A 144,179-nucleotide genomic window follows, 5' to 3' on the forward strand; every position below is an offset into this window, starting at 1 on the left:
AATGTAAAAGTGGTTGAAGATCCTTATCATTTTCTTGAGCTCTCCTCATTGCATCGTTGCTCCAGTTCTCGTCGATCGAATCTGTTCTGATCAGCCGGATAATAAAATTCTCCTTCTCCACCTGCCGAATGCAATGTTTGCATTCCATCGGACAAGGTCTTCTAGATAAAGCATCTGCATTTCCATGAATTTTTCCTCCTCGATGCTCGTTTTCAAAGTCATACTCTTGAAGTTGCTCAATCCACCTGGCCACTTGTCCTTCCAGATTCTTGAATTCTAGGAACCACTTCAAGGCGGCATAATCAGTCCTTACGAGGAATTTGCGACCCAACAAGTACTTTTTGAAATGTTGTAATGTCTTTACCACGGCCAGTAACTCCCTACGAGTTACACAGTAGTTTCTCTCTGACTTCGATAAAGATTTGCTAAAGAATGCAATTACAACTTCTTGATCTACTATTACAGAAGAGAGATCTTCTGAGATAGTACTCCATCAATTCCGGTGTTGCTAGCATCAGCATCCATTATGAACCTTCCCTCTGTGTCAGGATATCCGAGGATAGGTGATTCACATAGTCTTTTCTTCAACTCTAAGAAAGCTTGTTCGCATTCTTCATCCCAGGAAAAGGCTCTTTTCTCCTCCGTCAGTCGATGTAAGGGCTTAGCAACATCGGAAAACCCTTTCACAAAGCGTCGATAATAGGAGCATAGTCCTAGAAATGCTCTCACATGTGTCTTTACTGTCGGCGTCGGCCAGTCCCTCACAGCACTAATCTTGGCAAGATCCGTCGCAACGCCTTGCTCCGAGATAACGTGCCCCAAATAATTCACCTGACGTTGAAAGAAGGAACATTTCTTTGGACCCAACTTCAAGTTGAGCAACACCCTGCAGTTTTGCGAAGAATTTTTCAAGCTTCTTAAGATGATCTTCAAAAGTTCGTCCCATAATGATAATGTCATCCAAGTAGACAAGGCAGGTGTCTCCCAACATACCTGCCAGCACATGCTCCATCAACCTTTCGAATGTAGCTGGGGCGTTGCATAATCCGAAGGGCATTGTTTTGAACTGCCATAAACCTTTTTCGGTTGAAAAAGCCGTCTTCTCCTTGTCTTTAGGGTCCAGATCGACTTGCCAGTAGCCACTTTTCAAATCCAGAGTAGAGAACCACGTCATGCCACAAAGTGAATCTAAGGTGTCATCGATACTTGGCAATGGATAACTGTCTTTCTTAGTTACATCGTTCATTCAGATAGTCCACACAAAATCTAGTTGATCCATCCTTCTTCTTCACCAGAACCACTGGAGAACACCATGGACTCGATGACGGTTCTATCACACCATTTTCTTTCATATCCCGAATCATGTCTTCCACTTCTTGTTCGCGTGCAAACGGAACACGTCTTGGTCTTTGCCGTATCGGAACAGTGTCTCCTGTGTCGATCTTGTGTTTCACCAAACTAGTTCTTCCAATGTCCCCGTCGTTCTTCGACAACATCCCGGCGTAGCGTAGCAGGAAATTTCTCGCTTTTATTAATTGTAGCTTGGTAAGATTGTCCTTACAGCCATCCAGAAGTTTCTGTATGTTCACATCCTGGCTTGCTCCGATCACTGTTCCCTTCCTAATGATTTGCTTGTCCTCATGAGGATTAAACACGGGAGCCATCGCAATTTGAGAGTTTCCCACAATAGTCCTGGCTGGGATCCATGTCGTGTCCGATGTCTCTCTTTCTATTATAGCGCATTTACAAGATCTTCCTCTGTCATCCCTTGGCAGGATTACTAGGGTCTGCGATCTCGGATTTAAAGTAGTGTCTCTTAAGCACAACACTTTCCCAAAAGTTCCTCCTTTTATTGGAATTTCTTCACCTCCACGCTTCAATACACCATGTTTCATGTTAATGGTACACTGATGATTTCGAAGAAAATCCAACCCAATGATGCAGTCATCTGTGATATCCGCGATTACCACTTTTTGCCAGTATAACGTATCCCCGATTTTCATGGCCACGATCTTCTCTCCCTGGACTGGTATGCGCTGGCCGGTAGCTGTTGTGAGTGTTAAGTTTACATTTTCTCGCATATGTCGTCTACTGATGCTCTCTAGTCTTCTTTGACTAACGACTGTACGTGAGGCTGTAACTGTATCCAAAGTGAAACGGCAAGATTTTCCATTTATCATTCCTATTTCCTTCTATAACTAAAGTGCTTCCGTCACATGTCTGTTTAACGAAGATCCTTGGGGCTTTGCTTCTACCGGCCAGCGCCCACCCCACTGCCCTGGCCTTTTCTAGTTTTCCTGCTGCTCTGCTTCCTACCTTATACCTTACCATAGCATACTGGGTTATATGCTTGCCTTCGGCTGGAATCTGCTGGTACAATTTTGCGGAGTCTCAACGCCCAAGAATCGTGGCGAACCGCTTCTATCTCCAACGCATGTGCCACCGCTTCCTTCAAGCTAGTATGATGACTCAATCGTACGGCTGCTCTAAGCGTCTAAATTAAACACTTTTACGCTAGAGCTACGAGTATTGCTGACAGAGCTGTTGAAATTATCAATGTCTTAAAGTTTGACAGTCAAAGTAAAGTAAAGTTTGAGTTGTCAAACTTCAAGACATTGATAATTTCAACAGCTCCGTCAGCAATACTCGTAGCTCGTAGTTTAGACGCTGTAGAACCGGGTTCGATACACCTACCAGTGTATGGAATTTTTTTGGGTTTTGTAAAGTTAATGGGAATTTCTACTAAGTTCAGGATCAAATCGAACAGAAAAAAAGGGATGGAAAATGTGTAAGCAGGATAAAAATAGTTAAAAGAATTTTCTAGTACAATTTAAACTTAAAGATGGAATGAGAGAATCATTTTGAAAATAGAACAGATCCGGGGGTATATAAGCCTCGAAAGTGTAAAGAAGAAGAAGAAGAAGAAAAGAAGAAGTAGTGAAAAGTGAAAGTGTTCCAAGAAGAAGAGGATAGAAGAGACTTAGTGTTCGGTGCGGTGTGACGCGTTGAAGGTACCGCCGCCCACAAGAGGAACAGCGGCAGACCGGCGAAGTGCAAGTTCGGAAAAAGTGAACGCAAATAAAGACTCGTTCCTATAAGCAGAGTATTATTTCCAATCTCTGACTCACTCTCGTGTCAATATGTGTTTTTTTTCTATTATAATATTATGTAAATATTGTGTTTGTTACAAATAAATATATTTCTTTCTTTCTATTGACCAATAAAATTAAAAAAAAACTGGCAATAATAAAATTGTAAGCGCAGAAATGTATAGAAGCTTATTATGTCATTTGTGACATGTACCATATTTCGGATTTGATTTTGTATGAGGTGCATTGTATAAATGTACGTCATTGAATAAAACGATAATTCTTTAACCCCTATTAGTTCGTAAACCATGAATTCTGGGAATGAATCATCATCCCAGTGACACTTGCGCATTGGACAGATGACTAACAAGGCTATTTTATATTCTACACACTTCATGAGTATAGCTTCTCTTTTTATAAAATATTAAGTTTAATTGTACCATATTACATTGTAAACATTTTTTGATGAATAAAAGGCCCGCCGAGTTTGTTGCGCCCACTCTTGTCATGTCCGAGGCATTCGTTTTGGAATGGGTTGTAGGTTTTGATTTTCATTAGGTGATGTCACATCCTATTTTGAGTAAAAATATTTTAATTTGCTCGGATAACTGCCAGCATCCCCGTATTCATCGACCTACTAAGCCTGACAAAATCTTGGGGAAATGCATTCCACTCCTCTTTAATTGCTATTCCTTGCTCTGGAAGCCTTGTCAGGCCAGATACTCAGGCAAGAACCCGACGTTGCAGCTTATTTATCTATATTACAATGTTTGCATAGGAAAAAATAGAATAAAAGAATATTTGTATGAAGAGTAATTTATTATAAAGATCACCGCAGACATAGTAGCTATCTTGGATACATCCCCCGTTACTGAATAATGAGGAAACGGAGGCAGTTCTCTTACCTGAAACAACAAAGAATTTATATTTGTTTATTTTATACTTTAATAAAGCGTCGGGAGCCAATTACAATATTAAAGTAATTAATTACAAACAAACAAAATTTTATACATATTACACAATTAATAATAGTAAATCAATACAAAATTTACTGTAATTAACAAACAATTAATAAACATCCAAATACAGTTCATCCATTCTCCAATCCAACTCCTAGTCTTAGTGCATTAAAGATTAACTATTTATAAGTAATAGTTATAGTGACATGTATATCTAAAATATTAATATAATAACATAATGTTAAAAATAGTAGTTCTTTACATTCTTAATAACCGACAATTACACTAATAATATTATTATATTATAAAAAAATGAAAAATTACATTTAAATTATTGAGAATACGAACCTTCTTGTCCCTCTTGAATATACCATCTTGCTCTTCCTTATTCATCTGAATTTTGATCCTTCATTTGCATTTTGATGTTTATTCAACTGCATCTCGCCCTTCTTTCTTCACCTGCATCTTGCTCTTCAATCTTCATCTGTATCTCGCTCTTCATTTTTTACCTGTATCTTGCTCTTCTTTCTTCACCTACATCGTCTTGCTCTTCTTTCTTCTCGTATCTCGATCTTCATTCTTCACCTGTCTCTTGGTCTTTTTTCTTCATCTTGCTCTTCTTACTTCAGCTGTCTCTTGATTTAAAGATCTTCGAGCTAGTAACAGAATAAAAAAGATTTCATCGTCCGCATCTCGCTCTTATTTCTTCTGCGGTATATCACTCTTCTTTCTTCACCTGTATCTCGCTCTTCTTTCTTCTCGTATCTCGATCTTCATTATTCACCTGTATCTCGTTCTTCTTTCTTCTCGTATCTCGATCTTTGTTCACCTGAATCTCGCTCTTCGTTCTCCTTCTTGCTCTTCTTTCTTCACCTGTATCTCGCTCTCCGTTCTTCACCTGTACCTTGCTCTTCTTTCTTCACTGGTACTTCGCTCTTCTTTCTTCAGGTGTATCTCGCTCTCTGCGGTATCTTGCTCTTCTTTCTTCACCTGTATCTCACACTTCTTTCTTCACCTGTATCTCACACTTCTTTCTTCACCTGTATCTCACACTTCTTTCTTCACCTGTATCTCACACTTCTTTCTTCACCTGTATCTCACACTTCTTTCTTCACCTGTATCTCACACTTCTTTCTTCACCTGTATCTCACACTTCTTTCTTCACCTGTATCTCACACTTCTTTCTTCACCTGTATCTCGATCTTCATTCTTCACCTGTATCTCGATCTTCATTCTTCACCTGTATCTCGATCTTCATTCTTCACCTGTATCTCGATCTTCATTCTTCACCTGTATCTCGATCTTCATTCTTCACCTGTATCTCGATCTTCATTCTTCACCTGTATCTCGATCTTCATTCTTCACCTGTATCTCGATCTTCATTCTTCACCTGTATCTCGATCTTCATTCTTCACCTGTATCTCGATCTTCATTCTTCACCTGTATCTCGATCTTCATTCTTCACCTGTATCTCGATCTTCATTCTTCACCTGTATCTCGATCTTCATTCTTCACCTGTATCTCGATCTTCATTCTTCACCTGTATCTCGATCTTCATTCTTCACCTGTATCTCGATCTTCATTCTTCACCTGTATCTCGATCTTCATTCTTCACCTGTATCTCGATCTTCATTCTTCAACTACATCGTCTTGCTCTTCAACCTTCGTCTTGCTCTTCAACCTTCGTCTTGCTCTTCAACCTTCGTCTTGCTCTTCAACCTTCGTCTTGCTCTTCAACCTTCGTCTTGCTCTTCAACCTTCGTCTTGCTCTTCAACCTTCGTCTTGCTCTTCAACCTTCGTCTTGCTCTTCAACCTTCGTCTTGCTCTTCAACCTTCGTCTTGCTCTTCAACCTTCGTCTTGCTCTTCAACCTTCGTCTTGCTCTTCAACCTTCGTCTTGCTCTTCAATCTTCGTCTTGCTCTTCAATCTTCGTCTTGCTCTTCAATCTTCGTCTTGCTCTTCAACCTTCGTCTTGCTCTTCAACCTTCGTCTTGCCCTTCAACCTTCGTCTTGCCCTTCAACCTTCGTCTTGCCCTTCAACCTTCGTCTTGCCCTTCAACCTTCGTCTTGCTCTTCAACCTTCGTCTTGCTCTTCAACCTTCGTCTTGCTCTTCAACCTTCGTCTTGCTCTTCAACCTTCGTCTTGCTCTTCAACCTTCGTCTTGCTCTTCAACCTTCGTCTTGCTCTTCAACCTTCGTCTTGCTCTTCAACCTTCGTCTTGCTCTTCAACCTTCGTCTTGCTCTTCAACCTTCGTCTTGCTCTTCAACCTTCGTCTTGCTCTTCAACCTTCGTCTTGCTCTTCAACCTTCGTCTTGCTCTTCAACCTTCGTCTTGCTCTTCAACCTTCGTCTTGCTCTTCAACCTTCGTCTTGCTCTTCAACCTTCGTCTTGCTCTTCCTTCGTTCTTCGTCTTGCTCTTCCTTCGTTCTTCGTCTTGCTCTTCCTTCTTTCTTCGTCTTGCTCTTCCTTCGTTCTTCGTCTTGCTCTTCCTTCTTTCTTCGTCTTGCTCTTCAACCTTCGTCTTGCTCTTCAACCTTCGTCTTGCTCTTCAACCTTCGTCTTGCTCTTCAACCTTCGTCTTGCTCTTCAACCTTCGTCTTGCTCTTCAACCTTCGTCTTGCTCTTCAACCTTCGTCTTGCTCTTCAACCTTCGTCTTGCTCTTCAACCTTCGTCTTGCTCTTCAACCTTCGTCTTGCTCTTCTTTCTTCGTCTTGCTCTTTTTTCTTCGTCTTGCTCTTCTTTCTTCTCGTATCTCGATCTTCATTCTTCACCTGTCTCTTGGTCTTTTTTCTTCATCTTGCTCTTCTTACTTCAGCTGTCTCTTGATTTGAAGATCTTCGAGCTAGTAACAGAATAATCAATATTTCATCGTCCGCATCTCGCTCTTATTTCTTCAGCGGTATATCTTCTTTCTTCACCTGTATCTCGCTCTTCTTTCTTCTCGTACCTCGATCTTCATTCTTCACCTGTATCTCGTTCTTCTTTCTTCTCGTATCTCGATCTTTCTTCACCTGAATCTCGCTCTTCGTTCTCCTTCTTGCTCTTCTTTCTTCACCTGTATCTCGCTCTTCGTTCTTCACCTGTACCTTGCTCTTCTTTCTTCACTGGTACTTCGCTCTTCTTTCTTCACCTGTATCGCGCTCTTCTTTCTTCACTGGTATCCCGCTGTCCTTTCTTCACCTGTACCTTGTTCTTCTTTCGTCAGGTGTATCTCGCTCTCTGCGGTATCTTGCTCTTCTTTCTTCTCGTACCTCGATCTTCATTCTTCACCTGTATCTCGTTCTTCTTTCTTCTCGTATCTCGATCTTTCTTCACCTGAATCTCGCTCTTCGTTCTCCTTCTTGCTCTTCTTTCTTCACCTGTATCTCGCTCTTCGTTCTTCACCTGTACCTTGCTCTTCTTTCTTCACTGGTACTTCGCTCTTCTTTCTTCACCTGTATCGCGCTCTTCTTTCTTCACTGGTATCCCGCTGTCCTTTCTTCACCTGTACCTTGTTCTTCTTTCGTCAGGTGTATCTCGCTCTCTGCGGTATCTTGCTCTTCTTTCTTCACCTGTATCTCGATCTTCTTTCTTCACCTGTATCTCGATCTTCTTTCTTCACCTGTACCTTGCTCTTCTTTCTTCAGATGTATCTCGATCTTCTTTCTTCACTGGTAACCTCGCTCTTCTTTCTTCACTGGTATCTCGCCCTTCTTTCTTCACTGGTATCTTGCTCTTCTTTCTTCAGATGTATCTCGCTCTTCTTTCTGCACTGGTATACCGTTCTCCTTTCTTCACCTGTATCTCTCGATATTCATTCTTCACTTGTACCTGGATCTGCCTGCTTCATCTTGCTCTTCGTTCTTCGTCTTGCTCTTCTTTCTTCGTCTTGCTCTTCTTTCTTCGTCTTGCTCTTCTTTCTTCGTCTTGCTCTTCTTACTTCACCTGTATCTTGATTTAAAGATCTTCAAGCTAATAACAGAATTATCAAGATTTCATCGTCTGCATCTCGCTCTCCTTTCTTCTGCGGTATCTTGCTCTGCTTTCTTCACCTGTATCTCGATCTTCATTCTTTACCTGTACCTTGTTCTTCTTTCTTCAGGTGTATCTCGCTCTCTGCGGTATCTTGCTCTTCTTTCTTCACCTGTATCTCACACTTCTTTCTTCACCTGTATCTCGATCTTCTTTCTTCACCTGTATCTCGATCTTCATTCTTCACCTGTATCTCGCTCTTCTTTCTTCACTTGTATCTCGATCTTCATTCTTCACCTGTATCTCTCGATATTCATTCTTCACTTGTATCTGGATCTGCCTGCTTCATCTTGCTCTTCTTTCTTCATCTTGCTCTTCTTTCTTTGTCTTGCTCTTCTTTCTTCGTCTTGCTCTTCTTACTTCACCTGTATCTTGATTTAAAGATCTTCAAGCTAATACTGTTATTAGAATTATCAAGATTTCATCGTCTGCATCTCGCTCTTCTTTCTTCTGCGGTATATCGATCCTCTTCACCTGTATCCCGCTCGTCTTTCTTCACCTGTATCTCTCGATATTCATTCTTCACTTGTATCTGGATCTGCCTGCTTCATCTTGCTCTTCGTTCTTCGTCTTGCTCTTCGTTCTTCGTCTTGCTCTTCTTTCTTCGTCTTGCTCTTCTTTCTTCGTCTTGCTCTTTTTTCTTCGTCTTGCTCTTCTTTCTTCGTCTTGCTCTTCTTACTTCACCTGTATCTTGATTTAAAGATCTTCAAGCTAATAACAGAATTATTAAGATTTCATCGTCTGCATCTCGCTCTTCTTTCTTCTGCGGTATATCGATCCTCTTCACCTGTATCCCGCTCGTCTTTCTTCACCTGTATCTCGCTCTTCTTTCTTCTCGTATCTCGTTCTTCATTCTTCACCTGTATCTCGCTCTTCGTTCTTCTCGTATCTCGATCTTCATTCTTCAACTGTATATTGCTCTTCTTTCTTCATCTTGCTCTTCTTTCTTCACCTGAATCTCGCTCTTCGTTCTCCATCTTACTCTTTCTTCAGGTGCATCTCGCTCTTCTTTCTTTACCTGTACCTTGTTCTTCTTTCTTCAGGTGTATCTCGCTCTCTGCGGTATCTTGCTCTTCTTTCTTCACCTGTATCTCACACTTCTTTCTTCACCTGTATCTCGATCTTCTTTCTTCACCTGTATCTCGATTATCATTCTTCACCTGTATCTCGTTCTTCTTTCTTCACCTGTATCTCGTTCTTCTTTCTTCACTGGTATCTCGCCCTTATTTCTTCACCTGTATCTCTCGATCTTCGTTCTTCACCTGTATCTGGATCTTCTTCCTTCCTGTATCTCTATCTCGCTCTTCTTTCTTCATCTTGCTCTTTCTTAATCTAGCACTTCTTTCTTCATCTTTCTTTTCGTATCTTGATCTTCATTCTTCACCTGTATCTTGCTCTATTTTCTTCATCATGCTCTTCTCCATCTCGCTCTTCTTTCTTCATCTGCATCCTGCTCTTCTTTCTAAGCCTGCATCTTGCTCTTATTAATCTGCATCTTGTTTTTCTTTCTTCATCTGTATCGGGATCTTTTATGAATATTTTGTCTGCACTTTGGTCTTTCTTCGCATGCATCAGGAATTCTATCTGCATCTAGCCTTCTCTCACCATTTTCCTTTTTTTTATATTGCTACGTTTGTCTTGGTCGTTCTTCACCTCATCTTTTTTCATTTGCATCTTGCACTTTTTTCATCATCTGCAACTAGGCTTCTTTCATGATCTGCATGTTGACCTTCTTTCTCCATCTGCATCTGCATCGGGATCTTTTTTAATCTTGATCGGACTCGGCTACCTTCATCTGCGTTTTGATCTTGCTACTTTTGCAACTTGGGTCTTTCTACAGCTTCATCGGGAATTATATCTGTATCTAAAAGCTCCTTTTTTTAATCTGCATCTGGAGTTTCTTTCTTAATATGTATCGGATCTTACTATCTGTGTCTGATTTATTCGTCTTTTAATTATTTTTATATATCTTTGTTATTTTTCTTCTTTCTTCTGGAACTTGGATTTCCATTAACACTTTCAACTGTCTTCCTCTGCATCTTGTTCTTCTTTCTGCATCTGCATCTTGTGTTTCTTTCTGCATCTGCATCTTGTGTTTCTTTCTGCATCTGCATCTTGTGTTCTTTCTGCATCTGCATCTTGTGTTTCTTGCTTCATCTTCATCTTGTGTTTCTTGCTTCATCTTCATCTTGTGTTTCTTGCTTTATCTTCATCTTGTGTTTCTTGCTTTATCTTCATCTTGTGTTTCTTGCTTCATCTTCATCTTGTGTTTGTTGCTTCTGCATCTTGCTCTTCATTCTTCATCCGCATCTTGCTCTTCATTCTTCATCCGCATCTTGCTCTTCATTCTTCATCCGTATCTTGCTCTTAATTCTTCATCCGCATCTTGCTCTTCATTCTTCATCCGCATCTTGCTCTTCATTCTTCATCCGCATCTTGCTCTTCATTTTTCATCTGCATTATGCTCTTCATTTTTCATCTGCATTATGCTCTTCATTCTTCATCTGCATCTTGCTCTTCATTCTTCATCTGCATCTTGCTCTTCATTCTTCATCTGCATCTTGCTCTTCATTCTTCATCTGCATCTTGCTCTTCATTCTTCATCTGCATCTTGCTCTTCATTCTTCATCTGCATCTTGCTCTTCATTCTTCATCTGCATCTTGCTCTTCATTCTTCATCTGCATCTTGCTCTTCATTCTTCATCTGCATCTTGCTCTTCATTCTTCATCTGCATCTTGCTCTTCTTCACCTGCATCTTGTACTTCTTTCTTCACCTGCATCTTGTTCTTCTTAGTTCATCTGCGTTTTGCTAACTCTTCTTTCTACATCTGCATTTTGATCTTGCTCTTCTTTCTTCTTTTACGCCTTGCTCTTCGTCATTTATCGGTATCTTCTTTCCTTGTTCTTATGACCTCTCATTTTTAATTAGCAGTAGTTTCCTGGTGTATGTAATTATGCCTGAAAAAAAACTATACCTAACATACTAACCACCCACTATGAGCGGAAGTCAATTTCATTAGTTCTCTCATTTATAATTAGCAATAGTTTTCTTGTGTAGGTGCTTATGCCTGAAAAAAAAAACTATACCTAACATACTTACCACTGTGAGATTTCCATTTATCTTATGACCTCCTTAAAGAGCTCTTTTTTATTTACAGGCCTTATCAACATTTTGTTAATAATCATAAGAAACACTGGCCCTCGGCTGTTTGTAATGAAAAACGAAATTAAGACAAATATCCTGATTAGCAGGAATCATTATAGATCCATTTAAAAGCCACATTTATTATTTCGTAGTGATGTACCCTTCGTTATAATATTGATTATTACAATTACCTGAAAATAGAACACATTTGACCTACCATACTAATGTTTCGTTAAATTTCGGACTTCACTTACAAACATTTTTATCAATTAATTTCACCCTGTAATACTGTCCAATTTTTTTTCAAAGAAATCCTTTCATGACTTTATATACCTACATTATTAATAAGATATAACACAAATAATAATAATCAAAATATATATTCCAGCTCCCCATCCGTTGTCTCTCTGGAGCATGCTGATAGGCTCCCTCCACTGTCTCGCAACGTGCAGTGAAGCTGAAGCCTACTGATAGGCTCCCTCCAGTCTCGCAACGTGCAGTGAAAAGCTGGAGCCCGCTGATAGGCCCCCTCCGCTGTCTCGCAACGTGCAATGAAGCTGGAGCCTGCTGATAGGCTCCCTCCACTGTCTCGCAACGTGCAGTGAAGCCGGAGCCCGCTGATAGGCTCCCTCCGCTATCTCACAACGTGCAGTGAAACTGAAGATTGCTGATAGGCTCCCTCCACTGTCTCGCACCGTGCAAAGAAGCTGGAGCCTGCTGATAGGCTCCCTCCACTGTCTCGGAACGTGCAAAGAAGCTGGAGCCTGCTGATAGGCTCCCTCCACTGTCTCGCACCGTGCAAAGAAGCTGGAGCCTGCTGATAGGCTCCCTCCACTGTCTCGGAACGTGCAGTGAAGCGGTAGCCCGCTGATAGGCTCCTTGCGCTGTCTCGCAACGTGCAGTGAAGCTGGAGATTGCTGATAGGCTCCCTCCGCTGTCTAGCAACTTGCAGTGTAGTTGAAGCCTGCTGGCGGGCTCCCCCATCCGCTGTCTCGCAACGTGCAGTGATGTTGAAGCCTGCTGGCAGGCTCCCCATCCGCTGTCTCGCAACGTGCAGTGAAGTTGAAGCCTGTTGATAGGCTCGCTCCGCAATCTCGCAACGTGCAGTGAAGCTGGAGCCTGCTGATAGGCTCCCTGCACTGTCTCGGAACGTGCAGTGAAGCTGGAGCCTGCTGATAGGCTCCTTCCACTGTCTGGCAACGTGCAGTGAAGCTGGAGCCCGCTGATAGGCTCCCTGCACTGTCTCGGAACATGCAGTGAAGCTGGAGCCTGCTGATACGCTCCCTCCATTGTATCGCAACGTGCAGTGAAGCGGGAGCCCGCTGATAGGCTCCCTGCACTGTCTCGGAACGTGCAGTGAAGCTGAAGCCTGCTGATAGGCTCCCTCCACTGTTTCGCAACGTGCAGTGAAGCTGGACCCGCTGATAGGCTCCCTGCACTGTCTCGGAACATGCAGTGAAGCTGGAGCCTGCTGATAGGCTCCTTCTACTGTCTCGCATCGTGCAGTGAAGCTGGAGCCCGCTAATGCTCCCTCCGCTGTCTTACGTCTCGCAACTTGCAGTGAAGCTGAAGCCTGCTGACAGGCCTCCAGACGCTCTCTTGCAACGTGCAGTGAAGTTGAAGCCTGCTGGCAGGCTCCCCATCCGCTCTCTCGCAACGTGCATGAAGCTGGAGCCTGCTGATAGGCTCCCTCCGCTGCCTTACGTCTCGCAACGTGCAGTGAAGCTGAAGCCTGCTGACAGGCCTCCAGACGCTCTCTCGCAACGTGCAGTGAAGTTGAAGACTGCTGGCAGGCTCCCTCCGCTGTCTTACGTCTCGCAACTTGCAGTGAAGCTGAAGCCTGCTGACAGGCCTCCAGACGCTCTCTCGCAACGTGCATGAAGCTGGAGCCTGCTGATAGGCTCCCTCCGCTGTCTTACGTCACGCAACTTGCAGTGAAGCTGAAGCCTGCTGACAGGCCTCCAGACGCTCTCTCGCAACATGCAGTGAAGTTGAAGCCTGCTGGCAGGCTCCCTCCGCTGTCTTACGTCTCGCAACGTGCAGTGAAGCTGAAGCCTGCTGACAGGCTCCCCCATCCGCTCTCTCGCAACGTGCAGTGAAGTTGAAGCCTACTGACAGCCTCCCCATCCGCTGACTCGCAACGTGCAGTAAAACTGGAGATTACTGAAAGGCTCCCTGCACTGTCTCGAAACGTGCAGTGAAGCTGGAGCCTGGTGATAGGCTCCTTCCACTGTCTCGCAACGTATAGTGAAGCTGGAGCCCGCTAATAGGCTCCCTGACAGGCCTCCAGACGCTCTCTCGCAACGTGCAGTGAAGTTGAAGGCTGCTGATAGGCTCCCTGCACTGTCTCGCAACTTGCAGTGAAGCTGAAGCCTACTGGCAGGCCTCCAGACGCTCTCTCGCAACGTGCAGTGAAGCTGAAGCCTGCTGACAGGCCTCCAGACGCTCTCTCGCAACGTGCAGTGAAGTTGAATACTTCTGGCAGGTTCCCTCCGCTGTCTTACGTCTCGCAACATGCAGTGAAGCTGAAGCCTGCTGACAGGCCTCCAGACACTCTCTAGCAACGTGCAGTGAAGTTTTAGCCTGCTGGCTTACGTCTCGCAACTTGCAGTGAAGCTGAAGCCTGCTGACGGCCTCCAGACGCTCTCTCGCAACGTGCAGTGAAGTTGAAGCCTGCTGGCAGGCTCCCTCCGCTGTCTTACGTCTCGCAACTTGCAGTGAAGCTGAAGCCTGCTGACAGGCCTCCAGACGCTCTCTCGCAACGTGCAGTGAAGTTGAAGCCTGCTGGCAGGCTCCCCATCCGCTGTCTCGCAACGTGCATGAAGCTGGAGCCTGCTGATAGGCTCCCTCCGCTGTCTTACGTCTCGCAACGTGCAGTGAAGCTGAAGCCTGCTGACAGGCCTCCAGACGCTCTCTCGCAACGTGCAGTGAAGTTGAAGCCTGCTGATAGGCTCCCTGCACTGTCTCGCAACGTGCAGTGAAGCTGGAGCCCGCTGATAGGCTCCCTTCGCTGTCTTACGTCTTGCAACTTGCAGTGAAGCTGAAGCCTACTGGCAGGCCTCCAGACGCTCTCTCGCAACGTGCAGTGAAGTTGAAGCCTGCTGACAGGCTCCCCATCCGCTGTCTCGCAACGTGCAGTGAAGCTGAAGCCTGCTGACAGGCCTCCAGACGCTCTCTCGCAACGTGCAGTGAAGTTGAAGACTTCTGGCAGGTTCCCTCCGCTGTCTTGCGTCTCGCAACTTGCAGTGAAGCTGAAGCCTGCTGACAGGCCTCCAGACACTCTCTAGCAACGTGCAGTGAAGTATTAGCCTGCTGGCTTACGTCTCGCAACTTGCAGTGAAGCTGAAGCCTGCTGACGGCCTCCAGACGCTCTCTCGCAACGTGCAGTGAAGTTGAAGCCTGCTGGCAGGCTCCCTCCGCTGTCTTACGTCTCGCAACTTGCAGTGAAGCTGAAGCCTGCTGACAGGCCTCCAGACGCTCTCTCGCAACGTGCAGTGAAGCTGAAGCCTGCTGACAGGCTCCCCATCCGCTGTCTCGCAACGTGCAGTGAAGTTGAAGCCTGCTGACAGCCTCCTCATCCGCTGTCTCGCAACGTGCAGTGAAGTTGAAGCCTGCTGATAGGCTCCCTGCACTGTCTCGCAACGTGCAGTGAAGCTGGAGCCCGCTGATTCGCAACGTGCAGTGAAGCTGGAGCCCGCTGATAGGCTCCCTTCGCTGTCTTACGTCTTGCAACTTGCAGTGAAGCTGAAGCCTACTGGCAGGCCTCCAGACGCTCTCTCGCAACGTGCAGTGAAGTTGAAGCCTGCTGACAGGCTCCCCATCCGCTGTCTCACAACGTGCAGTGAAGCTGAAGCCTGCTGACGGCCTCCAGACGCTCTCACGCAACGTGCAGTGAAGTTGAAGCCTGCTGGCAGGCTCCCTCCGCTGTCTTACGTCTCGCAACTTGCAGTGAAGCTGAAGCCTGCTGACAGGCCTCCAGACGCTCTCTCGCAACGTGCAGTGAAGTTGAAGCCTGCTGGCAGGCTCCCCATCCGCTGTCTCGCAACGTGCATGAAGCTGGAGCCTGCTGATAGGCTCCCTCCGCTGTCTTACGTCTCGCAACGTGCAGTGAAGCTGAAGCCTGCTGACAGGCCTCCAGACGCTCTCTCGCATTGTGCAGTGAAGTTGAAGCCTGCTGATAGGCTCCCTGCACTGTCTCGCAACGTGCAGTGAAGTTGAAGCCTGCTGATAAGCTCCCTGCACTGTCTTACGTCTTGCAACTTGCAGTGAAGTTGAAGCCTGCTGGCAGGCTCCCTCCGCTGTCTTACGTCTCGCAACTTGCAGTGAAGCTGAAGCCTGCTGACAGGCCTCCAGACGCTCTCTCGCAACGTGCAGTGAAGTTGAAGCCTGCTGGCAGGCTCCCCATCCGCTGTCTCGCAACGTGCATGAAGCTGGAGCCTGCTGATAGGCTCCCTCCGCTGTCTTACGTCTCGCAACGTGCAGTGAAGCTGAAGCCTGCTGGCAGGCCTCCAGACGCTCTCTCGCAACGTGCAGTGAAGTTGAAGCCTGCTGACAGGCTCCCCATCCGCTGTCTCGCAACGTGCAGTGAAGCTGAAGCCTGCTGACAGGCCTCCAGACGCTCCCTCGCAACGTGCAGTGAAGTTGAAGACTTCTGGCAGGTTCCCTCCGCTGTCTTGCGTCTCGCAACTTGCAGTGAAGCTGAAGCCTGCTGACGGCCTCAAGACGCTCTCTCGCAACGTGCAGTGAAGTTGAAGGCTGCTGGCAGGCTCCCTCCGCTGTCTTACGTCTCGCAACTTGCAGTGAAGCTGAAGCCTGCTGACAGGCCTCCAGACGCTCTCTCGCAACGTGCAGTGAAGTTGAAGCCTGCTGGCAGGCTCCCCATCCGCTGTCTCGCAACGTGCATGAAGCTGGAGCCTGCTGATAGGCTCCCTCCGCTGTCTTACGTCTCGCAACTTGCAGTGAAGCTGAAGCCTGCTGACAGGCCTCCAGACGCTCTCTCGCAACGTGCAGTGAAGCTGAAGCCTGCTGACAGGCTCCCCATCCGCTGTCTCGCAACGTGCAGTGAAGCTGAACCCTGCTGACAGGCCTCCAGACGCTCTCTCGCAACGTGCAGTGAAGTTGAAGACTGCTGGCAGGCTCCCTCCGCTGTCTTACGTCTCGCAACTTGCAGTGAAGCTGGAGCCTGCTGATAGGCTCCCTGCACGTCTCTGAACGTGCAGTGAAGCCGGAGCCTGCTGATAGGCTCCCCCCTCCACAGTCTCGCAACGTGCAGTGAAGCTGGAGCCCGCTGATAGGCTCCCTCCGCTGTCTTACGTCTCGCAACTTGCAGTGAAGTTGAAGCCTGCTGGCAGGCTCCACATCCACTGTCTCGCAACGTGCAGTGAAGTTGAAGACTGCTGGCAGGCTCCCTCCGCTGTCTTAAGTCTCGCAACTTGCAGTGAAGCTGAAGCCTGCTGACAGGCCTCCAGACGCTCTCTCGCAACGTGCAGTGAAGTTGAAGCTTGCTGGCAGGCTTCCTCCGCTGTCTTACGTCTCGCAACTTGCAGTGAAGCTGAAGCCTGCTGACAGGCCTCCAGACGCTCTCTCGCAACGTGCATGAAGCTGGAGCCTGCTGATAGGCTCCCTCCGCTGTCTTACGTCACGCAACTTGCAGTGAAGCTGAAGCCTGCTGACAGGCCTCCAGACGCTCTCTCGCAACTTGCAGTTAAGTTGAAGCCTGCTGACAGGCTCCCCATCCGCTGTCTCGCAACATGCAGTGACGAAGCCTGCTGGCAGGCCTCCAAACGCTCTCTCGCGTTGTGCAGTGAAGTTGAAGCCTGCTGGCAGGCTCCCCATCCGCTGTCTCGCAACATGCAGTTAAGTTGAAGCCTGCTGGCAGGCCTCCAGACACTCTCTCGCAACGTGCAGTGAAGCTGAAGCCTGCTGACAGGCCTCCAGACGCTCTCTCGCGACGTGCAGTGAAGTTGAAGCCTGCTGGCAGGCTCCCCATCCGCTGTCTCGCAACATGCAGTGAAGTTGAAGCCTGCTGGCAGGCTCCCCATCCGCTTTCTCGCAACGTGCAGTGAAGTTGAAGCCTGCTGACAGGCTCCCCATCCGCTGTCTCGCAACATGCAGTGACGTTGAAGCCTGCTGGCAGGCCTCCAGACGCTCTCTCGCAACGTGCAGTTAAGTTGAAGCCTGCTGGCAGGCCTCCAGACGCTCTCTCGCGTCGTGCAGTGAAGTTGAAGCCTGCTGGCAGGATCCCCACCCGCTGTCTCTCGACGTGCAGTGAAGTTAAAGCCTGCTGGCAGGCTCCCCATCCGCTGTCTCGCAACGTGCAGTGAAGTTGCAGCCTGCTGGCAGGCTCCCCATCAGCTGTCTCGCAATGTGCAGTGAAGTGGAAGCCTGCCGACAGGCTCCCCATCCGCTGTCTCGCAACGTGTAGTGAAGTTGAAGCCTGCTGATAGGCTCAATCCGGTATCTCGCAACGTGCAGTGAAGCTGGAGCCTGCTGAGAGGCTCCCTCCACTGTCTCGCAACGTGCAGTGAAGTTGAAGCCTGCTGGCAGGCTCCCCGTCCGCCGTCACGCAACGTGCAGTGAAATTGAAGCCCACTGGCAGGCTCCCCATCCGCTGTCTCGCAACGTGCAGTTACGCTGGAGCCCGCTGATAGGCTCCCTCCACTGTCTCGCAACGTGCAGTGAAGTTGAAGCCTGCTGGCAGGCTCCCCGTCCGCTGTCACGCAACGTGCAGTGAAGTTGAAGCCTGCTGGCAGGCTCCCCATCCGCTGTCTCGCAACGTGCAGTGAAGTTGCAGCCTGCTGACAGGCTCCCCATCCGCTGTCTCGCAATGTGCAGTGAAGTGGAAGCCTGCTGACAGGTTTCCCATCCGCTGTCTGGCGACGTGCAGTGAAGTTGAAGCCTGCTGATAGGCTCCCTCCGCTATCTCTGAACGTGCAGTGAAGCTGGAGCCTGCTGAGAGGCCTGCTGGCAGGCTCCCTCTGCTGTCTTACGTCTCGCAACTTGCAGTGAAGCTGAAGCCTGCTGACAGGCCTCCTGACGCTCTCTCGCAACGTGCATGAAGCTGGAGCCTGCTGATAGGCTCCCTCCACTGTCTCGCAACGTGCAGTGAAGCTGGAGCCAGCTGATAGGCTCCCTCCGCTGTCTTACGTCTCGCAACTTGCAGTGAAGCCGAAGCCTGCTGACAGGCCTCCAGACGCTCTCTCACAACTTGCAGTGAAGCTGAAGCCTGCTGACAGGCCTCCAGACGCTCTTTCGCAACATGCAGTGAAGCTGGAGCCTGCCAATAGGCTCCCTCCACTGTCTCGCAACGTGCAGTGAAGTTGAAGCCTGCTGGCAGGCTCCCCATCCGCTGTCTCGCAACGTGCAGTGAAGTTGAAGCCTGTTGATAGGCTCCCTCCGCAATCTCGCAACGTGCAGTGAAGCTGGAGCCTGCTGATAGGCTCCCTCCACTGTCTCGCAACTTGCAGTGAAGTTGAAGCCTGCTGGCAGGCTCCCCATCCGCTGTCTCGCAACGTGCAGTGAAGTTGAAGCCTGTTGATAGGCTCGCTCCGCAATCTCGCAACGTGCAGTGAAGCTGGAGCCTGCTGATAGGCTCCCTGCACTGTCTCGGAACGTGCAGTGAAGCTGGAGCCTGCTGATAGGCTCCTTCCACTGTCTGGCAACGTGCAGTGAAGCTGGAGCCCGCTGATAGGCTCCCTGCACTGTCTCGGAACATGCAGTGAAGCTGGAGCCTGCTGATACGCTCCCTCCATTGTATCGCAACGTGCAGTGAAGCGGGAGCCCGCTGATAGGCTCCCTGCACTGTCTCGGAACGTGCAGTGAAGCTGAAGCCTGCTGATAGGCTCCCTCCACTGTTTCGCAACGTGCAGTGAAGCTAGACCCGCTGATAGGCTCCCTGCACTGTCTCGGAACATGCAGTGAAGCTGGAGCCTGCTGATAGGCTCCTTCTACTGTCTCGCATCGTGCAGTGAAGCTGGAGCCCGCTAATGCTCCCTCCGCTGTCTTACGTCTCGCAACTTGCAGTGAAGCTGAAGCCTGCTGACAGGCCTCCAGACGCTCTCTCGCAACGTGCAGTGAAGTGGAAGCCTGCTGACAGGCTCCCCATCCGCTGTCTCGCAATGTGCAGTGAAGAGGAAGCCTGCTGACAGGCTCCCCATCCGCTGTCTCGCAACGTGCAGTGAAGTGGAAGCCTGCTGACAGGCTCCCCATCCGCTCTCTCGCAACGTTCAGTTAAGTTAAAAGCCTGCTGACAGGCCTCCATCTAGCGAATATATTCGCGTAATGAAGTAAAGCCTGCTAACAGGCCCCCATCCGCTGTCTCGCAACGTGCAGTGAAGTTGAAACCTGCGGACAGGTCCCCACCTACTCTCTCGCAACGCGCAGTGAAGTATTGCCTGCTGACAGGCTCCCATCCGCTTTCTGGCATCTTGCAGTGAAGCTGGAGGTTGCTGACGGGCCCCCAACCGCTGACTATTTTCGCGCAGGGAAGTTGAAGCCTGCTGACAAGCACGATTCACCCAGTGCAGCCTCGCCAATGTGTAAGCAGTGTTGTGTTTCGGTCTGAAGGGCGCCCGCGCCGCAGCTAGTGAAATTACTGGGCAAATGTGACTTAACATCTGTCACAAGGTGACGAGCGCTAGAGTAGTACCGCTCAGAATTTTTGGGGTTTGCAAGAATCCTGAGCAGTTACCATAAGCTGACCGTCCTGCATCTCGTCCCTTACTATCATTAAAAAAACCCCTAAGGCGAAGCCTCCCGTTAAAGCCAAGTCACCCATCGGCTATCAAATTTCGCAATACATAATATTATGAAACTATACCTACTGTGTTATTTTAATTTCAGTCTACGAACAATTTTAGAAAAAATAGGCTAATATAAAAAAAAGTATACAATATGTAGCGTCAACCGAGGTATCACTAAGTGTACATCTGCTGTTGACAAGCAGAACCAGCTGATACCAGTTGATAGTCCACTCTTAGTTCAACTTATGGTGTGAAGGTGATACCAGACGTGTGTAGGTCATCCGCAGCTTCATATAGGGATGTGAAGCAGACCACCCGCTGTTCGAAGAGCAATGTTTGAAAGTTTCGCCAGAGGAGCTGATGCTAGCTTATAATCGCGTAATGAAGGAAAAACCCGATGTCAGGCTACCCCACAGCTTCACCTCGCGAAGTAGACCCCTGCTTGCATTCGCAGCTACTGGTATTCAAGAGGTGACGCCGGCTGTATGAGTACCCCTATTCTATAAGGAAATGGCTTATAAATAAAAGTACTCTTGTAGTAATGCCGGGCCCGCTTTCATACTGTAAATACAAGTTTCTGATCACTGCCATCAGGTTCTTCATTTCATCTAAATTTCCGTAGATCTTGCCGCTTGTCTATGAATCATTCACTTGAATAGTTAATTGGGCTGTTGACAAGCATTAGTAGTAACGCCGGTTTACAGACTAACTTTAGCACCGCTGGCTGTTTCGTTGTATGTAGTAATATTGTAATTGTGGTGAGTTAAAACCGCTGCATCTTATGGAGCCAGCTGCAGTCTTGACAATGATGACTTTCCTAAACATGCGACTCCTAGAGTGAAGAGGGGCAATATGTTATATGATGACGATACGGTGACGTCATTTTTTGAGGCGTCGATCTTCTTAACGTCGATTACCTGTTAAGAAGAGGATGACAATCATGCACAGTTAATCATGCTGACATAACCATGCAAATATAAATAGTGTTGACGCACAAGTTGAATTAGTGTAACATTCATTTACTTTTTTGCCTTTGTAGTGGAATCTACTTTTTTCGTGTGCGTAACGCGACAATCGCATACATAAATATTACATAGGCATACCTAGATTATCAAGCGATATCGGATAGGTACCGTAATATTTCTCACTGTAGTAATGTATTTATTCCATTCGTGACGCCATTCATATATGTTTCTACTTTTGCAAAGCCTAGAAAGATTAAGTTAATTATCTTTTTGCATCCTGTCGCTACTGAAAATTGTACTATTATATTTCATTTTTTAGAACATATTGTTTTCTTAGATTTTTATATTTGAAACCAGTACGAGATTTGTAGATTAGTAGCCTCTAATTTGGTATGTATACAATAATTACCTGAACACTTATCCTTAACCCAGGTTGCAAAAATCAGCCATGTTTATCATCGGTCCCGAAAGTCCACAGCAAAAAACATCACTCAATCGCTTGCAGGAATATTTTTATAATAATTGTAGGTAGATACATGGTGTGTAGTAACCTCAGCAGTAGGTATTTCCAATATGTGGATAATTTATTTCTTGTATTCTATCTAGGGTATACCTAGTTAGAAATCCCACGTGTCCAGGTCTTCCCAATGCCTAAATATATTATGAGGGGAAAATATAATTACCGTAATAATTGTTAAACATTTTAATATTATTATTATTCGTCGGCTTGATTTGTAACATGGGACATGTTGCTATGTTGGTCACTCACACATTACACCTCTCACTTGTTCCGGAATAGTTATCATTCATTATATCTTGCAGGCACTGTTTTATAGTTTGAAATACATATTATTAACTGCATTTTTTTCTATTTGCGATATTTATAGTAATCTTCTGCCATTGTCTATATTGATACAAGTATTTTTGGTTTTATTGTTGTTAATAAGTAATATCATTTCGGAAAAACTGCAGTGCAATATTGTAAATACACGTTATCATAATTCATATTTTACAGATATTATTCAAGGTGGTTCAAATTCTATGATTCAATGCAAACCTTAACAACAACATAATAATAGCATAACAAAGACTATTTACACACTTGTGTAATTTAATTAGGTAGTTACCTACAAATAGAAACTAAAATACACGCAACAGCATATGGCCCGGTATCCACCAAAGTGGAGAGGAGATAAGCCGCGAATCTGTCAGGTTATATGTAAGGAAGCGGAGAAGAGAGAGATGTGCTGTGCTTTTAACAACGTTTTCGGGTATGCGAGGCGCGGGGAGAAGGCAGACGGGAAGGGGGCGGGCCCCCTTGCCTACACGCATCTCCGCTCTGCAGAGACACTTGATCGCTGCACGCGGCTCAAAATTCTAAAGAAAAATTAAACATCTCTCCTCTTCGCTTGATCAATTTCCACCCAAGATATTGGAATTAACGAAATCAGATTGGTTAACGAAATAAATCTCTCTCTCTCTCCTCTCCGCTTTGGTGGATACCGGGCTTTATACAGTTTTGATGCATAGATAATTAGTCAAATGTACCTTTTATCCATTCCTTTAGGTCTCAAATTTACTTGCACAGTGAAAGTTGTTAGGTATGACTGGACGTGTAAACGTAGGTATGTTGATCATTTTAATTTCTGCGCTTTTAGACAGATTAGTCATAAGCAGCAACAGCAGTAACTGCAGACAACTTTCGATGACACCAGCTATCTGACAGGAGTCGAGCAAAGTTATTCGTCCATATAGCTACAGGAGTGCACAAAACATCCACCATAGATAGATATAATTTTATATAATATAAAAGTCCAGTCTAGTATGGTATCTACCTCGAAAAATCACATTTATCTTATATCATCACATCAACCTACCTTCTGTTTATTTTAAGTTATTCAGAACTTTCAGGCTTATGTTTTGAAGTTATTCAAAATTTTTAATTTTAAATGTAGATAGGTAGTTCATTGCAATCTTATTTTATACTTATATACAAAATTTAAATTTCTGTTTGTGATAGTTGTTTGTTATTTAGGAAAAATATGTCCAGAGCAATTTATTGATTGATCAATAAAAATATTCGAGGTAGGTAATGGTTCCTACTATAGAGTATGTAATATGTATATAGTTTGAAACTGTTTTTACTTCAAAATTAAATACAAATTAGTTTTTATGCATAAATCGTCAAATGTACCTTTTGTCCATTCCAAATTTACTTGCATATCGAATGTTGGTATGACTCCACATGGTTGGTGTCGAGTAAACGTAGGTAGTTCATTTTATGTTCAGCGCTGTTGGGACTGGTAACAGTAATAAGAAGCAGCATTAGTAGCTAGCTGCAGAAAACTTTCGATGACACCAGTTATCTGACGGGAGACGAGCAAAGTTATTCATCGATTTGGCTGCAAGACTCACAGAAACATCCACTATACATGAATACTTAATATTATTTTACTTATGTACAAGTATAAGAATATAAAAATCGTGTCTAGTATGTACCTACATACAGCCCCCCAAGATCACATTGGTCTTATATCACACTGACCTACCTTTTCATTTGTTCCAGAATAGTTGTCTTGTTATAGTATTTTTATTTTATGTAGATAGATACTTCATTGCAATCTTAGCTATAATGCCGATTATTATATAGTAATAATCTAATTCAAAATTTAAATTCCTCTTCTTGAAAGTTCTTCGTTATACATAGAAACCATATTTTATTTGTTAAATCAGTAAAAAAAATTGTGGAGCATTTTTTTTGATTGATCATTAAAACAAAATATTGTACGTGGTAGGTAATAGTTCCTACTATATATGTATGTATGTAATATATATCTAGCTGCAATTGTTTTAACCTATAACAAAGTATGCCTACAAAAGGAATGTAATAAATAATTGAAGTCAACATAATGTTTATAATTAGTTGAAATGGTACCTTTTCTCCATTAATTTAGGCCTCCTTTTTTAATGCATTGCAGCATATTCTGACACGTGCAAATGATAGCAACTATATTATTGTGTTTTATTCTAGGTGTCTGCAACATCAGTTCTGTTGCCTTTATTCCAATGAAACATTTAGATCCTTGAAGGCGGTGGCAAGAAAACCATTCACCAAAGATTTGATAAATGTTATATGTGTTCAACACGAACTGGTTAAAGAAAACCGGCCCGTCCATTGTTTTGGTTTGCAAGCTTTCCGAATATTATCTATGCTACTAAAATGTTTACCTAGCAGAGTAAGTATTAAAATTAAATCAAAAAGAAAGATTCTCGTATTTAAGACAACAAGATTACAATGTTTATCAGCAGTCAGTACATACCTCTCACTTCTTCCCTTATAGTCACTCATCTCTTATTGAAAATAATAATTAATTCGCATTAATTATGTAAGTACTTCTTGTTGTATGTCATTGTAATCAATATTGTTCATATATTAGCAAAATACATTGGAAGATGTCACAAAATTATATTTAGTACCTACTTATGATGTCTGAAATTAAAGATTATCAACTGTATAGGTACAGTAGGTACCACAGACTGCGCTCCTGTTAACCCTCAGCAAGATCCACTTCTCAATCTAGGCTTCAGACTAATGTTCAGCTTATCAGGATCTCAAATATTACAAAAACTTGTCAAGCTTTCCAGACATTTTCATAGTGCAGTACAGGTGTGCACTGCAGTGTAGGAATCATCACCATGATCACAGATGGGTCATTTTCACATAAATTATGTTTAATTAATAGACTTCAGTACTAAATATTCAGATTTTGCCTACATAGATGATGTGATACGATGGTTTCTTCAGCAGCAGCAAATCTCAATCATAGGAAAGTATCTAATGTCAGCAAATATAAGCTCATACAACAGTGAATATTCAGATTTTGTCTCCATAGATGAGGCAATAATACTTTGTGTTCTTCATATCCAGCAAATCATAATCAGAAAAAATTCATACCAGCCAATTTTAGCTCATATAATGAGTGTTTGGAGAAAGAGTTAATTTTTTGCATAATGTAAGGTAAGTCATCATTTTCATATTATGGTCCAAAACCAGTACATAGCCCACAGTGAAGGTTTAAAAGTTCCTTGTGCAACAGCTTGTTCAACACAATTAGATATTTTGCAGTACACCATTTAATTGTAAGTAGAATCTTGATGATATGAATTGATGAAATGTATTTCTTTATTTATTTATGAGGAACTCACAGATACAGTGATAAAAATTTGATTTGATCTGAAAAATTCTTAAAGAAAACCTTTATAGGCCCTAACAATTCAAAGCTTTGTGAAGATTCAATTTAATAAAGGAATTTAATTTGTCCAGTAGATGTATATAGTAAAAATTGTACACTAAATTTATCATACAAAATTTAAAATATTTTAATCTCTAGATGATTGCTTAACTGACTTTATACGAAAATTGACTATTATGTAGGCAATATTGCGATTAGTAAACGCACTTACCTATACATTAACATACATAGTTTTAATAATACCATGTTGAAGGAATGAGTCCTTTCTAAATTACTGTTACAACTCATCTGCTTAGTGGTACGTGGTGACAGCAAGCGGGCTGCAGTGATTCCTTCATCCTGAAGGTTCCACATGGGCCCAATATATATTAAATGTTAAGCAGTCTTGTTTCACCACAGCACCAAGATGTAAGCTGTGAATAGTACACAACAAAGTCAATATAACATTTTAAGTTGATCTATGCCAATTTCTCATATTTTCAGTGTCTTAATAATAACTTCTCAATATTTTTTAGTAATGCATTAAATAGAAATATGTAATATATGAAAAGGTTTAAACATTTATTCAATTTAACTTATATTAGCGACTAAGTGTAATTTCTTGGTAAGTAGTTATATGATAAGCTTTGCAGGAATACTTACTATGTTTACAACAAGTACTTTTATTCTCCTTCCAATTGACATGGTATTTAGATATTTTTGCATTATAATCTTATATTACTTTTGATATTCCACAATAGTTCCCGAAGTTTAAATATTATTTAATTTAATCAGTATTGAAAATTAACAAGCTTCATTGATGCAGCAGGAGTGTGACATTCCTAAAACTTATTCAACACATAGCCTTGTTTTAATGGACAAGGCAATCAAGGCCCCTCCAAGTACATAGAATATATTGAAGTTAACTCACCAACCTGCATCATGATACATAGCAATTCATTTTAAAACTGCCAAGTGGTCTTAGCACAGGGTTGGGTAATTCGGATAGTTTCAGTGTTTCGTCCGCTTTTGCCTGGCATCTGTTCTCAAAAGTTAAGTTAACAGAAACAAGTCCCGTTATGGGACACATAATATAGGATAATAATATGTTTAACGGTTATATAATTACACATTTCCCTAGCGTTACCTAGATGTGGGCTGTGTACCGGACAGTGGAGGCTGAGGCCATACATAATGCGCACGCGTTGCAGTTTCTTACGTCAGCTCGACAGACACCAGCCGCAGTCACGCGAGCTCCGACTCGACTTTCTAAAATCTATGCAGCGTGACAGGAACTCGGACAGCCATGTTGATTCTTCGCAAGACGTTGCTCATGTAATAATACACGTTGGGTATAATTTCAGTAAACAAAAATGAGATTGAAATGAAATTAAGTTTACACTTTGTCAAAAATCATTTATTTTCCATACTTAAACATATGTTACAATATTTCCTATTCAATATGAATAAAAACTTTAATTCCAATCTACTATTTGAAAATAGAAACTGAAATATTTAATAACAAGTTAATAACAATTTAAATTTATACTAATTAAAATTAAAATGCATGATACCGTTACAAACCCATTTCGTAGCTAGCTCCGAGTACGCGCCCGCGGCAACCAAGATGGCGGCCGTTGGATGCAGGCCCACGCGAAACGCAATGGGACTGTAATTTAGAAAACATCTTGCATATATCACAGATACAAAGACAATTTACATTACCTAAAGGTGTTCAGCCTACTGGATTTATTAATGGCTTTACATTGTCTAATTCTCTAAAAAAACTATCTAGGCCCCTTAGATCATTCTTCCAAATATTATCTATTTTCTCGCGTTGCTGCTTGGCAAATTCCTCTTCTTTTGTAGTTAATCCGAGATCAGCTTGCATCTGTGCCCATTTTCTAGCACGTTCTCTTTGTTTAGAAAGAAGCTCACTTTCAGCGCGGATCAATGAGTTGCTCAAAATGGCGATTACTCTGAAGTCACGCTTTCTCTTTGTCTTTGCGCATAAAGATTTAGATTTAACTTTACGTACCCAATTTGATAGGGATTCAGTTTTACTTTCACAAAATTCAACAACACGTTTTTCTGGTGCACTATAACCCATATTTAATTTATGTAGGTTTAATATAATAACTGCGTGTGGGAAATATTACACACCTGCATCCAATAAACCTTTGGCAACGCCCAATGGAAAAATTGTAGAACAGTTGAACTTCACTTCACACGTCTTCACATCACCACGATAAATTGAAATAAGTCATGCGCTGACGTCATGGCCGCTTTATATACCTGACGCCAAGAGGCCATGAAACTGCGCAGTTGTGAAATAAAATGGCGGAAATCATCGATCCGAGCGAGATAGCGATAGCGTGCTTATTCAACCGCTGCGGACTCGACGGGCCGACGGCTCGACTAGGGTTGCGACTTGTACGTGTACTATATTTCGAGTATTAAATTATTATTCAGAGAGAGAATAGCAAAATGTTATTCTGAGAGGTTCGTTTCAATTATGCCTTTTTCTTGTAAGAACACACAACAAGTACAAGAGTTAAGTAGGTACTAGAAAACTGTGGTTCTTTTGTATTTTTGCGTAAAACAGAACAGAGTAAAAGTGTTCTGTGAACAGAACGACACAGCTACAATATACCTAGTTTAGATATTTTTCGATTTCTGATTTTCCGTTATAAGTACTTACCAATTAATGATCTTAAAAGTACTTACTTATCAGTTTAGCTATGATGCATAATTGTTAAAAGTTGCTTTTAAGCAACTTTTAACTTTTTCATTACTTTAGTAATGAAAAAAATATTTTCAGGCAAAATTGTGTACCTAGTTACTCTATGTACCTACACAAAAGACTTAAGAGGGGTAACCCTAGCTTCGACCTCTCCAGAACATGAGTAAATTTAAAATTACTCATGTGCTCTCCAGTCTCTACCAAAATGCAATATTATTCAAGAAATTATTATTGATTAGTGTTTTAGTACAACTACCACTACTTACCTACTTAGACCTACTATTAATTTGAACCAAATACTACGTAGGACAGAACAATAATACTCTATGTAGGTAGGTACGACCACTTTCAGAAGTACCTAGGTACAGAAAGGTACATGATACATCATATTTTGATAAAATCTTCGTCCTACATAGGCGTAGGGTAGGTGTAACATTAAAATCATCATTTAATTACCAACCTATATATTTAATTACCTAGGTTCATTTTCATCTATACAGTAGATAGGTAATCTGTGATTATTTATTTGTACTTAGGTACAAATAATTGAGGCTTTTGTGTAGGTAGTTAGCTACCTACACAAAAGCCTCAATTCCCGTTTCTACTTACTACCTATCTATGTATTAATTCAAAAATAAATTAAATGAAATAAGTTTATATCGTTAACCGTTGGAGGCTGCACTCAGTACTGAGTAGTGTCCTTAGCACAGTGATTTCCTTTGACCATTACTTCCCTGTTTCTTCCGATTATAGTACCTATTGAATTCTCAGAATACAGTACGAACTTTTTCTGTTTAAAAGTCGAACTATTGGGTGCCAAGCAAAATGTAAATAGCAGGTAGCTAACATTCGCTACGCGTGACACTGAGGGAGATAGCTTCGTCTAGAACAAAACCAGCGGGCAGGCACCCTATCAATAGTAGTATTTTATTAATATTAATGGTATCAGGTTTGCATAAGAGTTGTGTTAAATAAAATCTTTGCCTATTAAGTTATTTTATACTTTTGAGTTTTATAAGTCGATTTTTTTAAATGTAGTCTTTTGGCATTTATCTATCGACAGATGCCTAGAGGCGCGATCTGGAGATAAATGAAATAAGACATTAATAGGTATTTTGGTTTGTTTATTGTATTCTTCTACCTATCACTGTAGAGAAAATAGCCTACCTGCATACCGGGTTTTGTATTTTGAGAATGCCAGTTAATCGAATTGTTAAACTCTCTCTCTCCAATCGTATGCGTACCTCGGGACAATCCTACCATACAGCATGAATAAAATGTAGATAGGTATGTACCTAGTTAGATTTATCAATCACCAAGAAATAACAATATAGTAAGTAGTTGTACTATTACTTGATCTATAATATACTTAAATAGTTAAGGATACGAAGGGGAATTAGTGTCGACCTCCACTCATTCGTTTAATTAATGAAACTATTGTAAGTAGGTACCTCCCTACTTAAGTAGGTTAAGAGAAGTATGTAGATAGGTTCTTTCTAGTTCTAGCTACCAATCATTGATGTTTTTTTATACCATTATATATATTATGATAATACCTAATAGGTACACTCCATAAAATATACAGTAAACTGTTTTCCATAGATTTTTGACTATCCTTGTAGTTACAGGTTAGGTTCTTACGTGATAAAGTAACTAACACTAAACCGCTTCTTTAAAGATTTGTATACCTAGGTAAGTATGTCATAAGTCATGTCGTTTTATTATTTCCTAATAGGTAGGTACCTATATGTAAGTATATTAGGTATAAATACAGTTTTGTGAATTACGTTGTCTAGGTACCTAGGTGGGTTAGATATCTATTGGCTCATTTAAAATGTATCTGTAAGCCACAAATAGCCAGGTATAAATTCCTCTTTCTGAAATGGTTAGTGGTCGAGTCACGAGGGTGCTGTTGTCTACCCTACGCTTTGTAATTTGTATGGGTAGGTACCTAGTAGCATTTAATATTTACCTGCATACAAATTTTACTTAGGTAACTACAACCTTGTTTCTACTAAATACGTTTTTAGAATTTCTAATTTACGAAACATATCGCCACACACGTTATAACGGTACCTACCTACCTAGTATTTTACGAAACTATAAACTAAGAGTATGTTGTTAAATGTTCACTAGGTAGGTAGGTTAATATAATTAACTAGTAAGCAATAACGAGGCAATTACCTAATAAATACCAAACCAACTAGGTATCTACCTATGTATAATATAAATGTTATCGGTTAGTTAGCAAATAAGTACTTAGGTAAGTAGAAAAAGCAAACATAATACCTATTATTATATTAGGTAGGTTATCTTATCTAATTACCTTATCTAATTAATGGTAGAAAGTATAGTTAAGTAGCTAAAGAGAATAGTAAATTGTATTAATGAAAGTACTTATTCGTTAATTACGTCTGATTGGATTGTTTTGATATTTGGAATAGGTTAATAAAAATATTAGTCATTGCTGCATGAATAAATATCAAATTCCTCGAATGACGTATTTGTAGATCAACCTAATTAGGCCTTATGCATAGCAACTTTTATGTTTTAGTACGTTTAACTGTGTCATAAGGTTGATATTTATGTAGCATTTTTAACATTGAGTAATGCGTCACACGTCAGATACTAAGAAACAACATGGCGGACATCGCTATTGTGACGTCATCCCTTCATAACACACGGCCGCATCAGCGCCCTGCGGTGCGCGACGCGCGGTGACAGGGCACAGGCCCGCGGGTCGATAAACGGAGGCAACTGTGGGGCAGGCGACGCGGGGCCGCGGCAGGCTGCCGGTTGAACTCGTTTTGTTAATTGATGCCGTATTTATAAGTTGATAGGAAATAACGAACATTCCCACATCTGCATCGTAGGGGAGAATTGAATACAACGAACTTGCTATATTATTATTTATGTATAGATTTAGGTAACGAACGTTAGTTAGATACCTTAAGATACCTACCCAAACTTAAATTTTTAGTTATACGGGGATTTTAATTGACATTCATATTATAGTACCTACAATTAAAATCTCTGTTAATTTTCAAAAACAAGTAAAGCTTTAATTTCTAAAATAAAACGTAGGTATGTAAACGCCTTGCCAGCACAGGCAAGTGGCAACGCTTGGCATATTGCATTGCATGCGCTGTTCCGCCAAAACATAATTTTAATCAATACTATAATATCATTGATTTTAATAAAGAGGCACATCATAGGGATGGATAGGTAGGTAACGAATTAGACGCGCAGTGCAGCGTTAGTGCTTTCGATTTATCGGTATTCACGAGAATAATTAAGCTATAAAGTCAAATAAACTTTATTCAATTAGGCTTAGACTTAGCACCTTTGAAGCGTCACTACAAATATTTCTTTTAAATTACTGAATTTACCATAAATTGTTCGTAAAAAGTTGAGCTCGCGAGAAGAACATAATATAAGAAACTCAACGGCCACTCTTTTTAATCAAATAGAGTATTTTACAATGGCTGTAATATCCATAACAAATTAGTTTATAAGGTGCTGCATTCAATATCAGGGGCGTGCATTGGTTTTCCAGCAAGCTAGGCATGAACTGTACCTAGTTGTGCTTTTGTACAACAGCGCTAGGTTTTGAGGTCAAAATTTTGAAGTTGTTTGTGTTTCGCCAATGATTATAATTATAATATTAAAAGAGGTAGATATGTCACTACCGCGCCGAAAATCAATCGCCTAAATTGAGTCAATTGGCGCATGGGGTCGTAGTCGCTCTCTCGATACGAAAACGGTACGCACGCGTTTGTTGTTGACAGAATTGCTTACAATTTGATATAGGTATAACATTAAAATGCCGCCTTGTGTTATGGGAAAATGCACTAATTACGAAAGTAAAAAAATCATAGAATTACACACCACAGTTAAGAAATCATGAATTATAACATTTAATTTGATTTCATTATTTATCTAACAAAATAAATATGTTGCCATGACAACGCCAAGCCGATCATAGATTAGCGTACAGAAATGACAAAATATTGATGCTGTCTATTGCGAGATGATCGAGGTAGAATATTTTAGGAAATGATGTAAAAAAGTCATTGTTGCAGTGAATGTAATAATTTTTAATAAACAAGGTGGGTGTCAGAATCTCTCAACAAGCGCGCGTGTGCCGCCGAAGTTTTTATGTCTATTTAATTTTAAAAGTTCATTATTTACAATAATAACGTTTGTTAAATAAAATTATAATATTGATTAACTTGTACAAGTATTATCAAAGTGAAAGAAAATATAATTTGATTAAATTCAGTGCAAAGAAGTTCATACGTATTTAAAATATTTTTTTTCTACCCTCATTAAATAAACTAGATTTTTTTTTAGTGTTGTTGAGGCATCTGATAATGCTTCAATAATTGCTATACATCCTGTTAACTGACCAGTTATATTCCTTTCGTGTTTCTCAAATTTGTTTGGGCCGGTGCAGTAGTTGTATCAATGTCTATTGATTCACTTCAAAAATCGTTGGTCGATATGACCACAGCTTTCGCCACAAGATTCGAGCAGTTCGAGAATAACCTCCAAAACATTAAAAACACAGCAGCTGCTTCAAATAATAATTCAAACGTCAACGACGTAGTCGGGGACTTTTACGCTTTTCGGTCATTTGTAATTGCGTCACTGTCGACGCTTCACAGGCAAGTAGAATTACTTCAGAAAATATCTGACCAAGCGGAGATGAGGTCCAGACGTAAAATGCTACTGGTGCACGGAATACCAGAGCATAGTAAAGAGGAAACATCGGCAGCTGTCGTTAAGAACCTAACCCAACATCTTAAAACCCCCAAGCTGGATGTGACTTCCATTAGTAGGTCACACCGTGTTGGTAAAAATAAAAGTGATAAGCCTCGGCCCATACTTGTAAAATTTGAAGACGTGGATTTAAAAAAATCAATATGGTTTAGTAAAACTGCCCTAAAAGGGTCTGGAATTACTCTGTCTGAGTTTCTTACCAAATCTAGACATGAGACTTTTATGACTGCCCGTCGAAAATTTGGGGTGAACAAAACCTGGACAAGTAATGGTACTATTTTCATACTTGATTCAAAGGGATCGAAACACAGTGTGAATTCTGTCGCTGAATTAGATGCTATTACCACCGACACAACGCACGAACAATTGAGAGCTGGAGAGTGTGGTGCTGATCAGAAGCAGGAGGCTGCAGGTAACACCAGGCCAAAGAGAACTAACAGGAATAAGTAAATAAGCATAAACTAAACTAAAGTAATAATTACACAAATCAAATCCTAAGTTCTTTTTCATTTAAATTACTTGAATTAAACTCCTTGATCTAGTGTTTCTATAATGATTTGCAGTATGTATGGCTAGGAATTTGTTAAATCTAAGTATCAATCTCCATCTAATTCTATTTTGTTTAATGTCTCCCTACTCCTCAACTTGTATGTCTACTTTATAAGGCTAGCAACATTTTGTAACAAACTATTTGTTATTATTAAACACTGGACTCTTGTTTATAATACTAATCTCAATTTATTCAATGTTAAATTGATATCTAATTTCTAACTTAGACTTCACTTATTTGATAGAACTGAAACTGAAACTGTGAATCTTGAAATAAGTTTGTACTTTAAAGTAGTATATGATAAAATTTGTACAATATGTAAGCATTACTTGATTATATGTGCCTAGTCAACATAATATAATATTAGGTAATATTGTTTACATTTTTGTGTCACTATTTACCTACAAGAAATTTAATTAACTATATATTTAATAAACTTAAAATCAAATATTAAGTTTAGAGTTAAACTATATACTTACTTTATACTACTTTTTGGTGAACAATAAACTGCATTAAACTTTATTTATAGTTTCTAATTGTTTGGTTCATAATATATCAGTTAATCCAATTTAATAACTTCTATTCATAAAACATATGCATAAATTGACAATCTTTGTAAGTCTGTTTTGTATCTTCATTTATATTTACTATACATTTCATTGTAAAATTATATACATTTGATATTCTAATACTCTTGGTGTAACATTGTAATTATAAAACATAATAATACTAATACATTGACAATGTTTGTAAGTCGGTTCTGTAACTGTATCATCATTTTACTATACATTTCATTGTAAAATAATATCAATTTGATATTCAAAATACTCTTGGTGTAACATTGCATATCATTATATAGCAACATAATCTATAAATTTTATAATGTTATTGTTAATTTGATTAGTTGTAATAATTTGCGCTAGTAATTTCTGTTCAATTAATTCATGTGAGACTGGCGTTAACAGGATACAGTTTTTTTGAATAAAACCACTAATATATTAATTTCAAACACATTAATATAACTTGAAAACGCAATATAATATATACATATATTTTTCGTTGGATTTAGATACATAACATTTGTTATAATTAATCTAAGTATTATTGTTTAGTTAGTTAGTTTAGTTATAATTGATCTAAGTATTATTGTAACATATCTACTTATTAATTATTATTTATTTGTTCTGTACTTTTTAATCTTGATAAATTGTAGCTGGTAATGGCAGATACTAGTGATAGCAGTGAAGTTGATTTTTTGTCCTTGAATTCCTCAAGCAGCCAAAGCTGCGCTGATGAAAGCTACTACAGCATCTCACCTACCTTCTCTCTTCGTAGTGAACTTGAGAAAGCTTTTATAGATTGTGTTAATAATTTCAATGTTTTACATATAAATGCTCAGAGTGTGCCTTCTAGCTACACTGATATGCTTGCTTCATTTGATTGTAATAATATTCATGCAATTCTAGTGTCTGAGAGAAAAAAACATTATCTGTCCTCTATTTGATAGAATCTATCTGTATGTATCCACCAATATAATTCAACAATTCTGAAATGTTAATTATTGTTCCTACTTTTTACATATTTTACTTTCTTATAAACGTATCTATATTTTAGTATAGTATATATTATGTGTGTCTATATTTTTGACACTTCTTACCCTTTTAATGTTCTGCCTTTCTCTTTAATTGTATTACAAATGGTTGCCTGGAAGAGATCACTATATAGTGATAAGGCCGCCATTTGCACCATATCATGTAATTATGTATGTTAGTAATTAAGTTATATTTTGTTAATGTGGTGTCAAAAAAGTGTAATAAATAAATAAATAAATAAGTGCGTATATAGGTAGCTGAACTATCAAACTACTAAAACAAGTTTTAGGGTAGGTAGCGGATGTATACAGTGAGTGCTATTTGTTTACGTAGGAGTTTTTTCAGTATATCCCTTGCTAACTGCAGAAGAATCAATGGATCATTTTCTTCTTCTCCCATTACCTTATTGTAATAAACCCTCAATAAAAAACATTCATAAATAATATAAGATACAAAGAATAATAATTGTAATCTTAAAACTTTTTGGGAGCCGTTGTTAGTAAAATTGTAAAAATGGGACCCTTACTGTAGATACCTTTCGGTTATGTTTTTTTTTATTATTTTATACATAAATAATTAATATCACCAATGTGGCTATATCATCAATATTAAATTATTAATATGATATGTTTAATTATAGTTTATAATTATTATATGATCAATATTAAATTATTAATTAAAATATTAAATTATAAATTATTTTTTTATAAAATCAATGACACATTATCTACCGAATTTCAATGCAATTTTACTACTTTATAACTTTTACTACATGAACTCATTAGTGAATCGTATTTTAGACATAAATCATAGTGTACGGGTAAAAGTCATATCTCATAAATTATTACTCTATGTTGTTTCAGCTTAAACGAAGACTCAATCAGCAAGTTAGATTTATCTCTTTCTCGCTTGCGATAGTTGTATCATGCTATGCTTCTTTCAGATATAATCGTAATGTAGTGTGCTATTGAAATGTTAAATGATTAATGTGTGCCTAAGTGAATTATTTTTAAACATCGAATTTAGTCTAGGTAACCTATCTATACTTTTAAATATCATTGGTGTTTCGCGTATAGTTTTCGGGACCATTTGGTCAAAATAATAGGTAGGTATTTTAGTTTGTATCACACTAGGTAGGTTTGTACAAGTACCAAATAATATGAAATTATGTAATAAAATTTATGTACCTATTGCATATTTGTACATCATCATTTTAATTTAATTAATTTATCTTATATTTTCTACAAAATAATTTTATATTGATATGATTTAAAATAAACTCTTGAAAAATTACATATAGAGCCCGCTTTTTTATTATCTTCAGAATACTTTAATTACTTTTCCTATTGTAGCTACATAACCTAGGTACGCGTAGTTTTTAATAAAAAATGGTTTTGACTTTTGTTATTAAAATTACCTATGATATACATATTTTCATTATTACCGCCCTCTAGCGGTAAAGACGCAAATTGCAACCACTTTGTCGATTTTTCATGCATATGTATGATGTTGCATAAAAACTTCGATTTCACGATCCTTACTAATAATATTATGATGTGTTAGTACATTGTGTACTTTCATGTCTCAAGTCACCAGTAGATGTCACTCATCCATGATCCAATGTGAACTCTTCATTATTATAATTATTGTTTAAATTGTATTTGAAACGTTTGTAGCTTCGAAAAACAACTTTAAATTCAATCGATATCTTTAAACTTATGAACTCAAAATAGAAATTACACAAATTACAAGTACAATCGGTCTACTTATCATTCAATGCTAATTTATAAGATGTTATCTTAAATATAGAATTCTCGTGTCCCGGTGTTTGTAACCTAACTCCTCCGATACGACTGACCCAATTTGTTTGAAAATTTGTTTGTGCATCGGGTAGCTATGAGAATCGGCCAACATCTATTTTCCATACCTCTAAAGGATAAGGGTCACCCACTCCTAATTTTTTTTTTATGTACGATATATTTAGTAGGGTCTTAGAATCTGTCATTTACAGCTCGATTTCCATAGACATGTTGCGTGTCATAGCTATCACCCTCGACAACCCTGAATATTGGGGAAAATTGCTGTGTAAAATTTCGATACCCTTGTTACTTGTGCGTCTATAACTTCATTTCTGAACATTCTTTGTAATCAAGTAGCCGCGATGGAACGTAGACACTAACAACTACATCTTCCACGCCGCGCCATAGCCTTTAGAAGTCATAAGTCAAGTTGAACATTAAAAAATACATACAACTTGTAATTTTCACCCGTCTGCAATCAACACCTATTTTTTTATCGCGATTTTTATATTATTATTGTGTTCCATCCACAGGTCCGCAATAGGGAATCATCGAATATAATTATGGTAGTACGATATATTTGGCAGGTCTGAAAATCGGAAAAAAAAAATAAACCCACTTACAATTTTTTTTATACTTTATATGGCAATACGACGTTTGCTGGGTCAGCTGGTATTTTCAATACAAATCAAGATGGCGTATTCGTTATGGCCAGAAGTACATGCAATTTTCCAGTGTTTAATATATCTTGAACGATGGCCGACGATTGTGGGAAGCCTTCGTGACGCTGACTCACACTTGACCGTTAGATTTTTGACACACGTGGTCAACACATGGCGCGACGGTCCTGCTTTTACCTTATTTACTTATATTTGTTATGGTACATCGCCAGAAAAAGTAATCCTGGACTGGTATTTTCTTTAATTAACGAGTGTCAACAGATTCATTTAAATAAAATGCTTTTTAAACCTTTTCTGCGTTAAATATACATTTGTAAAATTATACATTCAACCCGATGTTTCATGACCTTTGTAGGCTCATATTTCCAGGGCTTATAATATTAAAACTACAGAAGTAGCGTCGGTAACTTCCCTTCAGATAGAAGGAACAAGCGAGCAAGGGCGCATTGACGATTTTTCAAAAAACACGATATTATAATTTTAAGACGATGCAGTACATAATAAATGAAATGACGAAATGTCTGACATTTTTTTAAATCCGTGAAGCTTGTGAACATGGGCATTTAAAAGCATTGCTTCCGTAAAAAAACCCAATTGTAATTTATTACAATTGGGTTTTTTTACGTGACTTATCACGAATCGTCCACGTGTGATTGAGCTCTTAGGCTGAGATAGAACGGGAGAAAACTATTGATCTTGCATCTCTTTCGCGTAACGCATTTTAATGTTTGTCACAATGTCAAGTTTGCGACAAACAGTTCAAAAGCTGGCATCTCATTAGATGGCTATCACACATTCTAAAATAAAATAATGCTAATGTGCAAGATTTTTAATTGTTACATATCAACATGGAAGGCGGCAGGAGTCAAGATCATTATTGTTGAGATTCAGGATATAAATAGAATAAACAATAATTTATACAATTTATTAACTAAAACAACTCGAGCAACTAAAACAATAATTTACAGTTAACATAAATAAGGTAGGCTTGCTTCGACACCAGCTCATGTAGTGGCATGTGACATTATCAATTTCTGAAACAATAACAATAGTTTTATAACATTATATGACACACACTAATCGGCTCTCTACAAATCTAATAATATTTCAACAATGACATTCTATACATACAGACAAATCACGTCTTATATAAACAAAGCCGAAATATGGAACATGCCACAAATTATACCATAAAAATAATAATACATTGGCCACATTTATTCCATTTATTTAAATTATTCTTCTTCATTAAGGGGCAATGTAAAACATATATTCATTTCAGGTTTGATTCGGACAGTGACAGTTAACAAACGGCTAAAGAGAAAAGTATACTTACATTGTCTCTAAGTACACTTTTGCTGTTATGCTATTAGACTAAGAATGATACCTATATATTGTGTAGGTATAGAAAGTAATTGTATTTCAATGTAAATTTAAGATTTAGTGTAAAACTAGCTGACCCGGCAAACGTTATTTTGCCATTTAAATTATTTTTAGAGTTAGACCGTTTCTTGGACATTGCTTTATTTTTCTAAAATAAACGTAGCCTAAGTTACTCCTTATTACATCAGCTACCTGCCAATAAAAGTCGCCGGATTAGACGGAACAAACAGACAGACAGACAGGCAGACAGACAAAAATTGTAAAAAATGTTATTTTAGTGCATATACGGTACGTATTTATGTATTCATAATATACATTTAGTAAAAAACGGTTATTTCAATATTACAAACAGACACTCCAATTTTATTTCAATGTATAGATAATTCACACAATATTTAAAAAAAAATTATACCCTTTAGTTTATTCTGGTGTGTAAGCTATATCATTGCAAAGTTTCATCAAAATCCATTCAGTAGTGTTTGCGTTAAAGAAGTTCAAACATACATCCAGACATACAAACTTTCACATTAATAATATTAATAGGATTATAAGGTTATTTTGAAGGGCCAATTCAAAATTCCGAGGATTCCGTACCTACATGGAAGACAATCGGAAACGTATTACAAAGATTATGTTATCGGCCCGTGTGTCTGTACAAAACGAAACGTTTCATTAAAGTAGACTTTCTTTGGCTTGGGTTCCGAACCTAACGAATACTATCACAAATAGTAATAAGATTTATTATGTGCGTCTACAATCTACATGCCTCATACAACGGCAATAAGGAGAAGAATAGAGAAAGATGTATAGATACTTGTGTATCAATTATTGGTAGCGGCCTACAGTAATTTATTTCAAAAGTTAAAAATTTGTATTCAGCTTATCATGATGTACCATCGACAACATTGATTCATGACACATTGATGATAATTCTTTAAAAAACATAAAAACATATTTGCACGAAAAACACAATAATTTGTGGACAGTCAGTGCCCAATAAAATGATAACAGATATTTAGGAAATGTATGTTCTTGTTTATGTTTGTGGGTCCCACAATCCCCATTCTAGATTGTTGATAGTACAAAAAGATAACCGGTTAACTTGATAAAATACAGATTTATGATTTATTTGAACAAAAGCTTCCTTGAGGATAAGTAAAAAATCTATAAAAATTAAAAGACAAAAATGGCAATGGGTCAACAAAATCCAAAAAATAATAACCATGTTTGAATTACAGATGAATTACCGCAAGATTCTGCCGCTAAAGCAATTCGAACACGAAATTTAGACTCTAGGGTAATATAGGACTGGGGCTGCGCTGGACCATAGACAAGAGTTGAGAAGGTTTTAGCTGAAACATACTCCCAGAATGCAGTCCATATTTAGCTAAATAATTGTTGTAATAATATTGTATAGATTAGTATATTGTATATAGACTATATGATTTTTTTTAATTTTTTATTTGGAACAATTTAACAAAGATAATACAAACAAGTAAAAACGATGATAGCTGCAAAAGTATAAACTGCAGCGCAGCTAACAACGCCCTTCTCCGAATACAATAAGGAATTTCATATAATAATAAATAAAAGAAACTGTAAAGAGTTTCATATAATAATGACACGGGAGTGGGTCATTGATTGGAAATAATACTCCACTTATAGGAACGAGTCTTTATTTGCGTTCACTTTTTCTGAACTTGTATTTCGCCGGCCTGCCGCTGTTCCTCTTGTGGGCGGCGGTACCTTCAACGCGTCACACCGCACTAAACACTAAGTCTCTTCTATCTTCTTCCTCTTGGAACACTTCCACTTTTCACAACTTCTTCTTTTCTTCTTCTTCTTCTTTACACTTTCGAGTCAGAACTAGAACTGCCGTAGGCCACGCTTAGTACGGCTTATATACCCCCGGATCCGTTCTATTTTCAAAATGATTCTCCCATTCCATCTTTAAATTTAAATTGTACTAGAAAATTCTTTTAACTATTTTTATCCTGCTTACACATTTTCCATCCCTTTTTTTCTGTTCGATTTGATCCTGAACTTACTAGAAATTTCCTTTAACTTCACAAAACACTTTTCCGCTGAGCTACGAGTAATGCTGACGGAGCTGTTGAAATTAACAATGTCTTGAAGTTTGACAACTCTCGTCATATAAGTACTTCGAAGGGTTGCTACGCAACACTGCCCCCTCCCAAGACATGATCGTCCCTTCGATCATCGTTGCTTCCGTAGTACTTAGCCACCCGATCGACATGTACGATTTTCGGGGGACTTCGAGGGGTACGCTGGATCCTGAGAGTCACATCATTTATCCTTGTGATTACTTTGTATGGTCCCTCCCAACTTGGTTGGAGCTTCGGAGACTTCCCCTTTCGCCTTACAGGTTTGTGTAACCAAATCAGGGTTCCCTCTTCAAAACTAGGAATATTAGCTCTTCGATCGTAGCGGGTCTTCATCCGTTCACTTGCCTTAAGCCCAGTTGTTCTAATTTCCTCGTAGATGTCAACCATCTTTTTCCGTAACTCATCCACATATTCTGCTATACTTTTCGGAGTATCCGGTGGACAGCCTGAGAGTAAATCAGCTGGCAATTTCAATTCCCTTCCAAAATTGGCGTACGCAGGAGTCACCGTTGTCGTCTCGTGTATTGCGCTTCTATACGACATAAGAAACAATGGAATGTACTCATCCCAGTTATCCTGATGACTGTCCACTACTTTTGCCAGATGTCGCTCCAATGTTTGGTTAAACCTCTCCACCATCCCATCCGACTGTGGATGATATGGCGTAGTTCTGGTCTTATGGATTCCCAAGATCTTGCAAACTTCTTGAAATACTTGTGATTCGAAGTTCCGCCCTTGGTCACTGTGCAACTCCAAAGGCACACCGAATCTGCAGAAAACTTCATTCACCAGCTTCGTCTCAACGGTAACTGCTTCTTGATTCGGTAGGGCAAATGTTTCCGGCCACTTCGTGAAATAATCCATCACCACCATTATGTAACGGTTTCCAGATTTGGTGACTGGGAACGGTCCGGCCATATCCAGAGCTACTCTTTCCCACGGAGCCCCAACATTGTACAACTTCATAGCTCCTCTGCTCCGGGTCTGAGGTCCTTTGACAGCTGCACAACTCTTGCATTTTCGGCACCAGTCTTCCACATCATCACGGCAATGCAACCAGTAAAATCGTTCTTTAATTTTTGTGAGAGTTCTTCTTATTCCCAAATGTCCACCTGAAGAAACATCGTGATAAGCTCTCAGGACCTCGTTCACCTTCTCCCTGGGAACGACCAGTTGCAGATGGCAATCTTTTCCTTGCGGGGTTTCCCATTTACGGCAGAGCAACCCGTCATGCATCACCAAACTGTTCCATTGTGCCCAGAGACTCTTGGTAGCCGTACTGTGTCTAGCCACTTCAGACCATTTTGGTTTAAGTGATCCACTTGCTAGCCAATGTAAAAGTGGTTGAAGATCCTTATCATTTTCCTGAGCTCTCCTCATTGCATCGTCGCTCCAGTTCTCGTCGATCGAATCTGTTCTGATCAGCCGGATCATAAAATTCTCTTTCTCCTCCTGACGAATGCAATGTTTGCATTCCATCGGACAAGGTCTTCTAGATAACGCATCTGCATTTTCATGACTTTTTCCTCCTCGATGCTCGATTTCAAAGTCATACTTTTGAAGTTGCTCAATCCATCTGGCCACTTGTCCTTCCGGATTCTTGAATTCTAGTAACCACTTCAAGGCGGCATGATCAGTCCTTACGAGGAATTTGCGACCCAACAAGTACTTTTTGAAATGTTGTAATGTCTTCACCACGGCCAGTAACTCCCTACGAGTTACACAGTAGTTTCTCTCCGGCTTTGATAAAGATTTGCTAAAGTATGCAATTACAACTTCTTGATCTCCTCTCTTCTGAGATAGTACTCCACCAATTCCGGTGTTGCTAGCATCAGCATCCACTATGAATCTTCCCTCTGTGTCAGGATATCCGAGGATAGGTGATTCACATAGTCTTTTCTTCAACTCTAAGAAAGCTTGTTCTCATTCTTCATCCCAGGCAAAGGCTCTTTTCTCCTCCGTCAGTCGATGTAAGGGCTTAGCAACATCGGAAAACCCTTTCACAAAGCGTCGATAATAAGAGCATAGTCCTAGAAATGCTCTCACATGTGTCTTTTCTGTCGGCGTCGGCCAGTCTTTGACAGCACTTATCTTGGCAGGATCCGTCGCACTGCCTTGCTCCGAGGTAACGTGCCCCAAGTAATTCACCTGACGTTGAAAGAAGGAACATTTCTTTGGACTCAACTTCAAGTTGGCACCCTGCAGTTTTGTGAAGACTTTTTCGAGCTTCTTAAGATGATCTTCAAAACTTCGTCCCATAATGATTATGTCATCCAAGTAGACAAGGCAGGTTTCTCCCAACATACCTGCCAGCACATGCTCCATCAACCTTTCGAAAGTAGCTGGGGCGTTGCATAATCCGAAGGGCATTGTTTTGAACTGCCATAACCCTTTTCCGGTTGAAAAAGCCGTCTTCTCCTTGTCTTTAGGGTCCAGATCGACTTGCCAGTAGCCACTTTTCAAATCAAGAGTAGAGAACCACGTCATGCCACAAAGTGAATCTAATGTGTCATCGATTCATGGCAATGGATAACTGTATTTCTTAGTTACATCGTTCAAACGCCGATAGTCCACACAAAATCTAGTTGATCCATCCTTCTTCTTCACCAGAACCACTGGAGAACACCATGGACTCGATGACGGTTCTATCACACCATTTTCTTTCATATCCCGAATCATGTCTTCCACTTCTTGTTCACGTGCAAACGGAATACGTCTTGGTCTTTGCCTTATCGGAACAGTGTCTCCTGTGTCGATCTTGTGTTTCACCAAACCAGTTCTTCCGATGTCCCCGTCGTTCTTCGAGAACATCCCGGCGTAGCGTAGCAGGAAATTTCTAGCTTTTATTAACTGTACCTTGGTAAGATTGTCCTTACAGCCATCCAGAAGTTTCTATATGTTCACATCCTGGCTTGCAGCTACGGTCTTCCTCCCTTCTTCACACTTTCTTAACCAAGCTATCTCCTCACAACCTTCTATCACTGTTCCTTTCCTAATGATTTGCTTGTCCTCATGAGGATTAAACACGGGAACCATCGCAATTTGGGAGTTTCCCACAACAGTCCTGGCTGGGATCCATGTCGTGTCCGATGTCTCTCTTTCTATTAAAGCGCATTTACAAGGTCTTCCTCTGTCATCTCTTGGCAGGACTACCGGGACTAGGGTCTGCGATCTCGGATTTAAAGTAGTGTCTCGTAAGCACAACACTTTCCCAAAATGTCCTCCTTTTATTGGAATTTCTTCACATCCATGCTTCAATACACCATGTTTCATGTTAATCGTACACTGATGATTTCGAAGAAAATCCAACCCAATGATGCAGTCATCTGTGATATCTGCGATTACCACTTTTTGCCAGTACAATGTATTACCGATTTTCACGGCCACGATCTTCTCTCCCTGGACTGGTATGCGCTGGCCGGTAGCTGTTGTGAGTGTTAAGTTTGCATTTTCTTGCATATGTCGTCTTCCGATGCTCTCTAGTCTTCTTTGGCTAACGACTGTACGTGAGGCTCCCGTATCCAAAGTGAAACGGCAAGATTTTCCATTTATCATTTCCTCTATAACTAAAGTGTTTCCGTCACATGTCTGCTTAACGAAGATCCTTGGGGCTTTGCTTCTACCAGCCAGCGCCCACCCCACTGCCCTGGCCTTTTCTAGTTTTCCTGCTGTTCCAGCGGTGATGTTGAGACCGCCGCATCCTTCCTACCTTGTGTTATGCTCTCACGCTTGGGGCAAGTGCTCCTAATGTGTCCTCGCTCCCCACACCCATAGCATACTGGGCTATATGCTTGCCTTCGGCTGGAATCTGCTGGTACAATTTTGCGGAGTCTCAACGCCCGAGAATCGTGGCGAACTGCTTCCACTTCCAACGCATGTGCCACCGCTTCCTTCAAGCTAGTATGATGACTCAGTCGTACGGCTGCTCTTACTTCGGCGTCCCGAATTCCATCGATGAACTTTTGGAGCAACATTTCTTCTATTCAGTTGGCGACGACTGATATGCTTTACGCACTAGCTTCTCAGCTTCGACGGACCACTGCTGCAGAGTTTCGTTGGCCCTTTGACTGCGGTCCTTAAGCTGCGCCCGATACACATGCTCAAGGTGTTTATCGCCATAACGTGCCTCCAACGCGTTAAGAAGGTCCGTATAGGTTACTTCCTCCTTCCCAGCGCCGAGTGCTTCCAATACGGAAAGTGCTTCATCACGGAGCGCTAGTGTGCTTCTTGGTCACTCCAACCACTTGCTCTTCTGACCGTCTCTTATTGTAGCTTGAAGGCGGCCCAGGAAGACTTGCCGTCGTAGGGGGGTACTTTCAAACTTCTGGTCGATGTGATTCCGCAGGTGACTCCTGGGTTGGCTGAAGGACCCCCACACACGACCTTCCTATTGAGCTGATGAATAGTTGCTTCCATCTCCCCCATCTTCCTTTCCACAGTGTCAATCCGGGCGATCTCCTTTTCTACAGTGTCAATCCGGGCGATCTCCTTTTCTACAGCGTCAATCCGGGCGGAGTTTTTCTGCACCACTGATAAAATTTCCTTGGAGAGGCCTTCATGCAGACCTCGCAGCTGCTCCTCCTGTCGACGTGCTTGCTCTTCCTGCAAGGCTCGCAGCTGCTCCTCCTGTCATCGCACTTGTTCCTCTTGCAAGCCCCGCAGCTGCTCCTCCTGGCGGCGCGCTTGCTCCTCCTGTCGGCGCGCTTGCTCTTCCTGTCGGCGCACTTGCTCCTCCTGTCGGCGCGCTTGTTCCTCTTGCAAACCCCGCAGCTGCTCCTCCTGTCGGCGCGCTTGCTCTTCCTGTCGGCACACTTGCTCCTCCTGTTGGCGCGCTTGTTCCTCTTGCAAGCCCCGCAGCTGCTCCTCCTGTCGGCGCGCTTGCTCTTGCATCATGGCGGCCATCTGCTGCATGAGCGCGCTGATGTCTACGGCAGGAGCCTGCGGTGCTGACACGGTCGCACTGAGTCCAGAGCCGGATGCTTATTGTGACTCGTCCTCTGCCGCTGCAGCTGCTCCCGCTCGCGTGGTCACTCCCTTCTCGTTCCTGGGTACTAATGGCATCTTTCCAATCCCACTTCTGACACCAATTGACACGGGAGTGGGTCAGGAATTGGAAATAATACTCCGCTTATAGGAACGAGTCTTTATTTGCGTTCACTTTTTCTGAACTTGTATTTCGCCGGCCTGCCGCTGTTCCTCTTGTGGGCGGCGGTACCTTCAACGCGTCACACCGCACTGAACACTAAGTCTCTTCTATCTTCTTCCTCTTGGAACACTTCCACTTTTCACTACTTCTTCTTTTCTTCTTCTTCTTTACACTTTCGAGTCAGAACTAGAACTGCCGTAGGCCACGCTTAGTACGGCTTATATACCCCCGGATCCGTTCTATTTTCAAAATGATTCTCCCATTCCATCTTTAAATTTAAATTGTACTAGAAAATTCTTTTAACTATTTTTATCCTGTTTACACATTTTCCATCCCTTTTTTTCTGTTCGATTTGATCCTAACACTTTTCCGCTGAGCTACGAGTAATGCTGACGGAGCTGTTGAAATTAACAATGTCTTGAAGTTTGACAACTCTCGTCATATAAGTACTTCGAAGGGTTGCTACGCAACAATAATATGTGGAAAAATACAAAAATAAAAGTTATATATATACAATATATTTCAAAAGTATTAACTTTTAGGGACATAAATACATATTAATGATTTTGGTAAGTGATTAAAGAATAAAAAAAATCCCAGGTGTTTCCTTATTTCTAAGTTCTGGTGAGTAAGGGTCTATTGTTATTTTTTATAGAACATTAGAACTATAAAAAATTATTATTTTGGTTATAATGTTCTGTGTTATTGGTATTAATGTGACAATCGCAAGAAAACGCAGCTGGCAATGAGAGAAGGGGAAGTTACATAATAGTTAGTTACTTTAGCTTATAGAATCCGTTTACAACTTTATGGTTTTTGAGTCCATTATCTACGCCGATGACAATAACGTATAAGATAAAGATATTATTAAAGATACTGTTAAATAGCCAATTGTTCATACTCTGCAGAAGTCGCCCTCCACCTTAAGAGGAATCATATTTCATTTGGCAAAACAAATTTTACGAAATTTTGTTTCATATATTATGTTAAATTTATTTTGACAGTGAAAAAATTTTGTAAAATGAAAAAATACCTACTAGTATTTAGTTCATATCATATAGTTAAAAAAAAATTGACAATAAGGGACGAGACGAGTAGGACGTTCAGCTGATGGTAATTGATACGCCCTGCCCATTACAATGCAGTGCCGCTCAGGATACTTGAAAAAACCAAAATTTCGTCTCGTCACCTTGAGACATAAGATGTCAAGTCTCGTTTGCCCAGTAATTTCACTAGCTAGAGCGCCCTTCAGGCCGAAACACAATAATGATTACACATTACTGCTTCACGGCAGAAAAAGGCGGTGTTGTGGTACTGAAAATTATCCCGGCATACTGTGCAAAGGAGCCTCCTAATAATTGTAGTTTAATGTGGTATAGGGTGATGATGACAGTGACAGGCTACCTTGACCGGTCGGAAGGCGTTAGTGAGCTGCAGCCCGATGCTCCTCGCCAGCACCAGCGGGGTCAGCTCCAGTACAGTAATGTGGTATAGAGTGATGATGACAGTGACAGGCTACCTTGACCGGTCGGAAGGCGTTAGTGAGCTGCAGCCCGATGCTCCTCGCCAGCACCAGCGGGGTCAGCTCCAGTACAGTAATGTGGTATAGAGTGATGATGACAGTGACAGGCTACCTTGACCGGTCGGAAGGCGTTAGTGAGCTGCAGCCCGATGCTCCTCGCCAGCACCAGCGGGGTCAGCTCCAGTACAGTAATGTGGTATAGAGTGATGATGACAGTGACAGGCTACCTTGACCGGTCGGAAGGCGTTAGTGAGCTGCAGCCCGATGCTCCTCGCCAGCACCAGCGGGGTCAGCTCCAGTACAGTAATGTGGTATAGAGTGATGATGACAGTGACAGGCTACCTTGACCGGTCGGAAGGCGTTAGTGAGCTGCAGCCCGATGCTCCTCGCCAGCACCAGCGGGGTCAGCTCCAGTACAGTAATGTGGTATAGAGTGATGATGACAGTGACAGGCTACCTTGACCGGTCGGAAGGCGTTAGTGAGCTGCAGCCCGATGCTCCTCGCCAGCACCAGCGGGGTCAGCTCCAGTACAGTAATGTGGTATAGAGTGATGATGACAGTGACAGGCTACCTTGACCGGTCGGAAGGCGTTAGTGAGCTGCAGCCCGATGCTCCTCGCCAGCACCAGCGGGGTCAGCTCCAGTACAGTAATGTGGTATAGAGTGATGATGACAGTGACAGGCTACCTTGACCGGTCGGAAGGCGTTAGTGAGCTGCAGCCCGATGCTCCTCGCCAGCACCAGCGGGGTCAGCTCCAGTACAGTAATGTGGTATAGAGTGATGATGACAGTGACAGGCTACCTTGACCGGTCGGAAGGCGTTAGTGAGCTGCAGCCCGATGCTCCTCGCCAGCACCAGCGGGGTCAGCTCCAGTACAGTAATGTGGTATAGAGTGATGATGACAGTGACAGGCTACCTTGACCGGTCGGAAGGCGTTAGTGAGCTGCAGCCCGATGCTCCTCGCCAGCACCAGCGGGGTCAGCTCCAGTACAGTAATGTGGTATAGAGTGATGATGACAGTGACAGGCTACCTTGACCGGTCGGAAGGCGTTAGTGAGCTGCAGCCCGATGCTCCTCGCCAGCACCAGCGGGGTCAGCTCCAGTACAGTAATGTGGTATAGAGTGATGATGACAGTGACAGGCTACCTTGACCGGTCGGAAGGCGTTAGTGAGCTGCAGCCCGATGCTCCTCGCCAGCACCAGCGGGGTCAGCTCCAGTACAGTAATGTGGTATAGAGTGATGATGACAGTGACAGGCTACCTTGACCGGTCGGAAGGCGTTAGTGAGCTGCAGCCCGATGCTCCTCGCCAGCACCAGCGGGGTCAGCTCCAGTACAGTAATGTGGTATAGAGTGATGATGACAGTGACAGGCTACCTTGACCGGTCGGAAGGCGTTAGTGAGCTGCAGCCCGATGCTCCTCGCCAGCACCAGCGGGGTCAGCTCCAGTACAGTAATGTGGTATAGAGTGATGATGACAGTGACAGGCTACCTTGACCGGTCGGAAGGCGTTAGTGAGCTGCAGCCCGATGCTCCTCGCCAGCACCAGCGGGGTCAGCTCCAGCGAGTACAGCCTGTAGAGCACGTCAATCGCCAGCTGGGTGGGCACGTTGTGTCGCTGCCGGGACGTCTCGTACTGCCGCAGCCAACTGGGGTGCGCTGCCGACATACAACAACATACGCTTTCACATGAAAACAATATGCAAAAAAATTAGTGTGTACTTAAGTACGCACCCAAGAATTTATGTAGCGTTGGCAAAGTAAATAAAGATCATTAAAAAAAATTATTCCTCGTGCTTTTTTACGTTTGTAGAAAACAATAATGTAATAAAGAAGGTATTAAATACAACCAATTAAAATATTATTATACTGCATGATTTTATTATTATTATACAATTGAAGGAAAAAAATTTTTTTTTAAACTTGTATATAAATTGAAATTTATTTAATTCTCGGTTGGTAGGGGTTCAATAGACATATGAGTTACAAGAGGTTTGGTATCTGAAGACTGAAGTATGATAAAAATATATAAGATAAACTTAAATATTTTAAATTCGATCCTCTATACTTGCGTCGTTGTTCTGCTTGACACGATGCTACTTCATACAATAATTAATAATCAAACGGACACTTAATTATTACCAAATATAAAGGAGATTGACGCTTCCATACATTCCTGGGCCCACGTGATAACAAGATAAAATACCATTTAAATAATCCATAATTGAAAATTTTGCAAGATTTGCCAATCTAGGAGCTGAGCAATCGAAGATATAAAAATGAGGTTATGTCTTTACCTATATGTTGACAGATCATCTATAGTAGGTTTATTAAATGCTTAGCTGCTAAGAATTTATCACATACTTATATTACATGGGTTAACCAACCTTGTGTTTTTTTTAGATAAAAAATACCTACCTATATCTACTGCTGCAACGAAATATTTTTGGCATTATAATATAAGACAATTAGTAATTAGATATAATATAGTATACCTAAATTAAAAGATAGTTTTATTCGTTCAGATAAGAATAATATATACTCATAAGCATAGAATAATAACGCTTAGAACGTGAGTAGGCCTTAGCGAATAGAAGCACTTTCAATGTGGACGTTTATTATTCTGTCAACTTCCATGACAAACAGCGCGCGAAATTGAATTTAAAAATGACTTACTGTGCAGTGAAAGGGTGTCACAACGCATCTCAAAATAAAGATAAGAAAATCACATTTCACAGCTAAATACTATTTCACAACTTTTAATTTAAGCGTTCGTCAAAACAGCACAATATTTTGTAAACAAAACAGACGCTATTAAAAAAATATGTTGCCAGCTGTGAAAGTACTATATACCCCGAGTTCCTCCGCTGGGATAAATTTTTGTGTTTGTTGGTAGATATTGATAGGAGGCTATAATGTACGACACTACATGATGTTACAAGTATTCAAAGTCAAAGTCAAATAATCTTAATTCAATTTTCTCAAATCTTTCGTCATAATGTCATTGACTCCCTGCGTAAGGAAGCTAATTTGTAGAAATTACTATTATTATTGTTACACTACTTTAAATAATCTGTTTGTCTCTAAATCTTTTATATATATATTGAATATTGTTCGTTTGTCAAATAAAGTAAAAAAAAATAAACAATGAAAAAATTTCACTTCCGTCCCGAGTCAGAGACACACGCCGTTCCACCGTTTTTCAAAAATATATTGGTAGTTGTAGGGACGCCGATAAAAGCAAAATCTTCTCATCAAAAACTTTTAGTATTAGTATATCCGATCATGTCTGATCGGTCTGTAGCATAGTGTGAGTAGACGTGTCGCAAATTATTTAAAAAAATATTAAAATCTAGTCTATTGTGAACATAATAGCAAGCAATTGAAAGTTCAATTTCCTGTGCGTGGTGAGTATACACTTCCTACGTTTATACACCTGTAACTAGAGCAAAACCTACGTACGCGCTTCGCGCCATTTCTTGGAAGAGGCAAACATTGATTCGGTGCGTGCTCCACTAACTCGCGATACTTAAGCAATAAGTGGCAATCAATACATAATTATACATTCATTTCTTACACAAAATGAGCGTTACACACTCTCCAAGAAAGATGGAGCACAAAAAAGCCTAAAATGATATCTACCGAAGGAAGCAGTAGCTCGCAGCCAGATTTGTCAAGATTTGGCATAGAAGAACCGGAACACAAAAATATTTCTCTACGTAAAAGAAAAACACCCGAAAATGAATTTATTCATCAACTTAATGAGTTTAAAAAAGAAATCCTAGGGATACTTAGGGAAGCCAGTGCTGCACAAATGGAAAATATAAAGTCAATGAGCCAGAACGTTTGTTCTATTCGCTGATGACACATCCCTTTTATTTAAGATTAAAAGACGTGAATCAGTCTTGGATGATGTAAACAATGCTTTGTCCAAAATTGTTCATTGGTTCAATGCTAACAATTTGCTTTTGAATAGTAAGAAAACTAAATGTATTAAATTCATAACCCCAAATGTCAGTCAGGTGAATTCAAATGTACTTGTGAACGGGGAGTACTTGGAACTTGTAGACACCACAGTTTTTTTGGGTATTACTTTAGACGCAAAACTCCAATGGCGTCCACATATAGCTGGTTTGGCGAATAGACTTAGTTCTGCAGCATTTGCTGTAAGGAAAATTCGCCAGCTCACAAACGAAGACACGGCACGTGTCGTATATTTTAGTTATTTCCATAATGTTATGTCTTACGGTATATTACTGTGGGGACACGTTAGTGATATTCAAACGATTTTTGTGCTGCAGAAAAGAGCTGTTCGAACAATCTACAATCTGTCCAGTAGACATTCGTTGAGAGATAAATTTAAGGAGATCAACATATTAACAGTATCATGTCAATACATATTTGAAAACCTAATATTTGTGCATAAAAATACAGATCGTTTTAAAAAACACAGTGACATTCATAACTGCAACACTAGAAATAAACATAATCTTGCTCTGATTCACACAAGGCTAACGAAAATAGACAAATATTCAGAGGACAATGTGTCCGTTTTTATAATAAAATCCCTGAAGAAATTTGCAAACTACAGTTAAAAAAAAATAAAATATTTGTTAAACAGAAACTTTTAAAAAAAGCTTATTATACAATTAAAGATTATATAACAGATAAAAGTGCATGGGATTAAAGCAATGTAAATAATTTAGCAGTATATTTTCTTGACTTCAAAAAGTGATGCGGTTATCCAATTTTGAGAAATAAACTATTTGAATTTGAATTTTAATAACTACCATATGGTCATAATTGACAGCGCAATGTCAGATCATAAGCAAATATACTTTGAAGTAGATAAAATTCATTTTACAAAATAATTAATGACACTTTGAGCCCAGGAACTAATTTATTTACGGGATACAAAAAATTAGAGATCCTATTATTAGAAGCCATAGCTAAGAGTAAAATTACAAAAATAAAACGCTTGAATTCACCAAGATCAGACTGGATGAACAAGAACTTGATTGAAACAATAAATAAAAGGAACACGTTATGGCATAAAATGAAACAAACACCAGCTAACGACAAGCTCAAAGAAGAGTTCCGACAGCAAAGAAACTCTATACAACTAGACATACAAAATTCAAAACGTCAATACTACCTTAATCCTTTTAAAACATGTAAGAAAAATCCATTAAAAATGTGGCAACTTGTCAACAATTTGACCAATAATAAGATAAATAAGACTCACATCCCATCAAAAATCACTGGTCCGACAGGCCCGCTTTTAAATGCCAAAGATATATGCGAATACTTCAATTATTTCTTTTCAAACATAGGATCTGAACTTGCAAGTAAAATTCCAATACATCACAACAACAATTTGAAACACACACTAGCTTCAAACACAAAACCTAATGAAATTGAATTAGTTAAATTAAAACCTGCTACAGTGCAAGAGGTGGCTAAAATTATTGAAAATTTGGATATAAACACGATACCCGAAGTATCGACGATATAAGCACAAAAATAGTAAAATGTCTCAAAGATCTCATCATTCCCAATTTAACAGAATGCATAAATTCATGTCTAAACGAAGGACATTTTCCGGATTGTCTGAAACTTGCTAAAGTAACCCCAATTTTTGAATCAGGTAATAAAATGGACCCTGGTAACTATCGGCCAATATCGGTGTTACCAATAATGTCAAAGATCTTTGAAACGATTCTACACACTCGGCTTAGTGAATACTTAGCCAACATAAAGTTTCTTTCTCAAAAACAATACGGTTTTCGACCGAGGTCAAATACACTAGCAGCTACAATAGACTTGGTTACATCAATCAAAATCAACATTGATCAAAAGAAAGTAAATTTAGGCATATTTATTGATTTAAGAAAAGCTTTTGATACTGTCAGTCATGATTTACTTTTAATGAAGCTAAAAAATATAGGTATTTCAAATACTGCTTACGATATTTTCAAATCTTACCTTAGCAACCGACACCAAATTGTAAAACTTGGTGAAGCCCAGAGTGCGCCTCAAAAAATATCTTACGGTGTCCCTCAAGGATCAATCCTAGGCCCGTTACTATTTTGATTTATGTAAACAGTATACATGAGATTGGTCTAACAGGGAAAAAAATAACACTTTATGCCGATGATACAAGTCTCTTTTATTCGGGTCACTGCATCAACACGATTATAGAAGACGCACAACATGATATGAATCTCCTACACATTTGGTTGCAATCAAATTTACTTAGTATAAATACGTCTAAAACCAATCATATTATTTTTGCTGCTAAGAACAAAAAGCTCGGTACATATAAAAGTCTATCAATTAATGGTGAGATAATAAAGTAACAAAAGAAAAATACTTAGGATTAATCATTGATAGCCAACTGACGTGAAAATCACATATTGATAAAATAAGAAATGAGCTCATATCATTAACATTAGGGGCATTACGTGGCATAGGCCGATGCTTCCCAAAACAGGTGAAGTTTATGATTTATAATTGTATGGTTAAATCTCATATAGATTATTTGATCGAGATTTGGGGAACAGCAACTAAAACAAATTTAAAACAAAACACACGGTTACAGACAATACAAAATAAATTAATTAAAACACTATTTCATTATGACTACCTTACGCCCACTAAGAAAATTTATGAATAAACTCAAGTCATGAATATAACTCAATCTTATAAATATAATACTTGTATTTTAATTAGAAAAATGCTTACTAAGGATATTCATACACAAATAATATTTACAAAAAAAAACCACGTTCAAAAAAATCATGACAAGACAGGCTAATTACATCTGCTTAAGAGTATGTAGTAGTTTAATATAATAATACAGTGTAATATTATTAGTATAATATAACATAACATATAAATCAAATATCTATCTTAAAAAAAAACAAAGTTAGCGCACCATTGATATTAAAAAAATATATAGCTGAAAAATAGAAATAATCTGTTACTGAGGCACAAGCTTTATGCAACTGGTTTTGCGGCTCGACTCGACTCGGCCCAACAAGTAAAATATACCGGATGTTTTACTTGTTGGGCCGAGCGACAGGCGACAACAGTTACTAGTCAGTAGTCAGTCAGCGGTTGCCAGTGGCCACGGTGAGCCAGACTACGTTCGCCCGCTGACACGATATCTTAAGAAATTACAGTTATATTATATTTATAATAATATTTAGATTTATAATTTTACTAACTTTAGTTAATCTAAGCTTACCGGCATTTACTTTTATAATTAAGTCATCAAATTGTTTTCTCGAAAAATGAATTTGTAAAATTCTTATGAGAAATAAATTCTTTAACCGTTATATATTATAATCTTTAAAAACACTAAACATAAATTTTAAATTTTAATTTAAGTATTCTTAAACTTATTGTCAATAATAATCAATCACAAATACTATTTCAACAATGCACAGTAAACCATACCCATTCAATTTCATTTATAAGATAAAAGCAGCGCTAATGTCTCACTATGTCGGCTGTATAAAAGATACAGATATAGAGATATCAGTACAGATATAGTGCTATATAATCTATATCATAAGAAAGGTAATTTAACAGACTATAAAAGTAAAAAATATTTAATTTTAAAATTTTATCTGTGTAAAATACGACAAGCCGTCAAAATGCGGACAGCCGTAAAAATTATCTGTAGCAGTCGATTTAATAATTCTTTTTTGTATTATCTATGATGTTTTAGTAACTATTCTATTTCAAACTAGTAACTTTGAAGTATGTTTTAGTTATAAAACATTACTACATTCATTAGTAATAATCCAAATGTAATCTGTAGGTAAATCTAAAAAAATCATAAAAAATGCATGACAGCCCTAGTTTAAACGAAATTTGTTTAAATTACGCAGTATCTATTGTTTATGTTATCTAACAAAGCGCTAGCTTGTTTAACAACAAAAGCGTCGACGTTCGTTTTTATAAACAAGCCCAAATACTTCAAAAGCAATAAATTTTATTTTGTAATCCGAGCCCGTTGACCTTGGCGTCGGTAAGTCACAAATGGCACGTGCGCCATCGCGCGGTGTGGGGGCTTAGTACGCGACCGAAAGCATTTCGGTGACGCGAACTCACGAGATTTCACCCTTCCTAAAAGTGTCTAGCTATATATATTTATTTCTTTTGTTATTTACTTATCGAGTGCGCTAGTCATGAGCAAGGCGGTGACGCGAAGCCATAAGATTTTTTTCATACCAAAAAGTGCCCAACGCGGCTAAGCAAGTTTTCACTTCAATATTAGATCGTAATACACTTACTTATATCAAGGCCAGTGTATAACGCCTCTCCGAGATATTCTGTCAAGTCCTGAACATCACCAAAGCCCAAGTTGACGCCTTGACCGGCCAAAGGATGTACTCTATGTGCAGCATCTCTGTAATATAAACAGAAATTATATTACTGAAGTTATTAGTTGGAAGGAAATCAAAGTTACATACTACACAGTAACATTATGTTCTGTGTTCTGAAGTTTCTATTGTTCTGTGTTACTTTATTAGTTCTAACAGAAAAATAAATACTTTCTTATTTAATCCAGATTCTCTTCGGAACACTCCCAGTGATAAATGCGGTAGAACACACACAATGAAGCGACGTCTCTACGCAACGCTAAGTGATCCAACCGTTCACAGAGCACTGGGTCCCCGACAATTCAAGCTGCTCTGCGTTGCATGCGGTCAAATGGATCGAGCTGATATTGGGGTGCACCAGACCAGAGATGACAGCAATACTCCATGTGTGGCCGAACCTGCGCTTTGTAGACCGCTAGAATGTGGGCCGGCTTGAAGTATTGCCGTGCTCTTCGCCCAGCTTCTTCGAAGCCACCGCGATCCATTATACCGATACTAGGCGAGGCTTTAAGGGAAGTGTTGTCGAAGAGCGTTGATACGACATATGGTTTTTTTTTGTGGTTAACGCGCTAACTTGAGCCTTCTGGGGATTAAATTGCACAAGGTTCAATTTACCCCATTCCGCGACACAAGACACAAGTTTCTCCCGGCTCTGGTCGACGATTTCCCGAGAAAGACCTGCATGGCCCGTGTATATGGCATCACCAGTGGTGTCGTCTGCATAGCAATGTATGTTGGAGGTGTCCAATATATCACTGATATGCAGAAGAAACAGCGAGGGAGATAGCACACAGCCTTGGGGCACTCAAAGTTCACGGGCTTGGGATTCGAGCAATAGCCGTCGACCACGACCTGTATGCTGCTGCGCCCAGTGAGAAAGCTGGAGGTCCACTTGTATAAGCTCTCGGGAAGCCCAAATGATGGAAGTTTTGAGAGGAGCGCCTTGTGCCATACACGATCAAATGCCTTCGCTATATCCAGGCTAACTGCCAGGCCTTCCCCCTTGCTTTGAATAGCCACCGCCCATCTATGTGCTAGGTATACCAGAGGATCGCCAGTCGACCGAACATGGCGAAAGCCGTACTGCCGGTCGTTGACCAACTGGTGACCCTCAAGGTATATCAAGAGCTGGCGGTTAATTATGCTCTCCATGATTTTGGAGAGCAGCAGGCCTGTAGTTTGCCGGATCCGTACTTTCTCCTTTTTTTGGTTCGGATGGACAAGGGCTGACTTCCATGAGTCAGGGACTACGCCTATTGAATAAGAGTGCCGGCATAAACGCGTTAGCACCGGCTTTAACTCAGGGGCACACGTTTTAAGCACGATTGGAGAAATGCCATCCGGCCCGCTCGACTTCCTAACGTCCAACGAAAATAGAGCTCGCCTAACAGTTTTCTGTCTGAACTGTACTTCAGGCATGGAGTTCTGACACCGCGGGATGGTCGGCGGTGTTCTTCCGTTGTCGTCAAGAGTCGAGTTGGAGGCAAAAAGAGTCCACAGGAGATCGGCTTTCTCTTTTTCCGTATGGGCCAGGGTGTCATTCCTCATGTGCAACGGCGGCATGGACGGCTGGTTGAAGTTACCAAGAGCAGCTTTCGACAACGACCAGACCTTGCGTGTTCCGGTCGGGTAACTGGAAAGCTGCTCGCCGATTTTGACGACGTGCTTCGATTTCACACGGGCGATTTGCCGCTTAAAAAATTTGGAGGCACGGTGATATTTTCTCTTCAGAACTTTGCAGTTCGGATCCATTAAAACCAGCGCCGCGACCCAAGTTCGATACGCCTGTTTTTTTGCAGTCAGATGCTCTTTTAACTGACACATCGAACCAGGGCTGTGATCTGCCACCAATCGGTACTACAGACCTTGGTATAAAAATATCCATGCCGTGCAGTATCACATCGGCTACTGCAACGGCACAGGCACTAGGATCATCCGCAGGGAGACAAACCTTGCCCCAAGGGTAGGATGCAAAAAAGGAACACATCCTATCCAAATCTGCTGACTTGTAGTGCCAAACGCGGCGGGTCGCTGCTGGTCTGCGACGTTGGCGTCGGAAAGGCACTACACTCCTGACCAGGCAATGGTCGGACGGTCGAAGAGGGGCGTCGACCGAGACCTGGTAGCTATAGGGATGTGTAGTCAGCAGAATATCTAATAAGGACGGCATGTGGCTAACCACATCCGGGCGCCACGTTGGCGACTCAACCAATTGGGACAGACCATACGCCAATGCAAAAGTATACACAGATCGCAATGCGTAGTCTGTGGTACGTGATCCAAGCCATTCGGCATTGTGCTCGTTGAAATCACCCAAGACTACGATTTCAGCGGAGGGGATCTGTGCAAGCACGTCGTCAATTGCCGCTTGAACGCAGCTCATGAGATGATCGGTTTCTGCGTTACCACTATGGAATCTGTAAACACACAGCCAGAGAGTAGACAGGTCCCTACCCTCAAAATTGCCGAAACGACAGCGGCAGCAGATATCCTCCCAAACGTACACACATACCCCGGCATGAGGCAATATGACGTATCGCTAGGTCGAGAAATTTGCGTCTCCGTAAGGAACAACAAGGCCGGCTGCACCGTCTCAAGGAGGTGGTGGATGGCGTTTAAATTGGAGTGAATTCCCCTGATGAATGAATGAATGAAAAATAGAAATATATAAATAATAATAGGAATATATTAAAATAATAATCAAGAATTTATATGGGTCGTTAGAGCACCGAAATCAGCAGCGAATCTTTCAGAAAAATAAAATGTAAAAAAAAAACGATCATTGGAGTTTTATTTGAGCGCCATCTCGTGGCATGAGTTGGTAGCACGTCACTGTATACCCAATTAGCGCGACGCCGGGCGCGACGTATCTGGTGCTGTGCCCGAAGGCGAGCGGGAAGGCGGCCCGCGAGCCCGCGGCCGCGCCGCACACACTGGGCGGCAGCTGGCGAGCGGCGCCGTCCGCCAGCCCGGCGCCCTTCAGCACGCTGCTGACCCACGACGTGCACGCATCTACTCCGGCTGAACGTGGGTACTGTTTCCACTGAAACATTAACAACATCATTATTCATTATCTCTGGTCCGGCGCACCCCAGTATCAGATCGATCCATTTGACCGCGTGCAACGCAGAGCAGCTCGGTCAATTGTCGGGGACCCAGTGCTCTGTGAACGGCTCGATTACCTGACGTTGCGTAAAGAGGTCGCTTCGTTATGCGTAGTCTCCTGCAATTATCACGGTGAGTGTTCCGAAGAGCTGTCTCACCTGATCATGTCGCCGAATTCCACCTTCACTTTCACCACGAGACACCATAAATTAGGATATCATCCCCACCATAGAATAATAACGCTCAGAACGATAGTTTCATTCATAGTTCCTGTTAACATTATAATTAATATGTGCGTAAGCGTCACGTACTTACATTCGCCAACACGCACACAGACAGCCAAATAATGTTGAAAGTGATTAGACATTTTCCTAAATCAGTAAGTTGTAAGAAATACTAGGTTATATGTAATAAGAGAGAAGAAATAATATATAAATTAAGAATTTAATAAAAACAGCACGTATTTAATTATTGTTGCAACAATTTTTGAAGGGCAAGTAAAGAAGTTCTTTAGAATCGTTGTTTTTTTTTTTTTTTTTTTTTTTTTTTTTATATATATTTATTTAATCATAAATATATGCACAGTTGGTACTTAAATTTTACATCTCGCCAAACTGTTGCAACAGTTTGTTGGCGAGTTTACGCTCTTAGACAATATTATACTATTGTGCATCTATAATAAATTATACTTATTTGTTAGTTATATTATACACTATTACTAATACACATATAACATTACACACATATCATTACTTAGTTATCAATTCATAATATTCCTAAAAACATATTAAAATCTTACCTGTATACATATAACTAAACTATACTACTTTAAATATTAAGGCTTATGTGGAGACGTTAAGAAAGTGCTCTTTTAATTTTTTCTTAAGTACTTCTCTACAGTCTTTTTTATCCTCTCTTAACCATTCTATACTATTAAAAATTTTTGGCACAACATATTCCCTTAATCTTTCCCCATAGTAGTTACATATTTTTGGTATTATATATATATATATTCCTGATATTCTTTCTCAAATTTTCCCTCAGATTAACAGGGTTTTTAAATCTATTTGAGTAATAATTTTCTTTTGTTATTAAATAGTTTACTTTGTTAGTTACTGGCAGTATTTTTAAGTCTTTAAATATATTGCCATAATTTTTTCCGTATTCTTCCTTTTCCTTGCTTCCAATTATTAGTTTTAATAGTCTTATTTGAATTTTTTCAATCTCGTTTAAGTAAGTCTTAAACGTTTTACCGTAAATATTTAGACCATAGCTTAAGACTGAATCAGCTAGTGCATAATATACTACCAGTTTTGTATGTTTGTTCAGCACGGGCTCGAGATGATAGAACTGCCCTAGAACCGATCGTAGTTTATTGCATACCGCTGTCACATGTGTTTTGAAATTGAAGTTACAATCGATATGCAATCCCAAATACTTATAATTTTCTACATATTGAATATAGCTACATGCGCACGCATACTTATCTCTGTTTTGAAACTCAATGAAACGAAAAACCGAGACGATAGAGGCGCCGTCCTTAGCTAGATTTGAGGTTTTAAAGGTGCAGAGAATGAATTTGGGATAATTTTTGAAATACAAGATGGCCGCCGTGCAAAATTATGATTTCAACGATTTTAGTTCCATGTTGCACAACAATTTCCGAAAGATGCCTATAAGTTGTTTGGCATTAGGGTTATCATTATAACCGCCACGTATAGCCCCAAAATAATTTCCGCAGCCATCTTGGATTGGAAGAACTTTGGATTCGATTTCAATATTATTGAAATCATATCCTTGCGCGGCGGCCATCTTGGATTTAAAAAAAATGGCGCGTAACCGCTAATCGTGACGATTTGCAATAAAATTTCTCTCATACGTCGATAAAGAAGTTTCACTTCAAAAACATACCGACGTATTGAGAACCTCCTACTTTTTTGAAGTCGGTTAAAAAGAGTGGTGTTAATGTCCTCAGGAGCTCAACTTTTTCCGAACATATCGTAAATTCAGTAATTTAAAAGAAATATTTATAGTGACTATTCAAAGCGCTTAGATTAAGTATAATTAAATTAATATTATTTGACTTTGACTTTGAATACTCATAACATCATGTAGCGTCGTACATTATAGCCACCTATCAATATCTACCAATAAACACAAAATGCTATCACAGCGGGGAAACTAGGGGTATATAGTACTTTCACAGCTGGCAACATATTTTTTTAATAGCGTCTGTTTTGTTTACAAAATATTGTGCTGTTTTGACGAACGCTTAAATGAAAAGTTGTGAAATAGTATTTAGGTGTGAAATGTAATTTTCTTATCATAATTTTTATTATAAGACGCTTTGTGACACCCTTTCACTGCACAGTAAGTCATATTTCAATGAAATTTCGCGCACCGATTGTCCTAGAAGTTGACATATAGACATTGACGCGGCGGGAAACGTATGTGGTCATAAGCGACCACATTGAAACTACTTCATTTCATTTGGGTCTACTCACATTCTAAGTGTTATTATACTAAGATCCCCACCATCTTGATGTGTGGCGGTCCTCCACAGTTTTCAGAACTTTCTTCCACGTACTACAAAGCTGTGGAATGACCTTCATTGTGTGGTGTTTCCGGGACGATACGATATACGAAAAAGCGCATAAAGACCGGCAATGCTCCTGTGATTCCTCAGTTGTTGCAGGAAAATGTGGGCGGCGGTGATCACTTTCACTAAGTGACATACTCGTTTATCCTCCTTTCCATAAAAAAAAACTTAATATTCCAGTATTCCCATATATCTTCTGGCAGACACAGCAAGAAACTTTGTAAGTACACAGTTTTTCGATCTTAAGCCTTAATTTTCATTTTTCTTAATTGTGTACGAGCGACGGTGTTTTTCGAGTTTTTTTGAATGCCACACAAATTGCGCACATCATGGTTGTGCATAAGAAGGAATGTTCTGATGCCGCAACATATTAAATACCACATATATCAAGACACACAACTTACTGATATTATAAAGCTGAACACTAATTGTTTGACATTTAATTTATTTAAAGATCTTTTAAATACATCATTACTTTATCAATATACTAACTTAGATGTTGTCACTATATAGGTATTTTTTAAAAATAGTTAGAAGCCATAGGCTCCTCAATTTTTTTTGATACCTTGAACATTTTCATGAATTTAGCTGGAGCAGTTATCTTGAACTTACGACTCAATTCTAAACTAGTTCGGCATTGTCTAAACTATTCATAGTTTCTTATGGTGGTTATTGCAACTGTTGTTAATAATTATCAACAATAAAATTGACTAAAAGTGTTCAAAAAAATTAGAAAAAAGTCCTAAACCACAATTAGGTGAAAAAAGCAGATAACAGGGGAAAAAATATTTTCTTCTAAACTACACAAAATCGTAGAGCATACATAGGGGTGATTCGGATACTCATCACCATGAGGCTTTCAAATTTTAGCTTTGGACGTCAACTTCTCGGCCACCCTGTATATATAGGCAAGAACAGTTCTCATCTGTGGGCGCAAAACGATATCAAATCAGAAACATGAACCCATAACGCCTGTTTGCATGAGATAATAAAACAAAAGCTAACGGTGTGTGCTTTAAGGAGCAGTTTTTACTTTTTGTTCAGATATTGACAGTTCAGTACACTCTTGTCTGGTATATAAAAAAGGACTCCGCGCCGTGATATTAGCAAGTGAAGCACCGTTATGCTAGTGTGTGTGCGGTTACGGGTGATACGAGTTACATAATTTTTTCTCCCTTAAATAATCATATGTCCACAAATCCTTATAAAGTATCGTTTTAACACTTTCTCACAACGCACGATGGCATTTTTTAAATATTTTATTGAGACGCAAACTGATCTGTCACAGACGATGACAATTGTCATAATGGCCGCCTATCGGCCTGTAGTAGTGTGTGTGCGTGGGTCAATGTATTTACTCGATAATCGGCTTGTTTTGGTGGTACACTGTTATGTAAGGTGACACGGAGTCCTTATTTTTTAATTAGTCCGTGGGTATGAAGAGTCTGTGGAGGAGTGGAGGAGCCAGTGTACGAGAAGTGGGACGCTACGAGCTATTGTATCTCAAGATAGGGAAGAACACCGCTTGTCTGCTCTATGATTTCGTTTCCGTCCATATAAGGTTTCACTTCAAACTTTATAATAAATATAAATCCAGTGTCCTGATGTTTGTTTCCAGTGAACTTATAAACTAATTAACGGATTTTAATGGGGATTTCTTCATGGAGTGCAGTTTAGTCCAACTTGAGAGATAGGATAGTTTTAATTAGATTTCAGACCCATAATTATTTTTGCTCAAACATGCATGCAAAATAATGACAATATATCCAATATTGTCATTATTTTCAAAAAAAGAACAAGCGAAGAATCGAATTTTCGGACAAAGAAAATCAAATCCATTGCAGGAGCGTTTTTTGAATTTGGAACATTACAACGCTCCTGCAATGTTGTATGAAACGGCATGCTGGGGTTATTAAGTACTCTTTGATCGGATCTTGGCATAGCATAGTCTTTTTGCTTAGTACTTACTTAGTATTGCGTTTACGTGGCTGTATAATGTGGCTGATAAATGCGTTTGCCTGTCGGCTCAGACGATAAAAAAAAATTGGCGGCAAAGCTGAAAATTCGTCTTGATTTGTTATTTACATACCTACTTAATAAATATAAACTTAATAATAATTAAAATGAGTTCCAATGGTTCAGAGAGTGAAATGGCGATTGATTGTACTTGTTGCGCCAGATTTAAGATCAGAACCCAAATTGGCAATGGAAAACCTGCTTCCAGCGAAGTCCAAGGTAAATTACGAAGTACAAGGTCTGTTGCATCATTTTACATATTATATTATTATTTGAAATGATTTGTAAATCGATGCACTTAAATGTAAATCTTGATATAAAAGAGTGGCAATGAGTTTCTTGCTACTTCTTTTCATTAGCCCAACCCATGACGAAGTAGCGGAAGATTCAATAAGAAAAAGTTTTTTTTGACATTCATAAGTGTCATTTCCGTGACCTTCATGAATAAACTGTTTTTGATTTGATTTGAATTAAATTTAATGTAAATTATAAAAAGTGTCTTTTATTTCCCTGCATTCTTTTGACAAAAGCACTACACATGCCTCGGGCAGGAATTGGCAATTGCCTGTCTCGTATTTAGTGAAGGCCGAGCCGTATTTCCCGGCCTTTCCAATAATGTACTTTTATTTCCAACATTTGTTCAGTACCGATAAAAACAGTATTTTATTTATTATGTACAGAATAACGTATGTAGTAGATATATATAATATAATGATACCACAGGCTTTTTAATTATAAATTTTCATATATAATGATAGTACATAATATTCCTATTGAAACTAAATTAAGAAAAAACCCTCTCAGTTATTTGCGCCCGTTATTGTTAGGTCTGAGGTTTTACAATTTCAAATAGGTGTTTTAAGTCATTTGAAATCCTATTTTGAATAAAAATATTTGAATTTGGAATATATATTACCAGAGCATCGTTCAGCGCGTCTACGAAACTTTCTTCAGATAGCTGCAGTAACTCCTTGGCGTGTGTCGGTGATGTAGACCACACCAGGGAGCTGTGCTTGTTGTCAAGAGGCAAAAGGGCGACCGGACCCGACGGTAGAAATCTTTGCCACGCCGTTGTATTCTCATACTCCTGGAAATATAGCCGAGCCGTGTATATGCTATTATATATATTATAAGTCAAGAATGACATCCATAATATAATAGTGATACATAGGTGATCATCATTTCAGCCGGAACACCTCCACTACTGGACAAAGGCCTACCCAAAGATCGACATAACGATTGGTCTTGTGCTACCCTCATCGTTGGCTGAGGGTAGATGAGGATAGTTGAATATGTTGATATTCAGGCAATCTTGACCAGATCGTCGGTCCATCTTGTAGGGGCCGACCAACACCGCGTCTTCCGGAACATGGTCGCCGTTCGAGGACTTTACTGCCCCAACGGCCAACTGTCCGTCAAGCTATGATACGCCCTGCCCACTGCCATTTCAGTATCGCAACCATTAGATCTATGTCAGTGATTTTGATTCTCCTACGGTTCTCCTCATTTCTGATTCGATCTCGCAGAGAAACTCCGAACATAGCCCTCTCCATTACCCTCTGAGTAACCATGACCTTCCTCATACTGGCAAGCTAGGGAATGTAACAGTATTTTTTAATGAAGGAAACGAGGACAAACGTACGTACGGGTCACCTGATGTAAGTGATCACCGCCGCCCACATTCTCTTGCAACCACAGAGAAGTCACAGTAGCGTTGCCGACCTTTTAGAAACCTTTCTACCTGTACACGCTTTTTTGATGGTACCCGTGTCGTATCATCCCAATAGCAAAGAACCTTATTCCACAGCTTGGTTGTACGTGGCAGAGAGCTCCTTGAAAACCGCACTGTGGAGGAACACCATACATCTAGATGATGGGGATGATTTCCTGATTTGTGGCGAATCGTGCGAAGGTGGAATTCGGGGGCAGGAACAGACGGAACAGTAGTCGAACAAGCGGGATTCATACATTAAAAGCACATATTCCGTATTGATAATATAACAACTATAAAGTCTTAAAGTAAAACGATAACATTTAATTTTGTTCCGGCCATAAGTGAACGTGTGAAACACAACATACACCTATCCTTTTAGGGCGACGTTATCACAATACAGTAGTACAACAGTACTTTAGCTTTATACTAGAGCGCCCGAATCGACGCACGCACACATACACGTGATTTACACGCCCGCTAAGCAATCTTGGGTACAAAAAACTATTGAGTGTCACGCCGTACGTCGCCGAGACTGGTCGCTGGCCTAGTTTAAAATTAATGTCGTCGCGAAGTCTACGTCGTCAATCCGTAACGTGCCATTAGTGATAAAATTTAACAACAGAGCAATTAAAACATGTCTCAATATACGCCAATATTTTTCTATTACTAATTTGTAATATAACTGTTATAAATAATCATTAAATTAACATTTTTCATTACCAAACCTAAAACAAAACACATACAATAATAATCTAAACATAGATATATTTTTCTTTTTGTATGTACTCTAGCACTCCGCCAAGACGTTGGTATTAATTTCAAGGCGATCTCTGAGTTACTGTTCCATTATTTTTATTATGACGTTATCGTGGTACTATTGTTATGGTATACATTACGACTTAGGCCATATTATATATATCACGGCAGATGCCCATCTGTTCCATCTGCTCGTTCCATAATCCATTACTTATTCCATTACTGGTTTACCTCAGCTAACTCGAGGGTGGCAACGACACCCATATGGTTATACTTCCAAGATACATACTGGACGCCCATCGCGTTCCGGACTGCAGAGTTCGCTCCGTCGGCTCCAATCTGCAAATAATAAAGATTTCAAACAACAAGAAAATCCAACGTGTGAAAGAAAGAAAGAAAAAATGTTTATTGACGTCATTATACATTCTCATAATAGTTCTTAAAGTTATACTAATCTAATTATGATCTAATGACGCCAATGGGCCCTCAACTCAGCATAGTTGTGGTTTCGAAAGAATCCACAACGGTGGTCTTCCGTGGAAACTCAGTGTGAGTACGAGCTGGTTACATTATCTCACATAATACCTAGGTACCTAGGTAACCCTTGGTTTTATTAATTAATTTACTTTCCTTATCTAACTTTCTCGTTTTTTATAACGCATAGATTGACGTTTGGGTATTTGTATTGCATTGTTTATGTATGTAAATAAAAAAAATTGTAAAACGATATAGCTGTAATATTATTGTTGTTTTAAATGTTTGTTTATTTAAACGAGTGGCAATGAGTTTCTTGACACTGCTTCTCATTAAAGCTTTTTTAAAGTGGATGGCAAAAAGACAAAAACTTTTGACATTCACAACTGTCACTTGACCCTAAAGAGTAGTGATTGTTGATTTGATTTGAGTAAAAACAATTATGTTGATCAGGGATAACGTGAGACGTCTTGTCGAATACGTAGCGATCACTTTGAGTGCCGGCCAGTTATAAATAAAAATGCTTCGTTCGTATACAGCTCAGCTCTCCTGCAAGCGATCGTCTATTTATGAAACAAGCTGCAAACAATGTTCACTCAGGCTGATGCATCTCAGTTTCCCTTTGTGAATTGATCGCTTTTAAATTAAAATATCGGGACGACCGAGCCTTGCTCGGATTTTTAAGAATTGAACGAAAGAGAATTAGCGCCAGTTTGTAGTAAGAGGGAGATGTGAATAATTCTACAAATCAAATAAGTCAAGTGTCATTTGCTCGAATCATTTTCTCGAAGCTGGTTTATATTTCACCACAAAAGGATTTAAGCGTTTTAAAAATTCAAGCTCATAAAGTACGATAAATTTTTTTAACATTAAGAGTATTCAAATCTCTTTCGAAAGTCTTATATTTTTTTATATTTATTCAAAGTGCGAACACACACAAAAGTCCTATTTAGCCGCATTTATAATTTGACAAAAGAACCAGTTCACCGAATTATTTTATATATTTGAGTGTTTGTTTCTTTCATTATAGATCACTCAAATATCCAAATTAATTTATAGCGTTAAGGAGTTACAAATATTCACACAAACCAATAAAAAAACATACAAACTTTATAATATGAGTGTGATTTTTGATTAAAAACGTAAAAAGCCCCCGACTGATCAGAAAATGGGCACCGACTACCAAACTTACAGCGAACCACTTTTTCGTCAGGTTTAAAAAAATACCTAACTACTACTCCATTGTTGTCACTGTCTAAATCAGGCTCTAAATTCAACATACTGAAAAAATGTTTACTCTGCTGCCTCTTTCAATATTTTAAAGAACTGCAGTAAACGCAGAAATGAAATAGATATGGCAGTTGAAGTAAAGGGTTAATTTATGGCATGTGCCATATTTCGGCTTTGTTTTCGTATGACCATAATTGTCTATATATATGTATGAAACGTCATTGGTTAGGTTAGATGAAATTTAATAGGTTAATGCTATGACGTTCTATAATGACGTTAAATATAGGCAAATCACATCGTATAAACACAAAACGGAAATATGGAACATATTAAACCATAGTTTCTCAACCTTATTTTGCCCACCGCCCACTTTGAGAATATGTTTTTTCTAGAGTATTTTCGTGTAAGTATTTTTTGCCTTTTAGAGTATATTTTTTAATCTACCTACGCCCCATCTCAATGCCCTCTAATTTTCTCTGGGTCTTCTACTGCTCCCCCGAAAGTCTCAAACGCCCACAAGGGGGCGTTATCGTCCACGTTGAGAACCTATATACTAAACCATACTAAGCTTCGACTGTTATATGTAGGTATACATTACCGCATTTACTTCAGTTCTTTAAAATATTCTTCTTCAATAAGCAGCAATGTTAAACATTTATTCAGTTCAGATTTGATTCGGACAGTGACAGTTTAGACACGACTACAAAGAAAAGTGTGCTTACATTGTCTTTAAGCACACTTTTGCCGTTTCGGTATCAGACTGCGATGATATGTCCTTATATGTGTATAGACCGTCATTGGGTTAATAACTTTTCAATAAAATAGGTTGACAGAAGTTGCTGATAAACTAATTGCAGTGTAAGCAAAAAAGGTAAAAAAACGTAAAAACAAAAATTAAAGTAAAACAGCTAAAACCTATGAGTTGAAGAAGACATACTATGATTTACGAGTTGGAAAGAGCGCTCGGACTGACCCGAGAGTTCGCGGGTTCGAGTCCCGCATCGTTCAAAAATTACAAATTTATTTAAGGTTACAAATTTTATTTTATTTTTAACCTTGTTCAATAGACATGGAACAGCATAATCTTTACTAATAAATGGAGAGTAGTTTTTTTCTTATGTTATACTGTGAAAACTACTGAACCGATCTGAATAATACTTATACCATAAGCTGCAGCGTGTTTCGGAGGTTGTAGTATAAAATTTATGGTGATTATTTTTCCGGGACCTAAATTTAACTCGTGTAAAGCATTGAGTATTTTTGTTCATCACTTTACATAATATATTGTAATTGAAATTATTTGTAAAACGTTGAAAGAGTAAATGTTGATTTACAATAGTGGCAATGAGTTTCTTGCCACTTCTTCTCATTAAAGTTCAACCTTTACCGAAGTAGTGGTAGTTTTTTATTAATTCACCACCAAAAACAAAAAAATACCTTTCGACATTCGTATTATTTGACTTTTGACATAAGTGTCATTTCCTTGACCTACATGGATAAAGTGATTTTGATTTGATTTATATATTCGCAATAGAAATAATTCAGTCGGTGACATTTCATTACAATATAATAAGGGATAGGTAATTTATTTGGCAAAAACATTGTCCGGGTCAGCACTTGTGTGTGCATAAACACTTGAACTATTACGTTATTGACCATAATTTCAAATACGAAACAATATTATGCATCATCCTTAGTCCTTGTAACACATAATATTAGTAATATACTTCGCTAGCTTTACTAGTTTTCTTGTTAATTATGTCGCAACAATGCATTACATCGCCACACAGCGGATAATATGTCGCTACCAGTATTGGGCAACCTACCCACTTTTATCGTACCTACTTGAAATTGAAATTTCTTTATTCATTTAGTTACAATTTGTACACCAATGAAAGTAAATTTCGATGCCATCAGTACAAGAGACTATCAGTAGGCCTTGTTCTGAGTAGAATCGGAAAGAAACTCACCAAGTTTTATCCTCCCTTTACAGTTTTCATATTATCCATACATTTTTATCATCTATACATTCATGAACTTTATAATACGCTTTCTTCATTAAAAATTTCCTTAATATGAAGCTTAAATTTATATACAGCACTACATTTATCACAACAAGCCAATTCTAATGTTCTCCTAATTTTGCCCACGTGTGTAGTGTTATTAGGCATAAATTAGCCAACAAAATATGTAAATAGCCCAAAGTTTATTTGTAAAGAGCGTGAGAAGGATATGATTCAATTGCGCTTAGTTTAAATTCGTCGTATGGTTATGAAGCACGTTCAGTAAACCGAATTATTAAACGTCGCATTATTTTCAATAATTATTTAAAAACTGCTCAGGATTCCCACCAACGCCAGATTGTTTAAATTGGGTCGCTCTTGCCAATGAGGTTAAACAAATATCAACTTATTCCGGTGAGATGTGCGCTGTGTTTTTCTGATGGACGCGGGTTAAAGACAGGTGTATTTGTGCAGGTGAAATAAAGTGTGTTTGTTATGTTGTGCAAAACCGTAGCTGAAACTAAGGTAAATATTTCATAGTTTGATTATAGCCTGCCGCCGAATCCACCATCATCGTCACCTGGACGTGTGGTGCCTGTACAATGCAATCTTCAATACAGGTACCTTCAAAGAAGCGCTTACACCTTCCTAAAACAACGACAATGGTCATGTGATTCTTCTGGTGTTTAAAGAGCGTACGGACGATTGGTGATGTAAGGTGGATGGTAAGTGATACGCCTAGTGTATTCCAACACAACCGTTTAGGATTCTCGAATAAAATAAAAAGTTTGAGCGGCATCGCGTAGACGAGTAGGACGTTCAGCTAATGGTAATTGATACGGCCTGCCTATTACAATGCAGTGCCGGTCAGGATTCTTGAAAAACCCTAAAATTCTGAGTGGCACTACAATTGCGTTCGTCACCTTGAGACATCTGATGTTAAGTCTCATTTGCCCAGTAAATTCACTAGCTACGGGGCCCTTCAGACCGAACACAATAATGCTTACACATTACTGCTTTACGGCACAAAAAGGCGCCAAATGACCCGTACTATCGTTTATTTGCATTTAGAAAACATAACTAGTCTGCTCTCCATATACTATCCCTGGTATCTCCTACTATCATTACCCCATTGATACAAGCTCTTTTTTTGGTAGTCTTCTGACTGTCTTCTGTCTGATCCTGGAATATACGCCTTAGTCGACCTTTTCTGATAGATCTCCACTGGCCTTGACACAATCTTTTCGACACTTGAGGCCAGACTACAAATTATATTATATATTCTCTAAAACTAACCTTACGTCACACTACAGCAGATTAAGACCGAGACTAGATGACGACCAGTATTCAGCTCTGAAGTCAGAAACGTTCGTTTCCAACCACGCTTGGATGTATCAACTATGCTCAACAGTTGGTCATGGTTTTGTTAACACGCTTATATTCACCATTTCAGGAATCATATCTTGAAACACCTGTGCGGAACTCTTCTACTAAAACATGGCTCAGTTATTCCTTGATAGCTATGCTCTCTCTTTGATGACTGAAGCTTCTGTAGAGCTTTGCTCAACTCGGTCATTCTGCTTGATAAAATGTTACTGCATTGTGCAAAACGAAAATTTTTTTCTGTGACCTCCCTCCTTATCTTAAGAAATTTCTATGATATTACCACCTTATTTACTTTACAATTGTGCAGTCAATCGTCTCGCTACATGACCAAAACACAAAAGCATTTTCGTCTCAATATAAATATTAATTTTGCACTTTACTTATTTTTAGTACTTAAGTTCCTAATTTTTCGTAACAATTTTTTATAAATTTTAGTTATATGTCTACATCTAACTTATTTCAACTAGCGATGACCTGTAGTTGGTCTTTTAAATTGTAATTGCAAATAGCAATCTGGCACAATGAGACGAAAAGCTTTGCTTTTTCAAGCAACGTAAATAATGTGTACTGGGAGAGTTTCTTACAAGGTTTCTTCCTTTTCAGAACACCATTTGTATCCGAAGAGGTGGCCAGTGCTTTGACACCAAGAAGAATGCAAAAGGTATCATTTTGAGAAATAAAATGCGAGTGAAAATAAAAAAATTATGTTCATTACTTTTTTGCCAATTTCTCTATGATTAATTAGACCATGACAAATATATCTAGATAATTAAATATCTTTAGAAAGGTATATAATATTGAGTATACCTACTGGGTTTGATATAAGCATTCTTATTATTGCAGTTCATGATTAAATATTCAAGGTGAATATTGAGAAGTAGTTATTGTTACACTCTCAAGTAAAATCACAATAGGTACGTGAAAAGCCGAATGGAATGAGCCGTTGGTTTACTCTGAAACGGGTTAGTGCCACTTTAAATGAAGACAGGAGAAATTAGTTTTAAAGTTTCAAAGTGGAATGATAATCTTTACAAATATTTTAATAACTTTTTACAAAAAATCTTACAGTTTACTTCTATAATTTTTTAATAGGAGGCTTTTATGTATCTTCTTTAATATGATTAAAAGAAGAAAATAATGGAAATGAATAGCAAAGACTTAATCGAAAATATTAAAAAAGGTGTCTGATGATGAAATTTTTAGCCGAAGTGTTAAATTATTTGCTAAGAATCGCAGCTTTTGTGTATAATATCACGGTAGCTGTTCGGCCGCGAAGCAATTTACCTACATTTTCAGATATGAACCATATTTCCTATTACAAACAAGAATATATATAGAGTCTATTAATAGAAATATTTTACTCAGACAATAAATAAGGCATGTTTTAAAATCGTGTAACGGGGGAAGGGATTGAAACTAATTAACGATAGGCAAAAATGTAATATAAATTAAATCTAAAAATCTAAAATAATTAGTCCTCATAGCCGATACATCAGTTCCAAAGTGTATGATATTGATTAAATAACTTTCTTCGCATGCTGGGCTTCATGACACTTGCATTCAAGCTATTTTGCAATTTAAGGAACATAATGCTCGATCCACGAAATTAATTATCGTGTAAAAGGAAACCGAGCCCACTACAATGATTTATTGCTTAAATATAACATTTTTCAGCTATATCAGCGCCGCACTATAACAGACTGTGTAACGTTAAAGAAGATATCTACTGGTGAGCTGACTTCTTCTGACCTCCTCAGTATCTCTGCTCATGCATTTCTTTTGGACTATCGTCCCGAAGAACAAACATAGGGTTTCGCGCGCCATTACACGTCCAAATTAAAATATTTATATTCAGAATAGGATGTGACATCACTCACTGAAGGTCAAAAACTGCCACAGAAGAAGAATGGGCGCAAGAAACTCAGCGGGCTTTTTTTTCATCAAAAAATATGTTTACAAAGTAATATTGTACAATTTAAGTCATTAATGTTATAGTAACCTTTACCACACAAACGTTTTTTAACAATTCTTTTGAATAACGTAATACTTTTGTTTTGAACATTTTCTGGGATCTTGTTGTAAAAGCATATGCATCGTACAGATGTGTAAATCGTATAACAATAATTGTTTCTTGACATCGACATATTTCCGCGCATATCGACATATTCCTCCGTTCAGACACGATTTACAAATAAAACTTAAATAGTTCTTATAGGTGCCCATAACTTATTTTAATTTCTTTGTACTTTTGTACCATAGTGAATAATCAAATTAGTTATTTATTTGAATGTTTGCGTGTGATGACTGTGTACCACTTTTATTTTTCTTTTTGCTAGCATGTGTGAGGACGCATTTATGTTTATATTTTGTATCTCATCCTACATTGATCAGTTCTTGTGATGTATGTTATGTTTCCTTGTAATAAATAAAAAAAAATAACAAAAAAACAACCGACTTCAAAGACACTATTCCAAAACAATAGATATAATATGCACTAAAAAGTATAAAAATAATTGCGCATTTATTTTTATTTTTAGTGAATCAAAACTACACTAATTAATAATTTGTCTAAATTTGTGTAGATCTACTAATTTTTTCAATGCAGCAATGAACGTAAGCGCATTGCAATTCTATTATTTCTCTATTATTCAGACATAAATTCTGCCACAGATTACATCCTTTCTGAAAGTCGTTAAGGAGTCCCATTAATCACCATTTTTGACTACGATAATTATTTAACCATATCGACGTTACGGTACGCGACTTAAATATCCGGACAGCATATAAAAGATTCGGCCTAGTTTCGTTAATTTGCTTCTAAGAATTGAAGAGTTCCGTTACTTTGTCATGGATTCATGGATGAACCTAGCCAAGTTCTCACCAAACCACCTTTGAAGTATATCCTTTCCAGTATAAAAAGAATTATCGAGATCGGTTCGCGCGAACATGAGTTATTCGTAAATTTGTCGCGCACATACTTCTAGCAAATTTAAGACTTTTATGGTGTTCTCATGGTTGCCACTGTCAGATCTGGACCAAATTACAATGGGACCACACGGGAAGCACCAGCTCTCAAATAAAAAAATAACTATCAAAATCAGTTCACCCAGTCGAAAGCTCTGAGTTAACAAACATAAAAAAACATACCGATGAATTGAGAACCTCCTCTTGTTTAAATTCGGTTAAAAAATAAGTAACAAGTCTGAAATTCAGTAAGTTTGAGATAAGTATGAGAAATTGTAAATATAAACGATAACCCACCATTACCACAGAGAAACAAGTTGTTAAGGGAATACAATTTAGGTGTCACTTCCAATATTTCTTTATAAGTCTAGGATATTTTCGTTTTATGCAGTAAAAAACTCGAGTTGTTTTTTGAATTTAGTTCCCCCCTTTTGAACCCCTTTCTGAATTGACTCTTTGGAACTGACGTATCGATGTCGTATGCTTGACACGTGATATCTACCGCGATTATCAAACGCATTTCTATCAGCACTTTAATATTTTTGTTCACCTGGTACGAATGAAGTATACGTTCGAAGGCGTCAGTCATGAGCATTACGTCAGTATATAATGTGACACGCATCATCCCCACTCTTTATACAAATAATATATTTCTTCACTTATAATAATAATAATAATTCCTTTATTTCAGGCTACAAGGCCCATAAAAAAATACCTTATAGTCTAACATACATATTATATATAACTTAAATCTACGTCACATTTTCGCGGTGATGTGAGGCGCGGGTTCGGTAGCTTCCGGCGGTCGGCGACGTCCGCGATACTAGCGGAACACGACCCTCTTCGGCCACAGCTTCACGTCCAGGAAGGTCGACATATGTTCTGTCGGGACGCGAACAACAAAAGAGTTGAAGTCTACTGCGTGACGCGTCACCAACTTTTCGACCCCCAACCGGAATCTTGTCTTCTCCACCAAGTACTGAACAATGTCCGAGGCCTTGGTGGTGTGGTGAAAGCGAGAGACGTAGATATACGTCGCTGGGATTACGGGACGCAGACTAGCAGGCCTCCTCTTCTTCCGCTCCACATTAATGACTTTATATATAATCTTAATAACTTAATGCTCGTCTAGTATTAATAAAAATGAGCGTTAGCCCAGCATGACGACTCAGTTTCTTTCAACACCCACAAAAATGGCTCTGCACGCCTAAAGTTCAAAAACTTGTCTTTTCCTATAGTGACCATCTAACAAACATCGTAAGTATGAACCTTTAATTACAAACGACACTATTATTCACAATCTTCATCCGTGAAGATAGAGATCCTCTTTGGTGATAACGCCGCATTCGTCACTAGACAATAGCGAGTCATCACCTGAAACCCTCTATATATACAAACAAAAATAAACCTAAAACATAATATTTACGTAAGTTTTTATCCTCAATAATCATTTCCCATGACAGACGCTGCATTCAATTCCTACTATTGATCTTTGAAACGTGTACAAACAAGTAAAAATATAACTTTTAATAAAGACCATTTATCAGAGTGACGTTTTTAAATTGTAGCGTGGGAAGTGGCGTCAGAAACAGACGATAGAGATACCTCTTAATAAAAACGATATTGTTTTCTGTCGTGACTCGTGTCGTACCAGCTTTAGTTTTCAGTTAAGCGCGGCCGGAGTGAATCCTGGACGATATGCGCAAGACATGAAACGCGTGCAAAAAACGTGCAAGAAGAAGCAGGTCAATATATCATACGCATATTTCAATTTACAATCTTGATGCCTTGCACATGCAGTGAAATAAATTAAAGTGAACAACAATAGCTAAGAATATTTCCAATTATGCAAAGTAAAACAAATGAACTGTAAATAATACCTATGTTTAAAGTTATTCATAGTGAGGTTATTTTAATAGTTTAGGGTGTAGTAAACATTTAAAGGCCATAAAATCCTAATGAATGATTACGTAGTCGGGTAATTTAATTAGGCAATAGGTAAGATGCTTTATCAGAATAGAGTGGAATGCTGTGTATATTTATATATAGTACGCCAAATATCTAATCGTTGTTTGGAAATGTATGTTTTTACATTAAAATGCTGTGTAAGTTAAAAAAATCATAAATTACTTTTTATTAATTTAAAGTGAATTCAAAAATTTTCTTAATATCAGTCTCTCATTTTAATATTTTTTTGATTATTTATATAATCCTATCTTTAAACAAAAAATACATAAGTAAAAAACTTATTGACAACAATACACATTACTCAATGTGGAGTGAATTTATCAGTTGCTAAGTTAAAAACAGAATTGTTGAGTTGATATTCAAAGACAGAGAACATAGAAGCGACGCGCCAAGTGGGTTAATATTTTTACTATTTTGGTTCACAATCTTAAAAATTCTTGAATTAAAATCTACGTGAAAGTATTATGAGAGGAATAGAACGTTTTCAGTATTTTGTAAAACTGATTGTAAGTAGATATTTTCGGTAACCTAAAACAATTTGAGTTAGTTCTTTTTGTACAAAATCAGTAGTGTCTTTGGTTTTTTGATTTCTGAAATGAAATGAAATTTATTTATTGCGTCGAATACAGTATTCATTATAGATCTTAAATTAATTGTACTGTCTTCTATTCGGCTAATTTAAATAAGCATGCAAAAAGTTTACTTACAATTAAAAAAAAATCCTTAACACTATATTTTTTTTTGTCAATTAACCATTTAAATAGGAGTCCAGTAAATCGTTTCTGTGGTAAATTTCTTATTTCTAGAGGTAAATGTTTAAATTATTTTATACACATTGCGTAGACTACTATTTAGGTATAATGTTGTTCTGGGACAGTGGCCATAAACCAGTCTATCCGGATATCTGGTGGAATGAGGATTCAATTCAATTGCCCTTTTAAATAAATGATTATTTTGTTTTACAAATTTACACGCTTCAAATGTAATATGTATATATACATATTGGGCAATGTCAAAATATTTAACTTTTTAAATAAGTCTTTACATGGATAGGTCGGACCAACTCCACATATACAACGAATACATTTTTTTGAGCAACAAATGCTTGATGTACTCCTGTGCCATTTCCCCAGATGAGAAGACCGTATCTGAGTACTGAAGCGACATATATATGGTACGCCATTAACGATAACTTATCAGAAGCAATTCTCCCGAGTCTTCTAAGGACATACATAAATTTTAGAGCATACTAATCTAACATCTAAAATAACACCTAAAAATATAGTACTGTCAACTTTTTCAATATTTATTACACTATAATTAATAATAAGATCAGTTTGTCAGAAAATTGCATATTTATATTTCGTTTTCAAAAAATTCACAACTAATTCATTATTATCAAGCCAATTAATAATAATTTTCAAAGTACAGTTAATGTTCGATTCATATTCATTAAAATTATCAATATAAGAGGACATGAGAATTGATATATCATCAGCAAACATAAAACAACGGTGTTGAGTTATTTTATCAAAGTCATTAATATAAATAATATACAACAAAGGACCTTAAACAGTTCCCTGAGGAACTCCACTTTTACAGTTGGAATAGGATGACTGATGAGTTATTACTTCTTGCTTTACGTTTACCATGTTTATTTGCGTACATTGCCTGCGTCCAATTAAATATGATTTAAACCAAGATAAAGCAGGGCCTCTTATGCCATACCTTTCCATTTTTCCTAATAAAATATCGTAACTTACGAAATCGAAAGCTTTGGATATGTCAAGATATAGAACACTTGCCTGTTTTTTGCAATCAAGATTCTCAGAAACTGACTTCAATAGGTTAAAAAAGGCAAGGGAAATGGATGTACCCTTTTGAAATCCATATTAATTTGGTAAATAATATTAAATTTTAGACAGTAATTTATTAGTCTTAAGTACATATATTTCTCGAAAATCTTAGCAAAGATAAGAGATAAGAGTTATTGGACGGTAATTAGATATATCTGATTTATTTCCATTTTTAAAAAGTGGTATTGTGCGCGACTCTTTCAACACATCCGGGTAAGTACCTACCTGTTACGAAGGGCAAATTGACCAGATAAGTCAACACACTTAGGATCGCAATTCCAGACTTCTTTAATATCTTTGTACAAATTTCATCTAGCACACAAGCATTGGTATTCTTTAGTGACTTTACTACTTCTGCAATTTCTAGCTCACTGAATGGCATAATAAAGAAAGAGTTAGGCACTAAGTCAACAACCCTAGCAGCATCAGCTGGGAAACTTATGGATTTAGGTTTGATTGGTAAATTACAAAAATAGTTATAAAATTCGGTTACCATGATAGATGGATCAGAAGTCTCAACATTTGAGGTTTTCAAGACTGAAACATCAATAAATTTTTTGCTTCTATGCCTGTAATATTCGAAACGGAGCATTTGCTTGACTTTACTACTATTTCTAAGCCATCCATCCTAAGTTATCCACTTACGCCCTGACAATTTATTGGATACTCTAATACGAATCTTAAGGAAGCATTGGTTGTACAGAAGACAAAAAAGTTCATTAAAACTATTGAAGGCTTTGTTTGTATCTTTTTCAGTTAAAATATCAGAAAAACTTAAACTTTGCAAATATGACACAAACTTGTTTTGATTTTATAAGGAAAAAATCTTTTTTTATAACATACCACTGCCTCAGAATTTCTGGTTTTCTTTTTACAGGAAAACGCACAAGTTGTGTAGTATTATGGTCTGACAGGTGTAAATGTTCAACACTTTCTATTAAGTCTTTTACATTACTTATTATAAGATCTATACATGATTTATATGTAAAGTTAAATTATAGGTATCCAAAACACTTTGAAGGTATTTTGACTCAGGTGTTTCCACTAGCGTATTTATGTTAACATCGCCTGTTATCCTATTTTTTTCCTTTTGCTACTATTAATAAGATCATGCAGTAAACACTCCAATTTATATAAAAAATTAAATGCAAATTTCTTATTACTATTGTATATAAAAATTATGATTAAGTCACAGCAAGTAACCTCAACAGCGCAGATCCCAAAAATATTATTTTCTAAGTATTTATCTGAAATATTTATTTGCTTGAACGGTATTCCCTTTTTTAACAGTATACATGAACCTCCTCTTTCAATATTATTTCTAGAATAAATGGCAGCAACATCGTAGTTGTGGATTTTAATATTATTTTCGTCGTGTTTTATAACAAAAGTCTCAGTAAGGCAAATGGCATCTGGGCTGATGCCCATGTCTGATAGTTCATGTATTGCAATTTCTATTTCCTCCTTCTTGGCTAGATAAAGACTGACTTTCTGCATATTTCCCATTGAATTTTAGTTGTAATTAATTTTTCGTTGTCTGGCACCCATAGTACAAACCATGCTTTATGATGCCTATATTAGGACAAGATAGGAACTTTGTGTGAAAGTGTGTGTTTATTTATTAAAATTAAACTTGTATTCAGAACTGAACCTAAATATGATTAAAATATTTTTGCACCCCACTATGACTACAACAAAACTTGAGTAAACTTTCAAAGAAATTAATTAGGCTTCTAGCCAACCATAGTAATAAAATTCAATACAAAGTTGTATTTGCTGGCGCCTATTCGAGTAGCGCGGAAAGCTTGACATGACCTGAGGAAGGTTGTCAAAATAATGACCACATTACAAGCATTTTCGACTTTCACAAAGAAGGACAACTACTTGACAAATTGTGGATATACGATACATTATTTGACCCATATAAATGAACTTAAATTGTTCCATTTAAATCATTTTACGCCCGACGCCTCATTCATCATTTTAAAAAAGCGTTGCAATCAAACGAAACTTCTAATGTCGATTTGTTTCATTTAAAATGTTTATTTATGTGTCGGCTTTCTAAAACGCCGTGCGTTTCACAAGCTGTGTTAAAATAATATTGGGTTTAATATATCTTGCAATTTATTGGTCAGAGTTGTTCTTTAAATTAAAAACTTCTTTAAGTGGCTTTTGAATTAAACTGAGCCGTGATGGCTATGTTATGCTCGTTTGGATAAAGTGGTCTGGAGTCGACTAAGCGAGAATAGAGAGGAGTCCACATTCGCCTATTGTTTCATTCAAACATATGCCGAAGTTATCATTTGTTGAAGTAAAACTTCTAGGTAATTACTAAAAACTACTAATTTTGATTTTAGATATAACATCGTTTATTTCGTCATACATAACTTGGTATCTTTCTACTTTGAATTTGAGTGAAGTATCATCCGCAAACAATATGATCTTGTGTTTTTTATTTTCTTTAAGGTTAGGAAGATCATTTATGTAGTTAGGAATGAGGAATTATCCAAGAATAGACTTTTGCGGTACCCCTATTATTAAAATTAAGGGATTAATAATATTTGTATTTATTAATCATATCAATTTAAGGGGTTCCACGAGAGAAGTAGAAGGTGGAGGGATGACATCAGCGAGGTGGCCGAAGACTCAGACGAGGGGGAAGTTGTGGACATATCAAGCGATGAATCGGCACATGCAGCAGATCTCGGAGACAGGATACGGGTGAAGCCATCCAGAGACATCTGGGAATTGGGTAGGTATCCTTTAGTCATCCGATAGTGAAGTTTTTATCCACAGAGATATGATTTTCCGATATCCTGAATAATACTGGTCGATAAATATCACTCGTGTATAGTCTGAAGTGATATCCTTATTCAAGATATCCTTGTAGTAATGAAATTCCATTTCCATCGAGAAGTTATCACTGAAATCTATATATCTAACGCTATTTAAACCAATGGAATATTTACAGAACAAATAATAACTTCACTGAAAAAATTGCCGTATGCTGAAGAGATATCTTCGTTACTAGAGAGCGGGCACTGTGAAGAGGCCATTATATTAGCATCGCAAGCAGACGATGTTGGAATACGGACAGCGGCACTTTGGGCCTGTTGGATGGGGAAGAGCTCCGTACTCCATAAACTGTTAAAGTTGGGAGCCAAGGCTAGCTTCGTAGATGACGCTGGAAGGTAAATTTAAGCACAGAGACGGTTCGGTAAATTTATGGGCAGATTTAACGCATATTTAGTAAGTAAGAATACTTAGTAAATATTCAACAAAATACTTGTCAATTACTAAATGCCTTACACGAGTAAGTTAAATTAATAAGTAAAACACAAGAGTTATTGAGTACAAACTTACAGTACAATACAGTAGATGATTCAATCTACACATACCGTAAATAAAATAAAAGCATTAATCGAACATTAAAAAAAAATTTAAAAACATTAATAAAAAAATAAAGAAAACATGAAGCAGACTTCCCGGTGAGAGGATCATCCAGACACATCAAGTAGCGCCCGTTCAGGAGCATGACGCATGGATCAGCCAACGCCTGGACCATATTTTAGAGAAGGGAACGACCCACGACCACATCGCCGCCACAAAGTGGCGTTAAGCGCGCATGACGATGCCCTTACACGAGAACTCTACCAAATAACTAAAAATAATGTTCACCTACCTACATATATTATGCAATACTCACTAAATGCCTTTTTTCACAATTTGACCATTTAATTTAAATTTAGATAAAATAACTCATAGTTATTATTAAAATTAATTAAAAGCTTAGGCTTTCTTATCCATTTGAATTATCTAACTGTAATTACATTTATCAATCTGAGACAGACATGTAACAGCCCAGCAGCTCAGCTCCAAGGGTTATTTTACTTGTTACATTTGTTACAGATATTTTGTAGTACCCTTTTGTACACTTGTGGAAACGTCGTAACCAGTCAGCCACGCCTTGACATTAGCTCCTCAGTATTTTAAATATTAAGCCACTCGCTAACGCCTACATTGACATATCAATATTATTCACACATTATCGGGGTGTAGTAGGTGGTAGGTATATCCTATGTGGCTGTCATCAATCGATTTATATTCGAGAAATGCTACGGGATAATTTGTAATGATACCAATAACTACCAAGTCTCACAATAAAACGGTAGACGGTATTGAAGTCCTATAACAATTTCAAATATCTTCATTGACTTCTTTCTTAGTCTTGGCTTTAATTATAGTTAACAGCCGATATTTATATTCAAATACAATCCAAATTGGCGATCGGAAACTGAAATTTTAACCGCTTCCTGCTTTTGGCATTTCGATAAACGATTATGGTAATCACTTTTTCAATCCATCTATTGGATGCCGTATTTTTATTTGCTAGCTTGTTATTTGTATGAATGTGGTAGACAAGCGTTTCCTAAACTAATTTCGTTTTTTTATGCCTATGTAATTTCAAATTAATATTGACATATTGATCTGCATATCAATATGTCAATCTAAATTTCAAATTGATGATTGCCATAAAATCCGGAAAGAAGCCATTAATAATCTTTCATATTTAAGTTTATATTGACTTCTACTTGAATTATGGCTATGACGCATTTCATCGCTTTCTTTGTAAGAATATTATTCAAACTCAGAAAATCAAACCCGTTTTGAAAGCTATATCTAGCTGTATATATAGCTTAAATGAATCACCACTAATCAATAGTAATGTATTAAACGTGTTGTCAAACAAAACTCTCCTCCGAGAATACCTAATCGAAATCTGGAAACCATAAAGAAATGCAAAAGTGGAACACATTTCCTGAGCGGAAAAATAATTCACTGTCATTATAAATTACCGAAACTATTTTGGATTATATAAGAGTAAGATATATTAATATTTTTTCTAGGTCTTGTCTACATTTAAGTTGTCTCGTGGGTAACGACGAGTGTGTGAGAATGCTGCTGGAGTCTGGAGCGAACCCGAATATGTGGGATTCTACAATAGAAAGAAAAGCTACTCCGTTGCATTGCGCTGCTAGTACCAAATCCCTAAATTGTGTGAAGGTACAAGAGACATCGACATTTTTTATATTAAAAACTTATTTTTGCACGATGTGCAACACCTATGGCATGAGGTTAAAAAATAAATATATCCTATATTATAATATATGACAAAGAGCGGGCCGCATGATTTTTTTTTGCATAAACAATTGCCCTGTGTACTTAAATGTCCTATGATATACGGGAGCAATTTGAAAATTGTATCAAATTTTTTTCCTTCTCAAATAACAATTCAAATATTTTATGTTTTAGTTACTTTTGCATCATGGAGCTGATGTTAATGCAGGCCTGACCGAACATTCTCCATTACATTATGCAGTATTAAGTGACGCCCCGGAAATCGTAAGTGAATTGCTAGAAGCCGGGGCTTGTCCAGATACACCACAGGTAAGTCCTATGAAATATTAAGCTGTAGTGTTTGTTTGGCCGTCCGGTAAGATATCCTTGTTGTTTTAGGTTTTTACAGAAACTCCATTACACGTAGCAGCATCATTAGGATCGGCATCTTGTGTGAAGCTCTTGCTGGATGGTGGAGCTGATGTCAGGGCTTCAATGGGTGCAGGAAGAGCTACAGCCCTACATTTAGCAGCAGTTGATGGCCACGCAGAATGCGCACGGTTACTTTTAGATCATGGTGCAGCTATTGACGGGCCTAACTCTCGAGGACAAACTGCGCTGCATCTTGGTAACTCATATTTTTAATAACAAATGGCTTCTCAGTTAGTATTTTATTAGCGTTCTATACTCGAAGGGTAACCCATGGATAGAGGACAACTGTCAACGTCACGAAGTTGTCTACATTTTCACAGCTGTCACAGTGTATCTATTCGTATAAATGATCTGAGATAAGTAAAAAAATTATAATTACAGCGGCGTTGGCCCAATCAGTGGAAGTAGTGGAGCTTCTCGTTGATAGGAAAGCAAACGTAACAGCACAAGACATGGATGGCCGCACACCTTTACATGGTGCAATAGTTCGGGGAGCTCGCGCCTGTGACGTCGCCAGATTGCTGTTGTCAGCCGGAGCTGACCCAAATGGTCCAGATCATTTTGGATACACCCCGCTGCATATAGCAGCTCTTAATGAATTCTCTGCCTGCGTTTTGCTGCTACTGGGTAAATAAAACTATAGATTTATCAAGTTGATTGATGCTACTAATTCTGTAATAATAAATGGATAGCCGTTTTTTTTCTTCGGTTATGCTGCGAAACCTTCTGAACCGATAGGAAAAATACTTGTAACATAAGATGCAGCGTGTTTCGAAGAAGTTAGTATTTGATCTAAGTATTTGTGATTACTTATATGGAGAAATGGTGAGGACATTTTTAACTAAGAAAAAACTGTATAATCGAAATACAAATAATTCAGTCAATGACATTTCATTACATATGCCAATTCATACAATGAGCGGGTGCGGAGTCAGTACATAATTTATATGGCAAAACATCGTTTGCCGGGTCGGCTCTTGTATATTAAAAAGCAGTTTGTAAGAAGTGACTTATTGTCACTATCCACAGAGGTTGAACCAAGTGATTCAAAATTGTGTGAAACGAAGAAATAAAATAACGTTGAATATCAAACTATATGATGTTTCAAATTTACGAATTCATATAAATTATTTCAATGGCAATGATATTTTTTCTCTACATGAAATGAAATACTAACTAATGTTGGTAGTAAAGTCGGGTTGATATTATCGCTTAGACAAAATACCGCGTCAAGACGTTTGGAAGTGCTCTAGATTTTGAAATCAAAAGCTTGGGATGCAATGCATTTTCACTTCAGCAAATCATTAAGAAATACTTAATTAATTAAATATAAATAAATAAATAAATAAATTCTTTATTTTGCTAGAAAACATGTAACAATGGGTGTAAGTAGTTTTAATGTATCAATGTTATCGGCCATTTCTGGCATGCAAAATTATTATTAACAAAATTCTAGTTATTATTATAATTGATTAACAAACTCTATATTTTAAGCACTTAGGTTAATTTAAATTATAATTATTATTTTTAAATGTCATTATTTAAAGACTAGAATTAATATATATTTAAAAGTCAATTTAATTTAACCTAATGTGTCAACATTTCATTTATGGAATAAAAACATTTATCTATAAGCCATGTAAAAAGATCCTAATACGCGTAAGCTTGGAGGGAGTTTATTAAATATTTTTATACACATGACATAGCTACATTTTCCGTAGGATGCATTATGAAATTTGTGTGCAATCACCAGTCTGTCACCGTTTCTTGTATTTCTCGGATAAATATCTCTTGCTTTTGTAAATAAATGGTCATGTTGTTTGACAAAGATACATATTTCGTATATATACATACAGGGAAATGGAAGAATACGTAATTCTTTAAACAGTGGTTCACACGAATCTAAGTAAAAAGCTTCTGTCATAGCTCTTAAGCATCTCTTTTGGGCTATGAAAGCCCTATTAGCCTCGCTAGAGTTTCCCCACAAGATTAGTCCATATCGAAGTACTGATGCGACATAACCATGATAAGCTGCCAGGACTGTACTTTGTAAAGCCGTTTTACGCAATCTATACAACACATAAACATATCTATCAATTTTTTGGCATACCATGTCTACATGCTCTTTCCATTTTAGATTTTTATCTAGAAGTACTCCTAAAAATTTAACATGCAAAGCTTCTTCTATTTGGGTATTTGTGTAATTTATCTTAAGGCTATAGTTATTAGAGCGGTTACTTAAACTAAATTGCATAAATGAGGTTTTTTTAATATTAACTTGAAGATTATTATCCTCTAGCCAATTTACCACTGTATTAATTTCATTATTAATTTCACTTTCATAAATATCAATCTCATTTTTATTATTACATGTCATAATTATTGATATATCATCGGCAAATAAATAACAGTCATTTTTTGTCACACTAGGCAGGTCATTAATATAAATTAAAAATAATAATGGTCCAAGGACGCTTCCTTGCGGAACACCAAATCTATTTAATTTAAAGTTTGATTGTTGGGCAATTATGGTAGCCTTTTCGTCGATAGAATTGATCTCCACACATTGCTTACGGTCTTTTAAGTAGGACTCCATCCAGTTAAGAGCTGGTCCTCTAACGTAAGTAAATGGTACGTAGATCGTGTCCATATTATTTTAATGAAGGTATCTTTTTTAACTGTTACCTTTGACCACAAGATTACGTTCAAGACGTTATAAGAACAGGCTGGCAATATCTAATTAAAGCATCTTTAAGTGTAATTTGTCGTTTCAACATATTATTTTAATAAAAATTTCTCATAACACTGAATTAAGATATTTTTCAATACAGTTGTTAAGCATGGCGTACTCTCAGAGGCCTATGATTCGAAAATTTAATCTTTCCCATAAGAATGTTTCTTTAATGCGGTTGTGACTTTCTTTTACAAGCTCCATCATTACTTTTACAGATTAGTTTTCAATTTATTAAGTCAATTAGAAAAGTTTTGTGTCCTCAATAAAATAAAATCGGATAGATTTTGTACGAAGAAAACTTAATAAGTCCGTACGTCTTAACATTGAATTCTCAGTTCTTTTAAATGGTTGTTTATTTACTTAATTTGGTATTCACTATTTTCAACAACGATATTGAAAAACGTTATAAGCAGGTGTGTAGGATATACAAACTCGTCATATTTAAAACCCTCGCCTTCCGCTCGGGCTTGTCAATAGCGGCTGGTTTGCGCCAACCTATTTACCTCCCTTGTATCACAATGTATTATTTCAGATTATGGTGGTGACGTTACATTACGTACAAATGGGGGTATTTCAGCGTTATCATTTATAGTACGTCGAGTGCCTGATGTTGTTCCTCGATATCTGTATAAGTTGGATGATGCAGTTCACGTCAGCGAGCATGAACTGGGTGACGTAGACTGTGAGCTCACTATCGACTTCCGACCTCTTGTCCCCAGTCTAGCAAGAGGTGAAGCTGAACTGTTACTGGCTTTCATTGAGGTAATTAAAGACAATAACGGGCTTAAACTAGTTCTAAGATATGCCATCGATATTTAATACGCAAGCGGCGGACCTGCGTTGTAATAGGACTTAGGTTATTATGAGTGCTAATTGTTTGCACGACGACGGATCAACCACGTAGCAAGAGTAGAAATTGCTAGGAGCCCGCGTAAAAGGAGGCCTCGCATATTTAAACCCACTCATCTCTGTGTGACAGAATTTTTTTTGTGAAACTTATTAATATGTAGTATACTAAATTTAGTTGATGTCACAAAAACTTGAAATGTCACGTGTCACTTTTCCTACAAAGACAATCCACGCCAGACATTCAGTAACCGACAATTTTCAAATACCAATATTGATCAAGGGCTCTTTGAAATATTAGCTACGGGTCCCGCGCTTGTTTGATCCGGCACTGCCTATAAATATACCAGATAGTTCGGCCATGAGTTGTGCTTCAAAAAATTTATTTATTTTATGTACACTTAACAAAAGTTATATATATATTAATTCATGTCTCAGCAATAAATAAAAATGGATTCTATTCGGAATGACAGCCTTTGCCATTGCAGGCATTTAATCAGTCTGGCTACTAATTTAGTTTTACTTGTTCTAGAGACCTTAACAATTCTTTGTCTGATATCTTGTAGTTTAGAGTAGGAATATTTTTGTTATAGGATATTGGCAAATTCAGGCTTTAACAGCCTTTGAAGTCTTTTTAGTTCTACAGCTCGCAGCCGCCCCGATCTTTTGTGGTCTTCGACAGAGGATGTATAGGTTAATGCTATCGATAGTACGATATAAGAACACTTTTTGACTGTGACCTGTGTCTTAAATAATTCCGATAGCTCAGTACCCACTTTGTGAAAGTCAATCACTGTAATCATGTTTTCATCAAAATCCCATTCCATTATTGTGAGTTAATATTAACCTCGAAAAAATTCTGAGATGGCTGATGATGATCAATATTAAATAAATGCGGACCGAGCGAAAAAAAAAAGAAGTTTTTAAGTTGTAACAATATCTATGGATAGACTTGTTACATTACGTTTCAGTATGTTTGCAACGCTTCGGATATTGAAGGAATTTTATAGCAATGTGTGTAAAATGATGGCAATGCGAATAAACTAACTATCTAATAGTGAAAAATGGACGCCATATATTATAATAATTAAAATAAACAGAGTTTTGTAAAAATAAGAACGACCGACGAAATAAAATATTTTGATTGGTATAGTTGCAGGTTATGGAAGAGCTCCGTAGTTAGATATATATACATCTTATTAAGGCGAAGGGTAAACACAAAAACAAGGTGTCATTAGACAAGTTTTGTGGTGAAAATATAGCATTTGGAGCTATGAACACTACTTTATCCTATTACACATACCCTTAAATCTTACTTGTAGGTCGCTAATGCTTGCTGTTGGTTAAAGTTAATACTTCAGAGCTATTATGAAGTACCAGTTTTCTTTGCAGTTAAACAAGTTTTTTCTCGGCATGATGCATTTGTTTAGTATACTACTTTCATAAAAGTTGTTCTTATAGCTTTTACTTTTTTGTGTTGGTACATTTATTCAGATTAGTAATCAATAATGAGGATTATAAGCAATTAAACTGTTTGCGCCTGTTAAAACGTTACATTTTCGACGCAAGAATTTTGAAAATATTGGCTTTGTTACCTAGGAGCCGTGAACTCATATCGCTCAAGGTCGCCGGCATTTAGTGTCGCCTTAACGCGATGCTTCACGTCTACCGTCAGATTACTATTAGATCACTATTTACTCTCTAGTGGTTTATGAGTCAACTGTGATACGACATGTATAACGCAGCTACGTCACTTCTACTACCTTCTTAATTAGACATCCATAATATGTATATACTCCAATAATCATACACATACACACACAACACACACCGTTACACACACATGTAACCATATTGTGTTCAGTTTATAGTCAGGTAGTCGGGTTAGTCTATAATATAATAATAATGATGTATACAAACGCGGTAGATTACATGAGCATAAGAAAATCAAAAAATAAATAAGTACATATGTCATGATAAGTGCTGGTGACGTGTTAACTATTGGATTGCACTATTGAATCATTCATATTTGATGTGATGTTATAATATACAAATATCCTGTTTCAGGTAGGTCGCAAAGATGTCCTAAAGCATCCTGTTGCAGAAACATTCCTCTTTCTAAAATGGCGTAGGATCAGGAAGTTCTTTGTGCTCAGCTTTGTTTATCACGCATTATTTATATCTCTATACAGTCTATACATCTTACGTAAGTATTCTACTGGTATTATAATTTTCATATGAATCTTGCATATATGTTAATTCAGTGTTACTTTTTCAGAAATGTTCCTCTGCGAGGATGTCACGTGCACCATACCATCTTACTTACGACCTATACAATATTTCATTCTCCTACTTAACATCTGCTTCATGTGCAAGGAGATATTTCAAGCATGTTTAGATTGGTCAGCATACATTAGGCAATGGGAAAATTGGCTGCAAATACTTATAATCATCGGCGTATTTCTGTGCACTGTAAGTATGGGCTGTTTTCTTTACGAGAAAGTCATGCATCATAAAGTGGTAGTAGTAAAGTTTGTTCTCCTTCAAATCAAAAATAAACAGCATGAATAAATAAAATAAAAAATCAAAATATGTCCTATTTAATAAAATTAAAATATTTTTAAACTCGCTTTCCAATTCAATCTTTTAGTTTCTTTTCATTTTCTACTATTTTTGGATGATCACTTTTAGACCTATAACAAAAGGAACCGGGTTTTCTACAGCTACTGTCATCAGCTCGACTTGGTAGGTACCTACTGAAAATCAGTGTTGGAAATCATTTCCAAAAAATACTGAGTGGGTGTCCTTTTCATGACGCCGTATTTTTTTTATTCAATGTTAATTTTGCTATGTGTATATGTTTTGTGTTGTCATGAATAAATGCATACTTTACTTTACTAGTTATTAGTTTGCTATATTGCTTAAGAAGGCACATGATTTCAAACGGCCTTACAAATAAGCATGGTATAAGGTTACACCTAACAATAAACCAAGTATATGCATGTTCACTGTATCGCGGACAACACTGTCAATATATTGACATTTCTGAAGTTTTCCAAATGTCAAGCAGCCATGCAAATAAAGGCGGGAAACATAAGTCCGAATATAACAATCGTAAAATTTGCATATCATTCTTAATTTACGCTCAGGTATAAATTTATGCCAATTTTATTTGTAAGGCCGCAATAGTTTAATGAAAATGATATGTTTTTATATTGGATTGCAGGTGCCAACTTGGTTTATTGATAATGGTGAAGCCAGGAAGAACACGTCGACTTGGCAGCACGACATTGCAGCTATTACAATATTCTTTTGTTGGTTAGAATTAATGATGATAGTCGGGCGGTTTCCAACTTTCGGGCTGTATGTACAAATGTTCACAACAGGTATGTCCTTATAACGTTTTAGATTTTAATAAAAAAAATATACGTGTATGCATATAACTGTGGATATCAAATACTCGTTATTGCTTACTTGAAAAATAAATGAACTCGTTTACTGGTGTAAAGTTACATCCTACACGCACCTGACGTAGTGAAACGACATTATTGCGCCGCAAGCACTGACTGTGTTTGACAATATCTCTAGTATATAAAATTCTCGTGTCATGGTGAGTGCATATTGGGTAGGTCTGAGAATGGTCCATACGACGGACGATTTTTTTATTTTTTTTTTTAATGTTTTTGACATTTTTTTTTTAATTTGTTTGATTATGAGTCAGCATTAAAAAATACATACAACTTCAAATTTTCACCCATCTACGATCAACAGTTACTTTTGTATCGCGATTTTAATATCGGCAATACAACGTTTCTTGGTTCAGCTAGTAGTATTATAACTTTTAGCAGCTCGTATGGACCGGACCTGTGCACATTGTTAGAATATGACAGTGTAAATAGTTACTGAATTATTTGGTGTCAATCAAATTTGGGAATAGCAGGTTAGATGCATAGTACCGTTGCACATAATAAAATGAAATTAAAACATGTGTAATTTTAATGTATTTTGTATTGTTTTTGCATAAAAGATACATTTGTATTATTATTTATTTTACCCGACGTTTCGTGACGTTGCAGGCTCAACTTTCAGGGGGATTGTTAAATAAAATAAATACTAATAAAAATACAACTTCACGCAAACACACTAGGTGTATAAACCAAAAAATACAGCTACAATTACACGCGTTTTAATTCTATAAATAGTATTTTATTTAAATAATTGCATCAAACGAACCTACTCAAGGAATGTATAACATATAAATTTTAGTGACACTTACATCGTTATCACTAAGCATGTACAAATTTATTAACACTTTATAAATTTCACATTTTCAGTCACAGTTAACTTCGCAACATTTCTCATGGCGTATAGCTGTCTACTAATAGCGTTTGGATTGGCGTTCAGCGTACTATTTAGCAACTACCCTCCGTTTCACCTACCAGCAGCGCTAATTAAGACTGTCATGATGATGTCCGGCGAATTGGAATACGAAGATATATTCTACAGCGATTGTGCTGGCTCCAAGATACAATATCCTTTCACAGCGCAGGGCATGTTTTTAATATTTGTCCTCCTCGTCACCGTCATATTAACTAACCTATTAGTGGGGTTAGCGGTGAGTGATATTCAGGTATGTATACATGATATTTATCCACAAAATTACACTAAAATTGTCAGGGGTTCTTCGGTAATGTAGTCTGTGACCTCTACTAGTACTAATAAACATTTAACCACCTGTGTTAAAATTAAGACGTATGGACATATTAAGTATAAAAAAACACATTTCACTTGGATGATATCGCTATAAAAAGATTTGGGATTTTTATGGAACCAGGAATAGCAGGTAATCATTAGCTCATCGAAAACCTGAAGTAGGTATGTAGACGATCTCGCCGTTCTATTAACGTGCCCATTTGAAAATGAGTTAAGAAGCCTTATGATACCCGCTTTGAAGATTACTGAATAGCAGTGTATGCCACTTCCAATGTAAGTGTGTAGCCATCTAGGCAGCAGCAGCTGCTATACTAGGAGGGATAGTACATGGCTCCAAGGTCAGAGTTCTCGCCGATAGTATGGCGATGCTAACTGCACCATTTATACGAATGATTCACATTTCTTTCCAGCGTGTGAGACCGTTTTCATAATATTAGCGGGTATAAAAGTAGTGATGTGAAACGAGTACAGCACATTTCAGTTCAGAAACTCCATAAAATTTGGAAGTTTTAAACAAATTTTCTATAAATTAGCCCCATGCGGAACATATGGCTACAACATATTTTTGTTCCCATTTACATTATTATTTCAGGCCCTTCAAGAAAGTGCGTGTTTGGACCGACTAGTGCGGCAGACGCAACTTGTTGGACATCTTGAGAGCATGTTATTCAGCTCACTGCTTACTTGTGCACCAAAACAGTTGTTGTCGGTTCTACGTTGGGGAGCCTTGTTGACAGCCTCTCATATGCGGACACTGAATATTCGACCAAATGACCCCAGGGAAAATAGGGTAAGCTACTTAAAAATATGTGATATTGGTTTACTTATAAAAATACGGGCGATTTGAACGAATAAATGGCATTGTAACCAATAGTTAAAATAATTCAGTGCTAGAGTACTTTAAAATCCTCAAATCCGACTGAAAACGAAGGCCTCGTATACAATCTAACAATAAAAATCTAACTAAAAATAAAAAACCCGACACAGAATATTTCCTCCCTATTCAGTCAGGATATGCCGAGATCGAAACCCTGATCTTTGAGTATTTAACTGATCATTTTTGGTCGGAGCTGCAGTTGTACTAATCGCACTCATGATTGTCTCGCCCACGTTAGCACGACGGTATATTATTATTTTAGAACTCTTAAAATTTTAAATAGGTCTTAGTTAATGTTTCCTCTAAAGAGTCTCATGCCTTGAAGCTTCAATTTAAAAAGTATAAATACTATATTAGATTTGTCTATTGTTAGTTCTGCTCATATGATAACACTGCAGAATCCTAAAGTTAATAAAATGTTTCAGATACCAAGAGATCTTATCGCGGCGGTGTACAAATTAGTATCCAGTCGAAAAGACACCAAGAAAAGTATCCGACGGAATAATAAGTACGAATTCCGTATTAGAAAGTCCAAAGACGAAGAGGACGTCGAGCGGCAGATTGTTAAACGTAAGAGCTATTTGTACGACCGGTTCTCTTTCGAAAACCAACACGTTGAAAGAAGAAAACGTACCGTATCTGAATCGAATAGGAATCAGCCAATGTCGAATACAATAAATGCGATACAAGAACTCTGCATAGTGGAGGTAAAGAATCAGTTGACAGATTTGACAAAGAAAATAAATAAGCTGGTTGAAACGACTGACACTAGATTGAGCTTGTTGGAGATGAAGTTAAATCAGAAGTAGACTGCATATGTTTTTAAACTTTTTTCATCGCGACTTTTGTAATTATTATGACAGGTAATCACGATATATATTAATTTGAAGCCGATATTTCGATCCAATTGCATGAATCGTGGTCACGACGGAACTAAACTTTTTGTTGCATTTGTACTCTGCAGTACAATGGAACAAAAAGGCCCGAAAGGTTGGTCGTCGTCAGTAGCGTGAGTCGTGAATTAGGGAATCAAAGGCCGAACAGATTTATGTACTTTGAGTGTCAATGTGTCAAGAGTTCCTCGCCACCTCCACACCGCCGTGACCGCGATTCATGCAGTTGGATCGAAATATCGGCTTGGAATTAATAAAATGTATATCGTGGGTACCCGCCCTAACAATTACTAAGTAGACTACATCTTATTAATATTACTTGCGACGACCCGCTCGTCCTTTGCGTGTCTTCTGTTGGCACGTTCTAAGGAACAAACCTCATTTTCAATGATAAAACTCAATGGGTAAAATGTTAGACCATTTTTACTTTTGATCCCGATCACCTAGAAACCCAAACTCAACGATCTATTATCTATTATGGTTGCTGAGGAATAATATGTTCAACGTCATCTTTGTGAATAATATGTATAGATACTATAACAGCAGTAAAAATAGCTATACTTATGTGCAGTGTAAAACCGGGACTGTACCTACTACCACAATACCGCCAATCTCTGCTTCAGTTTCTAAGTTTGAAGGGTGTGTGTGCCAGATAAATAACAAGCAGATCTGACATTCTTTATCTTTAAGTCGCAGGGTTACAATCCTTATTACTTTTTGTGTTAAAAATCAATTCATATTCAAATTTAATTTCCAAACCAAATCTAACAGACTAACCTCTCAAGATACGTCCCAGTGCTTTGATAACTGAGGAAACGTCTAAATAACGCATTATCCTCGGTATGATTGCTCAAATCTCGAGTTGTGTCGCCACAGAATCTACATTACAATTGATAACCTGCTCTAGAGTTGAGAAAAACATATCACGATTTATGGATAGTGGGTCATTCGGACAATTGGCTAAGTGGTAAAGCCATGGGGAATATCCCAAAAAGTGAAGTATATCACTTAAATATATTAAATTTATATCTAGTTACTGATGATGTTGTTAAAAACATGGACTATGATGGTATTGCAGCATTAATTCGGCTTATTCCATCATTTACTTCTATAATATAAAATAATATAAGTTGTAAGGTAATACATAAGAATGTTTCTGTAGTTTGAGTCTTTTAAATGTATTGCCAAATAATCAAAAGGTTTGTTATTGTAATTTGAAATTTTCTTAAGCTGGTTAAAATGTCTAATGATATTTTATTACGTTAAATTAAAAAAAAATATAATAATTTGTTAATTTTTGAGTCTGAATATATTTCTATTGTTTTTAGAATGTAAATAAATGCTAGTTAAGATTTCAACAATATATTTTTTGGTTAATAATAATGGAGTTTTAATCCATAGAATATTTCCGCAACCTTAGATTGTCGGCAGTTTCCGCTTTAAATGTGTTTTCAAAATCTTATTTTGAAATGGGCGCTAGCGTGTCCACACAAGTCGCATCCCACAACAGGAGTCTTCCACGATCCAGGGAATATTGTCATCGTCCGTGAAATACCATTCAGCATGTTCACGGTAGCAAAAGCCCTATGAATGACGTTGATTGAGGCGGCATGGAGGGAAAGCCTGCACTGCGGCGGCAAAATAAGCGGTGGTGTCACCTCCGCAAAGGCACATAAGGGCAGCAGAACATAGCGGCACATAGGTAAACAGACCTAAACATCAAAACTGGAGTTCTCGAACAAAATAGCAACTTAGATTTAAACAATTTGTTATGTTTTTAAAGTGATAACCCTCACTTCTGGGATTAATTATTACACAAATAAAGTTTGAAAACCAAATTTTATGAACAATGCGGGACTGCAACCTTTCGCGTTCCATGCGAGCGCTTTTCCAACAGAGCCAACCGTTCGAGTGACGTATCGTTGATAAAATCTTGCATGCTTTGTTCAAGTCTCAGTTTGTGGCTTCATCTACAGGATCTACTTTACAGTTGATACCTGATCAACTCTAATATTTGCATATTAGGAAATTGACTTGAGATGTCACTCTTGCAAATATAAACAATTTGTTATGTTTTAAAGTTTTTAGGCTATTTCTTTGGGTTTCTACCTAATAAATAACAAAGTCGTTCGTCATAAAAAGCTAAGCAGAAAATTTATAATCGAGAAAACCGTGGCACTAAATTGTAAAGTATTTGTAGCCAGGTAGTTGTGAATTTGTAATAATGAGTAGAGGAACAATTACCGCAATGATGGACCTGCTGAAGCTTCCATGTTGTGGACTGTGTATCTATACTAGGGTTGCCAACTTTTTTTTACAAGAAATAAAGTATACTCAGGTCTGTAAAGAATATTAAACAGTATTTTAGAAAAATGGACAGTATTTTATTTATTTATTGTTTTAAATACATATTTTTTTTAAACTTCTCGCTTACTAATTTAATATTGTTTAAAAACTTCATACGCCTCACCACAATTACAACTAAAATTAAAATAAATCAGGTAATTCACGGTCCAAGTAAAAAAAGGTTATATGTCCTGAGAATGAGAACGAGAACGCACACACTCGCATGTCTGTCACTGACAGTCTTGAATATTTGACATTGACAGATTCGTTCAGAAACTCGGTGTGATTTATTTGTTCCTACGCTCACGCTGTGCAGCAGTGAGCGCCCTCTGACTAAATAAAACAAAGTGTGAGCGAGTAAGTATAACACATAATGTGTTTGCAGGCTGAAAACAGTATTTTATATACTTTATTTTTGTTCAACAGTAAAAAGTATAATTTTGTGAAAAACAGTGTAATACTAAATATTCCTTACATCGTGTGCGCTGCGAAAAGCATTGATGAGAGAATAAAATAATGTACTACGACTTTGTAGAACATATAATTATTTACATATTGTGTTATAACTGTCACTACTCAGTGCTGTGTACGCGGACAAAGTGGCGGGGTATCAGTTATTATTTATAAGACTTACCTTATTGTTTGTAGAATTAAACTGACACGGAGGTAAAATGAAGTTCACTTGTGTGTTTTAAATTTGATGATTTTTAAATGATCACTTCAAAAACTGATATCTCATATAAAATTCTCGTGTCTTGGTGTTAAACATTAAACTCCTCCGAAACCGCTTGACCGATTCTCATGAAATTTTGAGTGCATATTGGGTAGGTCTGAGAATCGGACAACATCTATTTTTCATCCCCCTAAATGTTCCACACGAAAATTTTTGTTTTTAATTTTTTTGACCTTTTTTTTTAAATTTATTTGATCATGAGTCAGCATTAAAAATACACCCATCTACGATCAACATTTACATTTGTATAGCGATTTTAATATCGGTAATACAACGTTTACTGGGTCAGCTAGTATATAATATATATATATAAGTTATTGACTGGGAATAAAGACAACTGATATTTAAGTAATGTATTGGTTGAGAATAAAGAAAAAGAAATTCACAGTCAAACTAATACACTGAGTCCATGAAAACAGCTTTAGGTGTAAATAAATAAATTGGCGATTTTGTCAAGTTCAATACAAGAGTTTCATATCAAAAATGAATAATTAATAGAATCTACTCACCAAAAGCTGACAAGAGTATTGATCACCATTGCTCATCTTTACAACATTATCTTCACCCGCATCACTCGATTGTGGTAACTTGTAGCCTTGTATTTGAGCACCATAGACAATATCAACATTTTCAACTGACGCCGTAAGTTCTTTGTTTATTGCATGGAGTAGAACATCATTTTCAACAATATAAGCAACATCATTGTCAAGTAGTTCAGAACTGTTAAAGGTTATCATTGCATCCGAACATGCATCCCAGACCTAAAAATTATACAATTACTTATTTTAAATAAATATATAATTAAAGGTCTTCAGACTACTAAATACTATGTAATAATATATAATATTGACACACTATTTACACAAATTATCTTGCCCCCAAGTTAAGCATATATAGCCTGTGTTATGGGTTACAAGACAACAATATATTTAATACAATATACTTACTTAAACATACATAAATTCATATAAACATACATAAATACATTTAAACATCCATGACTTGGAAACAAACATCCATATTCATCATATAAATGCTTGCACCTACCGGGGGATTCGAACCCGGGACCTCTAGCTTAGTAGGTAGGATTGCTAACCACTCGGCTATACAGGTCATCAAAATGTAATATGCTAGCAATTTTTAATTTTATTAAATAAACAATTAGCTGTTATTAATATATAATATCCGGACGACAAAACAAAACTAACTAAACAAAAAAAAAAACTAATTGGACATCTGGATTCGAACCAGGGTCTTCTGCTTCCCGGATCACCCAATATCCCATCTGAGCTATTATAATCTTGTATAGAGTGGCGAAATTTATTTTTGTATTCGAATATTATTGTAGCTGTTTCTCATTAAAATACTGATAAAACTACGTTTTTTTAAATTGAAACCTAGCTAGATTTATCGCCCCGAAACCCCCTATATACTAAATTTTATGAAAATCGTTGGAGCCGATTCCGAGATTCCAATTATATATATATATATATATAAGAATTGCTCATTTAAATATATAAGATTATACCAATGTTTAAGTAATAATACAAAAGGAAGACATTCTGTTAAAATATTTAATTATAAAAGATCATGTGTTGTTGCGGGACAGCTTTCAGCAGGGTCATGCTTTTGAAAAATTTCATTTAGGTTTACAGCCTTTTTGAATAAATAACTATCATACATATAATATGTACAAGAAGTCACCCATAGGCCTTCATTCTATCACATTTCCGAATTTTTTAAACAACTCAGTTAATAATGTTTTTTTTTTAAATAAATAACACAGAAATAAAACCTCTGTAATCAGATATAATGAGTCTGCAACATAAAGCCTTTAGCTTTATTACTAACATGGCTTTACTCATGTTTTATGGGTGTGGGTACCTTCATCAAGATGAGTGGAGTAGCACTTCCAAATACTCCATAACTAGTCAGTACCCACAAAACAAAAGTTTTAATTCTTTAATAAAATTCTTAATTCGAAACTTTGTAGTACCTACTTTTTATTATCAGCAACATTATATTATCTATTGACAGTGACACCTTTTTAAAATGCTGTCTAAGACTTAAGATACAAAATAGATTACATCTACTGTCTCTACTTCACTTTTGTTTACCTGGTACAAAAATGTGCTGTACAAGTTTCTGTTTCTTATGCAGTGAAAGAGACAGCAACTAACACTTTTCAGTGAAATGCGATGAGTACATCAATAAAACGGTTCGAAAGGCGCTCAGATGGAACCCAAGATGTTGCCGGATAAAGTCACAAATCATTCATTTTAAGTTTGCGAATTTTATTTAATTAATACCAACAGTGAGGGATATCTATATATTAAATTATAATGCAATATACTAATTTTCTAAGATTATATATACACTAATGTTTTTTTAAACCACAAGAAAGGTAATTTAACAGACTATAAAAGTAAAAATATTTAATTTTAAAACTTTATCTGTGTAAAATACAATAAGCCGTCAATATGAGGTCAGCTGTAAAAATTATCTGTAGCAGTCGATTTAAAAATTCTTTTTTGTATTATCTATGATGTTTTACTGACTATTCTATTACTAATTAGTAACTTTAAAGTATGTTTTAGTTACAAAAAATTACTACATTCATTAGTAATAATTGAAATGTAATCTGTAGGTAAATCTAAAAAAATCATAAAAAATTTGTTTAAATCACCCAGTACCTATTGTTTATGTTATCTAACAAATCGCTAGCTTGTTTAATAACAAAAGCATTGATGTTTTTTTTTTTATAAACAGGCTGAAACACTTCAAAAGCAATAAATTTTATTGTGTAACCCGAGCCCGTTGAACTTGTCGTCGTTAACACATGGTGGCTTAAGACTGGCCATAGCTCCATGCACTTTCCGGGCATAGGCCGCCCAACGGACGGGATAATGACTTGGAGGGGAAACTGCAGCTCAACTGATGCACTGCTCAGAATAAAAAATGTGGTTATTAACCTAACAGAGACTACTCTACAATACTCACTTGCATGTTTCTTACAGGTTGTAGACGTATACATACAACATGAGGCCATACATCCAGAGAATTCATTAGTGACTTTGTATTTTGATTCAAAGCCACAACACGGTTGCTATATTCTTTCTTAATGTCAAATTTTTTATTAGGACTTCCTTCAAGTAAGAGAACTTTTAGCTTTGAAAGAAGTGGTCGTTTTCCTGCAAGGTTTAATAATAAAAACATCAGAAAAAATTTAAAAGGATTGTTTTTATTGGTAAAAAATCGCATTTCTATTAAGTCAAATCGATGTCACTTTATTTTATGCCTTTGGAAAAAGTTGAACTTTAATGAGAAGTGAATCAACATTTATAGCTTATAAAATTATTTGAGCATCAAGTTCGTAAGTATGATTTTAATTTCCTAATGAGCAATAACGTAAAGATTTAATATAATACCAGCATGTTTCTCTAGGTTCTGATTTAACCAAAACTAATAATATGGTTTAGAATAATAATGTGAAACAATGATTTCGGAGTTTTATTATCAAATATTATATTATCAATGTGTTTATGATACCAACATCTGTTGATTTTATATCAAGTTTACAAAAAGAGATTTTAACTCTTGAGTTAAGTCAGTTTAACTTGAGAACATCGTTTAAACTATAAAATATTAACTTACCCATTGCACAAGCTAATGTACATCCAACCATACCACCACCAGCTATAATCACATCGTATCTACCCTTCACTCTTCCATCGTTCATTGAGCTTAGATTTCGTATGGAATTAGAAATTATTCTAGGCCTTCCAAAAAATACGCAATATTTTAACATGTTTGTTTTTTGTACCATTCTTCAATGGCAACAAAATTTATTTTAATCGAATTGTATGATTTTGGACCCTAGTAAGTTTAGGTGTATTATTAAAATAAGAGTTAATTTTAAAATTAATAAGCACTTTGCGGACTTCGGGAATCTGATTTCTATTTTTGTTTTCTAATTTCTATTCCAAATTTATAACCGGCTGATAGATAATTATTTATGAATTTCATAATATTATTACTTATGATTCTGTCATTTGTCAACACAGTCATATTTATGACAATGACATTAAACACATTTTTATGGCAGTGGCTAGCCTGTTTCACTCCCCGTGTAGGTATCGAAATCGTTAGTAGTAAGACGTAGGGCTTAAATTTTCTTTGGTAGTAAGTATGTGCGGCGGTCTCTACAATAGAGCAACAGCCCGTGGACCCTAGACCTACGTTATTTTATAAAAGCTGAAAGTTTGTCAGCGCATGTTCCCAACACAGGCAAGAATGATGGACCATTATGGAGTTTGGGTCACAGTGGCTTTGGCAGGTAAACGGTACTAAAGGTGTGTAAAATACCGATCAAATAATATAGTGCGATTTTTCAGTATTACCTTCAGATTATTATATTAAGAATCACGTTATTCATTGCCAGACATTTAATATCGCGGCAACCACTTGCCAGACACCCTCAATGTTCATGATATTATACTTTTACTTTCGTCATAGTATAAAAAGTAGATGATGTTTCCTCCTTAGCCAGACACTTTTGATAGTTCCAACCCCTGACCAGACAAACATTGTAAATCGTAAGAAGAGATTCGTGATAAGAATGAAAACAATACATTCGTGGTAGAAATAACAACTGCGCAGTGAGGGACCGCGGTAGACTTAACTCGCCATCTCACTCGCACTCAGGCATATACATACTGCCTCGCGCTCTCCTACAGCTACCCTAGATGGTTGTCTGGCAAGGGGTTGGAACTATCAAAAGTGTCTGGCCACTGTAACCCAAACTCCATAATGGTCCATCGTTCTTGCCTGTATTGGGAGCATGCTCTGACAAACTTTCAGCGTTTATAAAAAATAACTTAGATCTGCGGTCCACCACTGGACTAGCGGCTGTCAAAGTGCTTTTGTGCCTGTTTGATATTCTGATATCTGATTTAAAAATGGAGAAACATAATTAAAGCAAAGTATATTTAAGGTCATTGTGATCCAAAATTATTTTTTTAAAGCTTTCTAAAAACGCTAAAACAATCTTATTTAAAGTGATTATTATTATTATGAATTTACAATTCATGATAGCTCCTATTTATTTCCTATAGTAGGTAGTATAAGTAGGTTTGACTATGTCGTGCTCTTCCAACACATACATTACTTTCTGCAACGAATGTAGGGTTGACAACAAAAGAATATTGATACCTATACCTATTTATATTGTGGAAAAAACTGATGTATTTTTATAAGATGTCCTTATACTAGGTAGGTACAGTTTTAGGTAAAGAAGTAAACCCTAATGTCGTGAAAAGACGTAAGAGTAACGCGATAGAAAGAGAGGCAGCTTCTAGGTGATTAAATATTGTAGGTCAGTAGCCGTGTGCGATGTGAATTACTCCTGACCGCAAGAGTCCCTATTTCTTTAATTGATATTTGTAGTATTGATTGATATAATATAGTAGTAGTATATAATTGATACTTGTAGTATTATATATTCTTTGGCAGTGTGCATACTTGACGGGAGACAGAAAATAGTGGATTAAATTTAAATTTAAAAATTAGTAAAAGAAGAGTATTCAATAATAACAATAATAGAATAGGTCTACAATAATACTATTAATATTTTTTGTTAACCTTTGTGGTTTTTTTTAGATGCTAATTTGACCTAGTTTTATATCGGTATATGTAATATGATAAATAAATAAAAAAAAACTTATTTTTTTATATTATACTTATTTTCTTTTTTCAGCCATTATTTTTGCTGGCCAATAAGCAGTGCTTGTGCTTGGCTTTTTAAAATGTAAGCAAGCAACACATTTAGTTACATCTGCTTCCTTCGGACATGCTTTGATGGTGTGAACTTCATCTCCGCAGTAGCTACATACAACTATGTTGAGTCCCGACATGACTTGGCCGCATGATCATACTGCTGACACTTATAGAATCTTGTGACAAAAGTAAAGTCTGGACAAGATGACCAATTAAGTACAATCTTGTGACAAAAGTAAAGTCTGGACAAGATGACCAAGTACAGGACAAGATGACCAATTAACACACACTCGATCCTTTGATATGAGGGCTTTGCGTATAGTTGCGGTAACTTCAATAATATAATTGCAGGTTTCGGCGTCCTTTCTGCCTGATTTATGGGTTAACTTAATTGAGCTTAAAGTCGACTTGAGATTGGAATCTTGGAGGTCATCGGCTCGATTCTAATGAAAGAAACAGGTCAATATTTCTTTTTTCCTGCAAAGATGTAGGCACTCCAATAACTATAACTCTAGGCTTACGTTTATAAGGCTCATCGGTCGTAAGTCCTGAGTGCTTTAGCAGTTCTGCGGGCCTACCATGAACTCTTATTGCGATTCAATTGACAACCTAACATGAACTGCTTTGCTATTTCGTACCATGACGTGATTAGAGCTATCTAATTTAGGTTGACGTCAAATCAACTGAATAATCGCAATGATGTCACTTGAATGGCAAAAATGGTATCACTTGAATCGTAAACTGATCTAGTTCGTTCATTCATTCGTACCATGAGGTAATATTGCAACTTAAACTGAATAGCTTATGTGTCAAAGCGAGCGACTCGAAAAGAGTTGCTACTTCCTTATAGGAAAGTGAATCGTGTTGTTAATAACTTTTAAAAAATAGTGAAAACATACCGAAAAGGAAAATTTTATTGATGAAAGATGAGATGATAATACTTTATTGGACTTTTTTGTAAAACAAAGTACTGAAAATAAATACCAAATAATAAAATACTAAAGACGAGGCAGTAAGGACTCGGACTGTTCGCAAGAACGAATTAAAAAAAAATTACTCTGTGGTCCTGTCAAATCAAACATCAATGGGGGTGCGTTCATAACTTGTAACCAAAGAGTCTTGTAACACCTAAGCAAACATACAATTTGTAATTCAAAGAACTATATTTATTTATATCACTGCTATTTAATAAGTATAAAAAAGGGCTTAATGGTTTATAATTTGAAGATATAAAGCGCAATTTTAAAATGTATTTTTAGTATTTTCAATGCCAAAAATCCGCTAAAATGATATCATTTTAGATTTTTAAGACAAACTAATGCAATGACTAAAGCGTTATCTCTTTCTCACATCGCAGACCACAGACAAATTTCTTTCGTTCATTCTTCATAAGCTATCCAAACGCCATTCGGTAAAGCCAAAAGGCACTTCATGGTACGAATTTTAGTGATTCAGTTTAGGTACCTAAACTGAACTGCATCGGAATCGCATCGCTTATTAAAAGTTGATGGTAGGTTGTGCTTGTGCTGATTATGATTTATGTCACCCCCATTCCGTGTCTTGCACAGGCCTCTAACATGTGATTTCATTTGTTCTGGACAAATAGTGTCAGCAGTTCCAAAATAAATAATTTATATTCTTTGAGGTCATTTCATACCATTATTAATGTTTTAATATTTTTATTTGATTTGATTTTAAGTGAGATATTATTACATTGGTGTATTTAAAATACACACATCAAAAAAGTCTAAGCAACATGTACTTATTTAAATTTTAGGATGGGTTTTCACATTATAACGTTGTATTTTATTTTTTAAATAATATTTTTAGGGTCATAGGATGTAAAAATAACAGCTGTTGTCTTCTTATAAGTTCTTTTAATAACAAAAATTAACAATATTAGAATATACTGCAGAAATTAAGGTACTTAAGCAACTAAACATTTTTTAACAAAATGAAATTTCTAAAGATAATGAATTTATTGTGAAAGAATTAAATAATTTAATACAAAGTATGGCCTCCTCTGCTATTCCGAACTTGCCGGCAACGATTATTCATTGAATTAAAGAGACTGTTTATGTCATCTTGCGGTATTCGCTCCCAATTGAATTTGGAATTGTAGCAAATCCTTCAGCTGTTGGGTTGTTGTCACTCCGTCCAAGTCCTTCTAAACACGTCTCTTGAGCATGTCCCATGCGTGCTCGATGGGGTTGAGGTCTGTGCAAATGGTCCATCCATTTGCACAAACCTTTGCCTAGGTAAGGTCTGAGAATATCCTCAACGTAATTTTCAGCGTTCATGTTTCCATTTACAAAAACGAGCTCAGTTCGCCTGTTCTTCATAAGACCCGACCATAACTGTTGAGCCGCTGTATGGATGAACTTCCTGAATGCACCTGAGCCTTTCAGTATTTCACGACCGACGGTACACTCGCACCCTTCTTGTATCAGGCCTAAACCCGAATCGCGACTCATCGGAAAACATAATTTTATCCCATTGTTCCTGGGTCCATGTTTTGCGTTCTCTACACTCTTCGTTTGGACGAGCGCGATACCCGTGACGTATCGGTGAGCACCTAATTGGGCGTCCAGCTCGTAGGCCGTACTCATGCAGTCGATTTCGTATAGTTTGGGGACTTACATCAACACCATTTGAATTTTGTAGCCTCAAACTTATCTAGCAGGCGTCTTGCAGGCAGAATGCTGTTCAGCGGGTTCCCTTGTAATATTGTAGCGCTGCCAAAGACGACAAATAACACTTCTATGAATGCCAAAATGCCGAGTTACCTGAGATTGATTACATCCCGCTTGCAACATCCCTACAGCTCTTTGCATTTCATTTGCCGTCAAATGACGTCGCCCCATGACGTAAAGAATATCTAAGAATTCAATTTTGTCGCTAAGTTTATTTAAATGGTTGGTAAAATTATAAAATCAAGACTAAGAGTAACAATAAAAACGCACTTAAATTCAAACAAATTCCCTTCATACACTTTTATTATTACACGGATGAGAATACCGCGAGGTTGGTCTACTTCAGCTATTTTCATAGTCTGATGACATACGGTATTTTACTTTGGGGCATGCTGCCGATGTTAACACCATTTTCACACTGCAGAAGCGAGCTATTCATGCCATCTATAAATTAGGACCAAGAATGTCACTAAGGGAAAAATTAAAGGAAATAAAAGTTTTGATTTTAACATCGCAATACATATATGAAAACCTTGTTTATGTAAAAAAAAATATAAATTCGTTTAAAAAAATTAGTGACACTCATAATGTCAATACTAGAAATAGGGATAGGCTTGCTGTTCATGTAAGTCGACTCCAAAAAGTCACAACTTCATTCAGAGGTCTGTGTATACGTTTTTATAATAAGGTCCCTATTGACATTCAGAACTTACCTTTAAATGAATATAAATCAGTGCTAAAGAAAAAGTTGTATACAAAAGGGTACTATAAAATATCTTAATATCTGGATCTAAAGAACCCTTGGGACTGAGCTGCTGGGCTGTTACATGTCAGTCTTAGTTTGATAAATGTCATTATAGTTATATAATTTAAATATTAATATTGTTTCTGTTTTTTAATCAATTTTAATAATCATTATCATGAGTTATGTAATTTGAAACAAAATTGTAAGTAGAGGCATTTAGTAAGTATTGCATAATATGTAGATGAACTCGAACTGTTTTGTTATTCGGTAGATTTCTCGTGGCAGGTATCGTCATGCTCGCTTAAATGCCTCTGCTTGTGGCGGCGACGTGGGGCGGGTCGTTCCCTTCCCTAAAATATGGTCGAGGGAGGCGATGGCTGGTCCATGCGTCATGCTCGTGAACGGGTGCTACTCGTGGGGGCTGGATGATCTTGTTACCGGGAGGTCTGCTTGATGTGTTTTTTTTATTATTATTATTTTCTTTAAAGTTAAAGTTATTATATATTTAATTTTACTAAATGCTCACATAATGCCTCTATTTATTTACGGTATGTGTGGATTGATGCATCTACTATACTCAATAACTCTTGTGTTTATAAGTATTAATTTACTTTTTTTTTCTTTTTTTGACTTACTCATGTAAGCCATTCAGTTTTTGACTTTTGAGTATTTTGTTGCGTCACTTTGCATATATTGTAATTGAAATGATTTGTAAAACAACTAAAATGTAAATCTTGACTTAAAAGAGTGGCAATGAGTTTCTTGCTACTTCTTCTCATTAGCTCAACCCTTTACGAAGTAGCGGTAAATTCAATAAGAAACAATATTTATATTTTTTTTTGACATTCATGTTTCATTTTTGTGACAAAATGACATTTTTTCAAGTGTCATTTTTGTGACCTACATGAATAAAGTGTTTTTGAATTTGAATTTGAATTAAAAAAAATATAGTCTAAAAACGTGTCGCGTAATTTAAGAAATAGAAAATTACCAATTAAGTATCAACTTTTACTTAAAGCATGTATAATTGGAGAAAAGAAGATTTTTTGACGAATTTTTTCAATAACAAAGTGCAATCGCCAGATCACTAATTAAAAATATATTCCAATATACTTGTTTTTCGCTCTTCTGTAAAATATATTTTTTACACTTATGCTTTAGTTCTTCTCAAGGTACGATATTTACGTTAAACAAAATTTCCTTGCATTGTTCCCATGGTAACCTTGCTATGATAACAAAAGTTTTCTAATACAACGCCGTGGGTACCATGACGAGCCGTGATGCACAGTTGTAGTGTTTTTACAAACTCGTGTATCAAAATACCAGTGGACCCAATAAGCAAAATGCCGAAAACAGCTTACGAGCGAATCGAGAAAAAGAATGAATCGACTTCATTAGTATCGTCCCCAACAATCTCTTTGGCAGACCCCGATTTGGATGCGGAAAAATTAAAAGATTTCTACCGCAGCATACCTGACTACAATGATATAAATCATTTGCCTGAAAATGAATTTTATACAACCTTAAAGTTGTTGAGGGAGAAAAAAAAAGCTGTGCTTGGAATGGCAATTGGAGGGGAGACCTTTAAGGAGACCAATGATTTGGTGCAACACAAAGAAGATGATATTGAAAATAAAATAAAATTATTACAACTAAGAAGCCCATCAAAAGTACGAAATTCAAGCGCTTTGAGCAGTAACAAAAATACAAGGACCCAAATGCCTACACTCCGTAATGGAAAAAAAGTAGTTCGAAATACTTCAAGCATAATAGAAACCAACAATGAAGTATCTCGAGCTAAAACAATTAACAGTGCTTTGAGTGTGACAGGAAATTCAAAATTAGACCGACCAAAAAGGAATCATTCGGCATGTTCAATTACCTGGCAGGACAATAAAGATTTGAGAAATGAATTAGATGACAAATTCGCAAAGTTTTTTGAAAATAGAAATTGTAGTTCAAATGTAAATGATGACATTGAGTTTAGGACTCGAAGTATGCCGTCGAGTCCTCTAAGGAGCAGGCGTACCAGTCTCTCTACAAAAAGACGAGGTATAACTGTTCCAAAACCGTTTAAAATGACTGAAAGGTAACATTCTTTGGTTTTCCATACTTCTATGTTATAGAGCTAGTAATCATATCTAAGCGTTGAAATAACAGTTACCTACTAACAGTACCAAACGAATTTAGATTTTATGTTACATACTTGAACCTTTCCTTCTTTGATGAACAATTTCTCTTTAATTAATTTCTGCAATGATGACCTCTACCCAATACACTCTTGTAAAAACAGAGAAATCACACGAGGGCTGTGTGTCTCTCGGATGATTTTACGCGCATTTTATGGTGATGGATAGGTACTCATATTGTAGCGAGTGTTGTGCCATTGTGGTGTCTCCAACACTATCAAAGGACAAATGAAAATACAGAATACCAATCTGAGTCCCAGATTATACCTTTCGGAATATACGTAGGCCACACTAAAAGTTTTGCGTAACTTAAAAAAACAACATGTTATAACCAAAATATTATTTAATGTAATATTAATAATGTTTATTGCTTTTCAAAATACTCTCCTTTACATTTTAAACATTTTTTAATGCGATCAATCTATTTTTTAAAACAGCAGAAACACAGATCTGAAGGCATGTTTTCTACGTGCTGATTGAACGCTTTCACAGCCTCTTCGGAATTGGTAAAAGTGAAACATTTTTTTTATGAAAATACGGGACAGGACGAGCAGGACGTCCAGATGATGGTAATTGATACGCCCTTCCCATTATAATGCAGTGACGCTCAGGATTCTTGAAAAGCCCAAAAATTCTGAGCGGCACTAGGATTGCGCTCGTCACCTTGAGACATAAGGTGTTAAGTCTCATTTTCCCAGTAATTTCACTAGCTACGGCTGCGGCGCCCTTGAGACTACACATTACTGCTTCACGGCAGAAATAGGCGCCGTTGTGGTACCCATAATCTAGCCGGCATCATGTGCAAAGGAGCCTCCCACTGGAACATCTCTCCCCTTTCATCAAATCTTTGATTTTGGGAAAAATACAGAAATCACAGGGATATGTGCAGGATGGGTGAAGAGATGTACTTTATTGGAAGCTAAAACCACCACTACCACTTGGCATTAACACTCCTTTGATCTTCAAGTGGAATTGTGCATATGGGGCCCGTAGCTGAGAAAAAAAATCATTTTTTTACCAACGTTTCTCGCCTGCCTCGCTTTTGTTGCCCTGTTCTCATTTTCAAACACCCATTCACAAGATTGCTGTTTTGTTTCGGGTTCTAAACAATAAATCCACGTTTCGTCTCCTGTGTTAATGTCATAAACAGCATTAGAATGTCCGTGGTCGCACTTTTTTAGCATCTGTGAGCACCATTCCACGCCAGCCCGCTTCTGCATCGCTGTCAATTCATGAAGGATCCATCGACGACAAAATTTCCGAACTTTCAATTCTTCGTGTAAAATTTTCTGAATTTGGCTCACACCAATCCCCAATAGTCCTCGAATTGTCTCATATGTATTCCGCGGATTTTCTTCAATTAGCCGCTAAACAGTAGCCACATTATTTTCGTTGACGGCAGTTGAAGACCGCCCTTCACGAAATTCGTCATGTAAAGAAACCATTGCCTCACGATGCTCAAGCACGGTGCTTCTCTCCCAAGATAATTTGTGTAAGAGTGTGTCAATATTTAAAAAAAAGCATTTTGAAGACGAATGGCATAGTCTTGCGGAGAGAGAACTTTTAAAATCGTAAAAAAAAACGATCTAAAATCTTAATTCCATATTCGTTATTTTGATGTGTGATAAGAATCAATTGACAAATGATTTCCCGCCAATTGTTTTTATTAGTAAGAAGGTTACAACGTTTCAAAAAATATAACATTCAAAATTCAAATAGTTCCGATTAGCTAGTGCAAAACTTTTAGTGTGCCCCATGTACAGCATATACCGCGGCTGTAGTTCCTATGACGTTGCAAGAGAATGTGGGCGGCGGTGATCACTTAATATTAGGTATGCTCGTTTATCCTCCTCTTCCATACAAAATATATTGTTGCGTGTGGTGCTAAGGTGATAGAATTCAGAGACAAAAATCAGGTTAATAAATAATAGTTAAAAAAAACTAAGAAACACGGTTTATATAAAGTCAACTAAAAAATAGAAAATAAATTTTAGTAAATTTAAATTGAAATATTTATTATTCATGTTTTAGTTAAATTTTCTATAAAAGCGTATTTTTAAAACTATTAAGTACATCAATTCCTGCCTTATCGACTATAGATAAAAATTATATAAATTGACAAAAATCTTATTTGCAAATTGAATAATGGAATTATCTTATCAAATAAGTGTATTGTCATCGGATAAATCTACAAAGTTCGAATGAAATTTGGCCGTTAAAATTGGGTCAAAATCGCTTCTAAAGGAGTCAGTTACAAACATACATACATACAAACATACAAGTGAAGCTAATATTAAGCGTGTAAAAATAGCTGTACATCTATTATGAACACTCCCCGCGTTAGTTATACTATTTAAATATAACATTGAAGACGTATTTTTATTTCTTCCAGGGATGAAGAAGATCGTATAGTCAACGAACTGCGTTCCATACAAAAGTCATTTTCCGAAGACATGCTCGATCGGAAATGTAAAAGAAAAGGTTTCAGGGCAAACCCAGTACCCATAGAGTCCCGGATACTGTTGTATGATAAGATTATGGAAGACCAAGCGATGAGGTAAAATAGTAATTTATAACTATCATTTATTGCCAGCACAGCTTATAAAAATACATTTAATTAAACATAGAAAGAAAGAAAGAAAAATCATTTATTCACTTAGGTCAAAATGACACTTATGAATGTCAAAGATTTATAAAAAGTTGAAATACTTCAAAAAAAATGTATAACTTAATCTTAATATGATTTATTACGGAAACTATATTTCAAAATTATTTTTAACTCACTTTAATCAAAGAGAAGTTGGCACAGTTGGAAGTGCGCTCGCACGGAACGCGAGATATCGTGGATTCGGGTACCGCATCGTTCATAAAATTTTGTTTTCAGTTTTATTTGTGTGTGATTATGTTTTTGATCACATGATAGAAGTAAAAATATTAATTTATAAAATTGTTCAAGAACGCAGTGTAATTACAAAATATGCAAGAAGTCAAAGTTCAATAACGCTAGCGTTCGTTCGTAACGCTCTTGCCAGACATTCACCAGCTTACTCCCCAAGTCAAGCGTGCGTTAAGAAGTTTTATCTACACCCATGCTTCAAATCCTCTATTAAATATTCTAAAACAGTTAGCTTATTGCCAACATTAAAATATCTAATGTCCTAATAACCATTACATCATCCAAACGAGTGTTGTAATGAAATTCAGTACAATATTACATCATCCTTTTTCATTACAACACTCTTTTTGATGATGTAATGGTTACTAGGACTGACTTCTTTAATGTTAGCAGTGAACTAACTGTCTCAGAATCTTTTATAGAGGATTCATATTATGGGTGTAGATAAAGTCTTGAATGCAACTTTTGATAATTAGGTATTAAAACACTCATGTGATACTATTATCACACTCGGCTTCGCCTCCGATTCGCCTCGCCGAATAACCCACAATGTGTTTTAATACCCCTTATTACACAACAGTTGCATAAATAACTATTACTTCACAAATAATTAAGCTGTAACGGCTCAATTCAGTCGCAAATGTTACGCAACGCAATTTTGTCAATCTGCCGCATTAGATGTTATAAGTCAAAAGATACACTTACCTTATATTATATGGAATAAGAAGCAGATGGCCTACTTGATGTAAAGCTGCATCTTCTGCCCATAACATTAACATAACAGTCTCTAAATGACAATGATCTGCTACTGAGATATACGCAATACACATACAACCTTAATTAACCTTTTTAAGGAGAGCAATAACAAAAATCAACAGTGAAGCAGAATTGAGAGCCCAAATGAAACCGTTCAGTTTTACAAAGCGCGAGGAAAATGGTTCTGGTCTTTGTGAAAGAGCCTGTCATATTGTGCCTAAGACCAAAAAGAAGAAGCGATTCAGGGCCCGACCTGTACCTAAAAGTTTATTTTCCAATTACTTTTATAACAAAGTAAAAGAGGACAACTTCTTCAGGTAAACTTCAACTTTTTTGAATTTTTTATGGAAAAGGAGGACAAGCGAGCTTACGGGTCATCAAGTGATCACCGCCGCCCACTTTCTCTTGCAACACCAGAGGATTCACAGGAGCGTTCCTGGCTTTTGAGGAAGGAAGAAATTAATATTAATAATGTTACTATAGCGTGTGTTTTTTTAATACAGAAGAAATCCTAATCCAGAAAACATACAGAAAGACTGTCTCAGGGACTACTTGCTCTTTTTTTGTAAATACAATTTTGGTATTGTTTTGGTCAAACGCGAGTTGTCCATGAAAATGAGTCATTTTGATGAAAAATTTTTTTAATGCCGTTCGACACATGTGAGCCTTGAGTTTAAGGTTAAGCCTGTTAAAAAGGCCATGTTCCTTGGTCCTTTGTTCTAGTCTAGTCTTCATCTAACTTCAATCTTGTATATATCTGTTGTTTTATTACGGCTAATTTTGTATGAAGTAATGTAAACAGAATCGAATTAAATGGCGAGAATTCTATACATTGAGACTTTTTTATTGCATATATTTGATTTCTAGGAGCATGAACCGTCGAATCAGAGCTGAAGAGATGTTACGTAACGCAATTACTCCGGGGACCATGACGTCTCGAGAACGAAGCCGGCTGTCCACTCCTGGAGCTCATAGTGACCTGCCCGTAGACCCGTCGCCTGCTGCACCCTCCGTCACCTCGTCCGACTATCTACGATCTAGTCCTACGAAAACCCTCCGCAAAAACAAAACCTTTATTACTACCAGCCCTCAACCATTTCGTTTAAATACTGCTGATAGAGCTGATAAAAAGGTTAAGTATTTACTCTTTATAAAATTTAAGTAGGTACCTACCTATACCTACTGTAGTGAATTAAAATGCAAAACTCAGCTCATTTTCACCAAACTCTAATGATAATAAGACAACATACTATGACGGTTTCATCTAAATAATCATTTTATTTTAGATGAAAGATATAGTGAGAAAAATAAATAGTGACAGCAAATGTTCGATCAGTTCAAACAGCAACCAGGATAACTGTGGATCCAGTAAAGCATACTCCGCTTTAGAATTGAAAGGTGTCGAGTCAGGAAGATCTAATTTAGCAGCCATTCTGCGGGCAGAGGCAGTAAGAAGGAGATTTGACTTAGAAGCGGCGCAAAGCATGGCAGAACAGAGACGACGAAACGAAATGAAGTATCGAGGCCGTTTGCTACGATCAAACCCAGCTTGGTATCTTGTGAAGAATAAGTATGGTTATGGTTTATTATCTTTCTCAAAAACACCTACGGGTAATGATCGTGCTGGTTGCACCACTGTGGCAAAAAGTTGTGAGGTGTTAGACATAGAACACTGCACATACAGTTAGATTAACTCCTGCTCAAATTCAAATATTTTGATTCAAAATACGATTTTATATCACTTATTGAAAGTCAAAAACTACCACCCATACCAAAAAGTATACCAGAGGAGAAAGGGCTGAGGGCAGTTGGTCCATTCCCAATCTGTAATATCATTAAGAAAGGCATTTATGTTATAATATCCTTTACCACACAAACATTTTTTTAAAAATTCTTTGTATTTCGTAATACATATTTTATTTAAAACTTTAATTCTGGGATCCTGTTGTAAAAGCATATACATCGCCCCACAAAAGACTTACTAACTCGCCTAATTCGAGTAGTAGGCATTATAAGTTTATGTGTGTACCGTACCTGGTGTTAAATTTATGGTTATGACAGTTTCTCGTAAATTCACATATGTGTCTATGTACATACATTACATTATCAAGAATATATTGAGAAGCAACAGTTGACTGTTGCTCTCATGTTAACTTCTTTAAAAGGCATAAAAAGGCATAAAAGGCATTTATTCCAAATTGATTCCTTTAGAATTCTTTTTGATGTCACATCTAATATACTAGACCTACCGCTTCGGAAACAAATGGTGCTCTGAGAGAGAAGACGCGGCGCAAGAAACTCTCCCAGTATTTGTTTTTTTGCGCTCTTTTCAATAAAAATATACAATATTGTACAGTCATTCCTATCGCTATAAAATAATATGGTATCTATTGTAATCATGACATACATTTTTCTGAACCAATAAGAACTAGTTAAATGAAAAAAATATATACGAAATGTTTAAGATACGTTAATTATTTCAAAAGCGTATATTCAAATATATGAATGATCCTTGCTTTTATTTTATTCCAGAATGTTAATGTGTAGTTTATCAAAGTATATTTCAATTCATAAAAATTTAATCTAAGCAAATACACTTGCTAAGTGAAAGTTTATTTATACCTAGTGCCGGTACGTCAGTAAAATTAATAAGACAATGATGTTTTTACAAATGAGCTTCAAAGTGACTTGATTGGTATTTAACACCAACGCCTATTACCTATACCTACAAGCTGATGTTGATTTTTAAGAATAATTGAACCAAAATATCGTAAAGATGATTAAATAAACAATTAAATAATAATTCATAATATTTTTAGTAACAGTAACATCCATTTTAGCCACGAGGAAGATATAGCAATGAGGCTTCAAACACGGAGAGACGAAGAGAGATTACGCAGAGAAGAATACATGCATGAAATGGAACTGATGTATGGAAGAGTTCAACAACAACCAATGTTGTTTGAAAGATTGTACGCACCACGGCCTCCCAACACTCCAATTGATTTTCTACAGCTCTCACCCCGAAAGACTACTAAAAAAAAACATTGTTCAAAGAAACCTAAACAATCACATTTCACAAGTCCGTCGGTATCTGATTTTCAGGATGAACATTTGAGAGATGTAAATGTATATTTTGATAAAATGGATTAGGGCCACGTATTATTTGACGATTCGGATTTAACCAGTTTAGACCATAAGAAAATAAATGACAAATACTATATAGTTGTTTCTTTAATTTTGGTTATTGTCTTTTGTTAAGTTTTTATTTTTATTTTAATAGGCAAAAGGGTGAGAGGCTCACTTCATGGAAAATAAAAAAAAATGTAGAGACTGCCGATAGATGTGAGAACTTATAATTTTATCATTAAAATTCGAAATTCCATACTGTTTCAGACAGTTAAATTATTAATTTCAATTTATTTTGAAAACTATTAAATGTATTAATAAAAGAAAAACACTATTTCAATAATGCACAGTATAATAATTATACTCGTTATTTTTTTTTACAAAATCTAAATAAATACAGCACTAATGTTACACAATACGTCACCAGTATAGCTACAGGTATACTGCTATAAGCATTTCGGTGACGCGAACTCGCGACATATATCACGCATTCAAAACGTGTCTAAATATATATTGTATTTATATATCTTTTTTAACTGTATATTTATCGCGTCATATTTGTCAGTGACGCAAGCGCATAAGATTTTCCTCTACCAAAAAGTGCCCAACACGGCTAAAGTTTTCACTTCAAAAATGAACCGCTCGAGGCAAAATCACTTTATTTATTAAAGTCAAGGATATTACCTACCCTTAAAGTTTTTTTACTCTCTCGTTTACTCTCATCGCTTTAAAAATAATGTTTCTTACAATATACCTATTATTATATATTATGTAAAGTGGTGTAACATTATATGTATACTGAAATTCTCAATATTTCACTTAAGTAAGAGAAAAAAATAATGTAAATGAATTAATTATTATAACGATAATAGATTAATCTATACACACATACAGTGTATTAAGGTTTATAAATATATATTGTAAAAGTATAAAATATATCAAAATAGTTCAATCTTAAAAACATCGACAAAATATGCCCGTTGAGGTGGAGGGAATCTAATAACAGTATAGAAATGTTAATTATTGATTTATCATTTCCACTAACTATTTTCACATGTTTAAAAGTTATGTATAAAAAACATAAAAACATACCAAAGAATATTATACTAATACCTAGTACAGTAACACACATATTGCGGCGCGCGGCTTAGAACTAAGTGTTTGACTATTATCTATTTATTTATTTTTTAAATTTGGAATAGTATATTCTTCATTATTGCCATAATTATTTTTGTTTGACTAAAGTTTATTGAATTAATAATAATAACATTGAAATATAATTTTTAATGGATGCAACGCGTATTAGAGTAATTGCTACTGAATTAATATAACAATATCCGGACGACCGAGCCTTGCTCGGATTTGTAAGAATGTACAAAACTTGAACAAAAAAAAACTAATAGAACATCTGAATTCGAACCGGGGTCTTCTGCTTTCCGGATCACCCAATGTCCCATCTAAGCTATTACAGTCTTGTATATAGTGGCAAAATTTACCTTTGTATTCTAATGTTATTGTAGCTGTTTCTCATTCAAACATGGATAAAACCATTTTTTTTAATTGAAACCTAGCTAGATCGATTTATCACCCCCGAAATCCCCTGCATACTTAAATTTATGAAAATCGTTGGAGCCGTTTCCGAGATTCAGATTATATATATATATATATATACAAAAATTGCTCTTAGCGGAGCGTTGTGTTAATGATAATATACCGGGAATTATCATTTTGTAATGGAAGAGGGGATAGGGGTCATCTGATGGTATGTGATCTTGGCGGTACATACTGTTGTAACACCAGAGGAATCAAATATGATATCACACACTAGAAACACATTGATACGTGGCGGCCGAGGAACAAACCGAGGGCTCTCTGGAGTCTGGTGAGAGTCAACAGTTCTATCTACCGCACTACCGACACATCAAAAATCAATGTTTACAATAGAGTTTTTGTGTTCCACGAAGATATACTTTTTTTATGTGCTGCCTTAGTTTCTACTGAAATCGAACCAACAACCAACGACCTTTAAAAGAAGATATTAAATAATTGATACTTTCAAAAGTTATCGTGTTTAACCTGATATGTACACTCTATTAATCCACACCTTATGGTACTATAAAAAAACTACGTTTAAAAAACCGACTTCAAAAACTGAAAAGTATCAAATAACTCAAAAATTAATTTAATACACCTCTTGTGCACCTTTACCTTTAATATTAATAAAATACTATTATTCGTATGTGCTTCATATTGATAGGTTTTAAGTCGGTGCCAAGCCCTAAACAAAATAAAACTTAATATTAGAAACAGTTTACTTACTGTAATTATTAAGGTTGTCTGACCACGGGTGTCTGTCCGCTTGGGTTTTGTTCTAGACGAAGCTATCCCGCTCATAGTCACGCGAGTGTAGGTACCTACTATTACATTTGGCTTGGCACCGACTTCAAAGCTATCAATATGTAGCACTTACAAATAATAGTATTTTATTAATATTAAAGGTTAAGGTTTGTGTATTAAGTTATTTTTTTAGTTATTTGATACTTTTCAGTTTTTGAAGTCTTTTTTTTAAACGTTTTATTTTTTATTTTTTACTATTTAGTGTCAGTTAATAATTAAAATATATAATCAACTTGAATGAAAACTCCAACAATAACCGCACACATAAAACAATTATATCAGCCACGTAAACAAAAATTTTCATAAAAAAAAACTACTGGCCCAAAGTATGTAAAATGTTTATGGGACCATGGCATTTATTCTGCATTGAATTACGCAAGAATTACGTAAATCGGATCATAAATCTCAGAGTAATCAACCAGTGTACATACATAAAAAAATAAAGATCGAATTGATAACCTGGAGGAGATTATCAATTCAATCGGTATTTTTTTAAAGTCGATTAAAAACCAATTTTTATTTGTTTTATTAACGTCTTTGATACCAGCTGTCTCCTACCATGTCGGTCCTTCGCAAAAAAAGCGAAACAGTATATCACAACAGGGTAAAAACAATGGAAATAAGTATTTTAAAGTAAGAAAGTGGCATTCGTTTGGTCACCGAGCCAGCCTAACAGGTGATAGGTGCACTCTAAGAGCCACAAGGTGGAACGTACCATCAGGTAAACGAAAGGTTGGCTGGCAAAAAGACGGACTGACGATATTGCAGATATCGCTGGGAAAACCTGGATGAATCTGCGCGAAAATAGAAAAACGTGGAAAAAGATGGATGGATGGATGGCGGCCTTCACCAATTCTCCATAGTTCGTTCGGAGTCTTCATGCCCATGAAGACTGACAAAATAATCCAACTAATAACTAACAACTAAGTAAAAATAATCATGAACAGCATACACTAAAATAATACTGTTTAAAAATGAGTGTGACAAAATAAAACGCTTTATTTTATAATGACCTACTACTATTAATTTATTTTTATAAATATTAAAAGTACAATATTAACTTGTTCGGATATTATCAAGGATCCAGTCCATTACTTTTGTGATTCTTGTATACAGAGTAGGTCTCTCTGTCCCACATCGCGATGCACCAACACTGGTCACTCCATACAAGTACCAATTAGTTCTATTGTCCTTTTCAATGCGACCTAAGAGAGGGCCACCGGAATCACCTGCACATGTGTCCGTTCCATTTTTCCCACCAGCGCAGATCCAAAAATCTACAGACGATTGTCTTTTGTAATATTTTGAGATTATATTACGACACACGCGCTTTGGAACGAACCCCAAAGTAGTCTTTCTTTTTATTTGGGAAGGAACCCCTGCAAAATAAATAAATAAGTGAAATGACAGTTTATAGCATATCTAGTTCGTAAGCCTTTAATAAAATAAATACTAAATACATAAAAGAACCTATATCGAATTGTTGAAAAATTGAAAAAAAAAAAAAAAACCAGTGCTCTGTGAACGGCTGGATCACTTGGCGTTGCGTAGAGACGTCGCTTCATTGTGTGTCTTCTACCAAATTTATCACGGGGAGTGTTTCGAAGAGCTGTTTAACCTGATTCCTGCCGCCTAATTCCACCTTCGCACGACACGCCACAAGTTAGGTTATCATCCTCACCATCTGGATGTGTGGCGGTCCTCCACAGTGCGTTATTCAAGGAGCTTTCTTCCACTTACTACAAAGCTGTGGAATGAACTTCCTTGTGCGGTGTTTCCGGGACGATACGACATGGGTACCTTCAAAAAAAGCGCGTACACCTTCCTTAAAGGCCGGCAACGCTCCTGTGATTCATCTGGTGTTGCAAGAGATTGTGGGCGGCGGTGACCCGTACGATCGTTTGTCCTCCTATTCCATAAAAAAAAATATATATAGGGAGTAGGGACCATAAATTAATTAATATTTTATGCATTGATTACAGAACGCCGGTAACATATGCAACAAAAACCTAAACTAACAAGTTACTCATGGAAACTACGGAGGGTTTTATTTTGTTTTTATATTTACCGTTTTCTGTAAGTCCCCATCCAGCTGTCTTAAATTCTAGTTCTTTTTTGAATTCTTTGTTCGCGACATACGGGTCTGTAGGAAGGCAGACAGGTCTGACGTAATCTGTGAAAAAAAAAAATATATCTGATTCTGATCAGATCTGCTAGAGTACACTTATGTCTACAATCTTTAATAAATATTTTAGAAAACATTTTTGTATGTTTCTTTTACTGAATATAAATTGTAAAACTAAATGAACGATTTAATTTTAATTTTGAATTTAGCACTTATAAAAAAAAATTGCACTTATAAAATGGAATCGATTCGTGATACGGTAGATGTGAAACATCGAAACTATTAATATAAAACTATTCTAAATATTATATCACTCACTATAAGTATTTGTGTAGATAATTATATTGAAAATAAAATTATGGTTTATAAAATATTGTTTATTTAAATAAATATGTCTTAATAGAGGATATGTAATTTAAATATAACATTATATATATTTTGAAGAAATATAAATCTTAGATTTATCTTTTATCTCCACGCTAACCTTGCAAATTCATTTTTCTTTTGATTTGATTTAAATTTTGTCGCAAAGAAGCGTGTGAGAGTAAAAGTGTTCTGTGCGTGTGGGACCCATTGCAAATTTATATGTAGGTATAATCCTGTGGTATAATCTATCGGATTCGCAGAGCACGCCCAATTTACTTTAAATTAAACGCCAAACCTGTAAATTTTTGATACAATGGATAACATGAATTTAATCTTTTTAGGAACCTTTAATGTACATGTGATACACCTAAAGCGGCGGGTGTTGACGTGAATTTGTTAACCGAGTTATGTCGCATGAGTAAGCCTTTAGTTACTCACATTGTTATGTGCTCGTTGTAAACACTTGCACGATGACCCAAGCCCTCTTGTTTTGTTTGTTCGATTGTATAAAAATCAACGTAATTGATAAAAGAAGAATTCTTTCGGGGAGTTAGTGGAAAATCTGGCTGTGATCGTGACCGACTGTGGAGCGCGATAATGTACAGGATAAACGAATATTACTCATGTTGATCAGCTAATCTAGAATCGGTGTTTTAGTCAATACGAGTATACACAGAGTGCCATGTTAAAATGAAGATTTTTATGGGTGCAATGAAATTAAGACAACGAGTATTTTAATGGTAATGTAATTTCTAGTAAAAAATCCATTAAAAAAAATAAAAATTTAAAAAATTAACGCCGCTAAGAGCCTCCTCGTCACAGTCCAAAGGCTTTGTTGTCCTGTTTGTACCTCTTCAAAGATTTTTTGAGGTCTATGGAATTGCATTTGCGATTCCTCAGCTCCTGAATCACTAAAAACGGCCATTTCGGGGTAGTATGCTCCGTTTTTTCCCAGTACCTTTTCTGCGCGGATTTTATCTCTTTTTTGGAGGTTTGGACGGTTGAACTACGAATTTTACAAGCTCATACAGCTATTAAAATCGAATCACAAAGATATCTGCTTTGAGTCACAATCAGGCAATTATGCAACAAAAATAAACAATTCTACTTAAAATAACGAAAAATTAGTTTTAGCTGCCTGATAAACTTTTAGTTCAAAAACAAAGTTACGTCAAACTTAAAAAGGTGTCATTATTTTTTATAAACAAAAGCTTTTATGGACTTAACTTTTTTCATAACCAGAGTCTCCTTTTAAGTGCCAGTAACATATATTGGCTATTTAAAACTCTTTGGAACGAAATAAATACCAATAATGTAGAATAATCAAAACCATCCGTTTTTTGTAAAGAACGAATATTAACGAAAAGAGTTATTGTTTGAGTTGATACAGTGAATGTAAGTGACTTGTAACATTTAACATGTACCGTAACATATTTTTTAACCTTAAGTAAACATAGTTCGTATATATAATTATGTAAGATTATATTATATAATGTAATTATGTAATATTATACTTACTAGTAAAGGTGACTGGTTGGTCTAATCGTATTATTGCAATGTCTGCTCCAAGATATCGGGTTTCATTGTTAAAATCAGGGTATATCATAATATTATCAAATCTACGGACAATAGGCGTGTCTGAACATGTGTCCAGGTAGCAATCTTTTTTCATTGAAGCATCCCATTCCCCTAAACGCACGGATACTCTGTTAAAACAATTACAAAAATTTTACTTCTCATAATTCTATGTAGAGTTTTTACTATAGCATACCACTATTTTTATATTACAAAATAAAACACAACAATAAAAGATAATTGTATATCTAGGGTATGGAATTATATTACTAGTAATGTTTTTTCAGAAATATAGCTAACTTCGTCATACGTAATTTGCTGTCTTTTTACTTTCAATATGAGTGACTTGTCATCCGTAAAAAATACTACCTTTTTTTCTACAAGATTTCTTAGATCGTTAAAGGAAGAAAAGTTGTCCGAAAATAAACCCTTGCGGTACCCTAATATTGAGAGGTGTCTTAAGAGGTCTACTTCCATTTATATCGAATACTAATAAATCATAATAAATTCATTCTTAATTTATTAAGTATCTATACTGAAACAGATATGTTTATTCTGGTTGGTAGTGCGTCTCGATTTAAATATTCCAGTTCCGGTTGGTCAGGAAAGACGCTATGTTTTATATAACTATTGTAAGACATGGTGCTATAACAACAATTTTCGAACATATTGTTATATGTTTATATTTTTACATAAGTACATGACACATAAGCAGTTTTTTTTATCTAGGAATTTAAAAGCTAGAATTATTTGTACTGGGGTAACAAAATTAACATTAAAAATTTGTTTACATTCTTAACATTTTGCAAAAGAAGTGACTGCTAGTGGAGATAATTATTTTAAAATATATTACACAGAATTCAATATCATTTGCATACAAGTTCTCATATTTTAAAAATTTTTAGAACAATTTCCATAATCCCATAACCAACAATTATTCAACTGCTTCCTGAAAAGGTATAAGGTGCGTACAAAGTACAGATTTAGAAGTGAAACTTCTTTGAGAAACTTTTGTTAAATCTCGTTTATATATACTAATCTGTAATCTCTAAATCTAATATTTTAGGAAATATTAAAATGTATTTATAATATTTAGCTCACTGGTAACACTGTAAGTATAGATACTACTGATAAGGTAAATCATAGTTATTTATGCAACTGTTGTGTAATAAGGGGTATTAAAACACGAATGTGATAATAGTATCACATGAGTGTTTTAATACCTAATTATCAACAGTTGCATACAAAACTTTATCTACACCCAGAATATGAATCCTCTAAAAGATTCTGGAACAGTTAGCTTACTGCTAACATTAAAACACCAGTTCTAGTAGTAACCTAATATCATTCATTACTGATTTTATACAAATAAAATAAGTATTAATGAAACAATTATTTATTTTAGTAGTAATTTACATTTTGTATAGTGCAATGATTAAAATTCACTCGAATATAATGTTCTTTTGCAGCGTTTAAAATGAATCGCTCATTTTTTGTAAACAAAACAATAAAAAAAATCGAAGATAAATGGTGGGGATTCGAATAACCTACTTTTTTTTACAGCGCGCGATGTTCTGGTAGTGTGGAACGTGCGTAAACGAAAATGTTCTTTTTTTGAAATTCATACAGATACCACGCATCGAGCAATAAGAATGTGGCTGTCTGTTGAAACTCTTTGCGCACGAAGGGATCGAAAAAAATACATAGGAGTGTTGTTATGAAATTCAGTACAACACTCGTTTGCATGATGTATGGTTATTAGAACATTGGGTGTTTTAATGTTGGCAATAAGCTAACTGTTTCAGAATCTTTAATAGAGGATTTAATGCATGGGCGTAGATAAATATTTAAAAAGATCTACGTTTACTGTAGTATAAGACGTTATGCGACAGAATCGCCATCTAAAGTTCTAATTTTTAATTACTAAACGAATATATCAACCAATATTTTTTCATGATCTCCCTTTCTCTCTCGCTCGCTCTAACTCGTTCTCTTCCTACTCTCGCCACTTTAATTCACTCATGTGCTCTCGCTTCATGGCTATGTGCTTCATGCTACGTTTGCCCTTTCTCATTCTCTCTCAATCGGTCTTAATCGCTCTCTCCCAAGTTCTCGGACAAAAACATGTTTGTGTCGCGTTTCATACCTAAAAATTTTACCCTAATGTGCGCAAAGAAGTTTCACTTCAATTATGGAAGAAGGTGCGGTAGAAGAATTTTATAAGAACCTTACAATTGAATGCCATCCACGAGGCAATGCGCCGCTGTCAACACATGGCGGTCCGTTATGAGGGTGCCTGCACAGGCGTATCGTACTGAAGCACTTGTGGCTGTAAACAATATATTAATCCTTAACTATCCAGAGTTACTATATAGTCATTTTAAATTTAAATTGATCTAAGCAATATTCTATATTATACCAATACATATGGTCCCGTTTATCTTTCATTACTATCTTTGGACCGCATTGGCTTCGTCCGCATATCTCTATTAAAAAGGATTCATTCTTTGCGACTACGAGAAACTTCAACACGATATCAATATTATGTAAATTACATATTTTGAGCGGCAGCCATCTTAAATTTCAAAAATAATCAAAACCTCGTGTAGTGTATCTGATTTCATGATGACCATAAATCAATGTCAGCTGAAAGTTAGTTGTCTAAGTCAATGTACTCGTTGTAATGTATGTGAGTGAAAGAGAAGGAAGCATTATGTCATCTCTAGCGCACGTGTGGTCGTGATACAGCAGTCCGCTGTGAGCGACGAGAGTGAGTGGACGCGTGTGTCTAAGAGCCGATAATATTGAAGAATATACTACATTTTGGCGACGAGGACAAACTGCAGGACTACTGTGAGTTATTATAATTTTAAAAAAATAAGAAAAAGAAAGAATAAATACTAATTAAATTTTAAGTACAAATACGGAAAAGCAAATATCCTATTCGTTTAGTAGTTAAATAGTTATCTATGATGCGAGACAACCACATGATAATTGTTTTGTTGATACTGTAGGTTATAATTTTCGAGGATTTCGAAATTTGTTCTTTTTTATTTGTTGGTCTGTGGGTTACAGTTCACTTTTGTCGATTAACGTAATTGTTTTGAATTGCACGTAGAAGACTACGGTAAGTGAACGGTAAGAACCGTGTCTAATTATTATATTAGTTTGTGTAATTGTGTAAACCACAATGGTTTGAATTCAAATGAAATTTTCTTTTATAATTTTATGCTACCGTCAATATTTAGAAGAATTACCTTTTGTTAATTAAATAAAAGATAACGTCTTAAATATAGCTAAGGTAAATTTCTCTGGCTTACTTCGATACGGGGTGGTAACTTTCACTTCACTTTCATTACCACCGTACAAGACCTGAGAATTAAATTGTAGTTTTCTGAAAATCATACCTACTATTCGAATGGAAATATTTCAGTTCAATAACTAGGAATTAAGATTTTGACAGCCCTTTACAAAATTTTCATAGTTTCATTTTGGATCTAGTTTTAATAGAAGTGTGTAGATTCAATTAGATATTACTTCAGGGTTATTACTTACGTAGGGTACGTAGCGTGAACCGCACGCAGGTGATGCCTGTAAGGACTTCGTAACATAATTCAGTACAGGTGATGCCTGTCAAAACATGATGTGAGGTGACATACATGTTTTACCAGATGATGCCTGGTAGTCCGGAAACAGGTGATGCCTGTAAGGACTTCGTAACATAATTCAGTACAGGTGATGCCTGTCAAAACATGATGTGAGGTGACATACGTGTTTTACCAGATGATGCCTGGTAGTCCGGAAACAGGTGATGCCTGTAAGGACTTCGTAACATAATTCAGTACAGGTGATGCCTGTCAAAACATGATGTGAGGTGACATACGTGTTTTACCAGATGATGCCTGGTAGTCCGGAAACAGGTGATGCCTGTAAGGACTTCGTAACATAATTCAGTACAGGTGATGCCTGTCAAAACATGATGTGAGGTGACATACGTGTTTTACCAGATGATGCCTGGTAGTCCGGAAACAGGTGATGCCTGTAAGGACTTCGTAACATAATTCAGTACAGGTGATGCCTGTCAAAACATGATGTGAGGTGACATACGTGTTTTACCAGATGATGCCTGGTAGTCCGGAAACAGGTGATGCCTGTAAGGGCTTCGTAACATAATTCAGTACAGGTGATGCCTGTCAAAACATGATGTGATGTGACATACGTGTTTTACCAGATGATGCCTGGTAGTCCGCAAACAGGTGATGCCTGTAAGGACTTCGTTATATAATTTAGTTCAGGTGATGCCTGTAATACATGTGATGCGACGTAGGTGTATCATGTGTGTGAAAGGTACTATGTAGTGTTGTATTCGGGTTACGCGCGTAACCCGAAGTTTGTATATGGGTAACGCCGTTTACTGAAGTTCAAAGACAACTCATTAGATATTGTTAGTTTAAATTAAAACTATAGCGTTAGTTGAATAATGCAAGGAATAAATAATGAATGTGTCAGGTTATTAAAAGCATGATGCTCATTTGATGACCAAAATATGACATTCTTTATTTATTTAACTGTCCACAGATTAAAATACGATGTCGAGCCTTACTTTGGAAAAATTTGAATGCGATGGTGAAGCAGGATCTGTTGGAGCTAGATGGGAACGTTGGAAAAGAAGTTTATATATTTACTTGGAAACGGCTGATATTAATACTAGTTCAAAAAAACGCGCAAGTTTGTTGCATTGGGGAGGGCAAGAACTTCAAGAAATACTGTTTAATTTACCGGGTGGTTACGTTCAGGCGATAGATGATGGTGACATAGATGTGTTTGAAGTAGCAATAAAGAAGTTAGATGAATATTTTGCACCTAGACAAAATAAACGGTATGAGAGACACCTATTCAGACAAATAAAACAAGATGAAAACGAGAAATTTGAAAAATATTTAGTTCGACTAAGACAACAAGCTTTGAAATGTCAATTTACGGATATCGATGACAGTTTGATTGACCAGATAATTGAAAAGTGTTCATCGGAAGAACTCAGGAAGAAAGTGCTCCGGGCAGGCGAGAAAATTACCTTAAGTGAAGTAATAAACGAAGCAAATACTCTAGAGGTGGTAGAGCGTCAATTAGGTGATTTCAGCCAGAAAGGAAAAGACCAAACTATTCAAAAAATCGATACACAAGCGACGGAAAAGACATTCATAAATAATAGAAAAAAGACGTGTTTCCGATGTGGTAGCTGGAATCATCTGGCTTTCGATGCGAAGTGCCCAGCAAAAGGGAAAATATGTATTAAATGTAAAAAGGTGGGGCATTATCAATCTCAGTGTAGAGGAACAGGCTTAAAACGAAGCAATAAAGATACCAAAGCGGAAATGAACGTAGACGCGAAAAGATCAAAGAAGTCGAGCCAAAGAGTTAAAAATACAGACCAAGCGAACGCGATAGAAAACAAAATTGATTATGTTTTTAATGTTCTCCCTAATGATACAATCACCTGCTTAGTAGGTGGAACTCAAGTAGAGATGCTTATTGATTCAGGATGTCAATATAATTTAATAACAGACAAGACATGGTTTGAAATTAAAGAAAAAATTTTGAAGACAGGAAAAGAAGTAAAAAGTCCAAAAAAAACATTTGTTGCTTATGGAAGTGAAGTTCCTCTCAAGTTATTAACATCTTTTAATGCAGATATCCACGTGGGATCAAAAACACAAAACACCAACTTTTACGTAATATGTAAAGGGACACGTAATTTATTAGGTAAGGCAACTGCAATAGCGTTAGGCGTATTAAAACTCGGATTAGACATAAATCAAGTCGAGACGACACCTTTCCCTAAATTCAAAAATGTTCAAATACAAATACCAATTAATACTGATGTTAAACCAGTCGCACAACCTTATAGACGAATACCGATTCCACTTGAAGAAAAAATCAATTCAAAAATCGATGAACTACTTCAAAAAGATATAATAGAAAAAGTAGAAGGACCGTCTGAATGGATATCGCCGGTAGTGCCGATTTTGAAAGCTGATGGGGATGTTCGTCTCTGTATTGATATGAGGCGTGCAAATTTGGCAATCAAGCGAGAAAATCACCCACTACCAACCATGGAACAGCTACTACCGAAAATCCAAAATGCTAAAATGTTCAGCAAATTAGATATAAAGGATGCCTTTCATCAATTGGAGCTTGTATCCGGCTCAAGACATATAACAACATTCATATCTGGAAAAGGATTATATCGTTTTAAGAGGTTGATGTTTGGCATAACCTGTGCGCCGGAAATGTTTCAGAAGAATCTCGAAAGGGTCTTAATTGAATGCGAAGGGGTTGTCAACTTTATTGATGACATCTTGGTATATGGAAAGGATAAGGCAGAACATGACAAACGGCTGCAAAAAGTAATAGAAACAATAAGGGCGAATCACATAATGCTAAGAGAAGATAAATGTATCTACGGAACAACCAAAGTTCAATTTCTAGGACATGAGTTGTCAGATCAAGGAATCCGACCACTTGACAAATATGTATCGGCTATAAAAGATTTTAGGACTCCTGTTAACATTTCGGAAGTACAAAGCTTTTTAGGGCTTATTAACTACATTGGAAAATGGATTCCTAATATGGCTACTCTTACAGAACCGTTGAAACTATTGCTTCGTCAAAAATCAGCCAGAAATGCTGATATTAGGGATTCTTGGGGGAAAAGTCAACAAACGGCCTTTTGTGCTTTGAAGGCCGCATTGAGTGACATACCAAATTTGGGGTACTACAATGTGGACGATAAAACGATGGTATTTGCAGATGCTAGCCCAGTCGGGCTTGGAGCAATCCTAGTTCAGACAAATAAAAGTGGTCCACGCATTATTGGGTTTGGAAACAAAACTCTCAGTGATTGTGAACGTCGGTATTGCCAAACTGAAAAGGAGGCTTTGGCATTGGTGTGGGCTGTGGAGCACTTCCACATGTTTCTGTACGGCAAGGAATTCGACTTAATCACTGACCATAAACCTCTTGAGGTTATATTCGGTCCGAAATCCAAACCTTGTGCGCGGATTGAGCGTTGGATACTGAGACTTCAATCCTATAGATATAATGTCATTTATCGTCCTGGAAAAAATAATATAGCTGACCCCTTGTCTAGATTATGTGCTTTTACTCATGATAAGACTCAATACAGAGACTACGTCCAGAATATTATTGAGCATGCTAGACCAATAGCCGTATCGCTAAAAGATATTGAAGAACATTCGAAGACTGACGCTGGAATACAAAAAGTGAAACAGGGCGTATTTAATAAAAAATGGGATGACTCTGTAAGGAAAATTTAGTACGGTCCTGTAAAGGATGCACACTGGTATCGGCACCAAATCCACCACACCCACTCAAGAGGAGAGAATTACCCACCCAATCCTGGGTTGATATCGCCATAGACCTTTTAGGTCCGTTACCGAGTGGTGATTACCTTCTGGTTGTAATTGATTACTATTCGAGATACAAGGAAATCAAAGTATGTCGAGACATAAGCAGTAAGAAAATGATTTGCTTACTTAAAGAGATTTTTAGCCGTTTAGGACATCCAGTTTCCATAACTTCCGATAACGGCAAACAATTTGTTAGTACAGAATTCAAGGATTTCTGCTATGAAAATGATATAAAACTATTCAATTCAATACCTTATTGGCCGCAACAGAATGGAGAGGTGGAGCGACAGAACAGGGATATCATTAAACGTCTCAAAATATGTCAAGTAGAGAGAAAATGCTGGAAAGAAGCATTGACGGAGTATTTGACAATGTACAATAGCACGCCACATAGTGTGACTGGGAAAACCCCGGCAGAGCTATTTTTTCAAAGGAAATTTAGAGACAAGATTCCGATGATAGATATTGCAGAACAAAGTTTTGGAGACATGGATGTACGAGATAAAGACAAAGAACAAAAAGAAAAAGGGAGAGAATATGCAGATAAAAGACGAAGAGCACGTGATGTTGATATACATGTGGGAGATAAGGTGTATGTAAAAAATGCCAATAAATCCAATAAACTTAGTCTAAATTTTGATACAGCTACGCATACGGTGAAGTCCAAAAACGGGGGAGACGTAGAAGTACAGAACGATGAAACAGGACAGCAGTTAAGACGCAACATATTGCATTTGAAAAAAGTGGAGGGAGAGTGGAAATCCGTGAACAAAGAAGTCGATGAACAGAATTTAGAAATGGCAGTTGGGGGAAGTTCAGGAGAGGAGGTTGAGGATGATCAGGATTAAATTGAAGATCATAAATAATTTTATGTATACTGATATATATTAATAAAATTGTAGTTGATTTTGCGATCATGTAATCAGAAGCTAGGGTGTTAATAAATTGATCAAATAAGAATTTGTAAATTATTTCCTTAGACAAAAATTAATAAAATAAGGAAGGGATGTAGTGTATCTGATTTCATGATGACCATAAATCAATGTCAGCTGAAAGTTAGTTGTCTAAGTCAATGTACTCGTTGTAATGTATGTGAGTGAAAGAGAAGGAAGCATTATGTCATCTCTAGCGCACGTGTGGTCGTGATACAGCAGTCCGCTGTGAGCGACGAGAGTGAGTGGACGCGTGTGTCTAAGAGCCGATAATATTGAAGAATATACTACACCTCGTTCTTTACTATCCCAAGAACCTTGCAAATTATATCCATTTTGTTGAATTTATATTTTTCACAACGGCCATGTTGAATTCCTTGTCTGCCATTTCGAGAACGTTGGAAACAATTCTATTTCATTCGATAGCTTTGTTTTGCCATACTTAACACATTGCCTGTTTACTGATTAAGCACTGTATCCTTCCAGCCCCACTTGTAGAAATAAAACTATGTACCTACATTTATAGAGCTAAATAGTTATAAATAGGTCCATAACTTCACGAATTACTGAAATATTAGTTTATTATCAACGGGTTTATACCAATTAAGTAGACGAATACCTGCTCCACTTATTAGGTGGAACATGTATGTTTATTTGTAATTTAAGTATATCTACAGGTATAGGTGCTGATGAATTCATAAAAGCCAACGAAGTGTTAATATTTAAAGCAGGTGATAAACCTCAACCGTGTATCCAAAGACATGCTGCTCTTTCTAAAATTATAGTAAAAGTAGTCAATATAAGACTAGTCAACTATTCAGGATCTAATGGCACACTTGCTAAGAATCAGTATAGTTTTAGCGGTGGCAGATCTACGGATGATGCAGTTGACCTAGCATATCTTGTGGTAACTAAAACTATTAAAAAATGAATCTTTCATGTAAAATTGTTAATTGCAAATTAAACGTTACAAGATTTGAAAATGTTTGAAATACTTAATAGAATATGCTTGTTTTTTTTAAATATTTTATAAGTACCTCGTTTCAGTTTGAGCCGCACAATCCATGGAAACTCGCCTATTTCAGAAATATCTCCATTTACAATTCTGCTTTCCAGATTATCAGTTATTTGTTTTCCACATTCATCAAGATTAGGCAATACTTCATTCTTTATGGCTCTTTGTGTAATAGAGGACATTCTCTGTTTGTCTGACTGATGAACTTCTGGTCTTGTAGTCAATGAATTTTCCTCAAGGAAATGTATCCTGTTATCTTGTGATGCGTTTGCTCCTAAGTCTCTTTCTGTTGACGGCTCTTCTTGAATTATGGATCTTCCTGTATCCTCAAAGAAATGTATCCTATTATCTTGTAAATTGTCTAATATCCCTCTTTTGGACAATCGATGCTTTGTTAATTTTCTCTCGTCGTTCAATATAGGACAGCATACCTGAAATAATTTTGTACGATGTTTTAAACATTGTGGTTTTAAGGGTTCCGTATTTCAAATGTATCGGAGGCTTATACTAAACTCCGGTAGCTACTCCGTCGGCGAAATTCATGTAAGTCCAAGATAGTGCCATTTTGTATCTCAGAGAGAGTATATTACAACCTACAGTATTGTTGGTACACTTCCCCGTAATGATAGTTTTAGTTTCTTGATAATATAATTTTAAGTATTGTTTTGTTTTCAATATACATACTGTATACAAAGATTGTATCTATTGTATCTATGGTTACATATAAGTTGAAACCACTCTGTAGAAATTCGCGATATTTTTCTGTTTACTGCTAGATACTCTCTTCTTGTAAAGACAGTATTACACCAATGCTGTTTTTAACCAGTATGACTCAAAGTGTGACTCTTAAAACATCGCAATGCAATTATAATTGTTACCTTTACAGTGTCATTATGATGACCACAAAACATAGTAGCTAATTTTACTGCGTCATTATTCATTAATAATTTCATTGCATATCTACAGGATTTTATTGGTTTACATAAACCATCCAGTGAGTCCACGCGGCATGCTGCATGTGAGGGTAAGACGACTGAAACATACAAAATATACCACGTGAAGTATAAATAGGCGCTCAAAACGGATAATCTAATTACGCAGTACCTACGTTGTATAACAATGATTATTATAATTTTAATATCAGTGATTATGAAACGATTTAAATTCGGGTTGCATTGATATTTAATTAGTGTTAGTTCTTTACGGCTTACAAACGAAGAAGTCTACGGAGACATATTCGCGGTCTTGTTTATCGATATATCGCGGTCAACTTAACTCGGGATTTGGCTCGAATGACAGTTCTTGGAAGTAGAGTCAGCAAGAAAAGCTCAAAAAAGCGGTTTATATCAAGTAGGCCAGTAAAAATAGAATTTATCTAATCTCGTGCAAAATGTTTGATCAATTTTTTTTTTGTAAGGCTTAGGGTCACTTACTGAGAACAAAAAATCACAAAATGCTGCCAGATCCAGGTGGAGCACGTGAAAAAAAAGTTTTTGGCCGATATTTTGGAAACTATGTACCACAGACACTGATCTCTGGATGTATGTACTTCTCGTGTCAAAAAGAGGAGCAATGCTCTTCCTTTGACGCTTTTATTTTATTTTTTATTATGATTTATAATACATTGCCGATTTTAGTAATAAGCAATACCGACTATTGATGTACTGGAAATGTCAACTAATGATGAGGTAATAAGGAGAAGCTAAACGTTAGGCTCGATGCACTGACATTTTTATCGACGTGACAGTAGGTACTAATAAAGGGTACGCTTGGTTTTCATACAGGCGGAGGGATTTGCGTTATCTGCTTGGATCTATGTCTGTGCTATGTACTTTAGGGCACAAGTTATGAAAACCGATTATTGTTATTGTAGAAAATAACCGAAATATCAAATCAAAAATCTTTTATTTCCTGTAAACTTATTTTTAAAACATACTGTTTGCGATTTGTGACCCATTTAATAACCCGGTTTTTCTATTTTGACCGATAACTCTTAAAATATTGGATTAATAATGAAAAGCATCTACCCATTTTAAAAGATCAGTTTATTTTCTACCAACTTTTGTTCAAAACTTTTTTTCTAATGTCCATACTTTTTGAGTTATAGGACGTTTAATGTTAGACTACCGGGCGTAATGTCGATAATGTACGCATACCTTATAATATTACAAAAAAATTTAAAAAATATCCCAATTGTTTTTCTCCTTAAAAATATTCCGTACAACTAAAAATAATTAGTTAAGTTGCTACATGCTAACGGTACTAACAGGACGACAGCGGGGTGGGGATTGCGGGAGAATGGTCGCTTCTCGACTTAGGTCCCGAGTTATGTTGACCGGCTTGTACTAGCTGGCAGTCGCCCAGAGGACGAAATTCGATCAAAATTCATTAAATTTATAAGTTTGAACTTAATTAGGGCTTATTTGTCATAGACTATAATACCTCTTTTATGTATGTCTGTGTATTTCGTGTAATGACACACATATACATAATAGACAAATGACAAGCAGTAGTGTGTGTAATATTTATTTTAATTAATCTAATGTATTTATAAGGTATTTTATAAAAGACAAATAGGTATATGCACTTCTTCTCCATATAAGCTATAACTGTGCTAAATATCACCTTCATACGTTCGCACAATTTAAATAAGAAAGGCCTACAACGCTTTCACTTTACGTATTAATATAATTTATTATTACAACTAGCGGCCCGCTCCGGCTTCGCACGGGTGTAAAGTATACAGGTGTCCCAAAGTTATGGGACATGAAGGGAAAGTACCTTAAATATCGAAGATAGGCTATTTTACTGAAATAAGACTTTATGTTATTTTTGAAAGTTAGTAATTCTGCATTCAAAGATTTTCTAAAAATTACTTGCCTCGTCTGGGAATCGAACCGACTGAAATGTAAAAAAAAACCACCCCTACTCTTATGATGCCAATCGAAAGAATGGCCAAAAACTAATAACTCTTCTAACGAGACAAGTATTTTTTAGAAAATCTTTGAATGCAGAATTACTAACTTTTAAAAATAACATAAAGTCTTCTTTCAGTAAAATAGCCTATCTTCGATATTTAAGGTACTTTCCCTTCATGTCCCATAAGTTTGGGACACCCTTTATAGCCTGTGTCATTCACTGAAAAAATGATTAAAATGGATCCCGTAGTTTTGACTTATTCATAACTGCCCGTGCCCCGCACGCGTTAAATTTACAGTAAAACAATTCTTCTTTCCCTAAACCATGAACTATGTACTATCATACAATTATTTATCGTAACTTAATTATAATTACTGATACCTACATAGTCGCGCTGAAAAGCACGTTTTCATTAAGGCGAAGAGTAAGCAGAAAGCACGCAAACATGGTGTACAAGTACAAGCTATAAGAATAACTTTTCTGAGAGAAGTACCAAAAAATGCGTCACGCCATGCCAAAAAACTTGTTTAACTTTAAAGAAAAGTGGTAGTTCAAAAAGGCTCGGCAGTGTTAACTTGAACCAACAGCAAGCACTAGCAACCTACAAATAAGACTTAAGGATATGTGTAACAGGATTAAGTAGTGTTCATAGCTCGGAATGCTATGCTTTCACCACAAAATTTGTCTAAAAACACCATGTTTGCGTGTTTTCTGTTTACTCTTCGCCTTAAGCATACATAGGGATATAGGGACAGAGAAAGCGACTTTGTTTTATACTATGTAGTGATGATTTACTTACGACAGTTTAAGAAGTAAAGATGGAATAACAACACAATCCAAGTTAGTTTCAACATCGTTACAATATTTACATAAAATACACCACAATTTTAATGTATTTTTTTCTAAATCAATAAATAATATAATTTAATGACACATCTACAGTGGTGAGACGCCAAATATCAATTTCAAACTGGTTTTCCCATTTATATATCGACAAGGAAAATACATTATTTCTTGGTTTACATTTAAACATGCACTATAATGCTATTATCTCTGTCACCATAAATACCTTCTTATCTACTTTCAATATTATAAGAAGGTTATGTTTGTATGTTTATAGGTTCTAATCTCTGGAACGAGTAGATACCTACTTCCATCGATTTGGATATTCACCAGTAGATAGCTACGAGGGCAGCACTGAAAATTACTAACATTACTATTTAAAAATGTATTTATTGCTTTTCGAAGTATTCTCCGCGAAATTTGACACATTTTTCCAAACGATGGAACCAATCATTGAAGCAACCATTCCATTCGTAAGTTGGGTCTCCAAAATGGCCGTTTTGTAGGCGTCCACAGCTTCTTCAGGTGATGAAAATCTTTGACCACGCAATTTATTCTTTATTTCAGGGAAAGTACAGAAATCATTAGGGCTTAGGTCGGGGCTGTAGGGCAGATGGTCTAATAATTCTATGTTTTCTTGCTCTAAAAACTCTTTTGTTCTGTGCGCGGTGTGAGAACTAGCATTGTCGTGATGAAGGATGATGCGGCGGTTGCAGTTCTCTTTACGGAGTTCAGAAACGACCTGTGGCAAACAAATGCTAGCATAACATTCTGCATTAACCGTTCTTTGTCCCTCAAGAGGAATAGTCGCAACAAGACGGGTTTTGGAGACAAACGAGACCACCATTTTTTTTGCAACACTCCGTGAACTGGCTAACTGGCTTTAGCCAACAAAAATTGTTCTAATGAGTTAAAACTCATTTTCGAACACCCAAACTCGTGACTGGTTTTTTGTTTCGGGTTCGTTCGCGTATATCCAGGATTCGTCACCTGATACGATGTTGTATACAGCATTTGAGGATCCTGCGTGGAATCTTTCGAGAGTTCTGACGCACCAAGTAACGCGAGTCGCTTTTTGCTCTTCACAGAGCAAATGCGGTATCCATCGGGAACAATGATATTATATACAATAAAGAGGTAGATATGGCTCTAGCGCGCGCAAAATGGTGCAGACAAATTCAGACAATTGTCGTAATTTCATTTAGTCGGCTAATAGCAGCGAGCTAAGCGGAACGTTTTCGTGGCTTGACAATAATAATCTAAAATGCCAACCTGTGTGTTAAGAAAATGTAAAAACTATGTTTGCAAGATATATAAGAGTGAAGGTATTTCATACCATTCGAAAGTATATAAAATAACGTCATATTTGTATTTTATCACGATTTTATTTCTTATTTACAAATAAACCTAGAATTATTAACGTGGTGGTTCGAGCAAGATAGAGATTATGATGTCAACTGCAGCGCGACAAGGACAAAAAGTATGTGTCATAGATTAATCAACCAGAAGTGAAATCTTTGCCCTGTACTTTTCCCGGGGCGTAAAAAGAATAGGGGAGTCCCAGGCCCATGGGAGTCGTAAGAGGCGACTAAGGGCTTTTTAGAAGTGGGAGAGTCACGCTGCCGTCTTTTGACGTCAGCACAATCGGGCCAGACTCGTCCGGGTTAATTACCACACTCGCACAGAATACCGGCGTGAAGTAGCGGCCTAGTGCCGCTATGTTTCGCATAGGTTAGTGTCGAGGACCGGTGGCCATTCCCCCCCCCCCCCCCCTCCACCCGAATATGACAGCGGTTTAAAGGCCGGCAACGCTCCTGTGATTCCTCTGGTGTTGCAAGAGATTGTGGGCGGCGGTGATCACTTAACAACAGGTGACCCGTACGCTCGTTTGTCCTCCTATTCCATAAAAAAAAAATCGTAGGCAGAATACATACCGCTTGATTGCGGAATTTGAGTTTTCTTATTAGGTAGTGAGCGTCTTTCTTAAATAATATTATGATGATTATAATAAGTTCCGGCTTTCAAAGTCTTATAATAAAGGTGGTATAGAATAAGATTAGTAATAGCAGGCAATTTGATATTTTATTAGTACTTAATCTTGGAATGTATGTTACGTACCAGGAGGTCTACTCGCAGAATCGACAACGAAACATTTGGAACGATACGATAATACTCCGAATATACAACTACCCTGTCTGCTGCGGAATGATCGAGGTAGTATATTTTAGGACAATTTAGGAAATGATGTAAAAAAGGCGTAGTTGCAGTGAATGTAATACGAAATTTAATATTTTTCAATAAACAAGTGCGTATAGCTGAACTATCAAACTACAAAAACAAATTTTAAGGTAGGTAGCGGACGTAGACAGTAAGTGCTATCTGCTTGCGTAGGAGTTTTTTCAGTAACACTGCCCTTTCGGTATATCCCTTGCTTACTGCAGAAGAATCAATGGATCATTTTTTGTTTCTCCCATTATCTTATTGTTAATAACCCACAACAAAAAAAAACATTCATAAATAATAAGAAAGAAAGATTTCATATACAAGAAATAATAATTGTAAACTTAAAACTTTTTGGGAGCCGTCGTAAGTAAAATTGTAAAAATAGAACCCTTATTGTTAATATATTTCGGTTTTGTTTTGATATATGTCTGTATGTTTTTTATTCTTTTATGTACAAATAATTTATATCATCAATATGGCTATATATTAAAATCAATATTATTTTTTTTAAATCAATCACACCTAATTTAAATGTAATATTACTACTTTATAACTTTTATTACATGATCTCATGAATGAATCGTATTTTATGCATAAATCACGGTGTACGCAAAAAAATCATATCTGGTGAATGATTCTGTGTTTTTGTATTTGCTATGCAAATACGAAGTAATTAGCAAATTAGACTTATCACTTTTTCACTTGCGATAATTGCATTTACTATCCTTCTTTGACGTGTAATCGTAATGTTGCATGCTATTGGAATGTTAAGTTATTCATGTGTGCGTTTGTGTATCATTTACAAACACCGAATGTTGTCTAGGTAACCTATCTATACTTTTAAATATCATTGATCGGGAAAATAACTTTGACTCATTAATTTGACTCATGCCAATGTCTAAATTTGCCTGAATTTCGCGGTATGTCACATGTCGATCTTCCTCAATCAGCTTACGCACAGCATCAACGTTTTCTTTCGTGACTGCAGTTTTTGGACCACCTTGACGGGGATCATCACTGAGCTTGACACGTCCACGTTGAAATTCAGCAAACCAGCGATAAATTGTGGTTTTGGATGGGGCTTCATCACCAAATGCAGAAATCATCCGGTCAACACACTGTTTTTGTGTTAAAACACTTCGAAAGTCATAATAAATCATCGCTCTAGAATTTTCTCGTGTCAATTCCATTTTCTCAACCACTAAACAAGTTTGACAAGACCTTGTGACAAGACCGAGAATCGTTTTTTAAATAAATAAATGGTATTCGATTTTTAAAACCAAGGAGTTTTCAATTAAAAAGATTTTAATATGACAGGAACAGTGGAAATATTCCATTCCCGATACTTTTAGTGCAGCCTATGTACATTATTCCTCAGTATCATAAGCTATATTTCCTCTCTGTTATAGATAATAAGTTTTCGTTAGAATGTTTTGATTTGAAATAAGGGGGAATGAAACTCAGTAGTAATTTCATTTACTGCTATAGTATTAATAAATACACTATTATTTCTATATTTACTACTATTACCTACTGTTATACTACTATTATTGATAAACTACTGTTTTAATTTTCATTTTCGGCCGTTCTAACAGCTTACGATGATGTAATCGTGGGTAAATATTATATATGAACAGTTTAAAGATATTAGAATGGCCTTGTGGGCGGGGCAGGCGCGCCGCGTATATGTTCGACGGATCATATCTCACTGAAGTTAGCTTCACCAGCTGACAGTCGCGCTCTTATTGCAATAACGTATGGAACTCTGCGAAAACGATGAATTTTGCTGCCTTGCACTGTAGTAACGTGTCAAAAATAGAAGCCTGGTCTGTAGTGTAACCTGAGAAGGGATTTCTTTTCACCCGTAAGTCCAAAAACCTTCAAATACAAGTGATATTTGTAATTATTAAATATATAAAGTTTGAATCCATGCGTATCGATAGGGTTGTACCTAATTGTAATCAATATCGATATTGAGTATGTGTACCTATCCATTTGTAAATGGTTATACACACACGGAATAGGTAAATAAGACTGGAAAGGCGGAACATCCGCTCCGTCACTATGATAAAACAATCATACTTAAACCATATCATACGTTCACCGCAAGTAGTTTTTTTACTCTTGCCGCTAATGTTTAGAGTGCATCAGGAACGTAGCTACAATGAATAGTGTTATAATGCCGTGCTGTGCTATTATTACTTGTTAGACTATAATTCAGACTTCGAGAATTGACCGAGGAGGTATATAATTTCATCAGTAAGACAAGAATAATAATTCATATCTCTTTAGTTTCAAAAGCATAGCTACGACTAAGAAATTTTATATAATTGTATACTTTCAAAACGCTCGATGGCATACCTTTAATAGACACCTAACGAAAAACTGGCATTATTGGTTTTAATGGATGTGCCGTGGGAGTGGAACATTTCTGTAAAACATTAATACTTTCTGAAGTCCTTATATTCTTGCCATTTTACAAAGTAAATCAAGACAGATGGCCTTGTATAGGCGAGAATATAATTTGAATGTTGCTATAGACAGAGTAGAACTTTTATATCTTTCAAGATTCAAATCTGCAGAGTGTCAGAATCTGTTATTAAGAAGTGTACAGATAAGCTTCAAAACATAAATAAAAGTATATTGTTGTAAAAATATGCACCATTTTGTAGGAACTGAAATATATACCCATCCACATATTACCCATCTAGCAGATAGACTCAGCTCTGCGGCATATGCAGTTAGAAAGATTAGAGAGTACACGAATGTTGCGACCGCTAGATTAGTGTACTTTAGTTATTTTCACAGCATCATGACGTACGGTATATTACTATGGGGTCATGCTGCTGACATTGATATAGTGTTTGCTCTGCAAAAGAGAGCTGTTCGTGCTATATATCAGCTTGGTTATAGACAGTCTCTCAAAGAAAAATTTAAAGAAATAAATATTATGACTGTTTATTGTCAGTACATTTATGAAAATTTAATATATGTTCACAAAAATCGTCACCTTTTTGCTCTTAATAGTGATTTTCATTATTATAACACTAGAAATAAGGGATTGCTTGTAACTAATTCTAGTAGGCTTCATAAGATACATAATAGCTTTAAGGGTAAATGTATACACTTCTACAATAAAGTCCCAGCCACTGTTCAGGCATTGTCTATAAATAAATTTAAATGTTTTATAAAAAAATGGCTCTGTCGTAAATCCTATTACTCCACTGCTGAATATCTAAATGATCGGACAGCCTGGGACTAGATTGTGATTATTTTATAGCAACTGTACAATATTGTATATTTTTATTGAAAAGAGCGCAAAAAAAAAAGAATGCTGGGAGAGTTTCTTGCGCCGCTTCTTCTCTCTCAGAGCGCCATTTGTTTCCGAAGCGGTAGTAGTATCTAGTAGTATAAGAAATGACATCAAAAAGAATTCTAAAGGAATCAATTTTGAGAAAATAAATGCCTTTTATGCCTTTTTATGCCTTTATAAAGATTTACTTTATCATCAAATTGGACAGTATCATATTATGGCAAACTATGTGACAGACTAAAGCAATTATTGAAAGTATCTACTACAACAAATATATATGGAAAATGTTACTGTAATCTACGAATATGCCAAAAAGTTGTTAAACGCTAAATTCCTTAGTTACACTTTGACTTAACAAAAATATATAACAACAAATACTACATACAAAACATTGACAAAAATAATTACGTTAACTACTTAAAAATGTATTTATTATGTTACCTAAGTAAAGTATTTTTATGTTATTAACAAATATTCTATAATTTACTTTAATACACTGATCTAAATTATCGACATAAATATCGATAGCATTTTTTCATTTGTCAACCACTATAGTTTGACAAATATAAAAGTAGTAGGTAGTGAGTGTTTAATCGTTGAATCTATTCGATTATTATTCTTATAGAACTTGCAATCGATAGTTGCATGTTTTGAAATGTATGGATCTGTAATTTTGAACAATTATATTATATCGAAATAATAATAAATTATTAATAGTTTTGTAACAATTCAGCCTCGTGCATATTTTTCGATCAGTAAGACTATTATTTTAGTCGATCCGTGTTAATCGTAAAAAAATAGTGAATGGGCGCTTATGGTGCATTAAAAGTTAGAACTTAAAATTATTTATATACAGTATAGGAGCAAAAACTAAATCTAATTCAATATTATTATCGTCATCATCGTTCAACACTACCTACTACTGCAATTGTACCTAATGTTGATAATTAGTTTATTATTTCTGGACGACCGAGCCTTGCTCGGATTTTAAGAATGCACAAAACTTGAACAAAACAAAACTAACAGGACATCCGGATTTTAACCGGGGTCTTTGCTTTCCGGATCACCCAATGTCCCATCTGAGCTATTATAGTCTTGTATATAGTGGCGAAATTTACCTTTGTATTTTAATGTTATTGTAGCTACTTCTCATTAAAACATGGATAAAACTACATTTTTATAGTAAATAGAACACGGCAATACTTCATGTCGGCCTCCATTCTAGCACTTTACAAAGCGCAGGTCCAGCCACAAAAGTGCTGTCATCTCTGGACTGGCGTAGGTACTCCAGTTTCAGCTCAAAACATTTGAACGCTGCTCGAGCTATCGGGGATTCAGTGCTCTATGAACGGTTTTGATCACCTGACAGAACCCATGCGTAACAATTATTATTTACATGATTTGAATATATTCGATTTAAATGTCAAAACTGATTTTTGAAAGTCGCGTTGTTCGTTCTGCGTGGCACATAACTATACTCTTGTACCGACATTGTATGACAGTTTAACTTAAAAAATATGAAACTTCATAGGCGTGAAATGTCAAAAATAAGGCGTGTTTATGCCAATTATCTATGTGTTGTAGTGGTTGCGTATGTGTGCGAATGCTTGTGTTTATTTGAATAAGGCGTGTCTAGGGCGTGAAGTATAACATCGGGTCACAGAAGACATATGTATCAGTATGGAAACTAAGCCTTTTTGATAAAATACTTACCTAGATGTGCGTACACTCCATTGAAGCAATAGGGTTGTGAGATTGTGTATGTATGATGGCTATACAGTGTCTAATGCAATATTATAGTCTACGTGATGACTGTTAATAATGTAATATTTTTAAACAACATCTTATTGAATGTATTTCTTGTAAATATTTTTTTTGGATTTTTTTTTAATTTTCGTTGAAATATTTTATTTAAAATAATGACGGGAAACTTTGAAATATGTGTTTAAACTTTGTCCGTTGAAGTTTCACTTCTACCACAGTCTTATGAATCTCTTCTCTGCAGTCATCATCCTACGAACATGTCTAGACGGGGCAATTATTGTTTTCTTGAGTGTCAATAACGACTATGACAACTATTTTGATATCCAAGATAGTGGATGTGACTGTTATAATAAAATCAAATCGGGTATCATTTTCCAGATTGTCTCGAGTGTCAATTACAAATATGACACCCATTTCAAGATTCAAGATGGCGTATGTGACATTTTTAATAAAATCAATATGAGTATCATTTTTGAAATTTTCGGGAGTGTTTTTAATTTTTTTTTACACACAATTTTATTTCAAAAGTCCAGCGTTATCGGCTTCAACAACCTTGAGAATCACGACAACAACACCCATTATAAAAAAAATGATAATTTCATACTGCTCCAACTTGGATTTACATTTTGACAGCACTATCAGTATCAATATCCTCAAAAACTATGAACAACACCTATGACGAAAAAATTGTCAATTTCATGCGGCCGCCATCTTTGATTTAGATTTTGACAGCACTATCAGTTTGAGCACACTCAAAAACCATGAAAACGACACCCATGATGCAAAAATTGTCAATTTGGAGCCACCATCTTGGATATACATTCTGACACCACTATCTATTTCAGCACCCTCGAAAACCACGAAAACGACACGCGTGACGATAACTTTTTGCAGTCGCCATCTTGACTTTTCATTTTGACAGCACTAGCTGGTATTGGTTTCAGCACTCACGAAAACCATGACAAAACACATGTTTAGGAGTAGGTTTTAGGTAGTGCCATGTTAGGTCCTCACGGACTTAACCGAATTGGGCCGAAACGCTAGCGGCTATGCCGCTGTGTTTCGTCCGGTGAGTGGGGTATCCGGAGGCCTACACCCGCCCTCCCAAATACAAATGGCAGCACGGACTCAAAATAGACTACTCCAGGACGGTACCAGGCTATGCAGCCCTGGAGAATCCGTCCCTGGGCGTTCACAATTAGGGCCTGTACCTAATAGTGGCTGCCCCGCGTATTCTGGAGGGGGCAAATCTGCGCTGACTCGGGGCAAACAGAGCAGGAGACTCAAACCTCCACACTCGCTGTGGACTTTTGCAACACCAGGGGGCTTCGCTCAAATTTAAATGCCGTCCACTTTCATCTGGAGACGGCGAAGCCGGCCCTGCTCTTTTTAACCGAGACACAGATATCCTCCCTGGCTGATTCATCTTACCTTTCATACCCGGGGTATAATTTGGAACACTCCTTTATACCACGGGCTGGCGTGTGCGTTTACGTCAGGGAGGATGTCTGTTCTCGACGCCTGAGTTTTCTTGAAGGACAGGACCTATGCATCATCTCGCTGCGTGTAGACTGCGATGACCATCCGCGAATCTACGCATGCCTGTATAGGTCCCATCGTGGTAACGCAGAGAATGACCGGCTCCTCGCACACATTCAAATGGCTACAAATTCCGTGTTGGAGCAGATCCCCACTGCAGAGATCGTTTTTCTTGGCGCCTAACACGGCCCCGATTCTTAGGCTGTCGCCGCGTTGGTTGGTCAGCAGAGTAGGACGAGATGCGGTGCTTTTTTGCATCCTACTAAATCAGCAATATTGCTATGCAGACGACAGCACAGGGTATGCTTCCTACACCGGCCGTGCCAACATGTCTCGAGATAGCGTCGGACCGGCGTCCACCACCGGACATTACGTGCAAAGTACCATACGCATCACGTAGACGTCTGGAATCCCACAACCGCGCGTTTTTCCGAAATTTCTTGCCTCGCACAGCCACTTTGTGGAATCAACTACCAGCAGCGGTGTTCCCGAACAGATACGACTTAGGTACCTTCAAGCAAAAAGCATACTCCCACCTTAAAGGCCGGCAACGCATTTCTTGACACATCTGTTGTTGCGGATGTCCAGGGGCGGTAGCCTCACCTCTCCCCATCCCTTGAGCCTCTTGCCCGTTTGCCCCCTCTCATATAAAAAAAACATGGAGGTAAGTATTTTAGTCCAAAATAAATAAATATAAAAAAACATCCTAGAAAACCATTAATAAAATAATACTCATAAAAAGTTTGATAATAAATATTGCGGCCGCCATCTTAGTGTAAATTGTGAATTATGTCCACGAATTTATTATAATCGATCTCACGGACTTATAATTTGAATACATACTAATTATAATAATAATATAACAATAAATCATTCTTATATATACCATACTAATTTATAGTTTAAAAAACGACAGCTGGAATTTTGTT

General features: G+C 37.2%; 6 protein-coding genes across 7 annotated transcripts; 3 read left to right on the plus strand and 3 right to left on the minus strand.

The window, feature by feature from the left end:
* The first annotated feature begins 3,448 nt into the window (after positions 1-3,448).
* On the plus strand, positions 3,449-9,075 carry LOC126972594 (uncharacterized). The gene is made up of 4 exons (XM_050819449.1): positions 3,449-3,488; positions 6,895-7,063; positions 7,412-7,536; positions 8,109-9,075. Exons 1-4 carry the CDS (start codon positions 3,449-3,451, stop codon positions 8,756-8,758), a joined length of 984 nt encoding a protein of 327 aa, XP_050675406.1. The 3' UTR covers positions 8,759-9,075.
* Positions 9,076-11,843: 2,768 nt separating this feature from the next.
* On the minus strand, positions 11,844-27,477 carry LOC126972595 (uncharacterized). The gene is made up of 6 exons (XM_050819450.1): positions 27,311-27,477; positions 21,325-26,816; positions 19,216-21,159; positions 15,994-18,406; positions 12,005-13,762; positions 11,844-11,866 (listed from the first exon to the last, which is right to left on the minus strand). The coding sequence occupies exons 5-6, from the start codon at positions 13,086-13,088 to the stop codon at positions 11,844-11,846; spliced, it is 1,107 nt and encodes a 368-aa protein (XP_050675407.1). The 5' UTR covers positions 13,089-13,762; positions 15,994-18,406; positions 19,216-21,159; positions 21,325-26,816; positions 27,311-27,477.
* Positions 27,478-38,202: 10,725 nt separating this feature from the next.
* Positions 38,203-100,651, minus strand: LOC126972416 (ubiquinone biosynthesis monooxygenase COQ6, mitochondrial). Its single transcript, XM_050819134.1, has 9 exons — positions 100,281-100,651; positions 99,627-99,817; positions 97,136-97,387; positions 66,285-66,392; positions 64,500-64,670; positions 58,704-58,906; positions 55,774-55,889; positions 48,963-49,129; positions 38,203-38,327 (listed from the first exon to the last, which is right to left on the minus strand). The coding sequence occupies exons 1-9, from the start codon at positions 100,450-100,452 to the stop codon at positions 38,298-38,300; spliced, it is 1,410 nt and encodes a 469-aa protein (XP_050675091.1). The 5' UTR covers positions 100,453-100,651; the 3' UTR covers positions 38,203-38,297.
* Positions 70,017-94,927, plus strand: LOC126972415 (transient receptor potential channel pyrexia). 2 transcript variants are annotated; one of them, XM_050819133.1, is made up of 15 exons: positions 70,017-70,285; positions 71,750-71,807; positions 80,524-80,686; positions 80,906-81,125; positions 82,842-82,998; positions 83,248-83,382; positions 83,452-83,680; positions 83,866-84,111; positions 86,751-86,980; positions 89,132-89,270; positions 89,343-89,536; positions 90,291-90,450; positions 91,399-91,694; positions 92,370-92,567; positions 93,080-94,927. In XM_050819133.1, the coding sequence occupies exons 2-15, from the start codon at positions 71,799-71,801 to the stop codon at positions 93,461-93,463; spliced, it is 2,760 nt and encodes a 919-aa protein (XP_050675090.1). In that variant the 5' UTR covers positions 70,017-70,285; positions 71,750-71,798; the 3' UTR covers positions 93,464-94,927. The 2 variants fall into 2 exon arrangements, with proteins under 2 accessions (XP_050675090.1, XP_050675089.1); XM_050819132.1 differs by lacking the exons at positions 70,017-70,285; positions 71,750-71,807 and adding an exon at positions 75,717-75,855.
* Positions 100,652-107,848: 7,197 nt separating the features above from the next.
* Positions 107,849-114,220, plus strand: LOC126972596 (protein FAM161A-like). Its single transcript, XM_050819451.1, has 6 exons — positions 107,849-107,928; positions 110,421-110,585; positions 111,779-111,997; positions 112,548-112,812; positions 112,967-113,291; positions 114,213-114,220. The coding sequence occupies exons 1-6, from the start codon at positions 107,918-107,920 to the stop codon at positions 114,218-114,220; spliced, it is 993 nt and encodes a 330-aa protein (XP_050675408.1). The 5' UTR covers positions 107,849-107,917.
* Positions 114,221-118,209: 3,989 nt separating this feature from the next.
* On the minus strand, positions 118,210-134,533 carry LOC126972522 (phenoloxidase-activating factor 3-like). Its single transcript, XM_050819339.1, has 7 exons — positions 134,368-134,533; positions 131,528-131,682; positions 130,672-131,080; positions 123,505-123,601; positions 121,216-121,403; positions 119,275-119,379; positions 118,210-118,585 (listed from the first exon to the last, which is right to left on the minus strand). The coding sequence occupies exons 1-7, from the start codon at positions 134,420-134,422 to the stop codon at positions 118,263-118,265; spliced, it is 1,332 nt and encodes a 443-aa protein (XP_050675296.1). The 5' UTR covers positions 134,423-134,533; the 3' UTR covers positions 118,210-118,262.
* Positions 134,534-144,179: the final 9,646 nt, after the last annotated feature.

The sequence above is a fragment of the Leptidea sinapis genome, chromosome 26, assembly GCF_905404315.1.
Source record: "Leptidea sinapis chromosome 26, ilLepSina1.1, whole genome shotgun sequence".
NCBI lineage: Eukaryota > Metazoa > Arthropoda > Insecta > Lepidoptera > Pieridae > Leptidea > Leptidea sinapis.

Excerpts from the sequence above, each read along its gene's own strand:
- LOC126972416 (XM_050819134.1), bottom strand. The coding sequence starts at position 100,452 with ATGGTACAAAAAACAAACATGTTAAAATATTGCGTATTTTTTGGAAGG. Across the intron at positions 99,818-100,280 it reads TACATTAGCTTGTGCAATGG|GAAAACGACCACTTCTTTCA; the intron begins GTAAGTTAATAT and ends TAAACCTTGCAG. Across the intron at positions 64,671-66,284 it reads CCACCCTCGAGTTAGCTGAG|GAGTATGAGAATACAACGGC; the intron begins GTAAACCAGTAA and ends CTATATTTCCAG.
- LOC126972596 (XM_050819451.1), top strand. Across the intron at positions 110,586-111,778 it reads ATGGAAGACCAAGCGATGAG|GAGAGCAATAACAAAAATCA; the intron begins GTAAAATAGTAA and ends AACCTTTTTAAG. Across the intron at positions 112,813-112,966 it reads CTGATAGAGCTGATAAAAAG|ATGAAAGATATAGTGAGAAA; the intron begins GTTAAGTATTTA and ends ATTTTATTTTAG.
- LOC126972594 (XM_050819449.1), top strand. The coding sequence starts at position 3,449 with ATGACTAACAAGGCTATTTTATATTCTACACACTTCATGA. Across the intron at positions 7,064-7,411 it reads GTATCTCGATCTTTCTTCAC|CTGTATCTCGCTCTTCGTTC; the intron begins CTGAATCTCGCT and ends TTCTTTCTTCAC. Across the intron at positions 7,537-8,108 it reads TCCCGCTGTCCTTTCTTCAC|CTGTACCTTGTTCTTCTTTC; the intron begins CTGTACCTTGTT and ends TTCATTCTTTAC.
- LOC126972415 (XM_050819132.1), top strand. The coding sequence starts at position 75,820 with ATGAAACGCGTGCAAAAAACGTGCAAGAAGAAGCAG. Across the intron at positions 81,126-82,841 it reads TTCGTAGATGACGCTGGAAG|GTCTTGTCTACATTTAAGTT; the intron begins GTAAATTTAAGC and ends TATTTTTTCTAG. Across the intron at positions 91,695-92,369 it reads TAGCGGTGAGTGATATTCAG|GCCCTTCAAGAAAGTGCGTG; the intron begins GTATGTATACAT and ends TTATTATTTCAG.
- LOC126972522 (XM_050819339.1), bottom strand. The coding sequence starts at position 134,422 with ATGTTGAAACTAACTTGGATTGTGTTGTTATTCCATCTTTACTTCTTA. Across the intron at positions 131,081-131,527 it reads ATCATAATGACACTGTAAAG|GTATGCTGTCCTATATTGAA; the intron begins GTAACAATTATA and ends AAATTATTTCAG. Across the intron at positions 121,404-123,504 it reads CTCGTGGATGGCATTCAATT|AGTATCCGTGCGTTTAGGGG; the intron begins GTAAGGTTCTTA and ends TTGTTTTAACAG.
- LOC126972595 (XM_050819450.1), bottom strand. The coding sequence starts at position 13,088 with ATGCACGTTGCGAGAGAGCGTCTGGAGGCCTGTCAGCAGGCTTCAGCT. Across the intron at positions 11,867-12,004 it reads GGCTCCAGCTTCTTTGCACG|TTTCACTGCACGTTGTGAGA; the intron begins GTGCGAGACAGT and ends AGCAATCTTCAG.